General features: G+C 43.7%; 6 protein-coding genes across 6 annotated transcripts in view; 4 read left to right on the top strand and 2 right to left on the bottom strand.

Annotated features, from left to right (window-relative positions):
• Window positions 1–85,065: 85,065 nt before the first annotated feature.
• On the bottom strand, window positions 85,066–90,992 carry LOC311312506 (1-phosphatidylinositol phosphodiesterase-like; the record flags this gene model as incomplete). Its single annotated transcript, XM_084442467.1, has 3 exons — window positions 85,066–85,909; window positions 90,680–90,800; window positions 90,911–90,992. The coding sequence occupies 3 exons, from the start codon at window positions 90,990–90,992 to the stop codon at window positions 85,066–85,068; spliced, it is 1,047 nt and encodes a 348-aa protein (XP_084298593.1).
• Window positions 90,993–101,094: 10,102 nt separating this feature from the next.
• On the bottom strand, window positions 101,095–101,955 carry LOC311312504 (1-phosphatidylinositol phosphodiesterase-like; the record flags this gene model as incomplete). Its single annotated transcript, XM_084442465.1, has 1 exon — window positions 101,095–101,955. One exon carries the CDS (start codon window positions 101,953–101,955, stop codon window positions 101,095–101,097), a length of 861 nt encoding a protein of 286 aa, XP_084298591.1.
• Window positions 101,956–105,053: 3,098 nt separating this feature from the next.
• Window positions 105,054–123,931, top strand: ubqln4 (ubiquilin 4). Its single transcript, XM_084441850.1, has 11 exons — window positions 105,054–105,210; window positions 105,969–106,120; window positions 106,438–106,601; window positions 116,822–117,084; window positions 117,489–117,647; window positions 117,810–118,035; window positions 119,019–119,158; window positions 119,379–119,462; window positions 120,547–120,662; window positions 121,340–121,526; window positions 123,695–123,931. The coding sequence occupies exons 1-11, from the start codon at window positions 105,064–105,066 to the stop codon at window positions 123,842–123,844; spliced, it is 1,788 nt and encodes a 595-aa protein (XP_084297976.1). The 5' UTR covers window positions 105,054–105,063; the 3' UTR covers window positions 123,845–123,931.
• Window positions 123,932–130,786: 6,855 nt separating this feature from the next.
• lamtor2 (late endosomal/lysosomal adaptor, MAPK and MTOR activator 2) lies at window positions 130,787–132,744 on the top strand. Its single transcript, XM_084441881.1, has 4 exons — window positions 130,787–130,990; window positions 131,467–131,629; window positions 131,795–131,884; window positions 132,195–132,744. The coding sequence occupies exons 1-4, from the start codon at window positions 130,923–130,925 to the stop codon at window positions 132,249–132,251; spliced, it is 378 nt and encodes a 125-aa protein (XP_084298007.1). The 5' UTR covers window positions 130,787–130,922; the 3' UTR covers window positions 132,252–132,744.
• Window positions 132,745–133,360: 616 nt separating this feature from the next.
• On the top strand, window positions 133,361–138,854 carry rab25b (RAB25, member RAS oncogene family b). The gene is made up of 5 exons (XM_084441656.1): window positions 133,361–133,430; window positions 135,992–136,187; window positions 137,333–137,526; window positions 137,736–137,816; window positions 138,624–138,854. Exons 1-5 carry the CDS (start codon window positions 133,394–133,396, stop codon window positions 138,746–138,748), a joined length of 633 nt encoding a protein of 210 aa, XP_084297782.1. The 5' UTR covers window positions 133,361–133,393; the 3' UTR covers window positions 138,749–138,854.
• Window positions 138,855–139,667: 813 nt separating this feature from the next.
• Window positions 139,668–144,179, top strand: part of rab11al (RAB11a, member RAS oncogene family, like) — a 9,491-nt gene continuing 4,979 nt past the window's right edge. Inside the window, exons 1-3 of the mRNA XM_084441898.1 lie at window positions 139,668–140,025; window positions 142,656–142,851; window positions 143,561–143,754. Coding sequence (XP_084298024.1) covers window positions 139,986–140,025; window positions 142,656–142,851; window positions 143,561–143,754 — 430 coding nt within the window. The 5' untranslated portion in view covers window positions 139,668–139,985. The remainder of the gene's footprint in view (window positions 140,026–142,655; window positions 142,852–143,560; window positions 143,755–144,179) is intronic.

The following is a 144,179-nucleotide window of genomic DNA, read 5'->3' as shown; positions in this document are numbered from 1 at the left end:
CGTTTCAGTGTTCAACTGGCTTTGTTGGACACCTACTAAGATAAATAACGTTAGACTGGTGAACAATGCGGATGTTATGTCTGTTTCACAGCGCAAATGATCTGTCTTCTCGCAAGACCCACAATTGCAATTCTTTGACTAAATAGGTACTGTTCGTAGCTGGCTGAAAGCTATAACGTTAGTCTAATAGCCCAAGCCTCCAAGCTTGCGTGGCCGGCTGCAGGGTGCTTTTTCCTCTGTGTCGCGGGGGAGACGTGTCGTCGTTATACCTTTATCGTACTTTTCCCAAATAGGCCTAATGCAAATTCGAGGATACGGCCTGTTAGGTAGCGTGTATCTTTATAATGTTTGGGGGTTAATATAATATTAAGGACTTTGTAAATGCCCCTGGTTAGCAGCTAGAAAAATGGCTATTGATCTGGCTGTTGCGCGATCTAGCTCGTGTTGTCTAGCTCGGAGCGGTGGTAGCTATGGTAACGGGGCACACGTCTGTCAATCATAATGATTCCAGTTGGTCATTTGCTCAGAGAACTGTCAATCAGTTGTAATGAATCACGCCCAGTTTTGAGTGAGTGAACTTTTTGAGTGGCAGATTCAGACCTATAAAAACATATTTTAAAATAATTTTTATGGATGAATTCTGAAATAGTTAAACACATTTGTTTTGTTGTTGCCTAAAGATATCTGGAAAGTGTTATATTGAATTACCATGTTAATCCTTTAAACCTAATGTTGTTCTAGGGTGGAATTCTCCTTTAAGGCCCAATTTTGATAGCAAAAAAAAAATCATAAAATACGAGTGCGCAAACCAGATTTGTTTGCACTATATAAAATAAAAAAGCATACATTTGCCCTACAGTCAGATCTTATTATCCTGATGGCTGATTCTTTAACCCCCTGAACTGATGATCATGCATTTGGCCCACATGTGCACTTGCTGCATACAAATTAATAACAATAACAACAAGGTTCAAAAAACATACCTAAACATTAAATGTCTGGTTTGTTTACTAACGTTATGCAATTCAGTAGGCAAGTGAGCCTCATCATGCCTCAAATCTTGCCGTGGTTGCAATGGTTGGCAAGTCGTTGCCATAAGGAATTGTCCGTATTGAAAAATAAAATGCACTTTCAATACTGAGCCAACTCAACTCTTTATGTACAGTATGTATGAGACTGTAATTCTGGATGGTTAGCCATCTCCACTCAAAAACAGGGACACAACTAATACATCAAACGGCCCTCAAAAGCAATGACCCATGAGGTCATTCTAAGACATGAGAATAACATTGACAATGTAGATGGGGAAAAGCACACACACACACACACATTTATCTTGTACAGCACTTTGGTCAGCCCAGAGGCCTCATTTATCATTGAGGTACGCCTTTTTTTACACCTCTTTTTCCGCAATTTCTGGCGTACGCCTTCTCCCCCACCCCACAGCACAATCTATCAACTAAAAAGGGCGTATATTTAGTCGCCTTTTTACACGCTTTTCTACGCCACCTCTCGACTCGGCGTACTGATTTAGACAGGTTTTTACACCCTTTTTGAACACAGGGGGAACTGGCGACGCCGGTGGTGCGTCGGTGAATTACAATGTTGGATGGAGAGAGGTTTATAAACGCACAAAAGCTAATAGTCCAATTCAGTACAAACATATATCTCTATGCAAGGTCGTGTCCTCTAACCGGCTCATTAATGGTCCGATATGGATTTGTTCCCCAAACTTAACCTATGCGCCGTCCCAAACCTTTCTGCGCAAAATGTCACACACCTAATACAGCAATAATTGACCAATTAAATTGTCATTAATATGTGATCATATGGACCTGTTTGCTGTTTGGTAAGCATATAAATGACAGTCATCCTGTGCGTAATGCGATCCAAAATGAATCCGGCGCTACTCGGCCTACTGGCCGAGATAGAACTCCAAAGAGGTGACGGCGATGGCGACTGCACCCACATATTGATAAGGGCACCATCAGTGAATGAATACGTCTATGTGAATTAAAAAAATGTGCACACTATAAATACCCAAATCATATGTGACGCCGACATGCTCATCACAAGTGTAGTGGCACGGTGGCCTGGCTCCACACATGACTCATTCATCCTGGCGCACAGCAGGGTAGGGGCTAGACTGGAGGCAGGCGCTGCGCGTGACGGCTGGCTTGTTGGTGAGTGCATATGCCAAGATACATATTCTTTTTTTTTTTTTTTTACTTTAATCTTTATTTGCATTTTCCATCCATACAGCGACAATACAATAAAACATAAAAACTAACAATAACAGCTTATGGGTACTTCCATCAAGTCACAATGCAGCTCTTTTCTCTTACTGAAATATTACAATTTCAATATTAGTGGTATCATCACACTTCCACGCCCAAATTCAACCATATATGGTCAAACTATGACAGTACACAACGTGGTTACCCGGAAGGAACCGACATAATATAACGTGGAGCAAAGGAAAGACAATTACGTTTATGGAAAAATGCCGAAAGAAGAGAAACTTTTCGGAGACGGAGGTGTATGTGCTTGTTGGTGAGGTCCACGCGAGGAAAATAAATCATCTTCGGAAGGTATTTGTACTAGCCTACCTTTGTCTGATTGCTCCTACAGTTTAGGTAGTCTACTGTACGTTTCGTGCATCCTGTATTTGGCGTAGGCTACACGGACATGCTGTATTATGTGGCTGTGAGGAAAGCAAACATTCCAAACATTCTGTGGTAGGCTATGATTGATTTAGGACCAAAAACAGGGAACGATAACACAGATGATCTCTTCATAATGTTAGACCACATTAAACATTTTCCCCTCTGGGAAATTAAGACTCTCATCTAAATCACCCGGTAAATCACACTTAAGCATTTATTTGGCTGCCAACAGAAAAACATATCAAATGAATATGGCTACACAATGAAATGTTTAATGCATAATCAAGTTCACAGACAAACTCAAAGAAAATGACTGAAATTCTTTCTCCAGACTCTGACGTGGGGTGGGACTCAGAGGAGGGGGAGTCTGCAGTGGTCCTTGACCTGACGGTCGTGCCCCCGCCGGTTGTAGCCTCCACCTCCAGCGCCACGACCTCCAGTGCCTCCACCTCCAGCGCGCCAGCCTCCACCTCCAGTGCCCTCTCCAGCGCCTCCGTCTCCACCGCCCACGCCTCCACCTCCGGCTGCCAGCGTCCCTGCCTCAAGGGTCCCTGAGGGCTGGGCTTCCTCTCAGACGCTGTGCTGGAGGCTCATGACCCTAGAGGCCCAGAGGGACATGGCAGAAGGGATTGGCGCAGTTGTGCAGCAGTTGGTGGAGGTCACCACACTACACCACCAGAGCCAACAGGACATCCTGACTGCACTTCATTCCCACACATGTCACGGACCTCACACATTCACTCACAAACGCACTCACACACCTCACACAGTCACCCACCATAAAATAAATAAAATGGTAACAATGTGAACCTTACTTGTTTGTGTCTTCATAGCTGCCGCATGACCTCAGTGCGGGCCCTTTGGCCCCGCTGGTAACCCTCATGACGGGGAGGGGGCTGAGGGCTTGGGTCCTCATTTTGTGGTGGGGTCTTGACTGGTTCTCATTCTTATCAGCTTTGAATATACATCTGGGCAAACATAACAGAATGATGTACAAGGAGGGGACAGATACCTAGTGAAAGTACTATTGGTTGCTAGTAAAAAGACAATAATGAGGGCTTGGTATAAGGTGGAACCCCCAACCAAGGAGCAGTGGCTGGGTGTTGTGGAGGAGATTTATGTTATGGAGTTCACGCATGCATTGAGGATGCAGGAAGGAAAGTTTGAAGGGAGATGGGAAAAATGGATGGATTATAGAAGGAAGTGTGATGATACCACTAATATTGAAATTGTAATATTTGAGTAAGAGAAAAAAGCTGCATAGATGGAAGTACCCATAAGCTGTTATTGTAAGTTTTTATGTTTTATTGTATTGTCGTTGTATGGATGGAAAATGCTAATAAAGATTAAAGTAAAAAAGAAAAAGAATATGTATCTTGGCTATGCACACACCAACAAGCCAGCCGTCACGCGCAGCGCCTGCCTCCAGTCTAGCCCCTACCCTGCTGTGCGCCAGGATGAATGAGTCATGCGTGGAGCCAGGCCACCGTGCCACTACACTTGTGATGAGCATGTCGGCGTCACATATGATTTGATTTGGGTATTTATAGTGTGCACATTTTTGCGATTCACATAGACGTATTCATTCACTGATGGTGCCCTTATGTGGGTGCACTGGCCATCGCCGTCACCTCTTTGGAGTTCTATCTCGGCCAGTAGGCCGAGTAGCGCCGGATTCATTTAGGCTCGCATTACGCACAGGAGGACTGTCATTTATATGCTTACCAAACAGCAAACAGGTCCACATGATCACATATTAATGACAATCTAATTGGTCAATTATTGCCGTTTGTTGGAGTGCCTACATTAGGTGTGCGCATAGGTTAAGTTTGGGGAACAAATCCATATCGGACCATTAATGAGCCGGTTAGAGGACACAGGATCTTGCATTGCGATATATGTTTGTGCTGAATTGGGCTATTAGCCTACATGATTGTGCGTTCATAAACTCTCGCTCTTCTTCTCTCCATCAAACATTGTAATTCACAGACACACCACCTGCGTCGCCAGTTCCCCCTGTGTTCAAAAAGGGTGTAAAAACCCGTCTAAATCGGTACGGCAAGTTGAGAGGTGTCCTACAAAAGCGCGTAGAAAGGCGACTAAATATCCGCCCTTTTTGCTTGATAGATCGCGCTGTGGGGGGGGAAGAGGGCGTACGCCTGAAATTGCGGAAAAGACCGTGTAAAAGAAGGTGTACCTCAATGATAAATGAGGCCCCAGGCTGTTTTTAAATGTGCTTTAAAAAATAAACTTGACTTGACTCACACACACACACACTGTGGCGATCCTGCCATTTCTCGGCTGTCAATTCTGTCACACCCCAGATTCCTAGACATTCTCACGTTTCCCTACTCACAGGCACGCTTATGGCGCGTTCCAGGCAACCCGTAACTCGTGTTTTTCCTACCTCCTACACGTGAAAATGCTCTGGAATGGCAGTCAAACCCGTGACTTCCCACCCGTGAACTCGTACAGATCGATGTACTCCCAGTTGCACTCTCTGAAGTCACACAGCCCTCTAAGCAAGATGGCAGCCCCCATGGGTATGGCGACAAAGATAACTTTAGGGCAACGTAAAGTAAATTTGTACGCTGTAATCAAAATAATACAAACGATTATGCACTACAACCTGCTATATGTATGTAATGACGCCCAAATATGTTGGCAAGAGATAGCTAGTGCTAGCTAGCTAACATTAAGGTAAACCTGAACGTGACCATGCAAACGGCGAAAAGTCGATGATGTCAATAAATAAAATGTAACGGACAATTTCTTAGCATAGCGAAATTAGGCATACAATGTTTAGCTTGTCAGCTCTGACAATGTGCCAAATCTCAAGCTTTTACCATATCGGCTTGTTTACATTTATCCAGAATGCAACGCATTCAGACAGTTTGCCTGGAACGCTATGAAGTCGTGAGTCGTGACTTGAAGTCGTAACTTACGAGCTCAAAATCCTATCTGGAACGCGGCATTACTTCTCCATCACACGCTCCCGGTATCCACAGTCGCCAGTCATCTAATCCCCATTTTCATCCAATCCCCTGTTCTCAACGCACGTCGCACGTAATGATAAGGCGTTTCTTACCGAGTGCTGGGGGCGCGATAATTCAAACAAGGAAGAGAAATATTCCATCCGATTGTTTTTGTGCCGCATGTCGCGTCCCGCTCTCTCTGCGAATAGCCATCTTCGGCTGGATACTACGTTTGGATACAATAACCACTGGGATCTTCATGCCTTGTTGTAGTGGAATATCATTCACGTGCACTGGAGTTGTTGAGAGAGCAGTGAGCTGCTCATCGGCAGCGCGGACCGACACGACTCGACTAGCCTACCTGACTGACAGACGGTGGACAAACTGTAAGTCTTGCGTTCTTTGCTTTGGAGCGGGTTTGAAGAGTGAACTGAACGGAACTGTTTATGAATTCGAATGAACTGTGGACTGAGTTGATTGTGAGCTATTGGACCAACTATGGGACTTATGGCGCGTTCCAGGCAACCCGTAACTCGTATTTTTCCTACCTCCTACACGTGAAAATGCTCTGGAATGGCAGTCAAACCCGTAACTTCCCACCCGTGAACTCGTACAGATCGATGTACTCCCAGTTGCGCTCTCTGACGTCACACAGCCCTCTAAGCAAGATGGCAGCCCCCATGGGTATGGCGACAAAGATAACTTTAGGGCAACGTAAAGTAAATTTGTACGTTGTAATCAAAATAATACAAACGATTATGCACTACGACCTGCTATGTGTATGTAATGATGCCCAAATATGTTGACAAGAGATAGCTAGTGCTAGCTAGCTAACATTAATGTAAACCTGAACGTGACCATGCAAACGGCGAAAAGTCGATGATGTCAATAAATAAAATGTAACGTACAATTTGTTAGCATAGCGAAACTAGGCATACAATGTTTAGCTTTGTTTAATGTTGAACACTGTGAAATACATCTGACCTGAATTGCAACAATTGTCTTTTGTGTAATGGTTTGATGCTGTTTTTTCTGTGGTGTTAAGTGCTATTCTATTACAAAAATCTTCACAGATATAAATGTATGGATGTCACATAATTTCCTCCAACTAAACCAGGACAAAACAGAAGTACTGATCATTGGAGAAAAAGCTGAAAGAGAGAAACTAGCTGCACACTTAAAAACTCTGGAAATTGACACCAATTGCCAGGCTAAAAACCTAGGTGTCATACTTGACTCAGATCTTAATTTCGAAAACCACATCAAGAATATTACAAAGACATCTTTTTACCACCTAAGGAACATTGCCAAGGTGCAACCCTTTCTCTCTCAGGCTGACACCGAAAGATTAATGCACGCTTTCATCACAAGCAGGCTGGACTACTGCAATGCTCTACTATCAGGCCTACCAAAGAAAGCAATCTCTAAGCTACAAATGATACAGAATGCTGCAGCACGAGTCCTCACTAAGACTAGACGAAGGGCACACATCACACCAGCCTTAAAATCACTACACTGGTTACCAGTCAACTCTAGAATAGACTTTAAAATACTATTACTAGTCTATAAATCTCTCCACAATCACTCACCAGAATATATTTCAAGCATGCTTGTTAAGTACATGCCCAACAGACCACTCAGATCCTCAGGTACTGAACTTTTAACAGTTCCAAAAGCCAGGACCAAGAAACACGGAGAGGCAGCTTTTAGTTTCTATGCCCCCAACCTCTGGAACACCCTACCGGAGTGCCTAAGAAGGGCCGAAACAACGGAGGTCTTCAAGCGAGACCTCAAGACGTACCTTTTCGACCTAGCCTACAATCACTAGCTAGGAACTTGAGACACAGAAAGGCAGCCTCAAACCTACCTGTGAATCCTCTGTATACATTGGTCCAGTAGATGCCCCACTGTCGCCCGCAGACCACCCTGAGTCCAATAGATACCCCCGTGTCAGCTGTGGATGTTGTAGTACTTAGTTAACACACACACGTACACACAGACACACACCAGTCCACATCCAGCTTAGGCCTGGACCTGGGCCCAGTTCCCTTTCCTCACCCTAACCCGGGTCCGTATCCTTTTCCCACCCCCACCCTACCCCCGACCCCTGCCTCTAACTGGACCCAGGCACACCTACACTCACGCTCACACACACACAGACATACACCAGTCCTGGGCTCGGATCCCCTCACCCTAACCCGGGTCCGTATCCTTTCCCACCTCCCTTGTTCTCTGTAAAGCGCATTGTGTTGCCTCTGGGTATGAAATGCGCTATACAAATAAAGCTTTGATTGATTGATTGATTGAAAAATCTTCACATTGATATGACAAAAAAGGGTTCATGTTCTGATACATGCAGCGCTTTGTAAAGGTTTGACCAAGACCCAAAAAATGACTGACTAACAAAAACCCACACTAACTAAAATTGTCAGGCCTAGCCATTCAATACTGGATGGAATCAATAAGCTCTCTGTAGAACAAAACGGCCTGCTTTAAAAATTCGGACAGCCTCGGACAAATTCGGACAGCCTCGTGGGCCAATCTGTTTCCCATTTGGCGTTCATTAAAAATGTCTCTAAATCACTGGAAAGAAAATGCGCTGTTAGAATGGATCTACAGCATGTTATATCTACTGGTGTTCAACATCAATGATCTACAGGATGGAGTGTTGCTGATGGGAGTGGTGTATAAATTGAGAGAGGAACCCTCTCGGACCCATCCAGAGCTGCAGGCTGAGAGGTTGCAGTTGTTGTCTGACTTCTTGCAAAGAGAGTGCAGATACAACGCAAGCCAGGGAACTCCAGTCTGCTGGGACAGACTTAGAAATGAGTAGGACATCTAGAGGTGGAGCTATCCAAGGTGGTTCTGCTGCTCCTGAACCACGCTGTGATAAATGGCCCCTACACTCTAAACATGCTGGAGTTCATGGTGGAGCTTGTACTTGTATCTATCTTTGCTTTGTAAAGGAGTACAACGGCAGTTTCTACCTGAGCGATTACCTGGTGGAATTTCTGAAAAAGAAACCTGTGTCGGCCTTGTTCGCAACGGGCGGCTGTTCCAGTTCCTCCTCCTCCTCAGATGACGATGATGAGTCTCCATCCTCGGTCTTCCAGCACACGCAGAGACCACTCTCTCCTCCGGGCAGCTCCCTGAGGAGGGCCGAGGAGGACGCCCACACCAAGGAGGAGTTGCTGGCCAAGCCGAGGAGCGAGAGCGCCCGGGCGGAGGAGCTCCAGGGAGAGATCCAGGCTCTCAGACGCCAGGTGGACGCTGCAGAGGCTTCGCTGAGGGAAGCTGATGAGGTGGTGGAGGAGGGAGGCGAGCTGTTGGCCAGGCTGAAGCAGAAGAGCGCCCGGCGAGAAGAGGGGCTCCGAACCCAGATCCAGGGCCTCAGGGCCCAGACGGAGCGCATGGGGGACTTCCTGAGGAATGCTGAGGAGGAGATCCAAGCTAAGGAGCAACTAGCCAAGCAACGACAAGATGGCGCCCGGCAGAAGGAGGTCTTGCGGGAGCAGGTGTCTGCTGCAGTGGGAGAGGCGGAGAAAGCCAGGACCCAGTGCAGTGGAAAGGAGCAGCAGCTCCAGGAGATACAGGAGCAGTTGCAGAAAGTCCGCTGCTCCCTGGAGGTCAAGGATCACAAGGTCAAAGCTGTCTCTGCTGCTCTACAGATGGACCTGGATACGGCCCGGAGCAACGAGAGGACGCTCAGCAGTAAGGTTGCCAGTCTGGAGGCACAGCTTGCGTTTGCGGAGCGTAGCCTGCGAGGGCGGGGCTGGGTCCCGGGTGAGAGCAGGGAGAAAGAGGCTGTCCGTCTCCAGGTCCACCTGACATGTGTACCCGCACCCCTGCCATGTACCCTCTGGCTGGAGCTGCTGTATATACCACCCTCGATCTGAACAGTGGGTACTGGCAAGTCCAGATGGATTCAAAAAGCCAGGACATCACTGCTTTTTCTTGCACCCATGGACTCTTCCAGTTCAAGGTTATGCCTTTTAGTCTTAAGAACGCCCCAGCCACATTCCAACGGCTAATGGAGAGACCCCTGGGAGAGCTCCGTGGCAAGATCTGTTTAGTCTATCTGGACGACATCATTATCTACTCACCTTCCTGGCCACAGCACTTCCAGGATATCCAAACCGTCCTGGATTCCTTGAGGAGAGCCAAACTGACAGTGAACATGAAGAAGAGCCACTTCTTCTGCTCCTCCCTCAAGTTCCCTGGTCATGTTGTTTCCTCTGCTGGGGTGGAAGTGGATGCAGAAAAAACACCGCGGTCCAAGACTTCCCCATCCCCAGGAACATCAAAGAGGTCCAGAGATTCCTCGGAATGGCTGGCTGGTATCATCGATTTGTACCAAACTTCTCCAACCTGGCCGAGCCCCTGAATGCTCTGAAGAGAAAAGGGGTCAAGTTCTCCTGGACACCCGAGTGCCAGAGGTCATTCGAGGCCCTAAAGAACTGCCTCATGACTCCGCCCATCCTGGGGCATCCAGACTTCACCTTGCCCTTTGTGGTGTACACTGATGCCAGTGATATCGGGCTAGGTGCAGTGTTGGTACAACAAACTGGACTAGGGACGGAAGAGGTCCTGGCTAAACTCTACCACCAGATTCACCATCCTGGAGGACAACGTCTATAGAGTTGTCCACCTACCTCACAAGACCTTGTACCAGGTGTACATTCCTCCCCCTCTGCGACAACAGCTGCTGCAGACTTTCCATGAAGATCCCTTGGCTGGTCATCTGGGCAGATTTAAGACCTACAAGAGGCTACAGGCTCTGGCTTACTGGCCAAACCTCAGTTTGGATGTCAAACAGCATGTCCAGCGTTGCCAAGTGTGCCAGCAGAACAAGCCTGAGAGCCGGAGGCCTGCCGGGAGGCTCCAGCAGACTGTAGTCCATCGCCCCTGGGAGATGTTAGGTGTCGACCTGATGGGCCCATTCCCTAGGAGTTCGAAGGGAAACATTTACCTCCTTGTGTTTGTGGACTACTACTCCCGGTGGGTGGAGCTCTTCGCCTTGCGGCGGGCCACCGCTGAAACGGTGTCAAAGATCCTGACGGATGAAATCCTGACCCGCTGGGGAATCCCTGATTACATCCTCTCCGACCAAGGGTCGCAGTTCGTCTCTTCAGTGTTTGAAGCCACTTGCAAAAGTGGAATGTGGCACAGAAGAGGACAACAGCGTACCACCCCCAGACCAATCTGACAGAGAGGATCAACAGGAACTTGAAGACCATTATAGCCTCATACGTCGGGGACAACCACAAAAGCTGGGACAAACACCTGCCGGAGTTTCGGTTTGCACTGAATTCAGCTGTCCATGAGTCAACTGGTGTAACACCTGCCGAAGTGAATCTGAGCAGACCGATCCGAGGAACCCTGGAGGCCATGCTGCTGCCCAGGACTTGCACCCCTGACGCCCCAGCCTACAAGAAGGAAGGTCAGCTCGGTGAATTAAGGGAGTATGTGACTGGCAAGATGAAGCAGGCTCGACAGAAGCAGAAACAGCAGTACGACAAGCATCGGAGGGAGGTGGAGTATGTGGATCAGGACAGAGTGTGGATGCGTTCTTACCCTTATTCCAAGGCTGAACAGTCTTTCTCTGCCAAGATCGCCCCACGCTGGAAGGGACCCTACCGCGTCATCCAGAAAGTGGGCCCTCTCACGGAAGAGAAATATTCCGTCCCGATTGTTTTTGTGCCGCATGTCACGTCCCGCTCTCCCGGTAAAGTTACTATCGCTGCGAATAGCCATCTCCGGCTGGATACTACGTTTGGATACAATAACCACTGGGATCTTCATGCCTTGTTGTAGTGGAATATCATTCACGTACACTGGAGTTATTGAGAGAGCAGTGAGCTGCTCATCTTAAGGCAGCGCGGACCGACCCGACTCGACTAGCCTACCTGACTGACAGACGGTGGACAAACTGTAAGTCTTGCGTTCTTTGCTTTGGAGCGGGTTTGAAGAGTGAACTGAACGGAACTGTTTGGACTTTTTGTTTAACGTTGAACGCTGTGAAATACATCTGACCTTAATTGCAACAATTGTCTCTTGTGTAATGGTTTGATGCTGTTTTTTCTGTGGTGTTAAGTGCTATTCTATTACAAAAATCTTCACATTGATATGACAAAAAAGGGTTCATGTTCTGATACATGCAGCGCTTTGTAAAGGTTTGACCAAGACCCAAAAAATGACTGACTAACAAAAACCCACACTCACTAAAATTGTCAGGCCTAGACCTGACTGGCACCCCAGGAACCCAAGTCAAAAGTCAAAAACGTTACAACACACACTGTTATAGAATTTACATCCAAACACCTTAAACCTTTGTTCTCTCTCTCCTTTTGTAATTCACCACCTCCCCCATTTGTTCACATAGCTGTGCTAACCTACAGAATGGCCTCCAGGAGGCCATACACCTAGAAATCTGTCTACACCAGAATAACCATCCTTTGTCCTTTTGTCTCCAAGAAATTGCCGCCTTTTCTCATGTCACATGTCTGTATTCTCGGCCACGCCTGCCATTTCATATGACTTAACCTTTTGAGCGAATCTTGGTAAATCCTTTTTTGACTAGATCAGTTAAATTCCATTACAGTTGGCGACGGAAATGGCGAAAAGGGAGGACTATCTGCCTGTTGCTTCGGGATTCCAGTGGATGAACTGGTGACAGACGTGTCGGTCCATAGTGGGCTCGGAAAGTCAATCTTCTCTCTTGCGCCAGAGCGCACGCTGAGATTATTTCCTCAGTTCTTCCACTGGCTTCTTGAACTCACAGGTACGTTTGAACGAACCCTCTTATGGTTTTGAGTTGTATTTGCCTTGGTTTCGTTTCGGATTGTGTTGGTCTGGCGTGTTCTGAAAACAAAGCCCCGCGGGGGGGAGTTGAGTGTTTCCTACCGAGGGTAGGGCGCTCGTTATTGTTGATGTTTCGTTTTAGAACGATTACCAACTAGCTTAACCCTCTTGGCGCCAGGTTTTTTTTTTTTTTAAACAATATTTTGACATCTACATTTCAAAAGAGTGTGGCTTTAAAGTGGTTAGAGATAGAGACTCACTGTAAATGAGACAAATGTTGAGAATGATCCAAAGTTTATGTTGGGTCTAAATTTATCCAACTAATTTGCATATTATGATGTCATAGGGTGGCGGACAACTTGAATTATGCAAAAAAAAAGTCTCTTAGCCGCAGAGGCCTGTGTACCTATCCATCCAGTGTACCTATCTATCCAGTGTACCTATCTATCCAAGTGACACTGTTTAGTTTTTCAGAGTGTGGTACCTCTCATTGCAAGGCACAGCACACAGAGCCACCCCACACTGCCCCTGCTGTCCCCTCTCAACATAGGCCTACTCATCATTGTTTACAAAATGCAGAAATGACGGGATGATTTCAAATCTGTTCCTAGATCACTTTGCCAAATCCAGGTGTAAAAGTTGGTCAAAACTGTGCCCAGTAGTCCTCAATCTCTGATTTCTCTACCAGCCCCATGGACAAATATCATCCAAAACTTGCTCACAATTGAACCTTATGGCAGCCATTTGGCGTTTTTCCAACGCAATAATCTACTCAATTCTGCTGACTCGCTCTCTCAATAACTCTGCTCCGCTCAACCCACAACTGAATGAACAGTCATCGTGTGTATTTATAGTAAACGTGAGAGGACAAAAACATATCTATAAATATACTGTGCTTACTGTAACTGTACAAAATCATTGTTGTGATTGGTCATAAATTGTGCGCGCGCGATTCATTTGCAGGCTGCTCTTCCTCCGAGCGGCCGCGGTGTCTGAGCTGGAAATATGACGCTATCTAGTCAGACTGGCCGAGTGTCATGGAGAGGATGAGACTTACCCTCAGCTCTGGTGAAATCGGTTGTAACGTGAACCACGGAATGCGCAGGGCTTTGTCATCTCAATCATTCCCAAATGACCAGGAAAAGTCGCTAGATTTGTCAAGATTATTTTGTTGTACGTGGGATGTCTTATTTGTACAAACACAACGCAAAATCTCAATTTTAGATGGTAGGCTATCTTGCAATCGAACTCTCCATCCTGGTATTTTCGAGTAGTTGTAGATCCCCATCCACAGGGATAGACAAAGTAGGCTACTGCACCAGGCAAAACAACCTATCCCCATAGTTTACAACTTTGTGGTTGGACGTAAATACGGAAGTCGGCTACACAAATGGATAAACCGAAGCTAGCCAGACAGTGCAATTTGTATACTTTTACAGGTAAAAAAACGCTTGTCTCTAGGTCAAACAGTTTCAGAAATATGCCGTCCTAAAGAACATATGGTATTTAGGAGCGCTGGCGCGCCCCGTGTATAAAATAGGGAACTCGTAATGAGATTTTCTCAAATATATTGCATTGAAAGATGGTGTCATACTGAATTGTGAGCAAAGTTATATATGTCTGCCATCTAGTGGTGGCAGGAAAACCGAGGTTTCAGCGTGTAAATATCATAAAATCACTGTTTTACTCAGTAACGCAGCTTGTCGCAGAAATGCGACTTTGGCGCTAAGAGGGTTAAGCCCCATTGTTGATGTTTCGTTTTAGAACGATTACCAACTAGCTTAAGCCCCATTGTTGATGTTTTGTGTTTGCACGATTGCCAACTAGCTTCGAAGTGATTGTTGATGTTTCATTTTAGAACGATTACCAACTAATGTAGCTACTGGGAGTGATTTGGTAGTGTCCGATCCGCATTTCTTGGAGAAACGTTTTCCCCTTTTATCCCGGGTGGTTGGTGTAGCCTAAACAGGGTTTAGCTTCAACCAAGAGGCTGGTGGTTCAGCCGGGCAGGCATATGTTTTTTTGCTTGTTGTAACTTGGGCCTTTGTTCGTCCTTTGTGTTCCGTGTCCCTACACGGGGTTGTTCGTTTTGTTGTTTACTGTTTGAGCTTCGGCTCTTGCCTTGTATTGTTTGTTAAGCGCGCCTTTTATCCAGGTAAAGTATTGTTTACATTTTGTACACCGTTTCGACTGTTAAATCCTAACTGCTCTCCCGTGATCCGCCATCGAGCCAGAGGGAGAACAAAGGACCAGTTGCTGGGTGAGTTACTTAGCGGTTTAATGTGTCTTTGTTTCTTTCGAAATTGTATTCCTTTGTTTATTTCCCGCCTGTTTTAACTATACTTTTCTTTTAATCGTTAGTTTTGAATTATAGGCTGTAGGGTATTGTGTGAATTATGAATACCAATACTAGTTCGCTGTCTGGCCCAGCTAAGATTGTTGCGCAAAGGTTTTGGGATGATGCTTGTGTGCGGTTTTTGCTATGGGCGGAGACATTCTGATTTCCCCCTGTCCGGTACACTCTCGATTCTCGAGTTAGCGACTGTTAGAGCTCAGTTACAGGCGTTTGAGATGACTAGATTAGGAAGGGAGCCTGGAAATGCGATAGATTGGAATGCATTCAGGGAAGTGGGAAATAGTCGCACATGAGTGGTTTTTTTCAAGTCAGAAAGAAGCGTAGCTGAGGAAGTTAATCAGAGAGATTAATATTCAGAGTCCCTTCCCCCTCCTAGTCATTCCGTTTGAACTCTATCAAGCCGACTCGGCACTCAGAGCTCACACATCTTTCCCAGACTATAACTATTTCACCCGCTATTGTAGCTGCCGCCCCGCCTCCCAACTCTGCCGGGGTGAAACAAAAACGGGGAGGACGACAAAGGGAGAATAGACAACGTAGTAGTAGTAGGTCTAAGCATGTTCACAGGTACAGACAGAGTGGGAAAAATGAGGCATGTTTTCATTGTGGTTGTGATAGTATTTTAAAACTGGTCTAGTCAAAAGATTTACCAAGATACGTTCAAAAGGTTAAGTCTGGTTTATTGTGGAAAACAATACGTGCGCAAGGACTTCCTGAACAACGGTGGTTTCGTCAGAGAAGTGAATTCAGCCTCTTCTGCTCTGGCTTATATGCAGTCAAAACACAGGTAAAGTCCTTCTAGGATGTGATTGGCTAACTCATTGCACGTCATGTGAAATGGCAGGCGTGGCCAAGAGTACAGACATGTGACAAACAAAGAAAACAAAGGTCTGAAGACGAAGGTGTGGCCCTTCTGACTTAAACAAAGAGATGAGGAAGAGCGAGGCAGAGGGGGTGTTTATAATTACAAAGGGAGATTGAAACTAGGGGTTGCAGGGGACTTGAGGACAAAGGTTTAAGGTGTTTGGATGTAAATTCCTGGACAATCCCCCATTTGTGCCTGAACAGGTACACAAAAATAAAATATAAAATCCAAACACAGTGTAAACAGTCAGCTATGCTATACATGTGGAAAGGAAATAATCTCTCCACTAGGTGGAGCAAAAAAAAAAAAAAAAATTTTTTTTATTATTTTCTTTCCACGTGCAAAATCACGCACCAAAACCCCTTGTTTCAGAAATTTGACAGGAAACAAGATAAAAAAGATGACATGATTATATACTATTTATAGTCTAAGAGTGGACAACCATTCACCAAAAAACTTGATTTAACAAGGCAAAAAAAATAAATGGTTACCAGTGTAAGAAAGGCAAAAAACCTCTTGGTCAATTTAGAGGAAAAAACCCAAACTTATTTATCAACTCATGTTTCAACCATTGTAACTCTTGTAAACAAATATGATATTTTTCAGATTATTTCAAAGTTCATTCATTCTTGTGAATAATCGTGATGTCCTATGGAACATAGCTTCCATGTGTGCGTCTCTGAATGTTTAATGTAGGTTCCAGTGTGTGCAGGTGTGTGTTGTCATACCACAACCACAAGAAGGAGGTGACCGGCAAGGTCAGTCTCCGATTGCTCATCAGAGGAGAGGAGAGTGTGGCGGTGGCTGTCAAGGTCACTCTTGTTCACAGTGTATCCCACAGTCATTTAGGTGACACTTCTCTTTTGGGCAATAGAATGTCATTTGGGGAATGCAAGGCGTCTTCTCTTCTAGATCGCAACTTCAATGTCGCGTTGTTTGAAATCAGTTATGTTCAATGTTAGTTGCAGTGTGTGCAGGTGTGTGTGCGTGTGTGTTGCATCTTGTGAGTTTCTCCATGTTGCCATCATAACGATCATGAGAAGGAGGTGACCAGCAAGGTCATTTTTCCTCCGATTCCTCGTCAGAGGAGAGGACAGAGTGGTGGTGACTGGCTTTGGCCTCTGAGCCCTCTGGTTCAGCTGGATCCTTGATCTCCTGGTGTTGGCGATCCCCTGGTGGACCGTCCTCTGCTGCTTGGACCCGTCGGCAATGGCTTGCATGGATCCACGAAGTCCTCTCAGATCGCTGTCTGCGTGATGAGTAGAAACTGGTACGGCCCGAGCCACCTCGGCGAGTTCCAGCTCCTTCGTCTGTGGTCGCGGACCAGGACCCAATCCCCAGGAGAGATGTGATGCAGGAACCCCTCCTTAGCCTCAGGAAATGGCGGTCCTCACTCTGTTGGAGACATCTGTTAACATCCTCCGCCACCCCTGTTTTTGAAACATGATCTGGCCCGTGGGCTAGTTTGAAAGCATAATGAAAACATGAACGAGGTAGTACAGGTTTGTCATTAGGCCCTAGATACAGGTTAGTTTGGTGGTGGAATGTGCACTTATTCCTCCATTTCTTTTTCTCCGCAGGTGGAGCAGATGCTTGTAGGTCAGAAATGTCTGCCAGGGACAGTGGAGGAATCTTGTCAGGGTCTGTGGATGGTACAGAGAGTATAGAAAGCACAGGGGAGGAAGCAGAGACAGCCGCAGCTTTTGCAGCGAGCTCTCGGAGGGTGAGGAGGGAGTCCCTGTCCTGGTTCAGCAGGGTGAAGGTGCGGTGGGACACCACACAGCCAGGGCGCCAGCAGCACGTACAGGCTCTTGAACTGAACCCGGTCCATCCCTGTACTGCTCCACGTAGGGCCGGCCCGGGTCGTGCTGCTGGAGGGCTCACCTCGGCGCTCCCGCTCCCCCAGTACAGGCTGATGAAGTGCTTCGTCTGTGGATCCACAGATGAGAGAGACAAACAGAGACAAAACAGAAGAGAAAAAAGGAGAGTCCTCTGGTCTGGTCTCCCTGTTCCCTTCTTTGGTCAGGAACGGTTATCAGCAGTCTGTAGGAGATACTCAGAAACATGGTTAAGCGCAAGCTCCTGCTTTGGGGAAAAATGTTGTTATTCAGTCAGGAAAACTTAAACAGGGTGTCTGTTCGAGTGTCATTTAGAGCCAGTCTGTAGTAGCCTACAGTGACATCAGGGGCAGTGTTAGAATGACTTCAACACGCCCAGTCCCCAGTCATGATCAAGGCAATTGGATTTGGCTCTAGAATTTCTCTCGCGATTTTATGAAAATAAAATAAAAATAACCACATTCTCGTTTCAACAAAACAGCACCCCCTAAGGGTGAAAGCAAAAATTTCCTGAAGTCAGGATAAAAATAGAGATGGGACAAAGAAAATGACACTAAAATGAACTGGCTTCATTTACAATTAACTAATCAAAAAACTCCATCAAAGCTTCATTTGTATAGCTAAAATTTGTATATCTAAAACCTCCCTCTTCTGCATTTCAGGACAGAGTATTTGGGCACTGCTCCTGTTTCATACTTATCTGTCGCTCACAGTGAGTTGGTGACATGGCGTTGGCTTTGCATCTCACGAACCCCAGATCACCCATCTGTAGGGAAACAGGCCGGTAACCTTCATCTCCACCTCCGGTCCTGTGCCCGTCTCCTGGTTCGGCATTCACCCATCACTCCCGGAACGACAGTTGTCTGTAAAAAACACTCAGAAAAAACACTCAGGCCCGATGAATGTGCCTCAAATTATAAACATGAGATATTTAACATAACCATTTAAAAATATATAATTGGGTTATGAGATGCTGCATTCAGATTAAGACACTGGCAACCCTTATCTATTCCCCCCACTATTATGCACAAACCTTATGTCTTAAGCTACATATCAGAAAGAGAGACAAAACAACCAGTTAAACAGACAAACAGCAGGTCCCAAGCAGTCCCCAGGAAGGCATGATCCAGGCTCCTCAAAGACCTGCCGCCCAGGGTCCATAGCCCCTGAAAAATAAGACTCAAACACAGACTGGGTTCAATAGCAGAGGGGAGGCCTAAAGCCAACTCCTCAAAAAACACATCATCATTATATGAATGAAATTCATACAGTAGAATGCATAAAACGAACAGCTTATGGCCATTCATTGACTATTGAAACAAACTTCTGAATCAAACACCTATTCAAAACCCTGTCAGACTTTTGAGTTCTCCACTATTACCCTAAAAGATCTGCTCAGAAACATTAACAGCAACTTAAGACTCAAAGGCTCTACATCTATTTCATCCTGCCACCATTATCTTAAAAAAAAATCTCTCTATCTTGGCTAGTTAAAATCTCCCTAGTGGGTTGTTCAAGGGAACTCCAGCAGGTGGCGCTCGACCCCAAATCGGAGGCTCTTCCTTCCTGACCTGTTCGGACGAATACCTCGTAGAAAGGGGCGCGCTGAACTCGTAGAGAGAAGGGGCGTGGCTAATGGCGGGGGCATTGTTGTGTGATCATGGCGCAACAAGTCGAGGGGGGAAAATATAATTTTAAATCAGTTATTCTGCTGGGGAAATGGTGGAGAGACTGTTTGCTGAATCTCCTTATCTTTCCTTCCTGACCTAAAAAAAACAGTGCTCGTGCTACTCTCCCAAATCTTAAAAGCAGACCAGTCTATAGAATTAACAGGCTTTTCCCTTAACCTAATCATCTCAACCACCTCTAGCTGAGCCCGAATCTTAGAATTTAACACTAAAATGTCAGATGTGGATGTAAGAAATCGAAAATGCTTTAGCACATAACGAAATCTGCCAACAAACGCTCGCAGAATAATGCTTCAGCGCGACAATCTCCTCAGGGCTAGAAAAAATCCTGTGACATCCTCTAGCCATATGTTAGTAGCCGGGGTTACAGGGACACCTAGTGGTGATCCCAAAATGTTGCATGTATGACCCGGAAGTTGTCTTTGGCAGCGCGGGGAAATTTAAAGAAACAAATCCCTAATAACCACGACGCAGCCTAAAAACCCCAAAACAGCAATGAAAGGAAACCTTATAGTTAACTCACGGCGGGAAAGAATACAATTTCGAAAGAAACATACACATTAAATTCGACTCACCCAGTCAGGAAGCTCTTTGTTCTCCCTCTGGCTCAAGGCGGATCACCGGGAGAGTTGTTTTCCTGCGTCTCCTAGGCAACCAGCTAGCCTACTGGAATCTAGCAGTTACGAAATTTAACAGTCTAAAAAGTGTACAAAAATACTTACAATACTTTACCTGGATCCATGACGCGCGTAACAAACAATACAAATCAAGAGCCGAGGCTCAACAGTAAACACAAGACGCATAAGACGAAACAAAGGCCCACGTTACAAACAAGCATGCCCGGCTGCACCAGCAACTTTGGTCAAGGCTAAACCTGACGTCTAGATCCTACCAAAATACTGTACAGCCACTTGGTCAAAGCTAACGCTCGTTAGGTCTACCAACCTGGTCAAAGCCAACTTTCGTTAGGTTTACCAACCTGGTCAAAGCCAACTTCTCGTTATGTTTACCAAGTCACCCGGGAACAAAGGGGAAAACGTTTCTCCAAGAAACGCGGATTGCAAAAACTCTCAATCACTCCCGTAGCTACCATCTCTGCGGTTTTAATCTCATCCGCGACCGGCCAAAAGGGAAACACGTCCTGTGCCAACTCTTTGGCGTATTAGACCAAAACCCACACTTCTTCTGAACACTGCTTAACCCTCGTAACGAAACAAGGACGAAGTCGAAGGACAATACGATATAAATATCTATTGCTGTTCACATCTCCTTGGATAGTTACTTACTTAATACCCACGCTGGGGTTTCTGTTTTCAAACAATCCAGACCAACACAACTGAACCAAATCAAGGCAAATACAGCTCAGAACCATAAGAGGGTTCGTTTAAACGTACCTGTGAGCCTCAAGAATCCAGTGGAAGAACTGAGGAAATAATCTCGGCGTGCGCTCTGGCGCAAGAGAGAAAATTGATTTTCCAAAGCCCATATGGACCGACACGTCTGTCGATCAGTTCATCCACTGGAATCCCGAAGCAAACACGCAGGCAGTTCTCCCTTTTTACCATTCCCGTTCGCCAACTGTGATAGTATTTTAAAACTGGTCTAGTCAAAAGATTTACCAAGATACGTTCAAAAGGTTAAGTCTGGTTTATTGTGGAAAACAATACGTGCGCAAGGACTTCCTGAACAACGCATCAAAGGTGGTTTCGTCAGAGAAGTGAATTCAGCCTCTTCTGCTCTGGCTTATATGCAGTCAAAACACAGGTAAAGTCCTTCTAGGATGTGATTGGCTAACTCATTGCACGTCATGTGAAATGGCAGGCGTGGCCAAGAGTACAGACATGTGACAAACAAAGAAAACAAAGGTCTGAAGACGAAGGTGTGGCCCTTCTGACTTAAACAAAGAGATGAGGAAGAGCGAGGCAGAGGGGGTGTTTATAATTACAAAAGGGGGAGAGTTGGTGTGTTTATAATTACAAAGGGAGATTGAAACTAGGGGTTGCAGGGGACTTGAGGACAAAGGTTTAAGGTGTTTGGATGTAAATTCCTGGACATGGTCAATATGGTCACTGGATTGAACAGTGTCACAGTTACCGCAAGCTGAATGAAAGGGAAGAGCCTCAGATTTGGGGTCGAGCGCCACCTGCTGGAGTTCCCTTGAACAACCCACAAGGTAGATTTTAAATAGCCAATATAGACCCATTTTCTTTAAGGTAAATAAACAGGACAAGACAGATGTAGCTGAGGACGTAAGGTTTGTGCATGATAGTGGGGGGGATAGATAATGTTTGCCAGTGTCTTAATCTGAATACAGCATCTCCTAACCCAATTATATATTTTTAATGTTTATGTTAAATATCTCATGTTTATAGTTTGGGGCACATTCATCGGGTCTGAGTGTTTTTTCTGAGTGTTTTTACAGACAACTGTTGTCCGGGAGTGATGGGTGAATGCCGAACCAGGAGACGGGCACAGGACCGGAGGTGGAGATGGAGGTTACCGGCCTGTTTCCCTACAGATGGGCCATGTCACCGACTCACCGTGAACGACAGATAAGTATGACATAGGGAAGAGACCATTTTTTGCCGAAGCGTGCCAAATACTCTGTTAAATAATTGATATTTTGTTAATTGTAAATGAAGTGAGTTCATTTTAGTGTTATTTTATTTGAGTGATGCATTTTTTTTCCCCCATCTCTGTTTTATCCTGACTTCAGGGAATTTTTCGTTTTCACCCTTAGGGGATTAGGGAGGGGGATTGGGCACCCCTGGACCTAGTCCCCAACAGACGGGGGCGGAACCGCAAGGTCCCAAAAGGGCACGTTAAATGGTGATATAGTGCTGGGGAGAAGACTGAAGGCCCCCGTGTCTGATGAAGTATGAATTAACATACTGCTCTGGTACCGTCTAGTCAGCACTGTGTCGCCGTTAAGGGGTTGGCACTGTGTGGTACGTGGACGACAGTCCACACCTAAGCAGAGGGGCGTAAGAGACGACCTCTGTGAATAGGCAAGGCTGGTAAAAACGGTCAAAGTTCTAATATTCATAGCACAAGTGGAATTAGGATCAGACCGTCGGTTCTGAGCTGGGTGACTAACAATCACTACGGTGTCCGGGATCGCTATCGACTGGGTCACCAGCCGGTCGGGTCGCATATGGCAGTAAGACCACGAGATGGCCGCCGCGCTCGGCTCAATGTACAGTCAGGCCACTACAAGCCAAAAGCGAATGCGTTAGTAGGCGAGTAGTGCTTCTGTGATCGGTGGGCTTTGAAAAGAAGACACCGGGAAGCAGAAGGCTGAGCTCTCATTCCAGGGGAGCCTGGCTTGGGGCCTCGGACGGAACGGGGTCTAGCCCGGGATTGCGCCCTGGATGGGAGGTCCGAAAGACTTAAGCGGTTATTTTGTTGAGACGAGAATGTTTTTATTTTATTTTTATTTCATAAAATCGCGAGAGAAATTCTAAGAGCAAAATCCAATTGCCTTGATCACGACTGGGGACTGGGCATGTTAAAGTATTTCTTACACTGCCCCTGATGTCACTGTAGGCTACTGCAGAGCCTAGATCCCTGCTACTGTCCGATTCGGTAAATGGACAAAAGCTAGTTCCCCACTGACAAACTACATAGACTGACGAGCCCGACTGGCTCTAACAACACTTGAACAGACACCCTGTTTAAGTTTTCCTGACTGACTCACACCATTTTTCCCAAAGCAGGATCATATCCTGCCAGGAAAAGGGGATGATAGAATGTGGCTTGCACTTAACGATGTTTCTGAGTATCTCCAACAGACTGCTGATAACCGTTCCTGACCAAAGAGGGGGTTCCTGACTCAAAGAGGGGAACAGGGAGACCAGACCAGACCAGAGGACTCAAAGAGGGGAACAGGGAGACTCCTGCTCTGATGAGCAATCGGAGACTGACCTTGCCGGTCACCGCCACACTGTCCTCTCCTCTGATGAGCAATCGGAGACTGACCTTGCCGGTCACCTCCTTCTCGTGGTTGTTGTTATGACAACATGGACAAGCTCAACAGCAATGACTGCACCTCTAACCCCACACACTGCTACATTGGACATTCAGAGACGCAAACATGGAAGCTACGAACCAGAAGAAATAACATTCGATTGTTCACAACAGGAGTGAATGAACTTTGAAATTATCTTGAAAAAATATCATATGTGTTTACAAGAGTTACAATGGTTGAAACATTGAGTTGATAAATAAGTTTGGGTTTTTCCTCTAAATTGACCAAGAGGTTTTTTGCCCTTTTTACACTGGTAACCATTCATCTTTTTACCTTGTTTCAAATTTTAAATCAAGGTTTTTGGTGAATGGTTGTCCACTTTTAGACTTATAATCATGTCATATTTTTTACCTTGTTTCCTGTCATATTTCTGAAACAAGGGGTTTTGGTGCGGGATTTTGCATGTGGAAAGAAAATAATCTATTTTTTTGTTAAATATTTCAAAATAAAATTTTATTTTTGCTCCACCTAGTGGAGAGATTACTTCCTTTCCACATGTATAGCATAGCTGAATGTTTACACTTTGTGTTTGGATTTTATTTTTGTGTTCCTGGTGCCAGGCACAAATGGGGGATTGTTATAGAATTTACATCCAAACACCTTAAACCTTTGTTCTCCCTCTCCTTTTGTAATTCACCACCTCCCCCATTTGTTCACATAGCTGTGCTAACCTACAGAATGGCCTCCAGGAGGCCATACACCTAGAAATCTGTCTACACCAGAATAACCATCCTTTGTCCTTTTGTCTCCAAGAAATTGCCGCCTTTTCTCATGTCACATGTCTGTATTCTCGGCCACGCCTGCTATTTCATATGACGTACAATGGAGTAGCCAATCACATCCTGGAAGCACCGTACCTGTGTTTTGCTTGAATATAAGGAAGAGCAAGACCCAGGGGCGGCACTTGTCTGGATAAACCACTCTTGTTGCGTTGTCCAGAAAGTCCTTGCGCTCGTATGTTTTCACAATAAACCAGACTTAACCTTTTGAGCGAATCTTGGTAAATCCTTTTTTGACTAGATCAGTTAACACTAGCAGCGCCAAGCATTTGAAACTTACCAGCATAGCTAGGGGGTGGGTCAAATGCCCCCGCAGTCTTTAGAATGGGAGGCTGTTATTGACACACAATGGCCGCTAGATGGCGCTCGTGTGTGTGTTTGTGACACCAAATGAATGAATTCCATGTTTACTCAGGCCCGGTCGGATTTAGCCAAGCCGCTGGGGTAGGCTTGTGTTGCAGTTTTACCACATTAGTTATTATTTTGGGAATTTGAGCAGAAAGGCATTTTTCTTAACATGTATTATGATATATAGATATATATTATACTAAATAAATATATAATATTTGGGAGGGTTTTTATCGCATTGGGGGGATTTGGAGCACTCGTTGGGGCTGCAGCACCAATCTGGTAATCCGGCTTGTTTACATCCGGACGTGACGTATGTAGCAACATTCTGTGGAGGGCAGTAATAGTTGCATCGACACTGGCCGTAAGAAGAAGTGATTGAATACATTTTCCGCATGTTTGTTGTATTCTATTTGACATGTTCCTTTGCCTCATTTAGCACCAGCTGCAACAATCTCCTCCAAATCCGTTCTCTCCGTTAGCAGGGCTAACGTTGCACTCAGTAGCTTGTGCTTATTAGCTAGGTTTGGTAAAAAGCTTGTGCAGTGGAGGGGTTCTTTTGGGGGAATTATTGGATTATGCCAGCTAACGTTAGTTCCCAAGCTTGTTTGATAACTATTCGATGCAGTCTGCCAGGCTAGTGCCTGTCGCCGTCATGAATGAGACGGCCTAGTTTATATACGGCCCCAGCTTTTGTTTGCTTTTAACTTCAAATTAACGTTTTTGTGTTTTGGGGCCAACTCTTAAAATAATATAATACGGCATGCATAGCTAGCGAGAGATATTGCCCCCCGCATCATTTTTGCAACTTTGCAACTGCTTGCTTGCTAGCTAGCTTAGCTAGCCTAACGTTGGGTGTATGAAACTGGATTGTGAACAATTGCACAACCCTCATCCCACGATGGAGGCTATCAACTGGGCTTGGGACTTTGCCTCTCATCGCTAACTGGAAACTGTCCCGGTTGAGCTAATGGTAGGTAACGTTAGCTAGCTCAAACAGTTTTTTATTAGGCTATTATTAGCCTATCCAACCAATGTGATTTAGTTGTAGTATACTGTTGTATGGGTGGGGGTTGCAGAGGGCTACAAACAAGAGTGTGAGGCAGCTCTGTAGGTCATTGAAGGCTATATATTATTATGATATGGTTGATAATAGTGAAGAACATGTGCAAGTTGTGTGTCATAAAATGTAAAAAAAGTACACATCAGCTTATCACAGAGTTGGCTGTAATATAAGGTTGCCCCCTGTCCTTTGACATTCGCTACCCGCAGACAGACGGCATATTTGCATGTCAATGTATGCTCAAACTAATTTGAATTTCGTGGGGGTTGGGGGGGTTAGTTAGGGTGAGGAAAACGATGCGCGGTCTCTTTAGCCCTGAGACCATCAGGCAGGCAGTTCAGGAAGGCTATATATTAGTATGATATTATGTCTAATAATACATTTGTTGAAAGTAACGAGAATTACATGCCCAAAAAACAGAGATAGGACACGAACATTACAGTTGATAATAGTGAAGGACAAGTTGTGTCATAACATTTGGAATCTCTATCTTATTTTCGTTGTAGATGGAATCAAACCAAAAAATGCGAATTTTGAACCGGCTCTCCCCTACCTACACCGAGACCAATTAAATTGGGTGATAAGTGATACGATGATAGGCCTATAAAAACATACATGTTCAAATAAAATGCCAGATCAGATGCCACATAAACTAAAGTAAACATCATCTTATTGCCACCCCTGAAAAATGCCTTGCCAACCCAGTTGCCACCCTAACTGTAGGCAATTAATCTTTATTTTTTATTTTTATGTTGATTGTAAATGTTGGTGATATTTCTCCGTAGTTCATGTAAACGTTTTACTCACCAGTTTACAATTAACTTTGCCCTAAATAGAGAAAAAAATGGTTGCACCCGTGACCCGCCCACCTGACTGACCTGCAGAAACCACAACAATACTAAGCTAACGTTACGTGGTGACTGGAGCGATCCTCACTACCACAGCATATTTCCAGAGTGAGTCAGGTAAGCAAGCTATAATTTGTTTGTTGTTGCTTTATGTTTAAAATGTTCAAATGTTCTGTCAAGTTTGACAATGTGAAATATGTGATAGAGCTCAACCACATGACTATTGTTATTGTATGACATGAGTTATTCTAAACTCTTTGGCGTACATACTGAAGCGGGGGGGAATCTAGCTTCACATCAACGTTTGCTAGCTAGCACTAGTGAAATGAGACAACTGTTTCCCTCAGCGTGCGCTGTTGTCAAATGGTAGCCTGTAATGAAATGAGACCATCATGGTTTTCCTCAGCTAGGCCTATTTGCATGTCAATGTAAACCCGTGGGGGTTGGGGAGGGCTACAAGGTATGGCTTTTGGTTAGCCTACAGCCCTACCAAGAAATGTTAGTTCTGCTTCATTCCCACAGCAATTTTCTATAGGGAGGCTCTCAACCTCAAGTACAAACCCTTCTCTACATGGCCGCTCAGAAGATCTACAAGTCCAACTGGGCAGCCAGGGTCCGTGCCACAGTGGTGTGGATGAAGACGCCCAACAAGGCCAAAGTGGTCTTGAAGGAGAAGCAGCAATTGCTCAGTGAGATCACATCTCAGTACATTCTTTTGATTATAGATGCATGATTGAAAAATGAATGATATTAAAGTGTAATGCTAATTTATCGTTTTTTGAATCATGCTTTTTATTATTTTGTCATTAAAGATAACAGCAACATACAATATGTTATTCACTCAGTTAGGCTATACGAAAATTAATGCTAGTAAATTGATAGATTTTGGGTGACTAATTTTGTTTGTGTGTGATTTGTTTGTGTTTTCCTGTCAGTTGGACCCACAGCTCAGGAAGTAGGTGGAGAAGGACAGAGTCAACAGCATGGACACAGGGGACTTCAGGAAGGCAGAGGAGTTTGTGGAGCCGATGCGTGTGCTGCACACATCCACACTCTGTGTCTCCAGTGAAAGAAACCCAACCTGTGGCCAGATCATTCCAATCCTCTAAAAGTTGCAGGCCCATTACACTGTGCGCCAGGGGGACTCTGCCCAGCTAGCAGATCATGAGTGGGCAGCCAGCGGCCCGCTGACGACCAACTCGGCGGCCCTACGTCCTCCGTCAGTGCGTTGGTGGCTTGCTGCTCACACTGCACCACCCTCCCCACACACTGCATGCTAATGCACTCTATACGTTGCTATGCTAATGCATGTAATATTGCTAATAATGCATTCAATAAATGAGAACAGATGTGTGAACTTTTTTTTAATTTTATTTAAAGTAGCACATCAATATAACACAGATTAATGCAATACTCGTAAGAGGAGACAGGTACAGTAAAGAAAATGTTCAAAAGCAGCATAACGAACATACAGTACATAACATATATCAGCATACATATAGTACACTATGAACAGCATATGACATTATGGAGATGGACACTAGACATATGGTAGGCTATATAAATACTCTAGACAGATGGCATGTACAGTAACAATCAATAGTTTGGACACCTTCTCATCCAGTTGAATGCAAAGGTGTCCAATCTTTTGACTGGTACTGTAACTGTACACAACTGTGCACACAACTCAGGTGTACAGTAGTCTGATGGCTGTACAACAAAAGCAGAATAACCTGGGGGGTTGTGTGTAGTCAAGACGTCATGGCCGATCTAAAACACAGAATTCAAAATAAATTTGACTTTGTAAATGGCTGAAAGAATTGGTCTTTGATAAGTATATATAATTAAAAAAATGTGAACAGGTCAGAAAAAACAAACACCAACCATAAGAACTGGCGTCGCATGCTGTGGTTTGTGGACGATGTGGCGTGGAGTCCCATGTTCGGGCCCCAAGGTAGGTGGTCTAAAATAAGATAAAAAATAATATTAAGATAAAGTAGGTGGTCTAAAATAATATTTAAAATAATATTAAGATAAAGTCTAGACCAAGTGCCCGGCTATAGAGTACCTGGTCTGCACGTATTCATGGGTTTCAAATGTAGTCCTAGACCTGCCGGACCAACACAGGTGTTTCAAATTAATGAATTAGTTCTACTGCATAAGATAAATTGAAACACCTGTGTTGGTCCCCAATATGGCAGGTCTAGGACTACATTTGAAACCCATGAATATGCTGGTCTGTGCTAATCTTCACTGTTCTGTGCTAGTATAACAGTAACATCCTGGTTCTACTCTGGTCTCCATACCTGTTCTCTGTACTGGTCCTCATGTCTCCTCTCGCCCTTCGCCTGCATCATCACCTCAAGTTTTTCCCAGTTTCTGGCACCTTCCAGTTTGGATGTGCCAGAGCCCATAGGCCACCTGGGCTGGAGGGAGAGACAGGACAATTAACCAAGTGAAAGAGACAGAAATACTGCACACAGAAGAGACATTGATATGACTGTCCAGCCTGTGATAGACATCTGAAGTTTTGCAGAATCTAATAAGATGGCTAATTTTAGCAATAATAGCTTAGCTAGCTAGTAGTGCCAACTGCCTACCTAGCACAGCCTACTCATTGACCAAATGAACATGGGAACTTTCACAGACGTTGCCGGAGCATTTGGGACAGTTAGCTATTCTGTTCTCTCTCAAAATGATTAAAGATTGGCTTATAGCCAATCAGACGACGATTACATTGACAAAACTGTAGCTAGCTAACGTTAGCCGAGATGAATTTGCGTCAGGCAGCCTAATGGTGGCCAACGAACAAAGGCCCTCCACAACGCCTCACAAAAGTTCAAGAAACGGTCACAACTGAAATGTTTCAAAGTTGCCAACTCAACGTTACAATTACCACAAAAAGCAGAACGTATAACACTCATGGCGACAGAGTAATTTTAGCACTAGCCTAAGCACTAGCCTAGGTATGCTGCTAACGTTGGAGATGAAGTAAACATGGAGATGTTACAACGCCTGTTGCTCATAGCACTAGTGCTTATTCATGTATATTGTCCTCTTATTTCGGTTATTTCAGTTATAATATTTCAGTTATTCAGTCCCTCATCACCTTTGCGCTAGCTCGCTACCTAGCTCGCTAGCTAGCTCGCACTCAACTGGAGAGTAAACAAATAGTGCGCCCCACAATGCACAGCGCATCTGACTACGGGTCTTTTTTTAGGTCAAACATGTTGCGTCCGTCCGAGAACGGGCGGTTTCACACAACTGGAGCTTCCTAGAAATCGGTTGTGACCGCTCCGAAAACACCTCTTCAGGAGGGTCTCGGAGCGGCTGTTTTAGTGCACACTTGTCTGCGATTGTTGTGTTCACACAGGCCCATACAGAGCGCTCTCGGGCCCAAAGCTCGTTTGGTGCGCACAAACTGTGTTCGGAATCGCTCCCTATTCACTATATTGAACTATATAGGGCGTCAGCCATTTTGGGCTGAACGAGGGAGCGATTCCGAACACAGCTTATGTGTGAAACCACCCTAAGTTACTCCCTTTACGCACAAATATAATGAGCGGATATTTATTCTTGATAAGTTCATGAGGTAACTTACAGTAGGATTGATCATTTTGTGTGCATAAACAGTGGCTAAGCATAAAACATAAACACACAGAGCTAGCTAACATACAGTGCTAACATAAACAGTGCTAGCTAACATAAGCAGTCGGCAACATTACAGTAACGTCAACATTACGGGTAAGAATGGGCTAATGTTAGCGAAGCTAGCCAAACTTACATCATCGACGAGATCCAAATTGTTGTCACGTCTCCAAATCCCCCAAGCTCCTCTTCTGATGAGCTGGACTCAAATACAGCCTCTAAAACCTCAACACATCTCCTGTTTTTGTGTTTGTTTGCTCATTTTATCTTCTCCGGTAGCCTAAGTTCATTCAGGTAACGTTAGCCCAGCCGGATTCAAAACATCCTCCCTAGTTGTTTGCAAACCACATGGCCCAGTTTTATCCAATGGGGGGCTCTCTTGATAGAAAGTGGTGAATAATGTGGATGGTCATTGGTTTATTATGTCTGAGACTGATAGACAGCTGAATCCATGGGGAAAGCGCCAACCAATGGAGATTCAGAGAAGGCGGCGTAGGCCTTCAGGAACCAATCATAAACGCTGTAAATCTCAAGACACGAAACAGACGTCTTATACACAAAACAACGGTGTAAAATTATGTATATGATTTCTGTGCGTGTTGATATGGCGGAAAAATCTATAAAAACGTACGACGCCACCGCGGGCGCAGACTCCAGAGGGATAAAGCACAGTTCTTTTTACTCACACCAATGCTCCTATATAATTATAATTATATTATACTCCCAGTTATATTATATATTTACTTTGTCCAGATTGCCAGTTGAACAAAAACGATCCAAGTGCCAAGTGCAACATTGTAACATATTATTCCCTGAACCAATGCAAACGGTCTAGAGGGTTGAATAGCCTGCACCCCTAGTAATTTTGCATTCATTCAATAGCCTACATAAGCATTCACATCCATAAACATAAGGCTGTGTTTTCAAGACATTCACAGCATTTCAAAATTCAACATTTGCATCATAGACTATTGAGTGCTATTCGTTTGAAGACATTTGACCTGTGTTGAGCTGATAGCATACGTTTTGAGATTAAACATAGTTTTATCTAAATGAGCCATTGTGTGAGTTTAACCTTTTGCATTCATTGTTGAAATCACATATAGTCTACCACAAAAATATTATTGCTGTGCACATTCTTATATCCATATGTAAGGATGGATTATTCATTCAACCTTGATTCCTATAAAAAAAAAAAAAACATATTGATGAACCTAGGCGACATCTGCTGGGAGAAAGTAGCATTGCAGCCTTCAGGTCAGGTAAAAAAAGATGGCTGACCGGCTTTTAGCCAGAATACACTAAAAAAATGACCAAACTACCTTTTCCTGGTGGGAAGTTTCAAAAACACTGACACGTAAAACGCACATATCTAGGAAAAGTCATGAAAGCAGGGCGCTGTAACTTGAACGGTTGCAGAGAATTATTTTTTAATGTAGTTGCATGGGTCACCTTGACCCACCCTCAGCTATTCTAGTGTTAAATTCCATTACAACACTCACACACACACACACACACACACTTAACTGCATCTTCATAAACGTCAAACTTGTGAAGACGAGTTTGAGCCATGCTGGAATGTGAACACAGATACTTCATGAAGTCGAGTTTGAGCCATGCTGGAATGTGAATATAGGTTTTCATTTGATGTGTCAAAATTCAGAATGACCTTCACTATGTCACCACATTCTTGCAAGTATTTAATCAAATTCTGTTTGCTCATACAGGTACTGTATGTACTGCACATTTTATTCTTCTGCTTACATTTTGTGGTGTGTGTTGCCTCAACAAAAGAGGAAGAGGTCCAATGATGACACAGCTTCCTTCCTGGGTGTCAGCTGAGTTAGTAAGCAATATGCACGGTAGGTACAGGATACGGAAGAGGACAGTTCAAATTAGAATTGTATGTCACTGACACTACAGGAGTGCATTTCACAAGGCTTAACAAGATCTGTCTGAAACCGATCCATCAACATGGCCCATTTTGCAGGTGAGAGGCCAATGCACACACACACACACACACACACAGCGAGAGAGAGTTTAGATGCTTTTATTTGGATCCACAAAACAACCTTTTTTTCTGATCCAAACATTTAGAGGAAGGTTATACAATATGGTGGCTAAACCAGACACTGGGTGCACATATGCTTAACACACAGAGGAGTAGAAGAGGTCATAATGATGACACACACACATTCTTACAGATCCACACACATGCATGCACACACATACACACACATACACACACATTCTCACAGACATACACATAGACCTGTAACAATTATTACATAATCGCCAAACCGCAATTTTGTGACATAATCGCAATTATTTGTTTGAACCATGATTATGCTTTTTTCATTGCTTATGTTTAAACCGAGCACTAATAGTGTACAATTTCAGAATGGTGGCACTTCCAGACTAATGTCCTAAATCTAAAAACATTCACATTAGTGTTGCTGGCTCTGGTCCTGTGGTTGTGGGAATCACTAATACTTATACCCTCTGATATAAGTGCTGAGTCAAAAAAGACACCATGAGCCAGTCTGAGCTTTAGCATGGCCACTCCACCACAGTAGGACATCCAAGACCTTTAAAATGTTGTGGGTTTAGGTGAGTGCGTGGGAGGAGTTTCAGAACCACTCTGACAAGCTTTTTCTGTGCTGTTTGTAATCTATTTCTTAGTATTTTTGGAAATGTTACTGTACCAACATGTACTTGCATAATCAGCATTTCTTTGGAACAGAGCCCCTGCCAGGGGTACACTCCCCTGGGGTACTCCACAACAAGGTTATTATAGTTAACGAAAACTAACTAAAAAACGAAAACTAGGTGTGAAAAAACATTTTAGTTAACTGAAATAAAAATAAAAACTAGGCTTTACAAAAAAACTAACTAAAACTGTATTGTATGCTTACAAAACTAACTAAAATTAACTAAAATTGTAGAGAAAATGTCCTTAGTTTGTCTTTTTCATTTCATACATAAGCCTAGTATTTTGGGTGGATATTAAATCTATCCTCCATTATTTCTTTAGCTGTGCCCCTGCGCAGGAGTAACCTGACGTGCGCCAGATGGTTTGTTTCACACAGAGTGAAACAACGTGAGCTCAGGAGATCAGGATGGTCTCACCAGGCTAGCGCAGAAGAAAAAAAACTAAAACTAATACTGAAACTAATAAAAACTAAACTAAAACTAAGCATTATCAAAAATAAAAACTAAACTAAACTAGAAAATCTGCTTTAAAAACTAATTAAAACTAAACTGAAATTGAACACAAAAAGTTAAAACGATATAAAAATAAAAACTAATGAAAAAAGCTAAACTATTATAACCCTGCTCCACAGTGGACCTCCATGGCATCTGATAGGGTACCATTAACATCAATGAACTGGTCTCGTTCTGAAAGATACAATCTCATCCATTCAAGAGTCACACCAGGGCGAGAACCCCAGTCCCCAGTGGGCATTGTCCCGAAACTCGATGCTTAGACTGCATGCTACACCCTGTAGAACTCGGTTGTTCCTTTGTTACATTCAAACAGACAGATTTAACTCTTAAGACAGAATAGCTACACACGGTCTGTTTTCAAACCAGCTACATGCTACCAGACCAACAGATGACAGTCTTTGAATGAAAGTGTTACTGCACAATGCTTCTTTTTATCCTTACAACTTAAAACCAGGGATGCAGCAGAGGTGGTGCTTTGATCAGGCCTGAAACCAGACTGATGTACATTTAAAATACAATGGGCATTTAAAAACTATTAACTGATCATTTATTAGGTATTGTAACACTTTGGGCAGGCAAGAACCTTTACAGAAAGGAGAACAGTTACAGTATTAAGGTCTGACAATTCACCCCCTTAATGAAGGGGGGAGTATGTAGGCTCCTTGGGAAGACACCTGAGACAACAGTCAAGTAAAACATACTGTACTGTAGATAAGCCATCAGTGCAGGTATATATTCCATAGATAGAGAAGAACACGGTGTGGTTTTTCCAGATTATCACAATGAACTTCATACTTTAGGGATAGTTGGTATGTTTGTTTTAGTTCTCTGGGATACCACTTACTGTAGAAAGTTATTATGGGACATTCCAATTGGGAAACATGTTAGTCAAGATAAAAAGTATATTACTTAGTCAACATGTTGCAGCTGGTATGTGTGATTGGCTACATCAATGATTTTTATTGCTTATGTTTAAACCGAGCACTAACAGTTTACAATTTCCGAATGGTGGCACTTCCAGACTAATGTCCTGAATCTAAAAATGTTCACATCAATGTTGCTGGCTCTGGACCTGTGGTTGTGGGAATCACTAACACTTGTAAAATACCCTCTGATATAAGCGCCGAGTCAAAAAAGACACCATGAGCCAGTCTGAGCTTTAGCATGGCCACTCCACCACAGTAGGACATCCAAGACCTTTAAAATGTTGTGGGTTTAGGTGAGTGCGTGGGAGGAGTTTCAGAACCACTCTGACAAGCTTTTTCTGTGCTGTTTGTAATCTATTTCTTAGTATTTTTGGAAATGTTACTGTACCAACATGTACTTGCATAATCAGCATTTCTTTGGAACAGAGCCCCTATGTCCCGAAACTCGATGCTTAGACTGCATGCTACACCCTGTAGAACTCTGTTGTTCCTTTGTTACATTCAAACAGACAGATTTAACTCTTAAGACTGAGAATAGCTACACACGGTCTGTTTTCAAACCAGCTACATGCTACCAGACCAACAGATGACAATCTTTGAATGAAAGTGTGACTGCACAATGCTTCTTTTTATCCTTACAAGTTAAAACCAGGGAAGTAGCAGAGGTGGTGCTTTGATCAGGCCTGAAACCAGACTGATGTACATTTAAAATACAATGGGCATTTAAAAACTCTTAACTGATCATTTATTAGGGATTGTAACACTTTGGGCAGGCAAGAACCTTTACAGAAAGGAGAACAGTTACAGTATTAAAGGAGAATGCTCGTTTTTGACAACCTGGACCTTATTTACGGCATATTATAAGACGTTTGTCTCACCGAGATAACTTTGGTGTAATTTGGAGGCCTGTAGAAGAAATTTAAAATCCAGTGTGAGCCAAGTATATCCATGTAATGGTGGCGGACGGGGCACTGAGAATGCAGCTTCTAAAAAATCTATTTTCTGCCGCGAAACAGTTGTTTTCATCAATCTGTCTTTATGAATCGCTAGTTGTGCTTACATAGAGCGAGGGCTTGTTGTGGTTTTTCACATGCTTCTGTAATATGTTATGTTACGGGTCGTTGCCAACACTGCATCCGTGGCCGGGTACATTAGCAGGCAAGGCGTAGGGTCAGTGTAGGGTAGGGTGCAGTATAGGGTAGGGTGCAGTGTAGGTCCAGAATCTTGTACTATGTGTACTGTGTTCCAGGTAAATGATGGAACGAGAGGTGAAGCAGAGCCAAGGTCGGGCTCAAGAAAAAAGTCAAGATGCTTGAGGAACGCAACCGTCGGCTGAAATGCAAGCCAGGGTGAGGCTTCCAATCCAGCTGCGGAGCCCTCTTCCTGAGACCGGGATTCTCAGTCCCTGGCTGTCTAGGCAGTTCAGTTCTTCGTTGTGGGATTGCGTCCTCCCCTTATAATATGCCGTAAATAAGGTCCAGGTTGTCAAAAACGAGCATTCTCCTTTAAGGTCTGACAATTCACCCCCTTAATGAAGAGGGGAGTATGTAGGCTCCTTGGGAAGACACCTGAGACAACAGTCAAGTAAAACATACTGTACTGTAGATAAGCCATCAGTGCATGTATATATTCCATAGATAGAGAAGAGTACGGTGTGGTTTTCCAGATTATCACAATGAACTTCATACTTTAGGGATAGTTGGTATAGATGGTTTGTTTTAGTTCTCTGGGATACCACTTACTGTAGAAAGTTATTATGGGACATTCCAATTGGGAAACATGTCAGTCAAGATAAAAAGTATATTACTTAGTCAACATGTTGCAGCTGGTATGTATGATTGGCTACATCAAAAAAAAATTTGGGCGATTTGTGAGATATAAGGTATGATTGAAAGTGGTCTGTGAAAGAGCCACTGTGAGGGTATGTGTGTGTATAATGTGTGTTTGTCTGTTTGTTTGTTTGTTTGTTTGTTTGTTTGTTTGTTTGTTTGTTTGTTTGTTTGTATGTGTCTGTCTGTCTGTACGGACACCGATGGACTGCCATAGGCAGAGAGGGAAGTAAGTAACATGTCAGACACATATTATAATGAATGTGTGGTATGTGGGTGTGCATCTACATCTATTGTGTCTATGTCTGTATGTCTGTATGTGTGTGCGAGCGCGGGCTGGTGCTTGTGTGCGTGTCATCGTCCTCACGCCCAGGGTGTGTTCTCTTCTGTGGAATCTCCTTGGAATCTCCTCCCCTCAAGAGAAGAGAAGGTGGGCTGTCCGGCTTCTGGTGGTGCTTTAATAAAGCGTCAGTGTGAGAAGCCACACACAGTATGTGCACAGAGACGCAGACACAGAAGACGAACAACACTGAGGAGACTTTTGAGAAGCTATCAGTGAGTACATTAGATTAAATATTAAATATGCATGTGGGTATACAGTACATGCCAGTGAAAGATATGCTGCCAGACAGAGTGTACAATGCTTCATCAATCAAACATCTGTTAGTGGATTGCAGTGGTTGCAAATTCTCAGATGTTGAAATCCGTGTATCTGTATCAACATGTACATTATCAACTGGCACTGAAAGTGCGGCTTAAATCCATTTGAATGACTAAAGCAAACCCTGGGCGGATGAAGTGCTCTAGACAAACGAGGGATGTACTTGTGCAGGATTTAAGATTTGAAGTGCAAGGTATTTGAAAAGAAAAGAGCTTGCACGTCCACTATGCAGACCAGGTGCAGGACAAACTGGAGTATTGAATGAGAAGTTCCGCACACTGGAACATATAATGGTGCGTTCGTTTGTGGTCGGAGGTGGCAAGTCACAAGTGGCAAAATACCTACCTCCGAGCTATAGCGAATGATATGATGATATGATATGATATTGACGTCAGCCGGCAACTGGGGGCTGAGAAACATATCCGAATTTGCGACGAGGAAGTGCGAGTTCATGCGGCGTTTTAGTTAATAATTCCTAGTAGCAAGTCGCAATTTGCCACCTCCCAGTTATAAACGAACGCACCATAAATGATGGACTGTTCCCATTAGTTTATTATGATGTCTCGATCATGCGATCTTCATCAGTGCAAAGTACACATGGTAAAAAACAACAACAAAAAACAGGGTTTTGAACATCAATCAACCATCAATTAGGCAGAGTGGATGCCCTTCAATAGTACTGAAGCCTGCACTTGCACACATTGTTTTTGAGGTAAAAAAACAAACCTGTTGGTCCGCTGGTATCTTTTCAAGTGAAACACATTATTGTAACATCAATCCTCTTAGTTTTTATTATTCTTCCTTGTGCAAAGCAGCAGTAGATTGTACTATTTATGCACTTCTTTCTTTATTCATTCATATAATAATGTCACTTTTCATAAGCTACAGTACAAGGGGGCTCTAAGCCCACCCATGGAAACTATAATGATTATGCTATAGAGCAGGCTGCTCCTGAAGAGCATGGCGCCAGTCATACAGGCACACAACACAATTTATGTGGCAGTCATCCAACAATTGAATTGATCAGCTTGTCCCACAGGCCATTAATGCGGTGAATGAGGGTTATGTGTTGGCTGGCTCCAGGCCCGGAATCGCACGCCCACTTGCCAATGGCAATTCAGTCTGAGTGTCAGGCTAGGTTATGTTGGGTAAAAGGAAGATGTGGGGGGGGGGGGGTATTTAGCTTTGAACATGGCGTGAGGTGATGCAAGATGTCTTCTTGGTGCTTGGTGAGTTTGTGTGTGTGCGCGCGTGTGTGTGTGCGTGCGCGTGTATGTGTGTTCACATGCGTGTGTAGAGGACGTTTTCATGCCTTACAGAAAGCCACTGTAATACCTGACAGAGTTGATTGTGTATTATAACAGAGTTGACTGTGTGTCTACCTATTTAGTCAGGGTGGGGTTGGTTGTGTGAGTGGGTTGCCCTAGCTGCAAAAAGAGCCACCCTTATCAGGAAGTAACACAGAAGTTGGGCCAGTGTGTGTTGACTCATCTTAGCAATCAGCAAGAAGCTTTAGAAGAATATTATTCTCAAAAACTGCCACACAAATCATGAAAATCGATTCACTGAGCTGGCAAGAATGGGAGTATCTGGGAGATGTTCCACATGGAAGCATAAATCTATCAATTTAGTGCTTAAGAATGATGACAAATGCATCCTTGTAAAGTGCACGGAGAAACTAGTGATGAAATACATCAACACCATCATACCAGACTCACTAGACCCACACCAGATCGCTTATCCCTTGGCTCCACTGCGCCCATCAGCGTCAACTGTCAGCGTCCGTCAAAAATCAAAAAATGAACCTGGGCAATTCTAATGTCGGACACAGGCATCAAACGAGACGCAACGGCTGCAGTGGAGCCACTGTTAGGGCTGTAACCATTACAAATTTTGCTAGACGATTAATTGTCTCAGAAATAATAGCAATTAATAACATAATTGTCAAAAAAAGAGTTTTTTTCTTTGTACGTTGATTAGAGGACCTAATGCACCTGCGTGATTTTTAGTGATTTTTTTCTTGTTTTAGGGGGGTGCGCTTGCAAAGCATGCCCTGGTGGGAGGTTTCTAGCTAGTAGCTACCAGAAGGATTCTTGAGCTGTGACGTTTTATGTTAAAAACATACAGGGGAACTACAGCAGGCCTATTCTTGCTACTGATGTGTTTTTTAACACTTCAACAAAGGCCAATCATTTGAGTGAGTGAAGACTGTGTGTGAGAGTGAGTGAGTGAGTGAGTGAGTGAGTGAGTGAGTGAGTGAGTGAGTGAGTGAGTGAGTGAGTGAGTGAGTGAGTGAGAGAGACAGAGAGAGTGAGTGAGTGAGTGAGTGAGTGAGTGAGTGAGTGAGTGAGTGAGTGAGTGAGTGAGTGAGCGAGCAAGGACTGTGAGTGAGTGAGTGAGTGAGTGAGTGAGTGAGTGAGTGAGTGAGTGAGTGAGTGAGTGAGTGAGTGAGTGAGTGAGCGAGCGAGCGATAACCTGAGCAGAGAGGAGGGTTGAGTCCCAGCCCCCAGACCAAAGCCTCTGGTTTGGTTAGGTACTTGTTAGCTTCGTTAGTTAACTATCTTGCTTCTAGAACCTATCATACACAACAGCCACTGTCTGGAAGTGCAACCATTATGAATTTGTACACTGTTAGTGCTCGGTTCAAACATAAGCAATAAAAAAAAGCATAATCATGGTTCAAAAAAATAATTGCGATTATGTCACAAAATTGCAGTTTGGCGATTATGTAATAATTGTTACAGGTCTAGCTACTGTCATTAATTACAATGGATTAATTTCATTAGCGTCTGATGGTTGATGCAGATGCTGTCTGGACAGCTAATCCCTTCCCCCTGCTACTGTTCTGTTTTGTTCTGATGGACCAGTATCTCAATCCCACTCCCCTACACTTGCTGACACCCCCCACTGTGCTGATAAGATATTGTAAGGACAAGCGATGACAAGGATTACTGTACTGGTTATGTATGGCAAATACATTTTTGTATTCTATTCTTTATGAAGATGATGTGCTGTTTTGAAACAGAACAAACAACTGGAACACTAAGTTTCAACGCATAACCTGACATTGTGGTTAATCATATGAACTCTGCTTGTCTTGCAGTTAAGAAGAAGAGCCAAGCTATGACAGGTATGTTGATACATCATTTTGCTTCTATAAAGTTTCACTATATAAAATAATTTAATGTTATATCATAAGGACTTCAATTATATATTACTCATCGCATGAGTTAGATGAGTCTGATATCAAATAATTACATTTGTTAGACATAGTTTGTGGGGTGGCTGTGACTTATGAGGTAGAGCAGGTCGTCCAGTGACCGCAGGGTCGGCGGTTCAAATTCCAGCTCCTCCTGTCCACATGTCGAAGTGTCTTTGGGCAAGACACTGAACCCCAAATTGCTCCCAATGAGCAGGCTAGCACCTTGCGTGGCAGCTTGCCGCTATTGGTGTATGTGTGAGTGGATGAATGGGAGGCCATTGTAAAGTGTTTTGTCCATAAAGGTAGAAAGGCACTTACTTTGAGATAATAAAACATCCCTCACAGTAAGGCTGTCCCTGTTAACACCACACCTGGTCCTACCGGTTATTTCTCTCTCTGTTTGATTTTGTTGTAGACACAGACAGTGGCTTTGAGAAGGAGTTTGTCGATGCCCATAATGATTATCGTAAGAGGCATGGGGCCCCGCCTCTCACTCTCAGCAGAAACCTGTGTAGCTCCGCCCAGAAGTGGGCGGATCATCTCATGTCGATCAAAACCCTCAAGCACAGCACCACCAATCACGGGGAGAACCTTCACTACTCATACAGCTCTGCCCCCAAAACACTTGATGGTGGGTATAAGACAGGAAAAGAATCGAACTTTGATAATTGTTAACCTCTGAACAGTCAATAGGTCTACTGGTATGTTACGGAAATCATGCCTTTTGGTGTACAATACAGATATTTAGTGTGTTTTTATGAATGAACAATTCAAATCAAATCAAATAAAACTTTATTTGTATACTGGTGCGCATGTTATACACAGAGGCAACACAATGCGCTTTACAGAGAGCGGGGGGGAGGGGGTATAGTTCCCACCCCTACATATTCCAGAAAAAAACAGTTTCACCCAGGGGCCAGAAAGGTGAGCTGTAAAAATTATTTTCGACCTCTCTCAACGAGACGATCGAGCAAGCTCCTGGAAAATGTTTGTCTATTGGCTAAATACATTGACAGAGAATAACAAATACATGAATATGCCCTAAAAGTTTACATTCATTCTGATTGATCAGATTCAGTGCATGTACTATGGTTAGGGGCAATACCTTCCACACACTGCATCTACTGTAATACCTGACTGGATTTCACAGGAAAACATGCAGTGGCCAGCTGGTACAGTGAAATCAAAGATTACAGCTTTGATAACCCTGGATTTGGTTCCAATACAGGTAAGTTTTCCTGATTCTTATCTTTTTATTTTCTTGCCAGGACAAGTAGTTGTGATTAGTTTGTTAGTTAACTTACAGTGCAGTCTCATTTACTTTAATTATGGCCTGAGCACTGGTGGTGCGAGGCCCTATTGAAATTGTAAGGATTATTATTCTCCTCCTATCTTTTACCTTCTCCTACCTTCTTCTCCCCAAACAATTTGGTGGCCTAAACATCGATGAAAACGCATGAAACTTCAGTTCGTCAGTCCCGGTGAAAAATGTGATATTTCATGGGTGACGGAAATGGGCGTGGCAAAACGGCTCAAGAGCGCCCCCTGGAAAATTTAAAATGGCGAGCCCCACCTTTCAGTTTGATGTAGGCGAACGAAATTCGGTGGGCATATGTAGTTCATCAAGACACACTAAAATATATCTTGGAGCTATACCCAACATCCAATAGGAAGTCAGCTATTTTGCTCTAAATGTGCAATTTTTTCCTTGTTTTTACCATTTCTATGCCTCATACTTTAACAAACTCCTCCTACAGATTTCATGTGATCAACTTTTTATTCGGTCAGCTTCATCTTTTACCTTTGTGATCAAAAGTTATCCCCCCCAGAAAATTGAGTTTTCACCAAACACCCTTGCTGTGGCGCCCCGCCAAATTTTGACATTAAACAGGAAGTCCTCATAACTCCTCCATACATTATCCAATTTGTCCGATATTTCTCACGCTTCATGAAGGTTCTGTCCTGAACAGATCAATGTGTCAGTATTGCGTCATACTTATAGCGCCACCTATTGGTGAAACAGGAAGTCCTCAAAACTCCTACATACATTATCCGATTTGCACCAAATTGCTGACGCTTCATGAAGGTCGCATTCTGAACACATCTATGCGTCAGTATTGAGTCACGCTTAGAGCGCCACCTACTGGTGACAGGAAGTTTCTCTCAGTACTGGACACCGAAATAGCACACCCTTTAACGGCGCCGCACCCTGACACGCGTGGGGTGCGAGGGCCCGCTCAATGCTGCTCGCAGCCCTAGTCTCTCTGAAATTGCAAAATGTAGGCTTAAAGCCAGTGCTTAATTTGTGCCGGAGCAAGCCAGAGCTAGCTCTGGGACCTCTCAGTTTTGAACTGCTTGCACTCCGGGACCTATTTGTGTGGATATTGTATCGATAAAAAAGAAATGTTGTCCCTACTATTCCCAAGCGATAATATCCAATCACATCAATCATTCGTCCATCAAAAAACACACAAAAAACACATAGGCTACACACACAAAACGTTGTCCCTCCCCCCACGATAATATCCAATCACAACGAATTCAGTCAAGACCAACACTCTCAACTGTCCAGTTAACTAGAATACATTCAGCATTCCTGAAGCTATGGAAGTTTTTTAGGCTCTTTATTCAAATGGAAATGCATTTTGCAATTGGCAATTCAATATGCAATTTGGTCATGCAATTTGAAAATGCATTTTACAATTGGCAATTCAATATGCAAAGTGGTCATGCAATTTGAAAATGCATTTTGCAATTGGCAATTCAGTATGCAAAGTGGCAATGCAATCCTCAATTCACTTTGAAGAAAAAATAGAATGGAAGCTGAATCAATTGAATTCCATTTTGCCATGGTTTTTTGGTCTCTTTATTCAAATGGCCATGCATTTTGCAATTAACAATTCAAAATGCAATTTGGTCATGCAATTTGAAAATGTATTTTACAGTTGGCAATTCAATATGCAAAGTGGCAATGCAATTTGAAAATGCATTTTACAATTTGCAATTCAATATGCAAAGTGGCAATGCAATCCTCAATTCACTTTGAAGAAAAAATAGAATGAAAGCTGAATGAATTGCATGTCATATTGCCGTGGTTTTCACTTTGAAGAAAAAATAGAATGAAAGCTGAATCAATTGCATGTCATATTGCCGTGGTTTTTGAGTGTCTTTATTCAAATGGCCATTCAGTATGCAGACTCGCCCCATACTCTGCCCCTGATTGGCTAACTCTAACCCTAACCTTAACTAACGAATACCAGCCAATCAGAGGCAGAGTACGGCGTCTTCGCGGAATGCTGTTAGCGTGATGGCGGCGGAAGAACTTTTCTCAGCTCTCATTGCCTTAGCAGACGACGCTGATACAAATCGGGCATCGGCAACTGATGTCCGTGATAGGGTGGAAATGCTTTCCCAGAGGGTGGAAGAACTTTCTGCCTTAACAGGCCTTGACACCTCAGCTGTTCAACTGAAGCTGACAGAGGCGTTACAGGCTCTGTCCGTGGCGCGTGGGGTGGGTAGACCTGTGATTGAGATACCTGTCGAAGCTATAGATAGGTTCTGTGTTTACAAACAAAGGAGGATGCACACGCAACCACTAGGCAAAAAGCTAACGTTCCACACATTGAGATAACGTTATACAGTAGCTCCATTCAGCTTGTTGATACGGGACTATGAATACTGTACTGTGAATATAAAGTTCATTTGATTTTGTTGGATTTATGCTGCCATAGAAACAAATTTACATCAGTGTTTACTTCAGACAAGCTCGTTTTTAGCTAACATTAGCTAAAGATCACAAACACCTAGCCTACATGTTGCTGGCTTAACTGGCTCCAATTACCAGGAATATATGAAAAATTTGGTGCTAGCTGATGGCAACAGCCTTCCGGAGCCCTACTCCATCCCGGACCATCTCTTGATAGACGATACTGTATGTCCAAATGGCCCTGCATTGAATGGCCTCAGATCATGGATGTATTAAGCCTCAGATCTACTGTCTATCTAATCGAGAAACCGAGTGTATACGAGCGAGAGTTTACAGGCACACAAGTCGGTGGACGCAGTGAACTATACTATGTGGTCTGGTCATGGAAATAAAATCAAATTTTACAATGCCGGTCAGTTTTGCGTCCTGAGAGCAGGTGTTCTACCCAGCCAACGGCAGGGTCAAAAAACGCAGCTGTACGACGCATGGCTGTATGTACACAAATACAATGGCTGGATCCTGACGGCCAACTGCACATGTATGGCTGGGTAAGTGACAGAGTAGACTAGTGTTGGTCCAAGATAATTAAGTTCAACAATGAAAAGCCACCATACTAATGTATCCTGTAGGTTGGCTTCATGTTGTAGCCATGCTGCAGCCATCATGTGCCGGTTGAGTTGTCCGTGCGACGGGGCCAAGCAGGGACAGAACCGGTTGCAAGCACCTCTAAGCGAAATGCTTGGAAGGACATGTCCCGAACAAAGGTGGACCCACAAAAGCTTGAGGGAATGAATTTCAGTAGACCCAAAACAGACTTGACCGCGTTGCCCACTCCCTGCCCCAAGTCCCGTAGACGTGCCAGGTAAATAGCCTAAGCCTACTGTTCTGCGCATAAACTTCAATATATATATTAAAAAAGCCTAGATCTCCACCAATGGTATTGCAGTTCAGAGGTCATGCGCCTTTTAAGGATGCTGCCCCTTTTCATTATGCAATTCATAATAGGACTATCACCTTCAGAAACGTTTTCAGCCTTATTAAAAATGCAACATCCTTACCAGATCAATCTCTTACAATGTCCAAAACCTGTCAAGTATAATTATGCTTTTATTAATAAAAGGTAACATGGTTTTAATAATCTATAGGTACCATGCAATGTAATTGAAACACTTCAATGTAACTGAATCAGATGTGCAGATAAGGCTTAAAGTTCAAACACAACTCTGAGTGAAATTGTTAAAGTTAATGCAATATATAGGCCTTCTCTGATGGTTTTCTTTACAATGTTACAGTTATCACACTCAAGGATATTCAGGCGTTGCAAGATTTTCCCAAAAGCTGCAGTTGTAACCTGCATAGCCACCGCAGACTCTGACACTGACACAGCTTCAGAAGAGCCAGACCATGTGTAGTTGCTGTAGTTCTCTCTGCACATCAGTGTTTATCTGCAACACAGAAGTTTTACTTATTTCTTTATTTACATCATTCCTATTCCATTATATCATTCACATATGTGCACAAAATGCTGACTAACTGTACATCTGAGTTCAAATGGGGACAAGTAAGCTATATCTACAACATGTAGGCCTAACAGTCAAGGTAATTGATGAGACGAGTATATGCACGCGCGCACACACACACAGCAGATCAGAAGTCAACATACCAGGCTTTGATCTCCACACTCATTTACTACAGTAAAGATATACCGTCATATCATCATCATATACTGGGATCTGGACTGGGGAGAGAGCGCAGGAGAGAGAGAGGAGGGAGAATGAGAGAGGGAGAGAGAGAGACACATTACAGTTTCCTCTAATATGAACAGTAAAACTTAATCTTAATAGAGACACAGAGAATAACCATCCATGGCTGCTGCTGTCAAAAGCCGCCATAGAGAAGAGAATGAATGGGGAAATATATGTCGCTCCTGAGCCTAAGTCCCAACTGAATGGCGGTCAATGGATGGTTATTCTCTGTGCTTATAACAACACTAATCGACTTAAAAATGCTAAAAGCAGATAGATTCTGTAGGCTGAGAGGAATCCAATGATGTCCACCTCTTAACATTTGGTTGATTTAAATACTGACCGTTCTCGATAACAAATCTCTACGGTCACACAATTCGGTTGGTCACCATTTTCAGTGCAACGCGGGCACTGGGACACTCACTAGCTAGGCTAAAAACACAAGACAAACAGAAACAGCACGCATTAGAGAGGGTGGATTAAAGCTAATTCTTAACGTTACCTCAGCCCATGCTGCTGCATTTTACGGACGATGGTAGTTCTGCTGACTCCATACAGGGCTGCGATGTCTCGGATTTGGCGGATGGACTCCTCTATAGCTTCGACAGGTATCTCAATCATAGGTCTCCCCACTCCACACGCCACAGACAGAGCTTGTAACGCCTCTGTCAGCTTCAGTTGAACAGCTGAGGTGTCAACCCAGCTGGCATTTCAACGTTGATTCACGGGTGAATCAATGTCATGTGACTATGTGAATCAACGTTGGATTAGGTTTTGATTTCGAAAGGTGAATTAACGTTGATATCGCGACGTTGTTCCAGCATCTTACTCTTCAACATTGGTGAATTAAAGTCTTACAATCACTGTTGAATATGTGTTGAATTTGAAAGGTGAATCAACTTTGAAATCCCAACTTTGTTTCAACGGCTTACTTTTCAACATGGGTAAATTAAGGTCTTTGAGTCAACTTTGCATCACTGTTGAAACTGCAACTTTGTTTCAACTTCTTACTTTTCAATCATGTAGCCACAGAGAACAAAGGCGTGAACTTTTTACAATTTTATTTTAAATTAGAATCAAGATGCACATGTAGGCCTACAACAGCAGTGAATGGGGTTGCAACACTGTCAACTGTGCAAATAGCAACAACATCAATCCAACAATAATGTGAAAAATAAGTGTTTGTGGCACTGGCATGCACACACACAAACACCTTTTGTGACATACTTCTATACAGCAATGCTACAGAAAAAGGCATTCACAGTCAATCTGCCAGCTGTTAACAGCTTTTAGCTTTCTAAACAACCTCTCCAGCACAATACGACCCAGGATGTAGCCTATGTTAAAACGCGAAAGCAAAACCAACTTAGTTAGCAAGCTAAACAATATATTAACCTTACAATCTACAAGTAGCGGCAAAAGTTGGACAACAAGGGAATGACTCGCACATTGCTCAGCTTGTATATAAGTAGATACTAGCTACGTCCAGCTAGTGCGAGACAAACATTACACACGATGCACCGCACCAAAATTTCCAAAGAAACTACGGTGTCCATAATAGGACATCCTCGGATGTCCACAAAAGGAAATTCGAATCTCATTCTTTGTGCAAGTGCAAAATAAGGATTTGTGACCAATAAAATTAATTTATTGCAAAGATATATAAAGCAAAACCTTTGTTGGGACACTTTTTACCCATATTGTGCATTTAAGGGCTATAGTAAGTAAGTAAGTAAGTTTTATTTATATAGCGCCTTTCACAGCACGAATGCACAAAGCGCTTTACAATACAAATAACACATAAAAAGGGAAGAAAGAGCGACATACAAAATACAATACATACAAAATAAGAGCAGGAGCAAGCAACAAAAGCGTCTGCTCTGAACGAAAGCCGGAAGGAAGAGTCAAGAGCCTATAAGGCAGGTTGAAGACATCATGTTGACGTTGTTGTACATCAACGTACAGATCTTCAACAGAATTTCAACGTTGATTTATAAGTATTTTATCAACCTTTTTCAACCATTGAGCATTCAATATTGTTTCAAGGTTGAAATGACGACTGACATTAATCCAACTATATTTCAAAGTTGAAGGTCGGTCGTGTGCCAGCTGGGCCTGTTCGTCTTTCCATGGGGTGATATAGGTACAATGTACGACATTTTTTATATATTTTTCGGTGGAGGAATGTCTTGGAAGATTTTAATGGTATCAAACGGTCGTTATTCATAAACTTCTGTGACCAATTCACGCAGACATAGTGAATGAGCCTAAACCCCATGACTCGACAGATGTCGATGAGTAAACTATCTCAACATTATTTTATTTTTAGTGTTTCTATGACATTTTTTGATAGAGATGTGTATTGGTGGGTTTTAATGATATCAAAACAGCCCATATTCTTAAGCATTCACCCCTCTCTGCCTCACCAATGCTGGATGTGATGCGCAACCAGACTCCCCCCCCTGCGTATAACTAGTGGTGTCTTGGAGCGCTCCATGTCCCCACTCACACAGAAAGTTCGACATGGCCGATGCGAGTCGTTCTAAAGAGGTTGAGGATCACGATGACTGTGCATGGGTTGACAGTTGGATCGAAGAATATACAGAAAAGCATGGAAAAGACGTCATACCGCCGTTAAATTACTCGTCCGACCACATACGTAGGCTAATCACCCTTATTTAATACTGGGTAAACCACTTACATCAGTCGGTGTTCGTATTGTAAAAGCATCGGTTTGTCTGATGCTTGAGGACATCATTAGTGAGCGGTTACGGCTTACATGCTACGGTTGTAAGGTCAGTCACCCCAGTCAGGTCCAGCACCAGTGTCTATACGATCCACCAGCTCACTATCCCGAAGCGCAGGCATTGGACATCACCCTCGAATTAGTGATACCAGAACTACCTCAGATATTGGCAGATGTTCTAGCAAAAAGAGGCATCTTCCCCTCCCACCAGAAAATTATTGGGTGTATTGAAGATATAATTTACGAATTGCAATTCGAACAACGGATTTGTCACAAATTGAGAGAGATAAGAACCACCCTGGTGACTGAAGAATTCAAGGGCGCCGTTCATCAGCACTGATTCGTTGGAGAGGTTTGAACAGCGCCTGAAAAAAACAAAAGAAGATGGGCAACAGGTTCACATCCACCATCACTGAGCCATCTCGTACCATCGACGAGGAATCCTTGAAATCACAGTTGACATCATTATTGTGTTGTGTTATTGTCGATGAATTTGCTCAAATAAAAGGTAATCATATGGCAGGGGTTGACCCTTTGACTCTTCAAGACAGTCGGTCGTTTGAGCAATTTTAAAAAGCTCATGAGTCGGGTGGAGCTATGTAGTGAGTGGACACATTTACTCTAAATGTATGTTGGGGATGTGCAGCCATGCCATGTTACGATAGCTATGTTGTTAGATTGCATGTAAATGGGGCGTGCTAAATATGGGGTGCTTTATAGTTGTGTGTACGTTTGTGACTGATTTTTGTATAATGAAAATGTCTAAAAATATTGATGTTAATATCCCTATCATTGCTGGTGATTTAGCCGATTTTCTGATAAGAAAAAACATTGACAAATGTATTCAATTTTTAAAACTGCTCGACAAGATGTGAAAAATAAACAATGACAAATGTATTCCATTTTTAAATCTGTTTTGAGTGCATGTGAGATGTGAATAGCCTAACTTTTCTTGGTCGTATCCTAAATAAAAACCCTTGCAATAGTGACAACGTCGCATTATTTCAACAATTCACGACATGGAAGCACGTATGAAAGATGTGTATTATAATCCATCTAGCGAGGGGTCTTTCGGTGGTCGGGAGAGACTGTGTGACTCAATACCGACGCATAGATGTGTTCAGAATGCGACCTTCATGAAGAGTCAGCAATTTTGTGCAAGTCGGATAATGTATGAAGGAGTTTTAAGGACTTCCTGTTTCACCAATAGGTGGCGCTATAAGTATGACGCAATACTGACACATAGATGTGTTCAGGACAGAACCTTCATGAAGCGTGAGAAATATCGGACAAATTGGATAATGTATGGTCTGTCTACAGATTCAGCTGTAAAATCCGTCCAACCGACACCAACAGTCACCAATGAACATGACACACCGATCCAATGTTGGTGTTGGTTGGTGCTGGTCGGGGCAGTGTGTGGACACCTTCAACTCTCCAAACTACATCTGTCGCCATAGGAAGAGTTTGTGTCTACTGTCCCAGTCACGGAGGTGTCCCCATGCTAACACTGGCCCCTGGTGTTCCTCCCTGCAGGCCACTTCACCCAGGTGGTGTGGAAGGAGTCCAGTGAGGTAGGAGTGGGCCTGGCCACGGACGGAAACACCGTCTTTGTGGTCGGCCACTACTACCCAGCTGGCAACATGTGCAACAAGGGCTACTTTGAGAGGAATGTTCTACAACCAGGAACCGCTCCTCAGGACATCCCAGCCGGTAATTTTGTATTTGTTTGATTATGAGCCCTGACGTGATCCTAAATAAGCTCTGATATCTGGATAAGGGTGAACCCTAGGAAGACTTGGTAAAATAATTCAAACAAATTTGAGGTGAGTTTGATTTGTCTCAGAGTTTGTAGTAGTTTGGGTGCATCTGTTCTATTAATTTCAGGGTGAACTAAACCAATGCCACCAATATGACACATACATTACTAGATGACCCAGGTGGTTTGATACGTTCCAGAGGGACAAATTATTCCCAAACACCCTTGGCCAGATAGAACAGTAGGTGCCACCTCTACTGCCCCTTTTAAATGATCTTCATCAGCAACTCTTTTGGAATAAATATTATTTTATTTATCCTGGTAAGTCACTGAGTAATAATAATTCCCTTTCCAACCATGAACTGGTGGGAACAGCCTTGTAGTATTAGTATTATTATTATTATTATTATTATTAGTAGTAGTAGTAGTAGTAGTAAAACTTTATTTGTATACAGTGGGACAATTGGATGACAATTGGATTGATTTAGCAGAACAACAACAATACACAATATCACAATACACACCAATTAAAAACAGAGCTGAACTAAAAAAAATACAAACAATCCTGTTGAGAGCTGGTTTTACCTTTTGCTATTAGAATTTAGCAGTGCTCAGAGTGTGAAGGAGTGTTTTGACTATGGGTATTTGAAGTGGGAAAGCAAGATCTGAAACTCTAGGTGCAAGGGGTGAGTGCTGTCAGACATGTAATTGAAGCAGCACTATCACCTCATATCTCATGTAACTGACCTGTCTGTAGGTGGAGCAGCTTGTCCCGCATTCAGGCCTCATGAGATCCGGAGTAGGAGTTCTGGGGCCAGAAACTCCACACCTGGGGCCAAAGGTCTTCAGATGGAGGACGCTGGTGAGAGGCTTGTATAGAGTAACATTGGACCTCATTCCTGAACATTTTCTTAAGTGTCTTCTTAAATGTCTTCTTATGAACTTCGTAAAACCAACCCTAGGAAAGATCCCCGCCGGATTCATGGATGCGTGGAAAAGTGTTCTCAGCTGTGCTCCCCTTCTTGAGCTGAATGCGTATTCTCGTAACCTTGGATTTGCATACATAAACGCCCCGCCCGCTCCTTACTACAGGGTCGTGCGCACACAGAATCCCCAGACACCGCAGTAAAAGTTGAGAGGTTCCTAATTGACATGTTTGATGTTCCAGTTCACGTGCAAATTCGACGTTTTATTCGTCACATGCAACATACCAGTAAAATGAAGAGTGAGATGTTTCTCTGCTGTTTGTCCTCTTACAACGTGCACACAAAGCTTAAGCAAGGAGAAAAAAAACAATACAAAATAACAATAGAAAACAAGATGGTATATGGACTTTTAATACAAAATGCTAAATATATAGCCTACATGAAAGGGATGGGATGTGCTGAGAGCAGATGATTAACTTGTACAGTTTAGTTAAATGCATGAGTAGGCTTCTTGTCGATCTTCATATGCCCTATCTATATTATGTAGGCCCATATGATATGTTTTAGTTATGGATATTCACAAGTTTATTGAGCCTACAGAATGTAGATGTGTCCATTCTGACGACTATGGAATACAGATGTGGGAAGTTAGAAATGTCCCATGCTGCAGCATTTCACCTTCGGTATTTGGCAGGGAAATCTGTATGAAAGGTGCTATACAAATAACGTTTAATTGTTATTATTACCTTGTTCTCAAACACATTTTTTCTCCATCTGGATGTAATTTAATTATTACTAACACATATATCTACAGTATCTATCTCAGTAACTGACATCGGGTCAAGACGTGGTGTCTGTTGAGTCAAATGTGCAAAATAACAGTATATTGTAAATATATTTGTTTTAGTAAAGATGTGGTGAAAGTGAGGGTTTTGCGTTTTGTTTCTGGAACGCATTCAACTGGTAGGCCTACTCGTAAACCCCAGAAGTAAATTTGAAGACGGGGCACCAGCTAATGTAGCTGAGCGCAGTGGCTTCAGCACGATACAAAGAAAAAATAAGCTTGATCGGAGGTGTGGATCCATACAAATTTGACATAGTCGCCATGAGTAAAGATCACTCATTATTGCCAATAATATCTGGACATTAACTATCTTGTGCATACAGAGCGGCTTGACAGTGAGTGCGTTCACATGACCCTGTACACTATACGCCAATCATAACCCGATAATGGTAGGCTAATAATGCGATTATTGAAATGGTCTTGTGAACGCCTTTATCTGATTTCCAAAATCGGGGTAAGGTCTTAACACTAGAACCGCCAAAGACGTCCATTGGACTATTGTGGGTTTTCATTTGCACATAGGCTAACTATATTTTAATAAAACATTAAAGTCCGCCAGTCAATGACTTTCCGTAAAATTGTGTTCTGTTGCACCCCCGATTGTTAAAAATATTCAAGATCATAAAAAAATAATAATATTGTGTATGTTTTTAATTTATACCTACATCGGCCGCCAGCCGTTCAATGAACAGCTATAGGGAATGCGCAGTTTTGCGCTATGTACAGCCTATTATATGCACAGTTTCACGCTATGTAGGCTATTATAAATAAGTATTATTCATTGGGGGAGCTTGGACCCGCGGGGGACTGGTGGAGAGACGCATAGTCTACAGAGCCTCCCCAGACGTGACTTCATCCTCCAGTTGGCTGAAGAGCTGCGCGCCGAGTGGATGGCGTCCAAACAGCCACCTGCGGCGCCCCTCATGTCCACAGAAGAATACCCCCCAAAAAATACCTACATGGTGAAGACAAGCTGCAACAAGAACAGAACTGTCTACCAATGCACGAAGTGCACCAAAGCTGTCTGTGGCAGTTGCACTGCCAAGGTGCAGAGGATATGTGCGAAGTGTATTTGAGCTGCCGCCTCAACCGCGCGTAGGAGCAGAGCGCATCAACTCGTGTATAGCCTACAACTAGTAGCCCATAGCCAATAAAACAGCTTATTGTTTTATTCATATATCAACTAGATAATTAGATAATAATGATTATCCTAATAGGCTATAAAAGGACTTCAATAGGGCCTAAGCCTTGAGTTGTACAGTACAATCACAAGACGCATAGGCCTAGCCTAGGCTACCGTAAAAAGCGATGAGTTCTCATATATTAAATTAGATAATTATTAATTAGATAATTATTATGTACCTATGTTTTATGCTGCATCTGTACAGTAGGCTACTGTTTTATTTGGATCCTTGGCCGAAATGCTGTTCTTGTAGCCGTTTCATCGATTATTTTCCTTTTGTGAAGTGTAGGCTATACTATTCTTGTTAAAGTGCGGCCTAGGCTTTATTCTAAAAAATATTAGAAAGGCGTCATACAGACACATACAAATCATATGATGTTACTTTCAGTAACATTAAAAAATAAACATAAATCATGCAAAGCTGAAGGCCACGTCTTCATCAGTTAGTGTTGGCATGATCTATAGATGCTCCGGTTATAATGTCTGTTAAAAATAATTCCCTCTAAGCACAATTTGAATTGTATTAAAATAGGTTTAAATTAAATGTCCACATATTCTGATTCATTCTATATAAAAAAACAGAATATTATTTTTTTATGTGTAGGCTATAGGCTTCTGCGATTAACAAAACAGCCGCAATGTAGCCTGCTTATAGCGAGCGAGAGGACAGTCTACCTTAGGCTATAGCCTAACCATAATGTAATATATCTATACTACATGTATTGTGGTATTTCTCTGTACAGCCCAGCCTGCCTATCAATTATTTCTCAATAAACAGTTGCTCTGAGTCCGAATAAGTAGGCTAAGTAGACCGACAGCTCTAAATGCCTTCCGAATCATTGAGACGTACATGGTTGTAAAAATGAAGTTTTATTGATGAAAAGGATAAAACTGAAAAACATGGAAAGAGAACATAGAAAACTCACATTACTGTCGTTAGTCCCAAACAAACAGGCTTGCGTACCCAGCTGGCACACGACCGACCTTCAACATTGAAATATAGTTGGATTAATGTCAGTTGTCATTTCAACCTTGAAACAATATTGAATGCTCAATGGTTGAAAAAGGTTGAAACGTTGAAATTCTGTTGAAGATCTGTACGTTGATGTACAACAACGTCAACATGATGTCTTCAACCTGCTTTATAGCCCTTTAATGCACAATATGGGTAAAAAGTGGCCCAACGGAAGTTTTGCTTTATATATCTTTGCAATAAATTAATTTTATTGGTCACAAATCCTTATTTTGCGCTTGCACAAAGAATGAGGTTCGAATTTCCTTTTGTGGACATCCGAGGATGTCCTATTATGGACACCGTAGTATCTAAGGACATTTTGGTGCTGTGCATCTTGTGTAATGTTTGTCTCGCACTAGCTGGACGTAGCTATCTACATATATACAAGCTGAGCAATGTGCCAGTCATTCCCTTGTTGTCCAACCTTTGCAGCTACTTCTAGATTGTAAGGTTACTATATTGTTTAGCTTGCTAGCTGAGTTGGTTTTGCTTTTGTGTTTTAACATACAGTAGGCTACATTCTGGGTCGTATTGTGGAGAGGTCGTATGTTTAGAAAGCTAAAAGCTGTTACCAGCTGGCAGATTGACTGTGAGTGCCTTTTTCTGTAGCATTGCTGTATAGAAGGATGTCACAAAATGTGTGTTTGTGTGTGTGCATGCCAGTGCCACAAACACTTATTCTCATGGGCGATTTTATAGCCCCCCCCCTGATTGGCCAGCCCAACTCTGCTCAAATTCTTTAAAAAAAATAAAATAAAATAAAAAAATACTTGGTTTGTACCAGTTTGTGTTAGGTCATCATTCATTTTAAAAGTGTATTTATTACTTAAACTATACTATCTTAAAAAATATATATATACCTCAACTATTTCTGGATTGATCTGTTACCGCAAAATGAGATCTGACTGTACTGCTCAGTGCTCAACAAGCTACAACTAGCCAGCCGCTCACAATGGCGAAAAGAGCTATAAAAACAATTGACCACTTCTTCATAAAAACAAAAAACTGGCAATGCTAATGAAGAAGCTACCACTCAAAATGACACCGCAGCAGGTGCAATCGAATGCAGAAGTGCTCCAGAGGCTATCAAAGCTAGCACTAGCAACATCACCATCGGCGAGGAAGCTAGCACCAGCAGGCAGTTGCAGTTTGTTGTTGTGATGTTGGGTATGGCCTAGTGCTCAGTCATAAAGTCATATTGACATGCTTGTGGTGTCTAGATGAAGTTTGATGCGTTGTGCATATTGAATTGTCATACGGATTTCTTATTAGCATACTGTTCACAACTGGCATTCTTTGTAAATAGATGGGACGGGAAGGGACGGCAGAACTGGGGGTTTTTTTCTCACATCAAAATGTTGCCCCCCCCTACTCTCAGAGGGTAAAATCGCCTATGCTTATTCTTCACATTATTGTTGGATTGATGTTGTTGCTATTTGCACAGTTGTCAGTGTTGCAGCCCCATTCACTGCTGTTGTAGGCCTACATGTGCATCTTGATTCTAATGTAAAATAAAATTGTCAAAAGTTCACGCCTTTCTTCTCCGTGGCTACATGATTGAAAAGTAAGAAGTTGAAATAAAGTTGCAGTTTCAACAGTGATGCAAAGTTGACTCAAATACCTTAATTTACCCATGTTGAAGCCGTTGAAACAAAGTTGGGATTTCAAAGTTGATTCACCTTTCAAATTCAACCAGTGGAGGCTCGTCCATTGAGGCAGGGGAGGACAGTCCTCCTCAGTTTTTGGAGAGAAGAGAGGGATTAAAATATAAATATATGAATTTATTTATTCATAATTAATATTATCTCAGTTTTGTTCATAAAGCAGGTTTTCCCTATGGATAAAAACCCATTATTGAAATTCTAAAGCTCCAACAGTGACAACTATAACATGCAGCTGGAGGACCCATAGATATCTATGGAAGGGAGGCTAGCCTCCCTTAGGGCGGGTTCTTTTCTCTTAAATCAATGTAATGCCTTTTTTCTTGCTTATTTGTGATTGGCCAAAACGCAGAAAAATTACCGCAAGGGAGGACAGTACTCCGGCCCTGTCTGAACAGGATTCAGGTATTGACATTTTGTTAGTCCAATCACATTCCAGATTCCAGATTTACCACAGTGAAGGCCGATTGGGTCGGCGTTGATGTCTGTGTTTCTCTTCCCTGTGCCATTGGAGACTATTTGTGTGTCCGTAGCTCCATAATATAATATATCCGAAAGTATTATGGGACATATTATACATCAAACTGTTCATCTATTTGTCTTGATTCTAGCCATCTAAATATCTAAGATGACATAAATACTTTTTGAGCTAGAGCCATCTGAACACGACAGTTCCACTGGCTGGCTATAGCCGGTAACGTTAGCTACGAGGTGCACGTCAGGCTACGGCATAGGCAGGCGCGCAGATTGGCTGGAGGCGCAAACTGTCGGCAACTCGTCCAAAACATTTCTAGAGACTGGGTCGCAACACCGGATCGGAGAAATCCACAGCCTGGCTCCTGCTTGCGTGAGAATTGATCGCTTTGCGGTGCTTATTCCTCATCCAGTGATGGATGGGTGGATGGAAAACTTTCAACTGAATGTTCATATTGTTCTGATAATTGTAGGCTATAGCAACATAAGAGTGGCTTTGACAGCAACCCAAAAGAGCAAATCCCATAGCTGTACCATTGCCAACTAGCCATGAGCGAACTGTTGGATACTGCATTTGCTGTGCAACGTATTCCATTGTCCAGTTGTCAAATCTATTTGCCAACAAACTGTTTGAGAGTCAGCACACCTCAGTGTCCCCTGATCAAAAACATTTTTCATATATCACCTAACCTCTCCAGCACCTCACCAATATCAATCAACAACTATTGCTTACAATGTTTTATTGTTGTCTTGTAATATTTTATCATGAATATGATAAATAAATGCTGCATGTAGTTAAAGAAAGTGTTATTCAGTTTTTCATATGCTAAAATTGACTGTAAATCCACTTTAAAGCTGATATTTCAAATAATAACTGACCATGGGCAGTTCGCCTCTCTTCCTCCTGCCCTCCTCAGTTTTTTGAGTCACCAGCCGCCACTGAATTCAACACATATTCAACAGTGATTGTAAGACCTTAATTCACCCATGTTGAAGAGTAAGATGTTGGAACAATGTCGCAATATCAACGTTAATTCACCTTTCAAAATCAAAACCTAATCCAACGTTGATTCACGTAGTCACATGACGTTGAATCACCCGTGAATCAATGTTGAAATGCCAGCTGGGTAATGTGGAGTCATTGCATTAATTGATGCAGTTCGTTCAAATAGGCATCAAAAGATAAAGTAGGCCTATTTAAAATTACCAATTACATCTTCAAATCCAATTCATGCTGTAAACATCTTAAAGAAGCCTACAGCCGTAATTCAAAGTAGCAAAGGTGACAAAATAAAGTGAAAGGCTGTCCAGTGGCGCTTGTGCAGTCCCGGACATCTATAGGGCATGCGAATCATGAAAGCCTAAGTTTATAGATGACAAAAACGTATACCAAGGTAATCTTGTGAGGTGCCAATCACTGGAAGAACTGGTCATAAAAAAAAAGAAAAAGTGTTGCTATCTTGTGCACAAAGCACAAACAATGAAACAATTAAATTAATATATTTCCTCCCTGTCTGTCTGTGGCATTCGCTACCAGCAAACACTTCAAATACAGGTCCTCAATTTATTTATATTAGCTTAGCCTATCCAATTAGACCACTCCAATGAATGTTGAATGTACTTTTATTCTGTAGGTTTTACAGAATACAATGTCCACACATGCATGCGCCATCTGACTAGCTCGCCACTCGCCAGCAAACCTGGACTAGGCTATTGCTACACCCTCCCCTTGCTACAAATTCTTTTATATTCAAATAAACTGGTTTCCTAGCCCTGGATCGTGAGGGAGGGGGGTAGCCTACATTAGCGGGTGCTTTGCCATGACCGGCCATTCCGCAGGTGTTGGGTTGAATTCGCTAGTTTGATTGATAGATGTATGGATTTGTGCGAGTATTGTATAGACCTATGTGTAAGAGATGAATGGTTGTAACCATTAACTCAGCCAAAGGTAGGCTAGGCCCTACTGTAGATCATCAGCATTGGCTGGGTTTCCCAAACGAGTTAAGAAGCACTTAACTCCAAAGTACTTCTTAAAGGAATAGTAAAGGGAAAATGCATGTTTATATGAGGGGTGGAAGTAACAAAAATGTATAGATAAATATGTTGTCGATTAAAATGCAATTGAATTAAATGTGTGATCGATTAAAATGCAATAGAATTAAATGTGTGAATGATTAAAATGCAATCAAATGCAATTATTCATTAAATGAATCATTCAATTAGTCATTAAATTAATCGTTAAACTGCACTTTTATCATTTGAGTGCGCTTTTATCATTAAAAGTGTGCTTTCATCATTAGTGTGCTTTTATCAGTAAACTGCACTTTTATCATTAGCGTGTGCTTTTATCATTAGATTGTGCGTTTATCATAACAGTGTGCTTTCACTTTTGTCATTAAACTGCGCTTTTGCCCTTTCCCAACACACACCACTCTAACGATAAAGCCTTTATCATTAGACTGGTGTGTGTTGTGTGTCAATCACCTGACCACGCCCACAGGCGTACATCCAGGCTATCCTTGTCGATTGGACATGTCTTTTGATGAAAAATGTCATGCGCATGACCGCAGTTTTCAAAAAATGGCGCAGGCAGCCTCTGATGTGCAGGGTTTTATTGTCAATAAACTTCGAGTCTGTCGAGATCTTGCTATCAGCGGCCCAAGCGACGACGTCCTCCTTTTCAACTTGGAATGGCTAAAATGTTTTCTTGTTAATGCACAGGCTAGAGGAGTTCAAATAAATCCAAGGGTGGTCGAGCTAGTAGCTGATGCTACAAGCGAACTTCTAACGTTACAGCTAACTGAAGCCAGTTTTTCCCATTGACGTACTGTACATGCAGACAGACGTGGTTTAGTAGGGAGACCACGTTTAAACATTTCTCAGGAAACGTTGGAGTGGTTTGTCAATTGCGGCTATTCCGCCTTTGGAATAGCTGAGTGCCTTGGAGTACACCCCAATACCATCAGACAGTGGCGATTCTAGACCTTTTTGACTGGGGGGGGGGGCACAGAGATATGCCAGAGTGGCAATTCAGTTTTTTTCTGCATGCGTGCATGTTAAGAAGCAAAACACACGTTCCCAAAGCACAAGTCATTCCTACAAGCTATAGTGGCCTAAATATTTTTTTTTTTTTACAAACTGTATATTTCCACCCACTACAGGAATCACAATAATTAAAACGGTTTTAATAAACTTCACTATAAGCGCCTACCATAATTTGTACTCACGCTGGTTCCCCAGGCTCCTCAGCACACACATCACAGGAATGGTCCACATTTGTCATGTTTTGTGATTGAAATGTCAAAATCATGACACCAAACAAATGTAATCAAGTGTCCACTGTCCATAATTTTTTATTTTAACATGGCACCTCCATATTTAGGCTACATTCAGAAAAAAAAATCATATCACATGTCATTCAGCCAGTTTATGAACAACAATACTGCAGCAGCTGAATACGTCTTACACTAGACAGCAGTTAATTGAAAAAGGTCAGAGTGCCGAAATGCAGTTTTATTTACAAAACTTGCATTGCTCCCTGCCACTTCCTGTAGGTTCTAGGCTACATACAGTGATGTGCACAGCCTGCATGTAGAGTCACCATTGCCAGCACTGTTGTCGATAACCTCCCCTTGTCTTCGGGACCACGGGAACCAGATTTTGCAGAACCTGGCGCTGCTGCAGAACAAGTCCGAATGACACCATAAACCAATCTCCATCCAAAAGCAAATGTTAAAATGAAACTGTTCATTTTCTGAAATTAAACTAACCACAATCTCATTGACATGATCAAGGTAATTAAATGTTTACCAATGGGAAGTCTGGAACTAGCAGGATTTTGCCTACCCATGTGTAAGGCTGGAGACTCCAGCTACACATCCAAGCTGGCTCTGGCTGTCATCCTTATCATCACTACAAACAGTGCTGGCTGCTCTGGCTGCTGTCTTACATTTAAATGCTGTGATTTATTTTAATACTGTAAATAGTTGCATGACACACATCACTTTATAACACATTTCAGGGATGATAACTCATCTGGGATGAAAAAGGTGACAAAGAGCAAACCCATACACAAATCAAACAAATGACCAATTTTGGACTAAAAAACAGCCAATTCATCCCCTCCACTCACCTTTGAGTGTGAGTAGCAGCTGCATACCTACTACTATCAATCTGATGACAAAATGGAGTATCATACTCCGAGTTCAATTCTAGTCCCACTCCCATGACAGGACAGCAGATGACCTTAAATTTAGCCTAGCAATCAGAAAAACTTTCGATTTTTGTAACATGTTTTTCATGAAGGCTAATGTGCATTTCAGCTAGCTAGCTAGCTAGCTAGCTATCATAACGCTAGCTAGCTGACTTTAGATTTACAAGCAAGTGGAGAGACGATGATGACACTAGCTAGCTTTCATTAAATCGTGTTACCTTTCTGAGGGGGAGTAAAAGAATATGTGAGACAGCCAAGTTCAAATACCTTCTAGTAAAGTTAGCTAACTGCTTGCCCCTGCAGAAAGCAGTGTCAGTGAGTTTCTGTGGTGGACTAAACCATTTTGTACATTCTGTTAAGGGGTGTGTAGGAGGCTCAACTATTTAGGGGATTAAAGATCAGTCTCTCAGACTATATTTTCAATAAATTTTAATTTAGTTATGACAGTGACTCATTCATTAGAAATGACACAAATACAGACAAAATCACAGGGGTGGCACCTGGGCCACCCCCTAGAATCGCCTGTCTGGTCGCGGTCGCGAGACCAGACATGTCCAATCGACAGGGATAGCCTCGATGTACACCTGTGGGCGTGGTCAGTTGATTGACACATACAACACACGCCAGTCTAATGATAAAGGCTTTCTCGTTAGAGTGCTGTGTGTTGGGAAAGGGCAAAAGCACAGTCTAATGACAAAAGTGCAAGCACGCTGTAATGATAAACGCGCACTCTAATGATAAAAGCACACTCTAATGATAAAAGCACACGCTAATGATAAAAGTGCAGTTTAATTATTAATTTAATGAATAATTTAATTATTAATTTAATTAATAATTGAATTTGATTGCATTTTAATCATTCACACATTTAATTCGATTGCATTTTAATCAACCACATATTTATTTATTAAATTGTGTTACTTCCACCCCTCATATGTTTAGCCCTGTTTTAAGGTTACTTATGATCATATACAATGGTTCAGATCAAAACATTGACAAAACTAGCACTTTTGAGAAAGTCTGATAATTGCTTTACCACCGTGTAGGTCATACAATGGATGTGGGTGGGCACCTTGAAAAATCATTCAAAAACATGTTAAACTCTCGACTTCAAAGACAAGAAACTCACCGAGGGGGTAATTGGTGTCCGTTGGTGTTCTGACATCAAATTCTCTGAAGTATGAATCCTGTAGGGTTTTGAAATCCATTGACTTGTATTGAAGCGACCGTTGTAGATGTGTAGATCAATCCGCAGAGGGGATTCAGGAAGCGGAACTGTAGCTATCGTTATTGTTTATGTTGCTAGGCTACCTAGTTTGCGGATGTTTACACACGTATGTGCTGCAACTAAATAGTTCTATGCTAAATATTTAAAAAAGCCTTTCCAGATGAACTACAATCTTACTTTAAGGCGAATTATATGTCAGAACGCCAACTAACACCTCTGTGAGTTTCTTGTCTTTGAAATTGGATTGGAAGCTTAATACTACATGATATTTCAACCTGCTGCCATCAGTGATCCGCGCGTCTGCTTGTTGCGTCATGAATATCCTACGCAATGACATTCCATGTAGTGTCCCAAAACTGTTAAATCATTCCCTATGTAGTTCACCATGAGTAACACTACAAAGGGAATAGGGAGTGAGCGAACCATTTCAAACACATCTCTAGTCAGCTCCGTTAGCTAGCTTAAGCCCCCCGCACAGGCTGCGACATTCAACGCATTCTAGTGCACTTTAAAAAAACAAATCCCAGTTGATCAGTCAATGACAAATGGCCAACAACCTCGCAATGGGTAAGTTAATCTTATAATTTCTTCAATAAAATAATGGTGATAGTAGCTAAGCTATAGCCTTACAAGTGATTTTGTATCTTTTAGAAACAATTATTTTGATGCTGTATCAGTCACATAACCGTTTTTGTGTCTGCTTCAGTAGGCAACATTGTGGCAAAACATTGTAGCTAGCCTATCTGGCACTCGCAACATTGTGCTAACGTTAGCCTAGATAACATAGTTAACGGACCTTATGTATGTATGTTATGTAACATAACGTAGTTAACAGACGTTAGTATAGGCTACGTAACGTTGTGTTATGCACCAACCGCAGTGTTTGAGTGTGTTTTCAAGCAGGCAACATTTTATGGCAAAACATTGTATCTGGCACTCATAACGTAGCTAGTGCTACATAGTTAACAGACGTAAGTAGGCTAATATGTAGCCTAACGTTTGGCTATGCATCAACCACAGTGTTTGAGTGTCTGTTTTCAAGTAGGAAAAACATTGTAGCTAACAAAAACATCTAGTGTAGACATTAGTAATATGCACCAACCGCAGTTGGTGTGTTTGTTTTCAAGTTGGCAACAGTAAGAACATAGTTAACAAATGTTAGTAGGCAAATTAGGCTATGTATAAGATATCCAAGTATCAATGAGCATGCCACATAATGCCATATACCTACAACATTTTAGCAGTGTAGCCTATATGCAGGTAATATTATTCTTGATTTTATTAAGACACATACAACCTTTCTCCCACACAAGCTAAATATTTACTATTGATATTGTTTTTTCCCTTTTCCTTGAGCAAAACAGATACTTGGATGTAACACAGTTTGGCCTGGCAGGATGGGTGTAGGCAAACCAAGCCCTCCTCTCCAGCCTACACCACCTGGCAGTCCGTCACCAGCCTATACCACCTGGCAGTCCTCCTTCAGCCTATACCACCTAGCAGTCCTCCTCACCAGCCTACAGTATACCACCTGGCAGTCCCCCTCACCAGCCTATACCACCTGGCAGTCCCCCTCACCAGCCTATACCACCTGGCAGTCCCCCTCACCAGCCTATACCACCTGGCAGTCCCCCTCACCAGCCTATACCACCTGGCAGTCCTCCTCACCAGCCTATTCATGGGTTTCAAATGCAGTCCTAGACCTGCCATATTGGGGACCAACACAGGTGTTTCAATTTATCCGATTGGCTCTACTGCATAGAATCCTATGGAGTAGAACTAATTAATTCATTTGAAACACCTGTGTTGGGTCCCCAACATGGCAGGTCTAGGACTACATTTGAAACCCATTAATACTATCTGGCTCTCCTCACCAGCCTATACCACCAGGCAGTGGAGACACGCATAGCTGGGTGCTTGGCTGACATCTCGGAGTGGATGACGACACATCACCTCAAGCTCAATCTGGACAAGACTGAGCTGCTGTTCCTCCCGGGGAAGGGCTACCCGCACCGGTAAACTGGCCATCACCATTGAAGACACAGTGGTGACCTCGACTCGGACTGCGAGGAATCTAGGTGTGACCCTAGATAACCAACTGTCGTCTTCCGCACATGTCACATCCATCACACGCTCCTGCAGATTCATGCTCTACAACATCAGGAGGATTCGCCCTTTCCTCACTAATGAAACGGCGCAGGTACTCATCCAGGCCCTGGTCATCTCCCGCCTGGACTACTGCAACTCCCTCCTCGCTGGGGCCCCGGCGTCAGCCATTAAACCTCTGAAACTTGTCCAGAAAGCTGCTGCTCGCCTGGTGTTCAACCACCCCAAGTTCTCCCACACAACTTCCCTCCTCCATTCCCTACACTGGCTCCCTGTAGCGGCTCGCATCCAGTTTAAAACTCTGGCGCTAACCTACAGGGCAATGAAAGGAACAGCCCCCTCCTACCTCCAGGCCATGGTCAAACCCTACACCCCCTCCCGACCGCTACGCTCTGCTACCTCGGGGCGACTGGTTGCCCCGTCACTCCGAGGCCCCTGCGGTCGATCGACACGGTCATGGCTCTTCTCTGTCCTGGCCCCGCAGTGGTGGAATGAACTGCCCACTGATGTCAGGACAGCAGAGTCGCTGCCCATCTTTCGTCGCAGGCTCAAAACTCATCTCTTCAAGAAGTACTACAACAATCCTCCCTCCTAAGCACTTATTGTATTTTATTGTATTGTATTGCACTGTACTTAAAATTGCTATTCTTGAACTTTGCCTTCAGCACTAGATTATGCTCTAAGTCACTTGTTTTAGAGAGAAGATGCACTTGTGAGTTCTGGCAAGTAGTAGTACATTGGCTTTTACTACGTTAAATGCAATTATTGTTAGTCGCTTTGGATAAAAGTGTCTGCTAAATTACTGTAATGTAATGTAAATGTAATGCAGTCCTCACCAGCCTATACCACCTGGCACCTCTGTGACAAGCTGACTGCTTTCTTCAGCTGAAAAAAACCCAACATGCACACTCTTACAAAATGGTGGTGCTGGGAGTAAATCCCCTTTAAGGTTTCAAATGAGAAATACAAGACTCCCGCACACACTTTTTCTCTGCTTTAATCTTTTTTTTTCTTTCTTTTTTTTCTTTTTTTTTAATTGCTTTCTTCAGCTCCCCAGAGGGCAGTCTGTACTGGGGGATGGAAGGGTGTAGCCAAACCAATCCCCCCTCACCCCTCCCTCACCGCTACAGACACACACACACACACTCTCTCTCACACACACACACACACACACACACACACACCACCACCACCACCACCACCAGCAGTAGTAGTATTATTAAACAATAAATTCATTATATAAATCCATGCACTCATGCCATTTTTTATTCAAAATGAACATGACTACAGTTATGCTACTATGGAAGGAGTATTGATTTAGCAGTTTAGTTTTTTGGTCATAGTTCAACCCCAGGATTATTTATTATAGCTATGTACATAACACACCCATGTTATTTAATTGCACTGACTATGTCATGGACACAAACAGTCATCGGATGGGATAAGTAGGGAAGGGATGGGGTAAGTAGATGAGGATGATACTGATAGACTGCTAGATTAGTAGCAGATAGTCATGTAAATTGTCCGTTTGGGAACCTTTACGTCTAGTGGAGTACCTAGGACTGGACTGAGGAACTGATTTGTACTGACACTGTAAGGACAAACGATTACAAGAATTACAATGTACCTGTAGGCTACTCATACTTATTTTACACAGCAAATATTATAATAGTTATAACGTTATTTTATTCTGTACAGTAGGCACCACTAGAGGGCAGTCTGGTATAGCCTACCTTATAGACACAGCCTGCACCTGGGCCATATTTAATCTATAAACCGGTGTGCACCGTTTTGTTACGGTTCCCACTTTAACCCATCAGCAGACTGATTCAATCCACCACCTGATCTGTTTCAATAAACATTTACAGCTAACGTTAGCTACGTTTTGTCGGGGCTGAACGCAGACCTGGTGACTGGTGCTGTTTCTACTAGCACGATCTCCATACGATGAATGTAGGCAAAGATGATCGTGGCTAAAGATACTTTTCAAACTTATCACCAGTTATCACCAGTTCAACTAGCCAACACTAGCTAATTTTACTCTATCAAGTTATCATGGTCAAGACTCAAGACTGCCCAGCATAGCGAGTACTTTACCTGATAATCCCACGATTTCACCAATCTCTCGCAGCACCGGCCTCTTATGTTGTCTTTTGTATGTCTTATGTTTGGACATGGGGTCATATAGCATTGGATATTTCTGCACCTCGGCAATTTTTTACTCCTCTATTGTAATACAGCTGGATAACCGTTAATAAAATAGATGTAGGCTAGCCTACATTTTAGCAAAACAATAGGCCTAAATGACACAACAAGGACATGGAAGAGATGGGAATAAAAATGTTTAACTTTTAATGATTAGCTTACTTTTACATATATTTAATAGATAGGCATTGCAGGAAATCACATGCATTAATCCAAGTTGGATTGCCACATGTGTCGGCAGCCGCATTCCAAAAAATAGAGCCGAGTCGAAATCAACCCGGGGCGACATTGTCGGCAGCTGTCGCCAGCTGTCGGCACGCCGCCAGTGTGCGGGCTTCCATAGGAAACAATGGGAGCTATTTATTTGGAACGTCGTTTCGTGTCGTGTCGTGGGGGTGGCGGATGCGGTCTGGGGGGGGCTTTACTCGTCCTGATGCCGTGTTCCATATGAACACTCTGCCAACCAGCTAGCTAGCTAGTTAGCCTACTGTATTAAACCTCTACTTGTCCCGATACCTTGTTCCATATGAGGTAACAGATAGACCCGACGACAGTTACAGAGATAGATACTATAGATAGATAGGCTTTGTTCGTAACAATTAAATTACAACCAGACAGATAACAAGGAGTTTGAGAACAAGGTAGGCTCATCTAATGTGCGCGATGAGCTACAGCAATGGGTCAATGAGTAGTATCACTGCGCCCTCTATGGGCATGCGAGCGGTGGTGCGGAATGTCGTAAAGCATCTGTTAGAATAACGCGGGTCAAGTGACCTTCTTATGTTCTCACATCTGTATAAGGTGCTGTTGTGCTGAGTATAGCGACTGAGTTTAATGCTTATTTATTCATTCACTGCCATTTGCAGTGTTTATGTAGTGCTTTTATTTATTTTAGGACACCACAATGCCTCGTAGAATCATGACTATAGTAGAATCATGACTATAAATGTGAAACGTAATTGGAAATGAAAAAATATTCTCATATTCATTATTATTATTATTTCAAGCCTAGGGTGTCTGTAGAATTGATGGGAATGCAATCACCTCGGATTTCTCATAAATTTAGCCCTTGCAAACATGGGCACATTCCAATCGGGCCTACCTACGACTGGATTTCCGCGTTCTTAAATCCTGTTCTTAGATAAGAACAAATCCCAGATAAGAAACCATTCAGGAATGCCAGAATTGTCCCGGGAACTTCGTAAGTGGATTTAAGAAGAAATTTCTTCTTAACTTTTTCTTAACTGCATTCAGGAATGAGGTCCATTGGTCGTTTACATCATTCCTAACCATATACACATTCATTACAGTGAATTTTTTTAAAACCAAGGATTTCTTCTTTTATTTCTTAGGTCTAAAAAAGGAATTGGTCAATGGGTTTCATCAATGTGCTCCCATAGATAGTGCACCACTACAGTATCACTTTCTTATTCACCTTTGTTGGTGGTGCGCTCACTTTCAGACCAGGTAAAATTCCGCGCTGACTTCCTCCGGGAGTGCAACTGGCGCCGGGCGGCACATGGGGCCCCGGCGCTGACCCTGAGTGCCGGCCTGACCGAGGGGGCTGAGTCATGGGCCCAGACCCTGCTGAAGGAGCGGGTCCTGAAGAACTCCTCCTTCGGCCACGGAGAAAATATCTGGGCCAAGACGGGATCTATCGGCATCAGTGCTACAGGTAGGAGGAGCTTTCGTGGACAGTGGCATGTGTGGTGCAAGTGTAGTGGAAATTTCTGTCACAGAGTATTGTTCAAGAGAGAGTGAATGCCAACATTCTAAGTTTAACAAAGTTTATTACATGCAAACAGGCAAGCAGCACAGTGGCCACATGCATTACATACAAACGGCAAAATAACATACAAACACCCCCCAATAACCCGTCTGGAGAAGGAGACCGCCAAAACCTCAGTTGCTTCATGCACACAGCAGTCTGCAATGTGAGAAAATGGCGGCCCAGATCTGCGGTTACAGTCAACATTTATACAGTCAAAAACAACCTTGGTGTCTGGGCCGATTCCTAGCCCTCGCCTCCCACCCCCCAGTCCAGCTGGAATCCTGTTTTGACGACAGAGAGACCGGCAAGGCTGGGGCGCGAGCAGAGACAGTTACTTCTACAAAAACATAAGATTACAAAGTACATAGCATTCTTTTCTCTAGCCAAGGTATGAGAGGACCGTTCTGTGGCCTAAACAGCAGACACTGTTAAAGAGATCTAACTAAGGTCTAGTATGTCAAATGAATTCAAATAATGTCTAATAACACAAGAATTTTCCATTACACAAGTCAACGAGGACTAGTCCAATTTCTGAATATGGGAGTTTAAAACACTCCTCTGTGGACTAATATGAATATGCACTTCGCTAGAACATGTTCTTTGAATCCACTTCTCAGCTTGTTCAAAACATATTTAAAACAAAGACCTTTGTGATCCATTTACTGGTCTCGTAGTCAATATTTTTTGTAGCATTATCAACTAGCATGCTTCTACAGTAATGCCATCCATTTTTACATATTATCCTCGAAAAAAACATAATTTATGAACAATATCTTAACTGTGACAAGGTCAAGAGGTGGTGGAAGCCTGGTACGAACAAGAGAAGAAGTATGACTTCTCCAAACCAGGACATCAGGAAAAAACAGGTACAGACGAGATGATAAATTGTGCCATACCGCAGAGGTCTGAAAATGCCTTTAGGATACCTATAGTATTCAGTCTGTGCCTACATACTGTACCTAAATATTGTCTTATTATTAAAGGTGCTCAGTTCAATTTCTGTATATGGATGTATATGAATATATATATATATGTATATATATGTATAATACAGAAAAACATGGTAGCTAACATTTTAGGGGGACTAGGGCTGTTTAACATTACTTATGAACCTGAGAAGAAAGGCGAGCTCCGAGTCGCCCAAAGTAGCTCCAACCTCTCTCCAGTCTATATTGATTCATGTATGTGATCTTCTTTTGTCTGACTCTTTTTTAGCCGAAGACTGTGGTGTCTTTGCTCATGGACTATAACGTCTCTCAGCCATGTTCAGCTAACGTTAGCTATATAGGCCTATTCCCAACGGCCATGTCTCAAACGTCCATCAAGATGATGCTGCCCCTCTCTTATATACGGTGCCGTTCAGGGGGTGGGGCTCAGCCCGGGCCGGCTTCGCTCATAATAAAAATAATTCTGCATTTGCTCCACAGGCACTACGTGTACACCGTTGGCTATATTTTCTGTACAAATAGTTATGACTCCCCTGGACCTATTTATTGCATATATTGGATTTTTTTTTTTTTACAAAAGTTGCAGTAAATCAAACAGAGCACCTTTAATGCATACAGTATGATAATACTTTGGAATAAGTTAGAGTAAATATGTTCAGTTAAATTAAATGATTTAATTATTAAATTAAATCCCAACCTATCCTTCAATGAGTTAAAGTATGCACCTTTTCTCACTCACACCTACTCCCATCATCACCTACCTCTTTCCTTTTGTCCATCTGTTCCCTCTGCCTCTCTGTCCCTCTACCTCTCTGTCCCTCAGGCCAGTTCACACAGCTGGTGTGGCGCAGCTCCAAGGAGGTGGGCGTCAGCCGTGCCAGTGGCAGTGGCATGGTTATTGTGGTGGCACACTTCGAACCCGCTGGTAACGTCACCAGCCCTGCCTACCATGTCAACAATGTGCTCCCGAAAAAGGTCATAGATAGGCCGGTGGAAGATGTGTCTGTGAAAATGAAGGCACTGGCTGTAAAATCCTTATCAGGTTAGAGTCAAACTGATAACTGATTTATGCGTTTTCACCTTGGAAAAAGTAAAGTAAATATGGTGATTCATTGTATGGCCTACAGGATTGTTAGGATCTCCAGATAACTGCTGGATTCATTTGTGCATATTCTAGAGGGCAACCTCGCAAACCTATGTACTAATGAATAATTGTAAACAAACATATAAAGAAAAGACAGAAACACAACAACCAACAAATAAGTATAATGTATGATTGCTGACTCATCACTCAACCCCCCCGAACCTCTCCCCATCTAGCCAAAGAACTGGACTGGTTTGGCCGATCGCTTCTAAAATCTCTGAACCAATACCGCAGCCGGCACGGGGCGGAGCCTCTCTCCCTGTGCCCTGTCCTCGCCATGGAGGCTCAGGATTGGGCAGCTCACCTGGTGAGCATCAACACCCTCAAGAACTGCGGCAAGGGCCACGGAGAGAGCATCTTCTCCCGCTCTGGTTCCAGCACCGAACCCCCTGCTGGTGAGTTTGGTATCTGCATTATCACACTAAGAAAGGACACGTAGAAACAGCATAGTACGATGGTGTGGCTCCGCCCATTTCCAATATGTTCAGCATGAGATGATTGGGACTGATGGATTAAGATATATTAGGGTGAACTGGGGAACAGGCTGTGAGGTGGGAACAGTCCAGGAGCTTGCTTGATCATCTCGTTGAGAGAGGTCAGGGAAGAAAGTTCACCTTCTTTGGCCCTCCAGGTGATCTGTTTAAAAAAGAAAAAAAAAAAAATCCCTAGGGGATTCAAGGTGGGGTGATTATGTATTTTCTCCCCTTCCTCTCTGTAAAGCACATTGACCCGGTCTGGAGGTTTCATCCTGATGTCGGCAGTACTCAAAATGCGCTAGAGGGCAAAATATATATGTTACGGTCAATGTGAGAAAACGGGGAATGTGAGCTTTTCCCGGTTATTGCGCACATTCCCCGACCTCGCGGGGAATGTAGGAGAAACGTGCGTTTCTCACATCTCCCGGGTAATGTGCACATTCCCCGACCTTGCGGGAGATGTGAGAAATTGGTAAGTATTTCTCACATCTCCCGCAAGGTCGGGGATTGTGCACATTAACCGGGAAATGCTTACAATTCCCGACCTTGCGGTAAATCTAGCAAAGTCCAACCGTATGCAAAACCTCTGCGCAGCCGGGTGGTGGGAGAGGGCTCGTGCGCTTAGAACGAGAGGCGCTTGACATTTTGCCCATGGTTTTCGAATACATAGCATCAATTGCATTAATGGAAACATTAAATTGGGTCTAATTATACGTGTTGAAAGTTAAGATAATTAGCCTACAAGCCGCGAGGCTACGCAACACAATAAGCAAAACAATCTCACTGTTTCACTCGTCCCACTCATCTGTTTCACTCGCCCTGCACGGCAGGGACAAGAGAAACAATGCACATCTTCTGTTCTCGGCCGTCTTGAATTGAACTGTTACACCACAGAACGAAACTTACAACTAATAGGTTAGTAAAGGACATGTACAAGTTTGTCATCAAAAAATGTAATCTCCATCTTTATTAATTTCTGTGTAAATCTGATCAAACCAAAAAGTGTTTCATTCGTCCCGGTCCTCCCCTACAGTTAATAACAGTCTGTGGTCTACCTTGAACAGTATGCTGCACACAGTGTAAGTAGTATTAGGAGGATAGGCCTACACTGGTGATCAAGTTAACAAACACAAAAGGAACATTGCAACAACAGGAAGGGGAACCTCCAAAGGAACCCTACACGTTAGCTAGCCGAAAGACAGACGAAAAGAAAAATCTCTCACAGGTGTGCGCCAGTAACGTTAGCCCAACTACCGTGGGTGCCTCTTATGGTGCACGCCATCTGAGGCGTCACATAAGCCCTCTACCACCACCCGGCTGCGCAGAGGTTTTGCATACGGTTGCGCTTTCCTAGATTTACCGCAAGGTCGGGAATTGTAAGCATTTCCCGGTTAATGTGCACAATCCCCGACCTTGCGGGAGATGTAAGAAATACTAACCAATTTCTCACATCTCCCGCAAGGTCGGGGAATGTGCACATTACCCGGGAGATGTGAGAAACGCACACGTTTCTCCTACATTCCCCGCGAGGTCGGCAATAACCGGGAAAAGCTCACATTCCCCGTTTTCTCACATTGACCGTAACATATATTTTTTTTTACAGTTTTCCTTTTTTTTATATTATGCAAATTGAAGTTGAGAAGTAGCCACTCAGTGTAACAAACAACAGTTTTAGGTTCACTAAATAGTCATACTTGTCATCACGTTGTCTTTGTGTGTGAAATGTGCTATTATATACAATTTGATTTCATTTGATTTGACCTCACCATTTTCTTTTATCTGCACACTGTAGGATCAGAAGTGGCAGATTCTTGGTACAAGGGGATAGAGAAGTATGACTTCTCCTCCCCTGGCTTTCAGAATGGAGCAGGTAAGATGACCTTCATGAGTTCTGAACATTGTTGATGGGCATCAGAAGCAAAATAAATGTGGGTGGGACACCTTGAGTCGTGGGTCTGGGGGTCCTCTCCCAGAAAAAATGTGAGCGAAAAACATTATGTTTTTTTGTCTCAGGAAACTTCACTCAGATGGTGTGGAAGTCTTCAAAGAAAGTGGGGGTCAGTTTAGCGACTGATGGGAGTGGCCAGTTCATCGCCGTGGCGTTCTACGAGCCAGGAGGCAACATCACCAACCCAGGCTATTTCCATGACAACGTGGCTAAAGCCAAATGAGATTAGTAAACACAAACAATAAAGGGACATGATTATGGATAAGGGATAGCAAATACAGTAGGTGAATGGAATATTAATAGTTTCCATACTGATGAATATTGATGAATTTGGTTGATTTTCAGAGAAATGTTGGTTTAATCTGATCCTGTTAGCTGTTTCTAATTATAATGATTGACCTCTGAGTATGGCTGGAGCTGCAGCTTTCTGTAAGAAATGGTGTCCCTTTCCCATAGACTTATGAGATAAAGATGACATTCCATGGCTGGTACACTCTGTGCCAAACAGCAGACAGATTGACTGTGAGTGCCTTTTTCTGTAGCATTGCTGTATAAAAGGATGTCACAAAATGTGTGTTTGTGTGTGTGCATGCCAGTGCCACAAACACTTATTCTTCACATTATTGTTGGATTGATGTTGTTGCTATTTGCACAGTTGTCAGTGTTGCAGCCCCATTCACTGCTGTTGTAGACCTACATGTGCATCTTGATTCTAATGTAAAATAAAATTGTAAAAGGTTCACGCCTTTCTTCTCTGTGGCTACATGATTGAAAAGTAAGAAGTTGAAATAAAGTAGCAGTTTCAACAGTGATGCAAAGTTGACTCAAATACCTTAATTTACCCATGTTGAAAAGTAAGCCGTTGAAACAAAGTCAGGATTTCAAAGTTGATTCACCTTTCAAATTCAACACATACTCAACACTGATTGTAAGAACTTAATTCACCCATGTTGAAGAGTAAGATGTTGGAACAATGTCGCAATATCAACGTTAATTCACCTTTCAAAATCAAAACCTAATCCAATGTTGATTCACGTAGTCACATGACGTTGAATCACCCGTGAATCAACGTTGAAATGCCAGCTGGGTAATGTGGAGTCATTGCATTGATCGATGCAGTCCGTTCAAATAGGCATCAAAAGATAAAGTAGGCCTATTTAAAATTACGTATAAATTATGTAAACATCTTACAGAAGCCTACAGCCATAATTCAAAGTAGCAAATGTGACAAAATAAAGTGAAAGGCTGTCCAGTGGCGCTTGTGCAGTCCCGGACATCTATAGGGCATGCGAATCATGAAAGCCTAAGTTTATAGATGACAAAAAGGTATACCAAGGTAATCTTGTGAGGTGCCAATCACTGGAAGAACTGGTCATAAAAAAAATAAAAAAAAGTGTTGCTATCTTGTGCACAGAGCACAAACAATGAAACAATTAAATTAATATATTTCTTCCCTGTCTGTGGCATTCGCTACCAGCAAACACTGAAAATACAGGTCCTCAATTAATTTTTATTAGGCTAGCCTATCCAACTGGACCACTCCAATGAATGTTGAATTTACTTTTATTCTGTAGGTTTTACAGAATACAATGTCCACACATGCATGCGCCATCTGACTAGCTCGCCACTCGCCAGCGAACCTGGACTAGGCTATTGCAACACCCTCCCCTTGCTACAAATTATTTTATATTCAAATAAACTGGTTTCCTAGCCCTGGATCATGGGGGAGGGGGGTAGACTACGTTAGCAGGTGCTTTGCCATGAGCGGCAATTCCGCAGGTGTTGGGTTGAATTCGCTAGTTTGATTGATAGATGGATGGATTTAACGTACAAAGTATTGTGCAAGTATTGTATAGGTCTATGTGTAAGAAATGAATGGTTGTAACCATTAACTCAGCCAGAGGTAGGCTCATCAGCATTGGCTGGGTTTCCCGAACGAGTTAAGAAGCACTTCACTGAGTTAAGAAGCACTTAACTCCAAAGTTGGCTACTTCTTAAAGGAGTAGTAAAGGGAAAATGCATGTTTAGCCCTGTTTTAAGGTTACTTATGATCATATACAATGGTTCAGATCAAAACGTTGACAAAACTATCACTTTTGAGAAAGTCTGATAATTGCTCACCGTTTAGGTCATACAATGGATGTGGGTGGGCACCTTGAAAATTCTTTCAAAAACATGTTAAACTCTCGATTTCAAAGACAAGAAGCTCACCGAGGGGGTAATTGGTGTCCGTTGGTGTTCTGACATCAAATTTGCTGCAAAGTATGAATCCTGTAGGGTTTTATTGATCATTTTATGAAATCCATTGACTTGTATTGAAGCGACCGTTGTAGATGTGTAGATCAATCTGCAGAGGGGATTCAGGAAGCAGAACTACTTACGGTAGCTATTGTTATTGTTCATGTTGCTAGGCTACCTAGTTTGTGAATGTTTACACACGTATGTGCTGCGACTAAATAGTTATATGCTAAATATTTAAAAAAGCCTTTCCAGATTAACTAGAATCTTACTTTATGGCGAATTATATGTCAGAATGCCAAATAACACCTCTGTGAGTTTCTTGTCTTTGAAATTGAGAGTTTAACATGTTTTTTGAATGATTTTTCAAGGTGTCCACCCACATCCATTGTATGACCAAAACGGTGGTAGAGCAATTATCAGACTTTCTCAAAAGTGCTAGTTTTGCCAATGTTTTGATCTGAACCATTGTATATGATCATAAGTAACCTTAAAACAGGGCTAAACATGCATTTTCCCTTTACTACTCCTTTAAGGATAAGGGATAGCAAATACAGTAGGTGAATGGAATATTCATAGTTTCCATACAGATGAATATTGATGAATTTGGTGATTTTCAGAGAAATGTTGGTTTAATCTGATCCTGTTAGCTGTTCCTAATTATAATGATTGACCTCTGAGTATGGCTGTAGCTGGAGCTTTCTGTAAGAAATGGTGTTGACATTCCATGGCTGGTACACTCAGGGGTTTAAGTGGGCCGGGGCTCGCCGGTGTCAAACACCGGCACTTACCCTCCCAAATATGGTCAGGGGCTCATGCAGCCCTGGCACATCACCAGTTAATTTATTTCTACATTTTTGTCGCAGTATTTTAAAAGAAAACTTGCAGCCAATTGATGTGCATCACTAAAATAAATCACAAATAATTTTATTGACATTTGATTTTTTTACATGTTCATTCGTGAAAGTTTGAAATGATATGGCGTCCTCACTGTCACGTGACCACCGCATCAGTTGCCTACTTGCTTGCCTGCGTCTTTTGTGTTCTCTGTTCACTCACTTGACTTGTCAGCTGGCTGTCAGTAGCCTCGCTTCATGGCCAGCATCAGACTGTCACTGTCGGATGTCTGACAGTATAATCTTGGTTAGGGAGCTCTAAAGGGTGAGTATACCTCAGAGTATGTCCAATATACCGATTAAACAACGTTTTGTCTAGCTCTTGCATCACAGTGTTTTCATTCAAACAACTAGCTAGCTAAAGGTAGCTACCTGGATAACGTTAGTGGCGAGCTAACGTAAGTTAAATCAAACTGCAGCACGGCGAACTTCCACCGTCCCATGTGCATGCTAGCTAGCACTATAATTGTACTAGGCTCAGCAATATAATCAAGATGGCTAAATGTGGGTGTTAATGTATTTTGTCCTTTGGGGAATGTAAAAAATGAACTGCTTTGTGTCCTTTCTTTTTTTTTTAAACTAGCTTTATTCTATTACAGAAAATCTAAAATGGACATGATAGGAGGAAAACTGAGAAAAATGACAGATTTCTTTCAAAGGTAAGGAAGGATAGCTAGCTAGATTAGTAAATTAGGCTAGTGAATTTTTGAATTGTTGACATGTTTCTAAAATGATTTATTGCAGCTTATATATTTAGCTTTGGGTATCTGATTAATGGATTAACTGAATCTGTCATAGCTAGGTAGAGTTTGATAAAAACAGCCTCTTTTTTATACTCTAGGGTTGAGTCACCAAGTACAGCTGTTGAGAGGGAGGCAGCAACAAGGCAGACCAGCACAGAGAGGGGAAGCACAGTAACAGATGAGAGTGAGACCAGTAGAGAGAGGACCAGCACAGAGAGAGGAAGCACAGCTACAGTGAGACCAGCAGAGAGCGGACCAGCACAGAGAGAGGAAGCACAGCTACAGATGAGACCAGCAGAGAGCGGACCAGCACAGAGAGAGGAAGCACAGCTACAGATGAGACCAGCAGAGAGCGGACCAGCACAGAGAGAGGAAGCACAGCTACAGATGAGACCAGCAGAGAGCGGACCAGCACAGAGAGAGGAAGCACAGCTACAGATGAGACCAGTAGAGAGCGGACCAGCACAGAGAGGGGAAGCACAGCTACAGATGAGACCAGCAGAGAGCGGACCAGCACAGAGAGAGGAAGCATGGCAACAGAGCAGACCAGCACAGAGGGAGGAAGCACAGCTACAGACGAGACCAGCACGGAGGGAGGTAGCACAGCCACAGAGCAGACCAGCACAGAGAGAGGAAGGGTTCTACCAGACTGTTGGACTGACTCTCAATTTGAGTATTTCAAAAAAAACTTTCCATTCATTGTAGTTGGTAACAAGAAACTTGGCTGTAAGGCATGTCAAAATGCAGTGTCACCATGGGGTACACAGAACAGCAACACTGAGCTATACATTCTCTAGTGAGTGGCAAAATTGTAGAATTGGCCCATATGGCAGCACCAGGAAGAAAAAAATGAAATCTTTGAGAAAGAAAATACAAGAACAGTGTCTCACAGAGCCACAAGCTAGCAGAAGATATAGTAAAAAAACAGGGTGAAAACACTTTGGAGTCAAACTTTCTGAAAACACAAGAGGAGTGTCTAGCCTCCACTACGAATGTCTTCAATACAGCATATTGTATTGCAAAACATACAGTAATAGACCATACACAGATCACCCAGGACTAATAGATCTAGAGAAGACAAATGGTGTGAATGTAGGTCGGGTACTTCACACAAATGTTTCATGTACAGAAATTGTGCATTTTATATCTAGAGAAATGAAGCAGGTATTAATAGCAAGCATCAGATCTACTCAACCTAAGCTCACTGTTCTAGTGGATGAGAGCACCTCTTTAAGCAAAAAGTCATGTCTTATTGTTTACCTCAGAACAGCAGTTAAAGTCTTTAAGACTTTTTTCTTAGATCTTCTTGAGCTAGAGTCAACAAATGCAGAGGGGATCACTGACACATTACTTAACTGCCTGCAGAAATATAGCCTTTATGAAGCCTTTCTTAAAAGTTCTTTAGTTGGATTCTGCTCAGATGGTGCTTCTGTAATGCAAGGCAGGAAGGCTGGGGTGTACTCTAAATTGAAATCCCTGTTTCCAGATCTCATAGGCTGGCACCGTCTTAACCATAGGTTAGAATTGTCTGTTGGAGATGCAGTTAAGTGCTGCACAGAAACGAACCACTTCACCAGCTTTTTAGATACATTATACTGTCTATACCATCAGTTGCCAAAGAACCTAAGAGAACTTGATGCTGCAGCCTCTTAAGTTGGTGTCCATTTGAGGAGGATTGGTCGGGTTTTGGGGGTAAGGTGGGTGGCTTCATCCTACAGAACAGTAAATGCTATTTGGACAATGTATAGTGCACTGTATAATCACCTCACTGCTGCAAGTAAAGATGAAAAGAGAAGCTCAACTGATAGATGTATGTATGAAGGTCTAGCAAAGCTGAGCTCAGTGGCTTTTGTTAAAAACCTAGGCCTCATGATGGATGCTCTGGAAGAGCTTCGGGATCTGTCTGAAACTCTGCAGTCCAGAGACATCAGAGTGTCACATTCAATCAACCTAATAAAAAGACAAGTAGCTGTATTTACTGCAATGAGAGCGAATCCAGGTAATAACCCACACTACAAAGCAGCATGTGAAGCTGCTCAGAATGGTTCCTTTAATGGGGTGCCACTTATAGAAGATGGTAGGCAAAAGGTTATTGATCCTATGAGATTTTATGAAGCACTTTGCTCCAGCATGGAGACTAGAATGGTTACCAAGCAGGAGGAAGCACTCTTCAAGAAAGTGAATGTACTGGATAAAAACACATGGCCAGAGCCTCTGCCATTAATGTATGGTGAAGAGGAAATAAGAGAACTCTGCAGTCAGTTAAAGATAGGTGTGTCAGCAGTCAAATATAGCTATAGGGATTTCAAGGAAAATCCTAACATGCCCATGCAGAAAGCCCTTCTTAAACTCAGACATGCAATTGATACCATTGCTGTGAGTAGTGCAGATTGTGAAAGAGGTTTTTCAGAAATTAATAATGTTGTCACAACTTTGCGCACACAACTGAGAATTGAAAAAACCTCAGCTCTTATGTTTATTAAACTAGTTGGACCTCCTCTTGAGTGTTGGAACCCCATGAAATATGTAAAAAAAGTGGGTGCTTACTAGAAGATCTGCTAGTCACTTGGCATGCATGCAGAGATGTCCCCCCACACAGGCTTCAACATATCAGCCCATCTGGGATCTTTTGATGTAAGATTGTATATAAATAACATATGTAAGAGATACGAGATAACCAAGATATATATATAATAGAGACTGTCAGTGTGTACGTTATTGGCCTGCTGTATTACATAAACTCAATGAAAAAAATAATTGGATTGAAATTTAAAATTGTATCATGCAAATTATAATATAAATAATTTATAATTTATATAAATTTATATAATTTATATATAATATAAATTTTAATTTCAAGATCATTTAAGGTTTGATTTGTGAGGCAGTATTGAGCCCCACCATCACTCCCTCACCTTTACCCACCTCTAACAGAGCCCCCCCACTTAACAAATCCCACTTTAACCCCTGGGTACACTCTGTGCCAAACAGCAATTGTTGTGGTTAGCGCCAAGGGGGCGTAGGTTAACTTGACAAAACAAGGCCACAGAAGAGACCAGAAAGACAGTCTTGTCGGAGAAGAGACGAGGGGGGACACTCAAACCACATAAGAACATTGCAATGAGACCAATGCTTTGATTTGAGTTCAGACAGCATACAGAGAGGTCAACTGTAGATTAGACTACAAGCCATCGTCTTTTGTATGTCAAACCTTCTGGAATAAACATGCTTCCGATGTCGCTCAAATCCCGTGTTGGAGAGATTAGTTTGGAATACATCAGAACAAGGAGACACTGGACTGTGGTATTGTGTGAGATTGGGGGCCGTCTTTTATTGAAATCAAAACACAACGCAGTGATTAATAAGGACAATAATAAAAGACAACGAAAGTCAACAATACATTACATGAGGTGTTAAAATTCTAAATCCAGATGTTTGACTTTTATTTTTACAAATAATACCTTGTAGTGGTGTCGGACATGACACAGTCTACTGACCGTTCTACTGACCACAAAACAGTTCTGTGATATTGTAGGACACTCTGCCTCAGGTTGGAATGTGAGAGATCTTGATAAGAGATGCTCAGAGACACACTCTGTGCTCCCCCATCCCCCTTTGCGACAGGCCAGGCCACAATCCACATTCCACAGACACGTAGGCCCAATCCCAAACCACCCCCTACCCACTCCCACTCCACCACCGAGTGTCCCTCCAAATGAAGTGTCACTCGCAGCTGTGGAGGGCACTCTCAATCGAAGGGGAGGGTATATAAATGGAAAGCCAAATGTGGGATGGACTCCCCACTCCACCGGAACCGACAGGGACAGGGCCGTCACCATGGCATGTTTAGGTGATTTATGGGAAAAATGTTTAGGATTTATAATACAAATATAAATCACTATAATTAAATCCATGTATGATGAGAAATGGTCAAAAGTCCAAACGGAAATATGTTTTTTCAAATGAACTCTAACTAAATTAATACTATAACACTGTCCCGAGACAAATACATAAATCAATTAATAACTTACTCCTATGCCTCTTTGGCAGCATTCCTTCTTTTGTGAAGCTCAATTTGCATATCGCAGCCTAATGGAAAGGAATATATGATGTAGGCTACATTTGACGTAGACCTAGGCCTATTTAGATTTATTTTATGTCGGCTATGAATACAGGCTTTTAAGAGTTTATTACAAGTCAAGTGATATAGGGATAAAGTGATGTTCTCCTATTTTTGTCTTCGATTTTGTTTGAGGCAATGAAATCAGTGTGGGAAAAACAAATGTTTGAGTGCTGTAAAATAATCTGCAATAATTGACAGTGTAGGAAGACGGAACGTTATTTATATGCGGTTTCCTGAGGCATCTCTTTGGCACGTGCACTTCCTGCTTCGGCTATCGGGCTATCGATGCAGGCTTGCTATTTAAGGGGTTGACAGCCCACTCGCACTCCAAGCGCACTCCGCGCTAATTGGTTTGGGACGGCCCTTAATATGGCGAAGCTCGGCGTGAACGCGCAAACGGAGGGGGAGTGGATAGGGCGAGGGCTTAGGGGGTGGTTTGAGATTGGGCCTCACAGTGAGACAAAGGAGTGAACCTCTTGGCTTTCTTTCTTTAATAAAGTGAAACTGCTCCATCTTCCCCCATGTGATGCTAACACCATGTGAATAAGCCCGGTGAACCAAGTTATGGTGTGATGCACTGTATTTGTAATGCAACTGTATTGTGTGTTATAAATAACTGCTCCCATGCTGCTAAGTCTACCATAGCCAAGTTTGGTATCCATCTTTGACTAAAATCATGACTCAGGTGATTATGCATGTTGTGGAATTGTCATATCATGTTGAAACCATAACCGGGATATCTGAGGATTCCAGAGTGAGTACAGAATGTGAGCTCTGTTTTACGATGGTAACAAGGGCCCACTGGGTTATTGATCCAAGTGACCAATCAGGTGCCTTTCTCCGCCCACCGGTCACAGCTCACTCTCTGCTCCTTAAAAGCGATCAGACAAGGACTCTCTCTCTCTCTCTCGTGATTTCTCTTGTAACTCTCTCAACTAGCCAGCAACTTCAAGTGTGTGCCTGGTTGATCAAATCAGCCTGTATCTGTGGAATGCTGAACCGCTATCTAAGAACTCTGTAGTTGACGCAGGGCTTAGGAATTTCCACCAACTCTTCAAAGATCCACCTCTGGCGAGAGAAGAGGTTTTAAATGAGATATTTGCAGCTTGTGAACTCTGAAACTGAACTTTGAACTCTGCGAACATCAACTTCGCGCAGCAACGCTACTATCACTGTTCCAGCGGGAGCGCAGGTGTGCTGCCCCTTTCATCAAACCGTGCGACCACCACGTCACGTGCCTCTTCCCTTCGTCGAGTCAGACAGCACCAATGGGACATTGCGCTTCACACACCACTAAGGTTGACTCCCAACATTCTCTTTGATGTGTGTGTTATGCCAAGTGTTGTAAGCTTAGAGGACTTAGGATAGGCTGTGATAATCTGACATTCTTTTCATTTCTGCTGTGTTTTCATATTGTCTTTTCATATGTGTTTTTCCATATATTATTGAATTGTGTTATAATATTATTTTGATAATTGATTAGTATAATTTCAATAAATATTATTAACTTTTGACCACGTCCGAGTGTCATCACATTATTTTAAATTACACCAGTCATAGTCATAGCTTTAACCCTAGAACACACGCTACAACCTGTTTTCTCAGGAATATTAATACATTTCATTTTTACATTTATGTTTTCTCTATTATATTTTAGCACACTTTACAGTGCAGCAACTGTTAATCTTATTTTAATGTTGATCTGTGTTTACATTACGTGTGATAAAATGACATTTTGTGGTTGTCTGTTTTAGTGTTTGAGATGCATTTAAAACAAGTACACAGTAAACATGTTGTCGCCCACCAATGATGCATAACCCATTTGTGCCAATGAAGTTGTGTAAGCAAGTGTAAAAATTCATCATATGCATGTTGACTTACAGATGTATTACTCATGTTATGTTAAGCTACATTGTACTCTATGAAATATTATGAATGGTTTTGTGACATTGTAAGTGGTCTTTTGCAAGCTTTAAGTAAAGTGGTTAGCGTGTAATTCAAAGGCAAAATTTTATTTAATAAGTAAGCACTACAGTATGTTCTTACAGTGTAGCTAAGAGTAGCCCTTTACCCTCTCGGTGGGTTGTTGAAAAGAGGAATCATCAAAAGATTTCTGATTCTCATTTATTTTGCATATGTGTTGTTCCTGTAGCACTTCACTACCAAAACATGCTCCTCTTGTGACATTGCTTAAAGCTTACAAAGACCACTTATAATGTCATATAACCAATTACATGTCTGTTCTTAACTGCATGTTTCTTTTATCACTTTAATTAAAGCTTACAAAGGCTTATAATGTCATATAACCATTCATAATATTTCCTTAAGACACTTTGTTTGAGGATATCAACGTTATTCACTAGTCTAAATATAGTTCTACCATCAAGAAGATATAAAATAAAAGCAAAACATTTTTTATTTGCAGAAGTCATCATTAATATTTAGTGTTAGGTAACGTTAGGTAACGTTAATATTATTTTTAGCTAACGTTAACGTTATCTGTCTCCACACTTCTGTCAACTGACAGCAATAACAGCAATATTAAAACAAACAACGTATAACAGCAATATTATATCTAGCTATAGCTTTGGCATAAAGCCTCTGGTGGTATATAGGGAGGGAGAGTAAAAACAGAATCTCTAGTGATAACGTTAGTGTTCTGATCAGAGAACCGTACAGGTCCCTCTGCCTCTTCATCACATAAAGCACTCTGAGCAGGCATTTCAGATGTTGAGCACTGAGCATTTTTAATTTCGTTGTCTTTGTGTCGCCTGGCTTGCTTAAGCACAACTGAAGATGAGATAGAAATATAACATGACGAATGCATGTAGTGATTGGTTGGCCCATCTTCTCAGGAGGTGGTGGTGTAAACAACACAAAATGTATCAAGTCCTGACCAGTCTTGGGCTTTTAATTGTAAGCTGTCCCATTTGCCTTGATTTATATTAACGGTGGGCTTACAAAGCTTGCCACATTTTAGGACACATTCATAGGACATTGTGTGCTTTGTCTTTCATTGGGACTGAAAGCAACTTGCGTATAGCCGCTGGTGGTACGTTTTGAGCATTGCAGAGTTAGTAACGTTAGGTTATTATGGAAACACAAAACATTTTTGGAACTTGATGGAAATGGCTTCGTAGTAGGCTATATAGTATCTGAAAATGCAGTCTATGGGATTTTAGATGTACTGTTGAAGTTAACACTAACGTTATCACTAGAGATTCTGGTTTTTACTCTCCCTCCCTACATAACACCAGAGGCTCTGGAAATGGTTCATGCCAAAGCTATAGCTAGATATAATATTGCTGTTATACGTTGTTTTTTTTTTAAAAAGCAAATGGATATCATACAGTATGTCTGTCATTTGACAGAAGTGTGGAGACAGATCACGTGATCGTTACCTTACGTTAGCTAACACTAAATATGAATGATGACTTCTGCAAATAAAAAATGTTTTGCTTTTGTTTTATGTTCTTGATGGTAGAACTATCTTTAGACTAGTGAATAATGTTGTTATCCTCCAACAAAGTGTCTTAAAGTGTGTAACGTTAACATTAGTTAGAGAAAAAGCGAGCTCGCACAAGTGCTGACACTCTGACTGCTTCACAGACTGACTGACCTAAACTGAAAATGTTTGACTGAAAAAGGGGCATTGCCTACCAACAAGGTTAAAGGACAATGCTCGTTTTTGACAACCTGGACCTTATTTACGACATATTATAAGACGTTTGACTCACCGAGATCACTTTGGTGTAGTTCGGAGGCCTGTAGAAGAAATGTAAAATCCAGCGCGAGCCAGTATATCCATGTAATGGCGGTGATCGGGGCAACGAGAATGCAGCTTCTAAAAATCTATTTTCTGCCGCGAAACGGTTGTTTCATCAATCTGTCTGGATGAATCGCTAGTTGTGCTTACATAGAGCATAACTGTTGTGGTTTTCACATGCCATGATCTTTAGAAACGTCTTTCGAAACGAAATAGCTTCCTCACTTGCTCCAGCACTAATGCACACAGCGCGCAATCGTTGCTCCAGTGCGCTGTGCGCATGCGTGCTGGAGCAAGTGAGGAAGCTATTTTGTGTCTAACGACGTTTCTAAAGATCATATTACAGAGGCATGGGAAATACCACAACAGGCCTATGCTCTCTATGTAAGCACAACTAGCGATTCATCCAGACAGATTGATGAAAACAACCGTTTCGCAGCAGAAAATAGATTTTTAGAAGCTGCATTCTCGTTGCCCCGATCACCGCCATTACATGGATATACTGGCTCGTGCTGGATTTTACATTTCTTCTACAGGCCTCCGAACTACACCAAAGTGATCTCAGTGAGTCAAATGTCTTATATGTCGTAAATAAGGTCCAGGTTGTCAAAAACGAGCATTGTCCTTTAAGTTTAAAAATCCATACTCTTAGCAAAAACTAAAACTTTACTGAAAAGGGACATTGTTTTTTATAACATATAACATTATTTTTGGTTCATTATGAAAATGGGATGGGATGAACTGGACACCATATTCTTAGTAGCCTACCCTATTTAATGGGAAACCGCAAATCAGCAACTGTTTACTGTTTACACACAAACATTGACTTTATTGACCTCAGCGATTACTTCTGTGTACTTATACTGTATATTATTAATCTGATCATGAGCAGAGCTTTCATTAGAGCCTAAAATCAAAATTGGTAGCCATCTTGCATTTGAAGGTCAAAAATAGGTCAAATCATTATATAAACACCAAATATGTATTCCTTGACCAAAATAAGCTCTGAAACCATGTATTGTGGATTATTGTAGGTCAAACTATTAAAAGGTTCATTTCCAGGGCAGCCATTTTGGATTTTGGTCTCTCACAAAATTTCCCCGCCTTTTTTTTTTTTAAATACACCCCGGCTAAATTTGTTTATTAACCCTCCTCGATGACAAATCCATTGAGAAACGGACCTTCACTCTCCACGGTCACGGAAGTGCCACAGATGACCCAACTAAAAGTTATATTTCTGATCCCCTGCTGAAACAATTACCTGGTTCAATATCACTCACTTATCAGTCAAAATTATATAATTTACAATTCACATTTTAAGCCAAGACAAAGCAGGCATGGAATATGTTTTATTTTTAATAGGCATATCCAATCAACATCCTTGTGATAATGCTGTGTTGCAATGTCATTTTTCAGAGTTGTGAGCAACTCTCCAATGAGCTTTCAGACAGGATTTAACCATTGAACTGTATGACTGTTTGGATGAGGTCAATACCAGGAAAGTCCATTGCAATAATCCCAAAACAAGACGTAGGGTGGTCGTTATAAAACTTCCTCAGGTACTGAACCAACCAGGGGTTGACCTTTTCAGCAACCCTTTTGGGAGTTAAAAACATACCCATAACTGTACCAATTCCTGTGCCACTGGAGTAGCTAAGAACAATATTATTCCCTCCACAGTCCTCAGTAGCTTGGATCAAGTGCTTTACTATTTTCTTCTCTTTGTCTGCAATGTCTGTAACTTCATAGTCATCTTTACTGTCTGTTTCCCGGACAGGAACACCCAGTTTGAAGCTGGAATTCTGGAGAAACACTATCTTTCCTCTAGCCACACCCATGGTTGGAATGTCAGACCTCACCCAAACATCTTTGTCATTACTAATCATTCTCTTCACCATGCCCTCAACGTCGTCTTTATCAATCAAATCAGGCTGCACTCTAACGAGAACCGTCTCACTGGGGAACTCAGACAAAAATGCTCTGATGGTGTCAAGAACCTTATTGAAAGAAGTGTGCTGGTAGACCACCCAATGCATGACGTACAGCTTGTGTTCCAGTGCAAAGATCCTGAGGTCCAGGGAGCGTATACCGGCCCTCAGCTGGTCCCCCAGGTGCCAGGCTTGGCACTCTGCCAGCGGGCCGCCGTAGAGAGCCATGGTGTCATGGGTACCAGGGATTGTGATGTCAGAGAGGAACTTGTCGTCCCCGATGGTCCGCATCCAGTCTATGGTGTAGGATTGTGGTAGTTGGAGATTTCCATGGTCATTGAAGAAGAGGTCCTTTCCATGGCAGAAACCACTACAAGTCAACCACATGTCAGACCTGGGTCAAAATACTATTTGAAATCCTTTCATCTTTGGATTTTGGGGAACAGCCCATTGTTTCCATTGTACCAGATAAGCACAGATAAGTCATTTTTAATTTAATATTATTTCAATTTTTTTTTTTTTACTTAGATCTGCCACATATTTAAAAATACTGTATCTACAGTTCCATGTTGGTGCGGAGTTATGAACTATCTGAATTATGGAGAGGTTTCTGACAGCTTGCCCCAGTTACATTAAAACAATTCATCGATACAGTATATTTGTCATAAGGGTAGATTTTTTTTCTTACATGTCAAAGATGACATGAAATAAATGTATTCTTTGAAGAATACGCCTATTTGTTATGGACACGGTGATATACAGTACATCTGTAGCTGTACTTACATGAAAAGTTGTAAAGCATAGAAGTGACAAAGCAAATAGTTCATTGTGGTCTTCATAGTCACGTTACAGAGAGGATCCACCCCAGCAACCTGCCAAAAACATTTAGTAACATTAAACTGTTCAGCTGAGTAAAAATGTCTCAATTAAAATAAATATTCAAAAAGTCATTGTCAAGTACTGTAGCTGACCAGATAGAATGCTGCGATACTCACACTCTTATGTCATCCACTGTGTTTCTGCAAGTGGCCTGGGATCGGCAGCTCCTGAGATATACATATATATATATCTGACTCAAATAATAGGTGTGGTCTGAGATTGTTCACCTAGTCTTTGTTCTCAAGAAAGATCAGCACATTTAAGAGTGCTTACTGATATCAGCGCCTTCTGAGATATATCGCCTACTCTGACTAAAATGTTCCATGCTGTCTGATAGTGTTCACCTTTATTCTCAAGAAAGGTCATATTTGAGAGTGCTCAAAGTACAACCTGTGCAGTTCCCAAGGTGAGAGAAAAGTTTAAGGCATCAGTAGAATTTTCGCCCAGGGATTAATAAAGTATCTGTCTGTCTGTCTTGTCTGTCTGTCAGTCAGCCCACTCAAAAGTAATTTCTTGTCTCGCAAAACGTGTCACTTCCTTTTCCACCACAATATTTCCTGCCTAGCCAAGGCCAATTCATAAACTAATAGAAGGTTAAGGTGAATAATGAACCATAAAAAAGTTATTTAAAGTTCGCTAAAGTTATCATAAAAAAGCAGTTTGTGGATTATCTGACTATTTATAAGGGATAATAGACCTTTGTGACCAGTCAATCACGCTGAGAATAATAACTAATAAATTTGCCTGATTTCTGAAGACCATACCTCTGATGTCCCACAGTCAAAGCTTGTCCCACGTTGTGTGTTCATAGATTAGACATTAGTTTGAAGAAAATGGTTCTGCTGTATCATAATGTTATAAGAAAACAAGATGTACAATAATCCACACCTCCACCGCCTTGGGGAACTCCACAGGTCATTTTTGTCCGCTCAGATTTGTAATTGCCTATAGACACTGGGTGCGTTAAGTAGCTGAGCGCTCAGTCAGCGATCAGTGATCAGAATTCACTTAACGGGTTGCTCAGTTACGCTCAGACTGATCTGCTCAGAGCACAAGTGAGCAGTTTTAAACTATGATCTGTTTGAGCCAAACACCACATCATAATTATCATCATCACCTGAGAAAAAAAAACAAGGGGCGCGTTTTGGCTTGGGAATCGTTGGGACGCTGCTCGCTAATCACACATGATTGACAACAGGTGAAAAGTTCTCGTCTCCTAGCAACTCAGCGCTCGGTTAGAGCAGACCGTTAAAGGACTATGCTCGTTTTTGACAACCTGGACCTTATTTACGACATATTATAAGAAGTTTGACTCACCCAGATCACTTTTGTGTTGTTCGGAGGCCTGTAGAAGAAATTTAAAATCCAGCGCGAGCCAGTATATCCATGTAATGGCGGCGCACGGGGCATAGGGAATGCAGCTTCTCAAAATCCATTTTCGGCCGCTAAACGGTTGTTTTCATCAATCACATTGCATGAATCGACAGTTGATATTCCTCTACGCGAGCCATTCTTTCGGTTTTCAAATACGTGGTCTGTAGCCACTGTAATATGATCTTTACACGCCTCTCCCCCACTTGCTCCAGCACGCATGCGCACAGGCCAGCGCGCAGCCTGCTATTCTCCGGCTCACATTCTCTGCGCTACGATCGTAGTTGGTGCCGAGAATATTGTCGTCGTCATTCGTCAGCAACAATCCGATCGTAGCGCAGAGAATGTGAGGGAGCATAGCCAGTGTAAAGATCATATTACAGTGGCTACAGACCACGTATTTGAAAACCGAAAGAATGGCTCGCGTAGAGGAATATCAACTGTCGATTCATGCAATGTGATTGATGAAAACAACCGTTTAGCGGCCGAAAATGGATTTTTAGAAGCTGCATTCCCTTTGCCCCGTGCGCCGCCATTACATGGATATACTGGCTCGCGCTGGATTTTAAATTTCTTCTACAGGCCTCCGAACAACACAAAAGTGATCTGGGTGAGTCAAACTTCTTATAATATGTCGTAAATAAGGTCCAGGTTGTCAAAAACGAGCATAGTCCTTTAAGTGGTTTTAAAAACCGCTCAGCGCTCAAAGTGAGCATTCTAAGAGTGAGCGCTCAGCTACTTAACGCCCCACTATTCCCTGTCCTTCAAGTAGGATTCAAACCAGTCTAGCACTGTGCCATAAATTCCCTGCCAGTTTCCCAGTCGGCCTAGTAATATGCTGTGGACAACCATGTCGAATGCAGCGCTGAGATCCAGTAACACTAAGACTGAAATTCTGCCATTGTCTGTGTTTAAATGGATGTCATTGAAGACCTTAAAGGCAAAATGCACCCTAGAACAACATCAGGCTGAAAAACTAGAGCCCCATACAAAAATATAGGTGATGGCGAGTCCTATAGACTGGACTAGCGGCATCTAAAGAAAATCACGTTTCAGAGTCAGCACTTCCGGGATATACCGCGTCGAAACGCGTCGACATATACTGCCAGAAAATCGAGCAAGACTACAGGGGGGTGGGTGCTTGGTATGATTGACAGCTATGATTGACAGCTATGACAAGCACGGCGGAGGGGGCTAGCGAGCGAACATACGCCCCCTAGTTTCACATTTCAGAGCTGACTGAACATCTGTGAAACAACAAAATAAGAATGGAACGCGATAACTTGGAAGATTTTATAGAAGATGAGGAAGATGTTGATGATTCGGAGGAAATTCAGGGCTATTTGTTTGAGCCTGAATTTACAGCAGACGAAATCCGACAACGGAGAGAAGAACAAGAGGCTGCCGCCAGGCTAGTCAACCCAGGCGATGAGGCTGGATTAGCGGCCGCGATTCCTCGGTCTGGCAGTAACTGGTGGTGTCTGTGCGAAAACTGCCCAGCTATGCCGACAGAGACAGAATCTCTCTGTTGCCAAGAATGGGACCGTGGACAGTTACTGCTTTCAGAGATGGCAGAGGAGATGGAAGAGGAAGACGGGGCGCTTTGTCTGACAGAGCATGGTAGTCACGCAGCCCATTTGGATCGAGGAGTTTTGGAAACCTTTTTCCGCTTAGATAGGATAAATTGGAAGAGGAGACACAGACCGGAGGGTCCCGGAGGGCAAATGACAAATAAGTAAGTCAACCTAACGTTATACGTAGATCTCTGCTTTGAATGGTCTAACCTGGCTAACGTTAGCTATCTGCATTTCATATCTGCCTATTTGGCTAATCTGAGTTCCAGGAGCCCAAGCTGAGGCAAATAGTTGTCTAACTGCAATCTCGTCAATAATGAAGTCATTTTATAATGTAGGCTGTAATGTTAGCTTTGTTTGGCATGCAATGGTGCTTTGGCTAATGTTCGTAAGCTAGACAGCAATTTTAATGTATTTTCTTTGTATCTAGACAGTACCGCTTGGCTGGCTACAGAATTGTCCTGGAATGGGTTTTACGGGGAGAACGGCTCGGAAGACACCGACGTGCTGTTCTTCCTGCTTGTGTGGTGGACAGTATTCGCCAGCTATATCCTTCTGCGGATGGACAATACCGTGGCTTTATCGAGGTCAATGAGGCTTTGGAAGGAATGTATCAGTAGGCCTACCTGATGTGTAATGTTAGGCTACAGTTAGAAAAGTCCCCCTGTGCGCGCTGTACTCCCTGCAGCAGTGAGCATAACAGCTAGCATTCAGATCTGAGGTTTGCATGTTATCTGAATAGCTGGTTATGTCCGTTTGCATTTTCTGTTATTTATTGCGACTCAGTATGTAACATTACTGTTGTGTTCTATTGTTACCTAACCATACGTACTCCCTTTTTTGCAATAAACATCCTAAACATTGGCACCTGGACTCTTCTTCTACACTTACTCACCTGAAGACCACCAAATAGTGCCCCGACCTAACACTGTGAAGTGATCGCTGTTACACCATCTATATAGGCTATATCACACAGATGTATTCATTATAGGCTATATCACAAAAAATACTATTTCACATATGTACACAATGCAGGAGTGCAATATTCAAAAATCTTATTTACTTTCAAAGGCATATGATTACAACAAAACCAGGCTTTTAGTTTTACAGATGGTTTCATACTCTTGTGGATTTTGGAAAGGAGAAACAAAGTGTATTTGCAAGGTAGTGGTATTGGGTATCATTTTTAAAATCTAGTCTTATATGTTTGTGCTGCATCTTCTTTGGTTGGCTTTGGGGCTGCGGCAATGTTGGCTGGCAGGTCTGGTCTTGGGAGACGGGAAGATTCATCCTTGAAGATGACACTTTCATCTTGCCTTCGCTTCCACACCAGCTCCATCAATGTCGTCCGGAAGTTGGTGGTGTGTGGCTCATACCTCTTCTTTGTGACCCATTCCTTAGAACGCTTGCTCCACACTTGATCGATGACAGGTTTGCCTAAGACAGAGGATTATATGAACCATCATTGGGTGTGCTGTTCACTAATACAGGCATTTCTCTCTAACATGTTTGCACACACAATATCAATGTATAGGCGTACTGCTCACCATTACAGTCCACCTTCTGTTTACGAGTCAAGTTCTCATTGTGCTCCATGATGGCTAAGTGCGTCCTCTGTTTCATGCTCATGTTGGAGAAATGTTGTCTTTTTGGTGCATATTTGAGGAGAGCACCATGGAAAACCTCCAGGGGACCTAATTGTTTTGGAGAGATGAATTATATTAGCTTTATTGTGAACAAGTGGAAATTTGCATTGTTCAATTCATCATAGATGTGTAATCTTTATAGAACTGAAAGCCGAGCCTACTTCACCAAGATGTGGTAAGCAGCAGCGACTGGCACTTCTTTTAGCCAAGGCAAGACAATACCACTGACCTGTATGTTTGAAACGCCCCATGTGATCAAGATCCTTCTGGAGGTTTTTATCGTTGACCACAGCAGCCAGTTCGTGGTATTCCTCAGATTCTTTGCAAAGCCACTTTTTCTTCTCCCGGTCTTCAGTGGTGATAGGTGGGTGAAGACAGTGGTGCTCTGTCCCTCCTTCAGTCCATGTATGCTCATCCACTGTGTGGTGTAGAATCGAGTTCCAGGTCGACTTCAGTTTCTAAAAAGAATAATAATTTAAAATATGGCACATGCATTCCAAGACATTATGAAATAGACAGTGTTGGGGAAGCTATTGTGAACCACACACACACACACATCGGAAGACCTGGGGGAAACAGACAAGAACAAAACCGACAGACCAGTACAGAGACATACAAGGCCATAAGACATACAACGCCATAACATACCCCAACATCTCCTCCTGCCTTGGCGCAAGAGAACCAGAGATGGTTCCTTACAGACCGAATCCATGGCTTTAAAGCTGCACGTCCTCTCTTTTTGGCCTTGGTGATCAACTTCTTTTGGATACCTGTGTAAATACAAGACAATGCAAAGGATATAAGAGCATGTAGACTTCCACCTACAATACACTGCACATTACAAACAGAAAGCCCCTTTCCCCACTAGACTTGTGCCAGACCCATGACCTGCGTTGTACTGTCAATTTGAAAGACAATGATACAGTCCTGACTCCATATCCACCACTCCAGAACCCCCATCCCTCATTTCAAATGTCAGAGACCAGTCACCAGCATTTTATGTCAATTAACCACCTCATAGGCCCTCTACTCCCAAAATTATGTCAACTAATCTTTGATGTTGTACAATACTCACTTTTGGAGGTATGCCAAATATCAAACTCATGCTGGATTGATGGATATTCCTCACGCATGATTTTTTTTATGCTTGTGGAACGATCAGTTGCCAACACCTCCACATTTAAGCCAGTGTCAAGTAGGGTGTTAATTCCACGTCTGAAGCCAAGACTTTCCATGGCCACTGAGCTGGTTGTCTCTGTCACCTAAGGACACAACAAATAACATACAATTTGTACAATTACAAAATAATCAATATAAAGAAAGATGGATGGATAGATGGATGAATTTCTCTTTTATTTACCTGGACTAACTCAGAATGGACAATTTCCTTGCTAGGGTCAGCCATGAAAGTATAGGTTGTGTATTTGGCATTAAACCCTGGGCTGTCCGAGCGACCATCGGAACACAGCTGTGGCTGCAGGCCGTCTTCCTGTTCCAGAAACATCTTGGCCAAGAGGGCTTCTCGCTGCCGGTCATATTCAGCTTGAATGACAGGATGCAGGTAGCTGTTCTGCATGGCATAGAAGGTGCTACTGCCAAATATATGAAGATTGATCAGCTTTGCCCATTCCTCCAACTTGGTGTATGTGTTACCAGTGAACAACAGAGCAGCTGCAATGAGGAGGTTGGACTGCGGCATTCCACGTTCTGAGATGCAGGAAGTCCATGTTCCAGTGTGGCCTGTCTCACACTCCCATTTCACCCTCATTTGAGAACCCATGTAGGAGACTTCTTTTTTCTCAATGACTTTGAGGCATGTTTGGCAAAACTTCATCAATTCAAGCACTTTCGACTCTGAGACTATAACTTTTGGCTCTTGCCAGTGCATTTCTCTTGTTTCCTCACCAGAATCACCACCAGAATCACTGGTTGAGGGAGGGCTACTGCCTGGTCTAAAGCTAGACTCCTGTGTGGTATCCTGGCGGACATCCAAAGACTCCATACTGGTGAAGCTAGAATCCATTTCCTCCTCTGGCAACACAGCAGGGTTTCTTCCACATCCAGATGCTCCCTGTAGTATATATGAATGTAATTAGTACAGTAAAAAAAACAGTAGGCTATAAATAAAAAGCTATATATCTATTTATATGCTCAGGCACCCATGACTAGAATCAGCCTTCACAAACTGTATACCGTTTTGCCATGAATACAACAGGTAAAATATATGGTTTACCACCTTGAATTGTAATAATATTCTATTAATAATAATATTCTGCCGTCTCACACTAGTTATTCCCAGCCAATTATGTCCAGTGAAATGGAACAGATTTCCATGAAGTGTTGCCTTCCAGCTAGCTAAGTTAGCCTACTCAGAACAGCAGTGTAGCTAGCCTACACTAGTCACCACATTAGCTATAAAAAAAAATGTTGTTGTATTTATTTACATTTACCTGAGTTCGTGGGACTTTGCTAGGTGTAGACATCAGTGGTTGTTCAACAACTTGTCTCTTGCGTTGGTGAGCAACATCACTGCTAGGACCGTGGAAGGTAACGGCTACGCTCACGGTAGATGCCGGTGGTGCTGGGGCTACGCTAACGGTAGCTGGTGCTGGGGCTACGCTAACGGTAGCTGGTGCTGGGGCTACGGTAGATGCCGGTGGTGCTGGGGCCGGGAAAATGGACGGAACTGCGCCCGCCTTCAGTTTTCGACGACTTGTTAGCGCCGTTCCCATCAACGTATCCGCCAAATGACCCTCGAAGTCATCCAGGCGAAAGTGCTGGCTGCATGTAAGAATGTTTTTGTAACCTGTTGTCGGTGTGTTGGGGGGGTAAAGAGGGCTGTTGATAGCCGATAGCCACTGCTTGCAGAGTTGAGGGTCTCGTACAGGTAAGCCATGAAAACTTACTCCCGCAGGTCTGGCGTTATCTTTGCATCCACACACTATACACGATTTGGTCATTGTTGGTGTTTTTTCTTGACGCTAGAACTGATTTACAGTTGTTCGCGTTCTGATGGGGGCATGGATGTAGGGTGGGGGGTGGGGGTTGGACTTGAGCGGGGGCGGGAGTTGGGTGGAGGTGAAATGGCTCAGTGTCACGCAAGGCATGTTGGGAATCGCAGTCTTTTCATATATTGCGCAATCGTAACCAGGAACTTCGTTTTCTGCACTTTATTGCTCAAATAACACAATTTTCTGAATCTGTGCATGTTTACTGTAAACAGGAGACATATTACATGTGATTAAAGGCTACAAAGTCAAGCCCTACAGCTTTCCTTTAACAAGAGCAGTCTCGGTGCTGTGGTGTGGTCGAAATCCTGACTGGAAGACATCAAATCAATTATTTATTGCCAGGAAGTTGTTCAGCTGTTGAAAGACTGCTTGATATAGGCCTATAATTGTTCATTTGTCAGGTGTCTAGATTATTCTTTTTTTTAAATGGCTTGACGACTGCAGTTTTCAGGGTTTGTGGGAACACACCTGAAAGAAGAGATGTGTTTACAATTTGTAGTAAATCAGAGGCCATGCAGTTAGATACATTTTTTATAAAGCCTGTAGGCAGAATATCAAGGCAACAGGAGGAGGATTTCAGATATTGTATAATGTCCTCCGGGTTTTTATGGTTGATCAGATAAAATTGTCATGGTATTAGTTTTAAGTGGACACTGGGACAACACATATCCTGTACACGATATGGAAGCATTGACTGCTTGTCTAATTTTCTGAATTTTGTCAGTGAAGAATAAGGAAAATTCATTACATGCCCTGGTGGATAGAAGTTCAGATGCTACTGACACAGGAGGGTTTGTTAGCCTATCGACAGTGGCAAACAAAGCACGTGCATTATTATTGTTTTTGGTGATGTCAGAAAAGAAGAACTGCCGTGCATTTCTCAGCTCCAAATTATAAATGCGAAGTCTCTCTTTATAGATGTCATAATGAATATGGAGATATGTTTTTCGCCACCTGTGTTCAGCTTTTCGACACTATTTTTTCTATTCTGACCAGCGTGGCGTTTCTCCATGGAGATCGTTTCTTACCAGAGACTACCTTCACTTTAGTGTGTGCAATGATATAAATAATATTTGTAATTTTAGAATTGAAATTATTTACAAGCTCATTGACTGAGAACCAAGAGAGGGCAGGTGTGGATGAGAAAGCCTGAGTAAATATTTGACTGTTGTTTTCAGTGATATGCCGTTTTGTGATGACCTCTGTTTGAACATTTGTGTGCATGGAGATAGTACTCTCAACGAAAACACAGGAATGATCAGAGAGCGCAACATCAGACACCTCAACCTTAGAAATAGTCAGACCTTTGGTGGTGATGATCAAGTCCAGAGTGTGCCCCTCAATCCATAGTTATCAAGGACACAACACTGTTCATTAGCCCCTCTGTCCTGAGGGTTAAGGGATAGTTATTCTAAATTGTTACCGCTGTATGGTTTTCAAAAACATAGGCTTTACTTTTGCCGCCCGGGTCTGGTCCATCGGTACCCTCCACCTTCATTGCCACCTAGTTGGCAGTGCACCCGACCCCAACAGTTTCTCCCGCGGTTGGTGGGTCCACAGGATGGCTCTGGGGACATGGAACGTGACCTCGCTGGGGGGAAGGAGCCGGAGCTTGTGAGGGAGGTGGGAGCGATACCAATTACACCTGGTGGGGCTAACCTCCACGCACAGCCCTGGCACCGGAACCAAACTCCTGGATAGGGGTTGGACCCTATTCTTCTCCGGAGTTGCTCACGGTATGAGGCGTAAGGCAGGTGTGGCTATACTAGCTAGCCCCCAGCTGAGCGCCTCTGTGCTGGAGTTCACCCCAGTGGATGAGAGGTCGCCTCCCTGTGCCTTAGGACTGTGGGGGGGGAAACTCTGACTGTTATTTGTGCGTATGCACCAAACAGCAGTTCGGAGTATTCTGCCTTCTTGCAGACCCTAAGTGGAGTCCTATATGGGGCTCCTGCAGGGGACTCCACTGTCCTATTGGGGGACTTTAATGCACACATGGGCACTTGGATGGGCGTGATTGGGAGGCATGGCCACTACGATCTGAGCCCGAGTGGTGTTTTGTTTTTGGACTTCTGTGCTAGTCACAGTTTGTCCATAACAAACACCATGTTTGAACACAAGGATGCCCACAAGTACACTTGGCATCAGAACACCTTAGGCCGAAGGTCGATTTTGTTATCGTATCATCTGATCTGAGGCTGTGTGACTTGGACACTTGGGTGAAGAGAGGAGCAGAGCTGTCCACTGATCACCATCTTGTGGTGAGCTGGGTTCGATGGCGGGGGAAGCCTCTGGACAGACCTGGAAAACCCAAGCGTGTAGTGAGGGTGAACTGGGAACGTCTGGAGGAAGAGCCTGTCCAGAGAGAATTCAACTGCCACCTCCGGCGGAGCTTCTCAGGGATCCCTGTGGAGGTTGGGGACATCGAACACGAGTGGTCAGTGTTCAAAGCCTCCATTGCTAACTAAGGGATTATTATAAGAAGTGCATCAGGGGAAAATCATCCATGGAAGGGACTGGTGTGATCCAGATTATAATCAATTCGTACAGAGGGGAGAAAACTAGAACGATATCTGCACTATATAAAGCACTAACAATGAACAAGTATTCGACTACATATATAAAAGAAAAATGGGAATCAGAATTCAACATGTGCAAGTGCATCAAACATCCACAAGTTCACGGATATGGAGGGAGTTCTCATGGAAAAATTTGATATGTTTTTTTATAACACCCAAGGTCAAAAACAGATACTCCACTGTAAGACTAGCATGCTGGAGGGAATGTGGAACAATGGATGCAGATCATTCACATATATTTTGGAACTGCCACAAAGTAACAACGTTTTGGGAAATGGTGCATAATATTATACAAAAGATAATCGGATATGATTTCCCTATGGGCTTTATGATTCTTTATTTGGGCAATTTTACTGAAGAGGATATACAACCTAGGGATAGATGTTTGGTTAAAGTGTTGTTGATAGCTGGCAAGAAAGCCATCACAAGGAAATGGGGTCAAGTGGATGCCCCTACTCAAGGACAATGGATGGGGATAGTAGAGGAAATCTACATAATGGAAAGACTGACACATCGATTGAGACTAAGACTATCACAGATGGAAGACCAGTGGAAAAAATGGATATTATTTAGAAAACAAGGCGAACACATGGGACAGGATAACTCAGGGAACCATTGAGATTCAGACTCCCATTCTAGGCTTCCTTTTCTTTTTTTTGTTAGTTGTTTTTCTTAATTGCGTGGTTTTTGCGTGGATTGTGTGGACGCAAATGTAGAGGATGCATTTTTGTATAGGTGATTGAGAGATTTTGTATGTTTGTGGTCTGTTGCAACTGTTCTCAATAAAAATAAAGTATAAAAAAAAAAGCCTCCATTGCTGAAGCTGTGGCTGGGAGCTGTGGCCTGGGGGCCATAGGTACCACAAGGGGCAGTAACCCTCGGACACCATGGTGGACACTGGTGGTCAGGGAAGCCGTCCGACTGAAGAAGGAGGCCTTCCGGGATATGTTAGCCCCCAGAAGCAGTTGCAGGGTATCGAAGGGCCCGGAGGTGACCAAGGCAAAGCAGTGGGTGTGGGAGGAGTTAGGAGAAACCATGGAGAAGGACTTTCGGTCGGCACCAAGGTGTTTCTGGAAGACCATCTGACACCTCAGAAAGGGAAAGTGGGGGACCATCCAAGCTGTATACAGCAAGGATGGGACACTGCTGACCTCAACTGAGGAGATTGTTGAGCGTTGGAAGGAGCACTTTGAGGAACTCCTGAACCCGACTTACCCACCCTCTACGATCGAGGCAGAGCCGGAAGATGAAGGGGGGTCATCATCAATTTCCCTGGAGGAGGTCACTGAGGTAGTCAAACAACTCCACAGTGGCAAAGCCCCAGGGACTGATGAGATCCATCCAGAAATGCTGAAGGCGCTGGGTGTTGAGGGGCTGTCTTGGTTGACACGCCTCTTTAACATTGCGTGGAAGTCCGGGTCAGTGCCAAAGGAGTGGTAGACTGGGGTGGTGGTCCCAATATTCAAAAAAGGGGACCAGAGGGTGTGTGCCAACTACAAAGGCATCACATTACTCAGCCTCCCAGGGAAAGTGTACTCTAAGGTGCTGGAAAGGAGGGTCCGGCCGATAGTCAAACCTCAGATTGAAGAGGAACAATGCGGATTCCGTCCTAGTCGTGGAACCACCGACCAGCTCTTCACTCTTGCAAGGATCTTGGAGGGGACTTGGTAGTTTGCCCAACCTGTCTACATGTGCTTTGTGGATTTGTAGAAGGCTTATGACCGGGTCCCTCGAGAGGTCTTGTGGAGGGTTATGCGGGAGTATGGGGTGAGAGGGTCCCTACTTAGGGCCATCCAATCCCTGTACACCCAGAGCGAGAGCTGTGTCCTTTCCGGTGGGGGTTGGCCTCCGCCAGGGCTGCGCTTTGTCACCAATCCTGTTTGTGATTTTCATGGACAGGATATCGAGGCATAGCCATGGGGAGGTAGGTTTGCAGTTTGGTGAGCTGGGGATCGCGTCGCTGTTGTTTGCAGATGATGTGGTCCTGATGGCATCATCGGCCTGCGACCTCCAGCACTCTCTGGATCGGTTCGCAACTGAGTGTGAAGCGGCTCGGATGAGAATCAGCACCTCTAAATCTGAGGCCATGGTTCTCAGGAGGAAACCGGTGGTTTGTCCACTCCGAGTAGGAAATGAGTCCTTACCCCAAGTGAAGGAGTTCAAGTATCTGGGGGTCTTGTTCCCGAGTGAGGGAACCATGGAGAGGGAGTTTGCAGTTGCTTTACCGCACTGTTGTGACAAAAAGAGAGCTGAGCCAAAAGGCAAAGCTCTCAATCTACCGGTCTATCTTCGTCCCCACCCTCATCTGTGGTCATGAAGGATGGGTCATGACCGAAAGAACGAGATCATGGATACAAGCTGCCGAAATGAGTTTTCTCCAGAGGGTGGCAGAGGTCTCCCTGAGAGATCGGGTGAGAAGTCATCCGGGTGAGAAGTCATCCAGGAGAGACTCGGAGTAGAGCCGCTGCTCCTTTGCGTCAAAAGGAGCCAGCCAGTTGAGGTGGTTCGGGCATCTAGTGAGGATGCCTCCTGGGCGCCTCCCTAGAGAAGTGTTCCAGGCGTGTCCGGCTTGTAGAAGCTAGCCCAACTTGTGATATTCCCACTATTTCTTTCTTTCTTTCTTTCTTTCTTTCTTTCTTTCTTTCTTTCTTTCTTTCTTTCTTTCTTTCTTTCTTATTCTCCCCAGTTTTTGTCTCCTTATCTACTTCTTCATACTTTGTGCTAGAAACTTTTTAGCTCTTTAAAGGATCCATTCATATTTTTTATTTTTTTTTATGCAACTTTTAAAACTATTTTTTGTCCCATTGAAACTGCTTGAAACTGCTGTTGGAATGTTCAGAAACTTAGTTTTTAGAGTGGTGGCAGCTGTTGCTTTGGAAATATTCACACATTTTGTAAACTGCTGACATCCCTACGGTTTTAAAAGTTCATACACATATTATATATAACAATGTTCACACAACTGTGCTGATTCGTACAATGTAAGCATCTAAGCTGTGTGACTTATAGTTTTCACTGTGTGATTTGCTCGGCAACTGCGCTCCCCATTGAAACGTATGGCGATGCACTCTAGCTTTTGAGCTGCTAATTTTGCATTTTTACTCTTTCTATTTTGTCGCTATGCCTACAGTTTTAACAGCTCATACACATATTATATATCGAAATGTTCACACAACTGTGCTGATTCGTACAATGTAAGGATCTAAGCTGTGTGACTTAGTTTTCGCTGTGTGACGATTTGTTCGGCAACTGCGCTCCCCATTGAAACGTATGGCGAGTGAGTCAATGAATTCTGTGTGTTCTGTGCTTTGGTGCTGTAGAGCTGTGCTGCTGCGCTGTGGTTGCTATGGTGACAGTTCACAGAAGAGAGCTGGGGTGCGTTCAAATTCAGCGAACATAGCGAACGTTTGCGAACATTAGCAAACTATTTTCCGTTAGCTTTGTGTTCGCCACAAACATTTGGTAACAGAAGCTAACAGTCTGGAGAGGTAGTTCGCCAGTAACGGAATGAGGATCACAATAGATTTTATGTGTAGCCTAACGGTATTTTGGAACATTGCGTTTATGCGAACTATTTGGAATGTTCATTAAAAGCTGTTCAAATGTGACCGTTTGGAGAAAACATGTTTGCGACGAACGTTTGCCTCTGTTAGCTGAATTTGTGCGCAGCCCTGGTAGCAGCTGTTACTTTGAAAATATTCACACATTTTGTAAACTGCTGTTACAGCTGAGCTTTAACAGCTCATATACATATTATACATCGAAATGTTCACACAATTGTGCTAATTCATACATTATCTAAGCTGTGAAATTGATAGTTTTTGCTTTATGACCATTTGTTTGAAGACCATGCTCACCATTCAAACTAATGGCGCTCCACTCTAGCTGAATTCATACCTGTTTTCTAACCTGTCACCACTCCTACAGTTTTTAAGTTAACTGGCAGGTGGGTGGCCCGGAGAGGGATACACTGTCTGTGACCTTCTATGACATGAGGGGGAGGAGTCTCACCACCACGCCACTATCCACGCCACAGGCCCCACAACTCAGCCCCTGAGTGGACTAGAGACACACGGTATTCGCCAGTAGGTGCATATAGATTGCCTGGAGGTCAATTCACTGCCCCCGACCAGCTCTGATCTGAGTGGGCGGAGTCTCACCACCATGCCACTATCCACGCCACGGACCACACAACTCAGCCCGAGTGGGCTAGAGACACACGGTCTTCACCGGTGGATGCATGGAGATTGCCTGGTCCGTAGTAGTACTAGTAGTTGCTGTTACATACAGTACAGCTGCAGCAGCTAGCCCACCTCACATTTTCTCCAGGAAATGTACTTTCTAGTTTACAATTTACATTTTAAGTCAAGACAAAGTAGGCATGGAATATGTTTTATTTTGAATAGGCGTATCCAATCAACATCATTGTGATAATGCTATGTTGCAATGTCATTTTTCAGAGTTGTGAGCAACTCTCCAATGAGCTTTCAGACAGGATTTAACCATTGAACTGTATGACTGTTTGGATGAGGTCAATACCAGGAAAGTCCATTGCAATAATCCCAAAACAAGACCTAGGGTGGTCATTATAAAACTTCCTCAGGTACTGAACCAACCAGGGGTTGACCTTTTCAGCAACCTTTTTGGGAGTTAGAAACATGCCCATAAATGTACCAATTCCTGTGCCACTGGAGTAGCTAAGATCAATATTATCCCCTCCACAGTCCTCAGTAGCTTGGGTCAAGTGCTTTACGATTTTCTTCTCTTTGTCTGCAATGTGTGTAACTTTATAGTCACCTCTACTGTCTGTTTCCCGGACAGGAACACCCAGTTTGAAGCTGGTCTTCTGGACAAAGACTATCTTTCCTCTAGCCATGCCCATAGTTGGAATGTCAGACCTCACCCAAACATCTTTGTCATTACTAATCATTATCTTCACCATGCCCTCAACGTCGTCTTTATCAATCAAATCAGGCTTCACTCTAACGAGAACCGTCTCACTGGGGAACTCGGACAAAAATGCTCTGATGGTGTCAAGAACCTTAATGAAAGAAGTGTGCTGGTAGACCACCCCATGCATGACGTACAGCTTGTGTTCCAGTGCAAAGATCCTGAGGTCCAGGTAGCGTATACCGGCCCTCAGCTGGTCCCCCAGGTGCCAGGCTTGGCACTCTGCTGCCGGGCCGCCGTAGAGAGCCATGGTGTCATGGGTACCAGGGATTGTGATGTCAGAGAGGAACTTGTCGTCCCCGATGGCCCGCATCCAGTCTATGGTGTAGGATTGTGGTAGTTGGAGATTTCCATGGTCATTGAAGAAGAGGTCCTTTCCATGGCAGAAACCACTAAAAGTCAACCACATGTCAGACCTGGGTCAAAATACAATTTGAAATCCTTTCATCTTTGGATTTTGGGGAACAGCCCATTGCTTCCATTGTACCAGATAAGCCAGATAAGTCATTATTAATTAAATATTATTTCAATTTATTTTTTTTATTTTTTTTACTTAGATCTGCCACATATTTAAAAATACTGTATCTACAGTTCCATCTTGGTGCGGAGTTATGAACTATCTGAATTATGGAGAGGTCTCTGACAGCTTGTCCCAGTTGCATTAAAACAATTCATCGATACAGTATATTTGTCATAAGGGTAGATTTTTTTTCTTACATGTCAAAGATGACATGAAATAAATGCATTCTTTGAAGAATACGCCTATTTGTTATGGACACAGTGATATACAGTACATCTGTAGCTGTACTTACATGAAAAGTTGTAAAGCATAGAAGTGACAAAGCAAATAGTTCATTGTGGTCTTCATAGTCACGTTACAGAGAGGATCCACCCCAGCAACCTGCCAAAAACATTTAGTAACATTAAACAGTGTTCAGCTGTATAAAAATGTCTCAATTAAAATAAATATTCAAAAAATAATTGTCAAGTACTTTAGCTGACCAGATAGAATGCTGCGATACTCACACTCTTATGTCATCCACTGTGGTTCCGCAAGTGGCCTGGGATAAGCAGCTCCTATAGCTCATATACTGTAGCCTGATTCAAATAGTCACGTAGAGTGGTCTGAGATTGTTCACCTATTGTTTGTTTTCAAGAAACATCATCACATTTGAGAGTGCTTACTGATATCAGCGACTTATGCGATATCTCCTACTCTGACTAAAATGTTCCATGTGGTCTGATAGTGTTCACCTTTATTCTCAAGAAAGGTCATATTTGATAGTGCTCAAAGTACAACCTGTACAGTTCCCAAGGTGAGAGAAAAGTTTAAGGCATCAGTAGAATTTTCCCCCAGGGATTAATAACGTATCTGTCTGTCTGCCTGTCTGTCTGTCTGCCTGTCTGTCTGCCTGTCTATCTGTCTGTCCACTCAAAAGGAATTTCTTGTCTCTGATTACATAATTCCTCATTTGGTACTATGCACATACTGTATTGCAATAGCAACGGATCTTAAAAATGCCATGTCACAGTAGAGCTTTGTGTGTGCCAGCAATCCCTATCAATCCCCCCCTCCTTTTTTACATTTTATTCTTGGCTCTCTTCTTTCTGTCTCCCCACTTCTGCGTAGCGGCTATACCTAGTTTACTCTACATTCTTCAGGAACCTGTCTGCTAAGTGCTTATTGTGCCTTATTATATGATACACTTAAAGAAGTAGTAAAGGGAAAATGCATGTTTAGCCCTGTTTTAAGGTTACTTATGATCATATACAAATCATCAAAAACGTTGACAAAACTAGCACTTTTGAGAAAGTTTGATAATTGCTCTACCACCGTTTTGGTCATACAATGGATGTGGGTGGGCACCTTGAAAAATCTTTCAAAAACATGTTAAACTCTCGATTTCAAAGACTCACCGAGGGGGTAATTGGTGTCCATTGGTGTTCTGACATCAAATTTGTTGCAAAGTATGAATCCTGTAGGGTTTTATTGATCATTTTATGAAATCCATTGACTTGTATTGACGCGACCGTTGTAGATGTGTAGATCAATCCGCAGAGGGGATTCAGGAAGCGGAACTACTTACGGTAGCTATTGTTATCGTTTATGTTGCTAGGCTACCTAGTTTGCGGAATTTTACACACGTATGTGCTGCGACTAAATAGTTCTATGCTAAATATTTTTTTTAAAGCCTTTCCAGATGAACTAGAATCTTACTTTATGGCGAATTATATGTCAGAACGCCAACTAATACCTCGGTGAGTTTCTTTTCTTTGAAATTGAGTTTAACATGTTTTTTGAATGATTTTTCACGGTGCCCACCCACATCCATTGTATGACCAAAATGGTGGTAGAGCAATTATCAGACTTTCTCAAATGTGCTAGTTTTGTCAACGTTTTGATCTGAACCATTGTGATCATCCATCCATCTTCATCCGCTTATCTGGGGTCGGGTCGCGGAGGCAGCAGCTCCAGCAGGGGGCCCCAGACATCCCTTTCCCTAGCAGCATCAACCAGCTCTGCCTGGGGAATCTTTAGCCGCTCACAGGCCAGTGCGGAGATATAGTCCCGCCACCTAGTCCTGGGTCTACCCCGCGGCCTCCTCCCAGCCGGACACGCCTGGAACACCTCCCTAGGGAGGCGCCCAGGAGGCATCCTCACTAGATGCCCGAACCACCTCAACTGGCTCCTTTCGACGCAAAGGAGCAGCGGCTCTACTCCGAGTCTCTCCCGGATGACTGAACTTCTCACCCGATCTCTTAGGGAGACCCCAGCCACCCTCCGGAGAAAACTCATTTCGGCCGCTTGTATCCGTGATCTCGTTCTTTCGGTCATGACCCATCCTTCATGACCATAGGTGAGGGTGGAGACGAAGATAGACCGGTAGATCGAGAGCTTTGCCTTTTGGCTCAGCTCTCTTTTCGTCACAACAGTGCGGTATATGATCATAAATTACCTTAAAACAGGGCTAAACATGCATTTTCCCTTTACTACTCCTTTAAATATCATATTATGGCCTATGTAAGCAACATCTCTGTAACTATTTATCTACTCTACTGATAGTCATGTCTCTTATTCAATATTTATCCCATGTTTAGTGCTCTGTAAATGTTCTTAGACAATAGACTTAATCATTTTCCAGTTGCTTGCTCGATCGTCTCGTTGAGAGAGGACAGGGAAGAATTTTTACAGCTCACTTTTTCGGCTCTTGAGTGGACTGTTTTTTTTTGCTTCCTTCTGGAATATGTATCTATGTCCATGCTCTCTGTAAAGCGCATTGTGTTGCCTCTGTGTATGAAATGTGATATAGAAATAAAGTTTTATTTGATTTGAACGCATGCTTCCTATATATACTAAAATCATGCATGCTTCGCATGTAGGCTTTGACCTCAGCCAATTTTGATTAACAACACTCCTCCACCACTAGGTGTCAATGTCACCATTGTACTCAGGTAATTCCTCTTTCATCTCAGCTTGACACTCTTGTCAGTTTGGTGATGTTGAGGAGGAGTAAACATGGCGGAGAACAGCAGCACAGATCCCACAGTGGATTCCAACGTTGATAAAAATGCTAGCACAGACGGGACCATGATTGTGGTCACGGTAAAAACACCGAAAGATAAAGAGGAAATAGCGATCTCGGAGGATTCTTCTGTCGCACAGGTATTCTTACTAATTACACCGTTATGCAAGTCATGCTGTGGCTAGAGCTAGAATAACTAGCCAGCACTGCTAAGCGTTTCCCTGGCTAGAACTACTAGCTAACTACTACGTTAGCTGTGTAGCCAAGACTTGACAGTCAGTCTCGCTTGCACTAACCGGCTAACGACTTCTAGTGAAGTGTTCAGTAGCTAAGGTTAGGCTAACTAACTTGGGTAGTAACGTAGCTAACTAACACTAACGTTAGTATTCCAAGTAGTTTGGTAGCTGTTGTCTAGACTTGAATATATCGCATTGTATCTCGGTTAAAGTTAGTATTTGTTTATAGCCATGAGTTTTGTCTAAAACTGAATAGTGAGCTATCCAGCTAGCACTGGCTAGCTAGCTGTTTAGCAGTTAGCTAGTGCTAGCATAGCACTATATGAAGCGCATTGCGTGATTCCCACTCTTCTACGCTAGCCTGGCTACCTTCGGCTTTAGCTAACAAGTTAGCTTAGCTAAAGTTAGCTAGCTAGTTGGATCCCCGTGCCTAGCAATTGCAACACACGCGTAAAGTGAAACTGATCATGTTTTGGCACTCCGAATGACGAGATTAGCTAGCAAATGTTAGCCTTTGATGTCACGTTCACTAACGTTATCCGTTAACTTGGCTAGTTAGATTGTAGGGGTTGGGGATCGTGATTATGTAGAACGGTCATCGCCAACGCCTTTGCTGTGTCTATGGTCGATCATTACTCATTCTTGCTTTTTCCTTCAATCAGTTTAAAGAAGAGATATCCAAGAGATTTAAGGCCAAGCAGGACCAACTGGTGCTGATTTTTGCTGGTAAAATCCTGAAGGATGGGGACACACTGAACCAACATGGCATCAAAGACGGTCTCACCGTTCACCTCGTCATCAAGACCGCTCCAAAGTAAGACAGGCATTTGCTCAGGTGTCATGTTTGACTTACATTATTTTCCTCTTTAGGTTAGAGGACTCCGTTCAGATCATATATAGCGGTGTTCTCGTTTCAAGAATCTCTAGTAGTGTGTGTGTGTGTGTGTGTGTGTATATGTGTGTGTGTCTTTTGAAATTATTGTTTAATAAATAGGACCCCAGAAAGACTAGCAACTGTCATTAGACAGTTAGCTAATGGGGATCCATTATGAAACATGAAACGTGTATGTGTGTGTGTGTGTGTGTGAGTGAGTGATATTTTTCTTGATGGTGACCGCCCTGCCCCTCCAGGTCCACAGGTAGTACCACATCCCAGCCCCCTGGCTCCAGCTCCGGACCCCCCCAGGTGAACAGCAGCGGAGCCAGCCCTTCCAACGCCGGCCCGACCTCCAACGCCAGCCCGTCACCTGGCCCTGGCCCCGCCCCGGCCACAGCACAGCCTCCCAACCTGCTGAGTGAGTAGCAACCACCGCCACGTCCCTGCAAACACCCACTCCACAGGGCGGAAACGCTGAGGCGGAACTCAGGGTAACCCAGTTGAAGCGGTTAAACTCACTCCTCAGTATGAGTACTGCACCGGACCACCGGCTTTTCGGCGGCGTAGCTGGCTAACGCCGGCATTTATGAGCGGCGGTCACGTGCGGTCGTATGTCAGGGGACCCGAGTTCCAACCCAACGTGGGCAGAGTGAGGGTCAGGGTTCCCACGTGTCCTGGAAAACAGGGGACCAATTTTCCAGTCATGGAAAACAATATCCTGGAAAGTCCACTGCTACTGTACCTTTTCCACTGCTACTGTACCTTTCCCACTGCTACTGTACCTTTTCCACTGCTACTGTACCTTTTCCACTGCTGAAACTCCACATTTCCCACACAGGGATTATTAAAGTATCGTATATCTTAAAGTTGTGTGTTGTCCTAGAGAAATATTTCAACATTCTCCTATTTTGCTTTAGCTGAGAATGAACTTCTAGGCTATCAAAGATCCACAAGAAAGGGCTGAGTCATGTTCAGGAACATTCAGATGGTAGTTTATGGACCAGAGTATTTTGAATAGGCTGCTCTCGGTATGTTGTTGAAACTCTGTAAACACAGCCCCAAGGCACGTCACATGGTAGTAGGGCTGCTCGATTATGGCAAAAATAATAATCACGATTATTTTGATTGAGATTGAGATCACGATTATTAAACACGATTATTCATTGAATTTTTTTTTTTAATCAAAAGTTAACATTTTCTTAACAAATCAAATTATTGACTTTGATAACAATTAATTTATTAAATGTTGACAGTGGCTTTTCTTTTTAACAATGTTCTTTGGGAGACAAATAGTGAACCTTGACCTTGAAAATAAATTAATAAAAGTGCCAAAACTGATAAATAAAGAAGCTTCAAAGCACCGCCACCACCACAGAAGAAGACTACCTCGGAAAAATAATTTCACTAGGACAGAACGTGTCTAAATAAGTTATTTAATGGTAGCGCCGAGGCTTCAAACCCCAGCATTTGGTAAAATAGACCCTTTTGCTTAGGTAAGTGACGTTTCATGTTTATCTGACACTTGTAAATATGAGCGCCTCTCCTAAATAGGCCGACACCGATTTATTTTGACGGCAAAGTGAATGGAGCGGCAACTGTTGTCTGGCATGAGCGAGCGGAATGCCACAACGGGACTGAGAAGGGCTGCTTTGAGGGGCAGCTACGACTGTGTAGCAAATTTTACACACCGTGTCAACTTGGTCCAAATCTGTCTCCGCGAACCCATAGTGTTTCCACACCACTGACGTTGTTTTAGCTCTCTTGTCCACCTCTCTTTCTGCTGCCATAATCTTCTTCTTGTCGTGTTTTGTTCGAGAGGAGCATGCGTGCGCCTCGCTTGACAACTCGTCTCGCTTTGAAGTGTTTGTTTTGGGGCTTTGGGGGGTGGGGGAGGGGCCAAGCGCAGTATAGCTCTGCAGTGTAGGGTGCACTTGATTTGTGCAAAATCGTTTTATGGCGATTATTTAGTTTTAATGATCGTTGACAGCCCAAATCGTAATCTAGATTAAAATCCGATTAATCGAGCAGCCCTACATGGTAGTGCATGCAGGTCAGATGACATTACACCGAAACTCTGAATAATGTAAGTGACATTGTCCCTAAAATGTAAATATTAGCCACAAAAACTATTGACTATTCGTACAGCGTCTTTTTGTATTAATTAATTCAATGTAATGGCATGTGCCGTAAGAATAACGGGCACATCTGTTCTTACGGCCACCGTATTAACCCTCAACTTCAAGCATTAGGCCATAAATGCATATTTGAGTTATGGTTAGCATAGTCTGAATCACTGCACGTTAGGGCTGGGAGTCCGAACTTCGGGATTCGAATATAATTCGAATATTGACAGAAATACTGGTATTCGAACGAATATTAGGCAGCCCTTAATATTCGAACCTGTAAGTTTTGTAAATGTGTTGGCTAGCAAACGTTGCTTTTGATTCAGATTCAGAGGGTTTTTCACGCCTGGTGAAGTTGCAATCGCGAGCTCATTAGCAAGGCTATTGGACCTGTAGGAGGTGACGTTAGTTAGCACTTAGTTAGCAGAACAATGGCCTCGCCAACGCCCACAATCACGCTGGAGGAGATCGAAATCTATACCCCTAGACTGGGTTGCACCAGTTTGTCTAAACCCAAGCATTTAGTCACGCCTAAACACTGACTAAACTCTTAGTTGCTACTAGTTAGTCGCATATTACTTGGTATCTTATTTCGGTTGCACCACGGCAATTTAGGCGTTGTCTTAACTAGTAGGCCTAACTACTAACTAGTTACTAAAAAATAGTCGTGTATGACTGTGACGGCAGGATCCAAATAGCCAATCGGTAAGCAAGTAAAAATGTAAACAAGGAGGTTGATCGCCCTTACCCAGCCCTTACCAAGGAGCTTGGGCCGTGTCCGAATGTCCATATTACATACTATATAGTACATACTGCAACTCGCCTACTACATACGATTTAGTACATACCTGTACTACTCCACGAAAACATGTTTAGTATGCGAGATAAATGTAGCATGCTTCACGAGTCATCCAGTGAAAGCGACGGGCTCCGGCTCGCATATGCGATTCATGTTAAACTTACAACAATATTGAGCTAGCCAGGCATTTGAGTTGGTCATCCAACACAGGCTCGATCCTCACCTTTCTGTATAATCCCAACTGTGAAATGGATGTGATAATAGTCCACAAAATATTCTTCCTTTGCCTCGTTTAGCACCAGCAGCAACACTCTCCTCCAAATTCATTATCTCCGTTAGCAAGGCTAACGTTGCACTCTGTAGTTTGTGCTTATTATTATTATTGGACTTGGTGCTTGTGCAGTGGAGGGGTTCTTTTGGGGGAGTTAGCCGTTGGATTGTTATGCTTAAATTATCCTAGCCAGCTAGTTCCCAAGCTTGTTTGATAACCTTTGATTCAGACATAACGTAGGCTGCCTGGTACAGTCCACTGATAACGTAGGCTGCCTGGTACAGTCCACTGACCAGTTGCTGGTTAACTATGAGGATCCCAGCCGACCGTTGCATCCTCCCAACCCGCAACGGAGGGTTATCAACTCGGCTGGGACTCCCCCTCTCATCGCTAACCAGCAACTGAGCCAATTGAGCTAAAGGTGGTTAGCTAGCTCGATCGTGAAATTACTCAAACTTATTAAATATGACACCAATAAGCACACCGGTGCCAATAGTTAGCTTAATCTTGATAACTAAGACATCTGCTAAAAATAATAATTTTTCCACCGACAGATTTAGCTACAATGTTTCAGCCCACCTCCGTCCTAATAGCAGAGTTGAAGACGCTACTTCCTCGCACTAGTCATCACTTACACCACCTCCCAGGGTGGTGTACATATTTAGTTGTAGGAACTAGTCGTGAGTGGTGCAACCCATTTAAATTTAGTAGTGACCAAATCTCGAATTAGTCACCACTTAGGTTATAGGCCTAGTCACCACTTAGTAATGACTGGTGCAACCGGCTCCTGGTTGACGAGGGTTGTTGAGTCTTACATACTGCAGCCATATAGCCCATAATGGCAAGTTCTGATTTAGCCTAGGCTACATGTTTGATTAATGGGATATACATCCTACTACCTTTATTTATCTTTTATTTGTCTTTCAGTACCTAGCCTGACTGGCTTATTTTTATTTATTTTTGTCAAACAGTGAAAACCTACTGTTCAAGCCAGGGTCTGACATAAATTAAAAGAACGGTTGTTGACAAAGACTTGTATTTGCTTCTGAAAACATCATTGCTTATCGATATTGCTTATGATACAATGCCCACTAGTGGACAGAATGTGCACAACTTTATTTTAATACCTAGGTAGGTCTTTCTGTAAGAATTTAATGGTAAAAATATTATTAATAATAATTCGAATATATTCGAATATTATTATTAATAAATAAACGAACTTCGAATATGATTTTGGGGCAAAAGTCCCAGCCCTACTGCACGTAGGTTTTGGGGATGGGCCTTGTCATTAGGATGTGATCTGATTGGGGCCTAGAGATTCAATTCACCAGACTCCTCCCCTTCTGCTATCTGCATGTTACCGTTTTCAAAAGTCCCCTTCACTACATGAAACAACCTCAGAGCTAGCAACCACTCCGCCCAAGACCATTATTATCTTAAAGAAGTGCAGTGTTTTCTTCCCCCTATCTCTGGATGGTAATGAGCGCAGCCAGACCCTTCTCCTATGTGTTGCGTAGCAACTACTCTACCACTCTTCTGTTAACACTGAATAATGTCGGTGACGGGGCATAAATGTGATTCCTCTCTGCAGTCATAAAGGCGCCCTAACTTTAGTGAGGGGCAAAGCTGGAGCACTATTCTGGCTACGGGATCATCTGCGCAAAAACGCACTCATCAGTCCGACTCTAGTCTGACTCAACGGATGTAGGTTTTGGCAATAAACCTCGTCATTCGTTGTCACACTGCCCAATCAGTGGCGAGACTGGCGACGCAAATTAATCTGATTTGGGCCGAGAGATCCTCTCTGCACCAATCAGATTCGATCCAGACTATTTTGCAAGAGCACCGTTGCTGCGTCCGGGGCTGGCTCCGCCCAAGACCACTGTGATTGGTTTAAAGAAATACAGCGTTTTTTCCCCCACTATTGCAGAATGGTAATATGTCCAGCCAGACCCGTCTCCGGCGCTGGCACAGCGTAAACGAAGTGTGGAGATAGGTCTGGCTATGCAAGACTAGTCCGACTCCAACCCTTCCACACCCCTACCAGCATAAAGGAGTGCTCTGGAGAACTGTTTTAATAACTGCACCATAGCTGGAAATAAACATGAACCACCCAAATCAGGCCTATATAGGCTTATGTGAACAAGGCCTACTCAAATAGGCGAGATAGCCTGTTGCCCGGCAACCATTTAATTCAGAACTATAGCCTATCGCGGAAGATTATGTAAATACTAAAATGATAAGAATGATTGGTAAATAAATTAGTTAATGTCACTACTGTGTGTTTTTTGTGAATATATATGTAGTAACCGTTGTAGAAAAGCAATTGACCACTCGAGGCACGGGATTTTACAACAGCTGTGGGAGTTTTAGGCCTAACAATGCCCCGTAGCTGTAAAATCCTGTGTAACCCACTGCCTCGAGTGGTCAATTGCTTAATTCTCAACCTTTTGTAACTTAAAGGTAAAATATGTAATATGTGGATTATTTCCCCCATATAGTGTCTAAAGATAAGAACTGCAACAACACAATGCAGTGTTTCCTGTGGAACTGATCTCTTGGTGTGGTGGTGTGTGAAAAAAAGAGTCCGATTTTGAAACCAAAGCAGGGGATCGGAGACCGCCCTTCTTCCTCCCTTGTTCCTCTCTCTAAGTAGACCTATAAAGATGGCCTAATTTATCTCTTAAGGCTGGTAAAGTCCTAGAGCTTAAAATGTAATTAATTACATGTAACTGGACGGGATAAAACAGTAGCCACACAGGCACTTAATAAATCATATGGTTTATAGACATATTTTAATCAGATGTATTGTAGGTTACCATTATAACAGCAGCTGTTATAATGGTAACAGCTGCTGTTTTCTATTATTTTGATTGGCACTTTTTAGGTGGCTGGAGGAACATTAACGCAAGCTAGTGTTAGTTCAGCTAGCCAAAAAGACCGTCGCACAATCCATCAGGCAGCGCTGCACCTGACTCGCACGAAAGTTGCAGAACCTACTCGCGCTTGTGGTGTATGTCTCCTTGACAACGCTCGCTTGAAGGGCTGACTGATGGACAGACAGCAGCGCGTAGCTCAAATCAGGGCTTAAAAACGAAATTATTTTTCAATCGGTTCGCTCCGAGCAGAACCAGCATATTTAACGTTTCCGTTCTCGTGTTCCGCCACCAACATAGCGTTCCTGAACCGGTTAAGAACGAAAAATAACGTTCCGTTCACCGTTCCGGGGGTGTTAGCCTATTAAGACTCTATACATCCTTTTTAAAATATTTTCTTGTACTGTTGCTGCAAGCTATTTTATTCTGCGCCTGTAGGCCTATTGTTTGTTTTTATTTCGTTTTATTTCGTTTTATGTTTTATGTTATTTATAAATAATTAGTCACCTCATTCATTCATCTGCGCAATCCCTATTGTTTATGCTGCGTTCCTTTTGTATGGAGCTCCGGATTTGGCGCCTATACGCCTAATACGTAGCCTATCGTCTGCCATCCGCGGTCTTTAATATTATAGTAATTTAACTTATGCTATTCAATGATCAGGGTTGCACGGCACATTGTCACTAAAGTGTGCTCATATTAATTAATGTAGCCTAATCATTTGGTTTGTGAAAGTCAAGACGTGACAGAAATCTGTGCAACAATAGGCTATGACTAGATTCCAAGAGGCGCGCTCGCTTTCACAGCCTAATTGCCGAGTAGAACTCTGAAGGAGGCAGGCCATTAAATTCGCAAAACATAGGTTTATGCATCCTAGTATAGATACTAGTATACATCCAAGCAACTGTCACAAAGTACTCCGTGTTTTAAATAGCCAAACCATACTTGGAGCGAGATGTGCAACGAGTGAAAATTGGCTTCCGCTGAATGTTGGTTATAAAGATAGAGGAACTTTATTGCAGACACGCAGGTCCATATAAAACATTATATTTGCACAGTAGGCTATTATTTCTTTCACTTTATTATTTGCATCATTCTTTGTGGACCAATGTTGGAATAAATTTGCCTTTGAACGTTATTGCCCACTCTGACATCCGCGGTCTTTATGTGAAATCTAGTTTTAGCCTACTGAAACATTACAGGCTATAGGCTAGCCTACTCTTATTCAACTAAACAAAATAAATCACATTGATATCCTTGCTAAGTAATAATCTGTAAGGACAGGCTGAACTACTGTTTTGCACTGGCAAACAAAGGAGAGTGTGTGACAGCCCTGCGCAACGCGTGCAAATTGGCTGCCGCTGAGTGGTTGGGAAACATCAAGAATAGTCATGCATCTTAGCTTGCAGAGTTTGAGAAACATCGAGTCTGAACTAGGCTATGGTGTGTTGTTGTAATATCTAAATCTCTTCATTTCGCTAAGCAAGCATTTAAGATCCTGACTGTGAAATAACAGATTTAGGGGCCTAGGCTACATTACAAAAACAGGACAAGATGTAGGCTACAAATTTAATAAATTTAATTTAGCCTATTCAGCCATAAAAGGCTCAGCTTTCTTCTTTTTTAAAACATTTTTTAAGTTATATAGGCCTACTACAAAGAACGAAAAAATAACGTTATTAACCGGTTTTAAAGATTTCAAATTAACGTTTCTGTTCTGGAACAATTAAAGACCATTTCGTTTTCGTTCCTGTTTCTGTTCCTCGTAAAATACCGTTCGTTTTCGGTTTTCGTTTCCGTTCCTTGAACCGGTTCGGAGCCTTGGCTCAAATGGAGCAGGCTCCGCTTCGGCTCAAACTGTATTTTCAGATAACGTTACTTAACGTTAGCAACACAAGGCCAATTTATCATATTAATTTTTTACTTGTCCGATCAGACAACTGCATGAGGCATTCCTCTTGGCTGAACAGAGTTTACTGGTCCCTGGGAAGCGGGCAAAACTGTTAGCCTACTACAGGTAGCTTGCCTTGTCCCTTAATCCCCCGGTGTGAATCATGGCTAGCCGGCAATAACCTAGCCTACCTGACTGGTCTCATCATTCTCCTCTCTCTTCCTCTTCAAAAATCGTCGTATGCCCATCTGGAAAATTGTATTGATATTAGGTTATAGGATCCGCTAGTTGTGATCAGGAAATTATAAAACCAAAGGCTTTACCAACGTGCTTGAGATGGGCAGGAGCTGTCGGCACGTCTAACTGTAGCTATAACGGCACTTGGATTACTAACATAAATGTATTTTAGACAGTAGGCTAGGCATTTTGAGGAGTAGGCCTAGGTGCCAGCACCAGTGTTGGCCCAATCCTATCTTTCGTTGTAACCTCATGCCGCTCACTGAAGAAAAAATCCCTTCACGCGCCGAGTCTTCCGATCACCTCAGCAAGGAGCAGCATGGAGCAGCACAGAGCGCGCGGCCTATAGGCTCTTTATTGAAAATAAAGTCCTAATGTGGGCGCAACAGTGGTTTTGAAAGCGCATTTAGGCAGAAATATTTAGAAAGTTTTATTTATACATAGCCTAATTTGTATTATTGTTTTTTGTATCAAATGTTTGGTGTGGCTGCAAGGATCTTGCAGTGGTGGTGCGCCACGGCAAAACCTTACCAGCGCAAACGCTGCAATGTATTGGTTGCCAAAATGCCAGAGAATGCACTGTTTCAGTCATACTGTGATAAGATCTTCACTCCGAGAGGAACATAACGCTACACTAATCAGTAATCACAATCAAGTATTTCAGAGTGCCATGTAATAAGTTATGTTAGATGCTGTAGTGTGGAGATAACGTAAGGTCTGGCTATGCAGATTCCAAGAAAGATAACGATAGCTAGTTAGCTAGCTTACCGGTCTAGTAGAAAAGTAGCCATGTCACCATGCGACTTTATCCCATGAAACTCCATAAACTCCGTCCAACGAGCAAAGGCTGGCCCGATATCTATCCCACTTTTGCTCCTTCTTTGGTCACTGAGCTTTTGAGATTCGTATCGCATGGTTCGCCGGGGCTCAGGCGGAGAAGCAGGACGACGAAACTCGGCCATTTTACCAAACGTTTAGCTGAAAAGAGTGAGCTGAAGTGGACGGAAAAGCTGCCGTTTTATAGTCGCACACACACTAACCAACATCTATAATGCTGCTTATTCATGGAAGTATAACTTTAGCTTGCTACTGCTAATCTCACAGTGGTGAAGCTAGAATAGTACCTGGACACCCAGCGTGCAGTACCAACGCTGTAATACTATTGGCTGGTATGATATCAACAGTGTCATTGTCGGGCTGTCAAAATTTCATAATGTAATAATTTCAGACAAAAAATATGTTTTATGGAAAAGCAATACTTGTACTCTGCAGCCTTCGCAAAGCCCTATGGATGTATTATTTTTGAAAAAATGTTTATTTGAATCCACATATTACATATTATACCTTTAAGGCACATTTTTGATTGATTTGTAAAAAAAAAAAAAAAACTGACTACCACCTTCCGAAATACATAGATAGACATAAAAAAATAGAAAAAAAAAACATAAGACAATTTTTTTTTTGAAAAAGACAAAAAATGAACCGTAAATATGTGCTTTATGTGTTTAATATGTACACTTGTCAGCTGTAATGACCAAAATACATATTGTGCTTAGCCGGCCTCAGTGGGAGGCTGGGGTTCTGGTTCATAATGAGGTCAGGTGGCGGGGGGATGGTGAGAGGCTGGGGTTCTGGTTCATAATGAGGTCAGGTGGTGGGGGGATGGTGAGAGGCTGGGGTTCTGGTTCATAATGAGGTCAGGTGGTGGTGGGAAGGCTGAGAGGCTGGGGTTCTGGTTCATAATGAGGTCAGGTGGGGGGGGGGGGGGGGTGGTGAGAGGCTGGGGTTCTGGTTCATAATGAGGTCAAGTGGTGGGGGGATGGTGAGAGGCTGGGGTTCTGGTTCATAATGAGGTCAGGTGGTGGGGGGGATGGTGAGAGGCTGGGGTTCTGGTTCATAATGAGGTCAGGTGGTGGGGGGATGGTGAGAGGTTGGGGTTCTGGTTCATAATGAGGTCAGGTGGTGGGGGGATGGTGAGAGGCTGGGGTTCTGGTTCATAATGAGGTCAGGTGGTGGGGGGATGGTGAGAGGCTGAGGCAGAGCTGCGTTCTGTTTGTTCCTCGCCTCTGATGTGGTGACGTTCACAGTGGAAAACTCTGACTCACATTAATAGGTGGTGGTGAAAGGCAGCAGAAATGTGATTGCTGGTTTTGACAGAGAGGGATGCCGACGGGCAGCCAGTCAAACGCCAGAGTCCACGGGCCACTTGATGGCGCTGTGCGGTCCACTGGGGGAGAATGGCCGGTGAACGACGTGTGGAGATGGGTCTGGCCATCTAGGGTTAGTGATTACTGGTTAGGGTTAGCTCACTGTACGAATAGTCTATTCTTACGGCCGCTGAAGGAATAGACTGTGCCCCCCCCCATCATGGGCATCTACATTCTGACAGTAAGTTGTCCCTGTGGGTAAACTCCCCCCCTCTCCTCCCTGCTGCCCGTCAGGCGGATTCGGCGACCTGTCAGGCCTGGGGGCGCTGGGCATGGGCTCGGCCAACTTCATGGAGATGCAGCAGCAGATGCAGCGACAGCTGATGTCCAACCCGGAGATGCTGTCCCAGATCATGGAGAACCCGCTGGTGCAGAACATGATGTCCAACCCGGACCTGATGAGGCAGATGATAGTGACCAACCCCCAGATGCAGCAGCTGATGGAACGCAACCCCGAGATCTCCCACATGCTCAACAACCCGGAGCTCATGAGACAGGTCAGACCGGGGGGCGGGGCCAGAGGGTTTTGGGCCGTACCGGGGTTCTAGTCCCGGTTCTAGGGGAGAGAACAGACATCTGGGGAAGAGAACTGAGAGACATTCTAGTACTCACGCGTGTTTCAGTTGATATTCTTTGAATTAAAAGCTTAAAATCTGTGTGTTCTTCCCCCCTCACCGCCAGTGTAGCCGTGTCCTCTATATGGGAAATACCAAAATCATGGTAAAACTTCAAGGGCAAAAACATTCGGTGGCGTCACCCTTTGAAGTCCAGTGACGTCGCCCCTTCCGAAGTTTTGCCGACGCATTTCCCCGTGCCCCTTTAAGTAGCTGGACCGCTCCCTTTAATTGAGGGCGTGGATGTTCAGCCCCTTTAATCAGTCCCTGTCCGTTCCCCCCCACAGACCATGGAGCTGGCCAGGAACCCGGCCATGATGCAGGAGATGATGCGTAACCAGGACCGCGCGCTCAGCAACCTGGAGAGCATACCCGGGGGCTACAATGCCCTCCGGAGGATGTACACCGACATCCAGGAGCCCATGTTCAGCGCCGCGAGGGAACAGGTGCCTATTCTTGTCCGCTGGTGTTTTTCACAGCGCCATAGACATTCTGCTGGGATATAAAGACTGTGTGTTGACATAATTGTATGATACTATCCAAGAACCAAGGTGTTTGCTTGACGTCTCTAAATATTTTTGTTTATTTGTTTGTTCCTCCCGCCTTAGTTTGGAAACAACCCGTTCTCGGCTTTGGGGGGTAACTTGGAGAACTCTGGCGTGCCGCCCTCCAGGACAGAGAACAGGGAGCCGTTACCAAACCCCTGGGGCGCCTCTGGGACGGGCCCCCCAGAGAGTAGAGCGACGGGGACCTCCGCCACGCCCACCTCCACGGGGGGCACCACCCCCGGCGCCGCCAACCCCCTGGGCATCAACGCCGCCGGGCTGGGCAACGGTACGAGCTCCCGCCCATAACATATTGAACAATATTGGGACAAATGAATGAGTGGAAAAGCATTTTGACCGGATGAAGGTTTTCTGCTGTGCTAGCTCCGTTTGTCTCTCCTAACCGTGTTCTCCCTCCTAACCGTGTCCTCCCTCCTAACCGTGTCCATGTCCTCTCTCCTAACCGTGTCCTCCCTCCTAACCGTGTCCTCTCTCCTAACCGTGTCCATGTCCTCTCTCCTAAACGTGTCCTCCCTCCTAACCATGTCCATGTCCTCTCTACTAACCGTGTCCATGTCCTCCCTCCTAACCGCGTCCTCCTTACCATGTCCTCCCTCCTAACCGTGTCCTCCTAACCATGTCCTCCCTCCTAACCGTGTCCATGTCCTCTCTCCTAACCGTGTCCTCCCTCCTAACCGTGTCCATGTCCTCCCTCCTAACCGTGTCCTCTCTCCTAACCGTGTCCTTCTAACCGTGTCCATGTCCTCTCTCCTAACGGTGTCCTCTCTCCTAACCGTGTCCTCTCTCCTAACCATGTCCTCCCTCCTAACCGTGTCCATGTCCTCCCTCCTAACCGTGTCCTCCCTCCTAACCGTGTCCTCTCTCCTAACCGTGTCCATGTCCTCTCTCCTAACCGTGTCCTCTCTCCTAACCGTGTCCTCTCTCCTAACCGTGTCCATATCCTCCCTCCTAACCGTGTCCTCTCTCCTAACCGTGTCCTCCCTCCTAACCGTGTCCATGTACTCTCTCCTAACCGTGTCCTCTCTCCTAACCGTGTCCTCTCTCCTAACCGTGTCCTCCCTCCTAACCGTGTCCTCCCTCCTAACCGTGTCCTCCCTCCTAACCGTGTCCTCCCTCCTAACCGTGTCCTCCCTCCTAACCGTGTCCTCTCTCCTAACCGTGTCCTCCCTCCTAACCGTGTCCTCCCTTCTAACCATGTCCATGTCCTCTCTCCTAACCGTGTCCTCCCTCCTAACCGTGTCCTCTCTCCAGGCGTGTTCAGCAGCCCCGGGATGCAGAGCCTGATGCAGCAGATCTCGGAGAACCCCCAGCTGATGCAGAACATGCTGTCAGCCCCCTACATGCGCAGCATGGTGCAGTCGCTGGCCCAGAACCCGGACCTCGCCTCTCAGGTCCGCACGGCTCACGCTCACTAAACACAACCAGGGCTTTATCAAGGATTTCACTATTAAATATTCAGATCTCAATGTGAGACCTACTAATCCTACTACTACTAAATAAAATGTCAGTGAGCATTATTAAAAAAAAAAAAAAAAAGTTCTCTCGATCTTGAAACTTTGCAATGTGATGGAAGATGAGAAACGACCCTCTCTCCTCTGTGCTTTCCCTCAGGCGTTGATGAACAACCCCCTGTTTGCTGGGAACCCTCAGTTACAGGAGCAGATGAGACACCAGCTGCCCGTCCTCCTCCAGCAGGTCAGATTGCTGACTACGTTGGTGTATGGTCCAAGTGTCCTTAATCTAAGTTACGGCTACACAACTAGGTGTAACTAACCCATTAGCAACTTCGGCTCTGTTGCACATGTAGGTCTGCCAAGCTTGTTGCCGTTGAGGATGTCTCATACAGGCCTACGTTGTACTAGCACAGAGCAAGGCATGTACTAGCACAGAGCAAGGCATGTACTAGCACAGAGCCAGCCATGTACTAGCACAGAGCCAAGCATGTACTAGCAGAGAGCAAGCCATCTACTAGCACAGAGCAAGGCATGTACTAGCACAGAGCAAGGCATGTACTAGCACAGAGCAAGGCATGTACTAGCACAGAGCAAGGCATGTACTAGCACAGAGCAAGGCATGTACTAGCCCAGAGCAAGGCATGTACTAGCACAGAGTCAGGCATGTACTAGCACAGAGCAAGGCATGTACTAGCACAGAGCAAGGCATGTACTAGCACAGAGCAAGGCATGTACTAGCACAGAGCAAGGCATGTACTAGCACAGAGCAAGGCATGTACTAGCACAGAGCAAGGCATGTACTAGCACAGAGTCAGGCATGTACTAGCACAGAGCAAGGCATGTACTAGCACAGTCAGGCATGTACTAGCACAGAGCAAGGCATGTACTAGCACAGAGCAAGGCATGTACTAGCACAGAGCAAGGCATGTACTAGCACAGAGCAAGGCATGTACTAGCACAGAGCCAGGCATGTACTAGCACAGAGCAAGGCATGTACTAGCACAGAGCCAGGCATGTACAGCTCTGTAGGGATGTGTCTGATACCCATGGGCGTTCCAGGGGAGGGGGGGGGGGGTGGAACTGACTTCTCAGGGCCCCAGTAGGGATGTGGCCCTTGAAAATCCTGTAATTTGTTAGGATTGACAGGGCTGCCAAGTGTCACGCATTGAGCGGAGGGGGGGGCTTGTGACCAAGTGGAAAACTCTCACAGAGGGGGCCCACAGAGATTGTTAATGTATAGGGCCCAGAATTTTGTGGAACGCCCCTGCTGATCCCAAGTGGGTTTTGTTTGTTGACTTCATCAGTCCTTGTTGTCGTCTCCACAGATGCAGAATCCCGAGGCGCTGTCGGTGATGAGCAACCCCCGGGCCATGCAGGCCCTCATGCAGATCCAGCAGGGCCTGCAGACGCTGCAGACAGAGGCCCCGGGCCTCATGCCCGGGTGGGTTCACCACACTTCTCATCTCCTAAGCACCCTTCAACCTCCTCTTAAACACCTATTTTATTTATATTTTGCTGCTCTTGCACTTTGGCTTCAGCACTAGATTATCCTCTTCACTCGTCACTTGTTTAGAGTGGAGATGCACTTGTAATCTCTGGTCAGTAGGGGTGTAACAATATATCGTGCCACAATATATCGCGATACAGAAACGTCACAATACGTAACGTCAAGGTGAAAACAATATCCTGATATGTTTATTGTATATCAGTGAACGCTGGCTACACAACGCTGGTAACAAACACGTCTGTTTTCTAGGCCTATCCATGATATTACAACAGTTAAGCTCTAAATTCACAAAGTGTATTGGAGTAGAGATGTGGAGAAATGCACTTTGGTGTGAACAGCAGCACTACTGCAACGCTTCACACCTGCCCTTAGTGTATCGTATCGTTATAGTCAATCCAATATCGTGTATCGTATTGTCTCGTAAGATTACCTACGTTAAATGCACTTATTGTATGACTGTGATGTAATATTGCACACCAACTGTCTCAACCAACTAGATTAGTCGACACATTCAGACACTACATTCTTCTTAAAATAGGCCCACATCTGATGCCAGCGCATATGTTGTTTTCTCATTTCAACATAACTACGTGCCTCGTCTTTTTTTTAAGCTTGATTCCTGGAGGGATTCCAGTCATTCCTCCGACCACAGGGGGCAGTGTGGCCCCAGAGAACCCTCCCCCGGCACCAGCCCCAGGCCCCACTGCTGCCAACAACCCCCCCCAACAACAACAACACCAACAGCAGCAGCAGCTCATGCAGCAGATGTTACAAATGTTTGCTGGCGGAGGCGGAACGGTATGTGATCGTTTCTTGGCTAAACTAAAGTTATCAGCTACTCTGTCCCAAGTCCTGTGTCTCTTGCACAGGCCAATAATGGCCTGTGCACACTACACGAATTCAGGCAGATTTTTTGTCGCAGACAAAGCGTCCAGTGTCGGGAACGACAAAAGCCGTGTACAGTAGTGTGACATGATCGAAGATCAGTGATTTGGCATCTGGGATGCCCTACGACACCCCGACGAAAAGTCTAGCATGTCAGAATTTTTATTATTTTACTGCCTAGTCTGACATCTCCTGCTACCATGCCTACAATGTACCTTGACGTTGACCAATAGGATGACAGCGTTCTTTACATATTAACACATCAGTTAGCTCAAGTTCTCCTTGCAGGATAGACAGCCCATACTGTCCTCTTTGTGACACCCAGGAACGCGTCCACAATCGTTTTTCCTTTATTTTCTTTTTCTTTTTGACTTTGAGCAACGAAGTCAAAGAAGAAGTAACAAAGTAACAAAATTAGTGTTTATAGTTTCTACCACTCGGTAAAGACCAGGACATCACAAGAGGAGCAACTTGTCACAAAAGCCAGGCTATTTTAGGTTTTAAGATGACCACATTGCAATGCAAACCTATTACTAGCTGCTGCTATAACATCCTAGATGACAAACTACAAGAGCACTTGGAATAAGAACCTACATAATAGGTTACAAGTAGGCTAACATTTTTTTTATTTTAGGGACAACATACAAATACATTCGTCTCCTTAGAGAGAAGATGCATTGTACTAGATTATAGCTTTTGCTATTTTCCATCTCCAGGCCCATATACATACAACAATACAATAAAAATGATGCAATAAAACATGCATTCGTACAATACGATGAAAACATGCATTTACATATTAAAACACTACATTACAGATTCCATGTCATACCCCTCCTTCCCCTCTCAACCCACGCACACACACACACACACACACACACACACACACACACGCATTTAATACTACGTTACAGATTCCCTGTCATACCCCCCCCTCCCCTCTCAACCCACCCATACACACACACACGCGCATACACACGCGCACGCACACACCCTACACAGAGTGGGAACAGGATTGACTATCTAGTCTAGTAGGCCTATTCATATGAAGTCATAGCCTATTATTTATCCCTCCTCACATTTATTGCGGTTAGCCTGCATCTTTATTGTAGGTCTGGATGGTCGGCTACTGAGTCGGTAGATAAAAAGGGATGAATCCCAGAAAAAAACATAATAACTTCAACTGTAGTTTTAATAAGGCAGATATAGCCTAGTTGTGGTAGCCTACATATCATGGTTTCGACAGTCAAAAGATACCTCAAAGATAGTGGAGGGGAGTCGGAATTATTTGGCACACTGTGTGGGCAGCACAGTGGCTCAGTGGTTAGCACTGTCGCCTCGGTCCTGGGTTCAAATCCCGGTCGTTCCAGGTCCTTTCTGTGTGGAGTTTGCATGTTCTCCCCGTGCCTGCGTGGGTTCACTCCAGGTACTCCGGCTTCCCCCACCATCATAAAGACATGCAATGAATGTGAATGAATGTTGGTGGTGGTCGGAGGGGCCGTAGGCGCTGATTGGCAGCCACGCTTCTGTCAGTCTGCCCCAGGGCAGCTGTGGCTACAGATGTAGCTTACCACCACCGGTATGACTGTGTCTGAATGAATACTGGACTCTGTAAAGCACTCTGGGTATCATGAAGGGCGCTATATAAATCCAACTTGATTGATTGATTGACAACACCCGCCACCATAATTTAGAGTATAAATAAAGCTATGATACAGTGCTTCTTCCATGACTGACAGTTTCTTGACCAGACTACCTGAACTCGCGTCATGACGCTCATGGTCGTGAAAGACAGCATATGATGATTTGTCGTGGTCATTCGTGTAGTGTTGTTCCCAGTGTCCCGGCCGCGACACAGCAAAAATTAATGCAACTGTGATCGTCTTATCTGACACGGTGACCATCGTGAAAGACAGAAATAGCGTGTAGTCTGTACAGGCCATTAGAAACACTCCCAAAGCAGTCAGTCAGCGTATTGAGTTAGCATTAGCTTTCACTTGCCGCTACCATCTTTCCTTGTTAGCCTTCTATGAAACGGTCCCCCAGCGATGCTAGCCCCTGCCGCTGTTCCCCTCCTGCAGACCCAGACCCCGACCCCGGAGGTCCGCTTCCAACAGCAGCTGGAGCAGCTCAGCGCCATGGGGTTCATCAACCGCGAGGCCAACCTCCAGGCCCTCATCGCCACGGGGGGAGACATCAATGCCGCCATTGAGAGACTGCTGGCCTCCTAACTCCGCCCGGCCCCCCTGAGAATACTGGGGGTGGGGCGGGGCGGGGGGGTAGGGGGCTGGTATGGGAGATTCTAAAGGAACAGTCTTTCGTCACACTGTCTACAGAGCCCCTGCGATGGACTCAATGAAATTCCAATTACTATTCATCTCTCTGGCTGTGTATCATTGGACAGATGAAGGGGAGTGTGAGGGGGGGGGGCATTGGGGGGGTGGGGTCGAGCTGGGGGGGGGGGCATTGGGGGGATGGCGGTGGGGTCGAGCTGTGGGGGGGGGGGGGGGGGAGACTGTGTGGGGGTGGGGGGGGTCATGCAGATTTCAGTTGCTAACAGCCCCACGCCGGCTGCCCGTGGAATGACGACGTCGCTGTGAAATGACGCCACTACTAACAACAACGCCGCCGCTCCCCACGCTGAACCAGAGGGAGATCGCTTCTGAAATGACAGTTACTCATTCGCCGGACGTGCATGACGTTACCCCGAACAACCCATCCTCACGGACTGCGTTCGGGTGGTAACACGGAGTTGAATTGTGAAAAATTGAGTGTGGGAGGAGAGCACAGGCGAGATGATGCATCACACTTCTTTATTCTGTCATGAGGACCTGCCTGTTCTGACATCTCTATTCTTGCCTGATCGACTAGTATTTATTGCAAGAGCTGTAGAAGCATCCCTCTCTCCCTAAGCCTCTCTTCCACACACACTCTGCTCTTTTGAAGTGTTTTCTTTCCAAAACATGATTGACTATACACCATAGCTGCACTGCCTCATGATGTCTGCCTACATACTTGGCTTATGGAGGGAGGGGGGGGGGGAGGAAGTTCAGGCAGGATATCCTGTCTACTGAAGGCAACTGCATCAGGTTGATTGAGTTTTGTCTAAATGTTCCTACAGTGCAAGCTGCGATTATGGGTTAGAATGTGACAAAACATCAATAAAATGTTTTTAATCTCGTAAATGGGGGGGAAAAGCAGATACCTTTTACATTAACCATATTGTGTATTTTCATACAAGCAGTGGTGTAGTGCCTACGAAATAACATGTACTGGGTTCAGCAATATATTGAAAAACAATTTGTGAAATATATAGCAATGATAAGTGTACTAATGGCATATATTAATTATGTTTTTGTTCGATTCATGCATTATTTGCAGTGTCTACCGTTTAAAGAAAATTGTTCAGCTCTGCCTTTTTCCTGGAGTCCATCCATTCTGCTATCTGTTCTAATAATACCTTTTGAGAAACTTGAAGTGTGTGGCAGTGATTCATTGAGATCAGACCAGGAAACGGCTCAACCCTTTGGGCCTGTGCACCTGTGACCTCCCAGTGACCCCTTGTTTGGATGGATGGAATTGCTCCCATATTGGCTTCATGATTACATGTTATCCTGTTGTGAATGTGAAAGTGAATAGGGCAGTAGGGTGTGTCGATTTAGGAGAAGGTAGCCTACACATTGTGGTCTAGAGTAGAGATGGATTTGTGCCACATGTGTAAGAGGTATTGAAAAGAAATTCTCGGCCTATGCAACTTTTTTTTTTTTGCCTTTGAAGGATGATTTCAAAGCAAAGCACGTGGATGGGGCAGGCTACAGGCGATCGCTGTAAATCAAGGATTTCATTTATTTATTTTTTAGAAGAATTTAAATACAAATATATTGGAAGAAACGGCAATAACAGCACATAAATCACATAAAATGGATATGAATGTACATAATGAGCATAAAATGAAATAATACATGGAAATGGAATTGCATAAAAAAGCAGGGATACACATATACATGAATATATATCTTGTGTAATTAGTCTGGATTTACAGGTAAAACAGTTTTATAGTGTTTCAATAATCATATAATTTTTTTGTTTTTGGGACTTGGGACCTTTGACCTTTTCCAGCCACTCATCTCCTAATGACCCCCATGCCTCCCCGTACTGTTCTGCATACGCTGGGGTTAAATTGGGATTTGTTATGTGGAGGGGGTGGGGTTGTGTTGGCGGGGTTGGCAAGTGTGCGCATGGGTGCGGGCAGTGGCAGCAGTGGTGGTGGCGTTAACGCTATACTGCTTCATTAATAACAAATATCAAGCCTTTAATAACCTTATCTTATCTTTGAAATTAAAGTATTCTTGATTAAATACACCTCTAACACTTTGCATCTCAACCCTATGCTGTGCTGTTCCTCCCTCTGCTGGGCTGGGTGACTCAATCCTAGAATATATAAAAACACTGTAGCCTACAGTTTAGCAAACTCAGCCCATGATAGATAAATCCATCAACAGATTACCTAAAGCTAAATGAACTAGCTAAAATAACTTCTAGGCTAACGTTACATTCCTTAAAGCCCCACTATGTTGTTGATTTCATCTTAAAATATCAGTTTCAAAGTCGATCTATTGGTGTGCTGGATTATTATAGCGAGAACAGCACCTCTTCCATTCCCACAGAGGGGTCTGGCGGCCTGTATGTGCACTATGTAACTTTTGACCGCGAGCCGCGGTTTTCTCTCGCATGAACGTTCTGCTTCACCTTTAGCTCTCCTCTTCTAATTTGCCGGCAGACTCCAGCTGTGTTCGGAATCGCTCCCTCGTTCCCTCACTCCCTATTCCCTATATAGGGTTCACCATGTAGTGAACTACCTAGGTAACGCAGAAAATGTAGGGTACATGCCATGGATGTATTAATAGAACTGGATACAGCCACTCCATTCACTGACCGCTATCACAAATGAAGCCCTATTGAACCACGCCATCTTGGCACATTTGTAGTCATTTGACTATTTCCGGTGACTTTTGTACTTGCGCAGTTGTGCTTTTCTGGCTTTCCGGTGACTTTTGTACTTGCGCAGTTGTGCTTTTCTGGCCTACGCGCGTCCACGAACAAGTTCACGAAATGTAGACGCACGTTCCCGGCTTTCCCCGCTTTGATTTAGCAATGAAAACCGGCTTGCATATTAACCTGTTTTTGTCAAATATATCCATTGGAGACATTATTTTTTTATCCAGGCATCTTAGTTTTAACAGGTTAATTATAGCTGAACATGTTTTGTTTGCTAGTAGATGGTATTCATTCCGTTCGCGATAACGTTATTGCAGCCAGGCTAAATTCCTCCAGGGAGCCAGTGACAGGCGAGTTGAAAAGCTTCACTCCCCGCTAGCAGGAGCTTTGGCCGCTGCTACCGGATCTCGGATAACCCGCTGAGTTCGTGGCTGCTATTTCACACTCGCCCTTGATCAATCCAAATACCGATCCATGGTAATAATTAGTAATAGTTAAGGTATAATAATAGTTTTAAGACAATGGTACTGCGGTTGTAATGGCTCTAGTAGCCTTTAGGGGGCGCTAAAGTGCACAAAACTGGACCGCTACATAATGGGGCTTTAAGTATCTGTAAGTTTTCTCCTTTTAACTCCACCCTGTCTCATTTCTGTTTTAGCTTTTAAAATAATGTAACTTAAGAAATGAAAGGAAATAATTCATTTTAGGAGTAGGAGCAAAACAGAATAATTTAGCCATCTTGCTAAAGGTAAACTACCTAGGTAATGTAGCTAGCTAACGTGGCTAATGTGATAGCTTGCCATGTTAGGCGGCTTGAGTTAGCTAATGTAGGCCCTATATTTATCGAGCTGGCTTCTTCTTCGTTTGGATTTGATGTGTCCTCTGCTCCCCAGGCTCGGGGCCGAGGGGCTATCCTTTTACACCCCGAGCCTGGGTGAGGGGTCACCTGGGCTATATATCCGGGCACACCTCAAGGAGCCATGTCACCACCATTTCGTCATCCAAAACCGTCAGGCCATGCATTCCGTTGGGTGTCCGGTATATCGGACAGTCCTGGATGACGTGGTCTGCGGTTTGTTCCTCAGCGCCACAGTTGGTGATAAAGTGTGGGCACGTACTACGTACGCCTGGAATTCCATGTGAAACGGAGAGAGCCAGTACACAGACTGCTTGTCGGTGCAGCAACAGACCGGGATGAGCACCTTCATCCTGGACGATGGAAAAAGGTGGATTGCAGCATGGCTTTTCTCTCTGCCCCGAGAGAATGGAGGAGCCGCCACCAGCTGGTCCAGCAGAGGAAAACATCTGCCCAGCAGAGACTTCAACTCGCTCATCGTAAAGAAAGATTATGTGAGATATGACATATGTCTGAGTCTAAAATAGCAAGACATGTAAAGGGTGTGGGCAGATCGTTGTCTTTTTGAAAAAAAGAAAGTGAATGTAAAGAAAAGAAATGGAATTCAATACTAATGAAAATTTGAAAAAGTTAATGTAATGTGGAAAAGAAATTAAAGGATAAGGACACTGAATTTCATGTTTAGCCCTATTCCTGGCTTCCCTGGCATGTATCTGACTAGTACAGGTTAAAATATTTCTGTGTTGTGCAGTAGGCCTACAGAGTTCTGTGTCAATAACGTTGGCGCGCGCACCCTGGCTCGTTGCTAGCTATGGGCACACTCGAAAAACTCTAAAAAAATAAAAATAAAAGTATGATATACGTGGATTTCAAGTTCAGGAATTACATGGTTTATGCTTACCAAGCTCTGAAGTCGTCCTAATTTCACCGAACATACAACAGCCATCCCTTCACGCTATGTAAACCTCCGAGAAATTCGGATGAGGTACAGCGTGAAGAGAATTGTATGTTCGGTGAAATTAGTACCGTTTACAAGCTACTGTTGTTTAGAAATGCAGAGGCGAAAGAACCTATATGGTGTTTACAGGACGACTTCAGAGCTTGGCAAGCATAAACCATGTAATTCCTGAACTTGAAATCCACTTATATCATACTTTTTAGAGTTTTCAGAGTGTGCCCATAGCTAACAACGAGCTAGGGTGCGCGCGCCGACGTTATTGACACAGAACTCTGTAGGCCTACTGCACAACACAGAAATATTTTAACCTGTACTAGTCATGCCAGGGAAGCCGGGAATAGGGCTAAACATGAAATGCAGTGTCCTTATCCTTTAAGTCTAATCCAAATGTGAATTTGAGTTAAGTTGACACCGTAATGGGAATTGCAAAACTGAATGTTGAGTATATTACAGGATGCGCTTTAGTTGCACTTGACCGTACTGTAAGTAAGTCAGTAGCCTTGAGCAGGGCCGTGCTGGCCATCTGTAGGTTCTGGAGAATCACAGAACGGCTGCCGGTGATAACGGCCGTCGGCCGCTAGGTGGCCGGCAGGCGAACTGGCCTGGCCTGCGGTAAAAATGTAGCTGCCCAGAGAATTTGGAGGGTTTAATTGTACTATTTGCTAAGATATTGATTAAAGTTGCCCACATGTTCATGGTCTCCTGGTTTGACTCACCAACACCACAATATGTGTGACACAAAATTGTGTGGTCACAATTTAGGGTTTAATGTGTTTGATTAGTTGTTCTTGAAGAGACAGATTTATTTGGGGTTGTTTCTAATGATTGCTGTAGTTTGTACCCTACGCCACCAGAGGGCGCTGTGGTTCCTTATTGGAGTGGGGCGCGAGTGTTATGGTTCCCTATTAGAGTGAGGCGCGAGGCTGTTTCCTCAGACGACTGACAGCCTGTGAAAACGAATATCGAACGTCTCCTGTTCTTTATTCTGTATAAAACAGACCACATTATACATGTTACAGGGCCCCACGCCCCCCCCCTGACCTGGGACCTGTAACAATTCTTGGCGCCAAACTTATACATGTTACTGCCCACCCCCCCCAACCCCCCCTGACCTTGGACCTGTAGCCTAACATATGCATGAGTATAACTTGTTACTTACTCAAGTGAGTGTCTGAGATAGTAGGCTACACAAGTAGAATATATGAATACCATTGATAACCACTATTTTGTGGGTGGGTTACAATTACAGTACTGTACATTACTGTCATTTAGCAGACACTTTTATCCGACGTGATTTACAAAAATTGCAGGTAGTCAGTGTACCTGCCAGAGCTCACAAGTGCATCTCCTTTGTGACTAAGAGCATAATCTAGTGCTAAAGCCAAAGTGCAAGAGTAGCAGAATGTAAATATAATAGGTGACTCTGACTCTGCTCTCCTGACATCAGTGGGCAGTTCATTCCACCAGAGCTGCAATCAGGTTGATGAACCGCAGGGGCCTGGTAGCAGAGCAGTGGTCTCAGTCTTGTCCAGGTTGAGCTTGAGGTGATGTGTCGTCATCCACTCCGAGATGACAGCCAAGCATGCAGCTATGCATGCCTCCTGTTGTGTGTCAGAGGGGGTAAATGAGCTATAGCCTAGTTGATTTGGTATGGAGATATGAGCACAACCTTTCACTCCCATCAGATGGATGGAATGGCCAGGGAGTCACAGTAATCTCCTGTCTAATGATTGATCTCATATGAAGTCTGATCTACCTTGTTGAGATTGGTTGACTTGGCCCTACAAACTTCCCTCTCAATGCAGTTTTAAAACGAAAATGTATTAGTGTGGATGTAGCCTAGATGATGATACAAACGTTATGCTATCCCTAGGTGGATCACTAGGGTCTGTCTGTCTATCTATCTATCTATCTATCTATCTATCTATCTGTCTATCTATCTATCTATCTATCTATCTATCTATCTATCTATCTATCTATCTATCTATCTATCTATATCATATTTACACTATATTCAGTTTGAAGCAGAATGCCTTATTCTGTCCTATGTAGTTCTGAAAAGTGTGTTTTGGCCTGGGGTTATAAATCAATTGATAACACACAGAAAGCAGCTACCACAGCATCAATGCTATCAGATGCCAAAAATCACTATGAGAATGATTCCCCCCAGATGGCAACGGTGGCCCACATTTGGGGTCCTGGCCCACGTACTACGTGATGATACACACTCTTGTACAGTAGCCTAGGCGGCGGAATGCACCTTTAATGGTTATGGTTTGCGATTCGCCAGTATACCCAGAGGAGAAGAACACCTCTTCCCAGAATGCATTGCACTTCGAATCAGGAAGTCCGAAGAATCAGCTGACTTCGATTGTGTCGTTGGAGATGGCGAATCTCTGTAGATTTGTATATTACGAATAAATTCGCAGAAATAACCAGATCTTCTGACCAGAATTTATATTTATTTGTTTCATTATTTATACTCCGCGTTGCAATCATGTTACGACCAAAAGCGTTGACGCAAGTCCTCAGCCAGGCGAACACGAACGGAGTACAGAGCACCCTGTAAGTAGCTAGTTAGCCTAGCTAAGAAAGTTAGCTAAAGTTAACAGGCACGACAACGAATTGTTCAGATATAACGAACACAATCTTACAGTATTTTAGACATTCATTGGTACATTTTGTTAGAATTATATATACGTAACCTGCATTAAATAGCCATTAAGAACCTGATGTATGGACTGGAAACGTTATTGGAATGTCCTGAGGAATGCTTTAGCTAAAGTTTACAAAATAGCATCGCTCTTCATTAGCTAGCCTAGGTTTGTCAATGTAACGAGCAAGTTTGTAGATTTGGCTACAATGAGTATATGTTCAGAATAAAAGACCCTGCTATGTCACAGAAGTGGGTTAAATGTGTTTCATGGAATAATTCCGTTGACATAAATTGCCTCTACTGGACAGGAGACAGCAGCCTTGCACACTCAAAGGGGCCTCAGGGCCTGCTAACATCAATTTACTCATTGCAATTTGTTCCCCAGATTACTAAACAACGAAGGGTCTCTGCTTGCTTACTCCGGCTACGGCGACACAGACGCCCGAGTGACAGCGGCCATCGCTAGCAACATCTGGGCCGCCTATGACAAGAACGGACATCAAGCATTCAATGAAGACAAACTCAAATTCATTCTGATGGATTGTATGGTGAGAGAACTTTGCTTACATAACTAGCCATACCCACGTCTCTCACTCACATTCAATTATTGAGTGAATACATTCAATTCAATGCACGATCATTCATGATGATTTATTTACAGGCGGTGTTATTCTCAATAGGAAATGTATGTTGAATCTGTGTTTTGTACCTAGGAAGGCAGAGTGGCCATCACACGTGTAGCCAACTTGCTGCTGTGCATGTATGCGAAAGAGACCGTGGGCTTCGGAATGCTCAAAGCTAAGGTGACCGGGAAACCCGCTATTGTGACGTCTCTGGAGAATTGTGGTGTATTAATACATCTTCTACTACTACTAATATTGCTGACTACTACTACTACTATTACTACTACTGGAGGGGGGTAGCTCACCTCATACACAACCAAACCAAGCACTTTGAGCTGCATTTATTTGTTTAAAAGGTGCTATACACATATTATTGTTATTATTATTAAGGTGTAGCACCCACCTGGCACTGAGCTTAGAGTCATTACGCTTTCATGTCTACATACCATTTCAAGCATGTTTCATTTGTGTGTGTGTGTGTTACTTTTAGGCTGAAGCCCTCGTGCTGTACCTGGAGGAGCCATTAACTCAGGTGGCAGCGTCGTAGGGGGGTCTGTGATTGGTCGACTCACCGCCCTCCTGATCGTGTCTGGTGGGACAAGCAGCAGCACCTCCAGATAAACGTTTTGGCGTGAGCGCTTTACCTGTTTTCTGTGAAACGTGTGTGTGCGTTTGTGTGAAATGATCATTTGTCCTCTGATTATTGTATTTATGCTCATGATGCTGTTAATACTAATATGATGCCCGAGTATGAAATCCTTTGGTCCTCTGTGATCCATGGTTTAAATGTAGGCTCAAAGAAAAAGCTGACTGAACACATAAGCATTGTTGCCTACGAGAGAATTCGTCTGTCTACTGTTGAAATATATGACACATTAACCTATGAAAGGAATGTTAGGATTTTCACTTTGTACCCTGTCTTTAATCGTGTTGTCTGACGACAATGACATATGTCCTGTTGTAAGAGGGGTGTTCTGTATGGGCGCACCGTGGCTTTTGGGGTAAATTAAGAACCAGTTGACTCTCATCTCTCTGTTGAAATTTTCTCATAAAGCTTTGAAATAAATGTAATTCATTTTATTGGTGTTCCAGGTTTGTCTCTGGTTCTTTGGTAGAGAAAAAATATAGAGCTATAGCCCTGCACAGTGTTGTGTTTACATTGCTGTTAAAAGAAAGTTTCACCTCACAAAAGAATACACTCCATTACCAGATACTAGGCTTATTTATGGTTCTCCCTGTCAGGAAAGGGCATATCTTCTGTTTCCCACAGGCCGGCAGTGATTGAACAGTCCAGCAGGTGGCGCACAGCAGTCTCTCACTGGGCTGCGTCTGCGGTCGTTCTACCTGTTCAACCTGCCTTGGACTCCCACCAAGACCCGCCCCCTCCGCTCTCCTCCTCGTCCCGCTTCACGGCCAAACTACCTGGCTTCACAAGCGAGCCCAGTTCCTTGTTCAAACAAGCTAACTTTCTATCAAACACAGGAGATAAGGGCAGGGAGGGAGCCACAAGCTAGCGATTGGCATTGGCTCGTGAAAACTTTTATTTTTAATTTTTACAGCACCTCTGAAGAATTGGGCAAATTGTGAGACGGTGTCATCTTATATCTCTTTCCTCCACTCAGCACTGTGAATGCTGGACTTGGAGACAAGGCTGGATATTGTGTGGAGGCAGTTCTGTGTGGGTTCAGCATGGGGACAGATGAGGCCTACAACTTTGTATTCAAAGGTGAGCACTCTTTAACGTTCACGCTTTCGTGTTTACACCAATTCATGACTGATTTCTTGAGTACATCTGACTTGAAATGTGTTCAGAAACGGTGTACAGTACCAGCCATAGAGTGCATTTGTTTTCGGGTTGGTCCTGTGGTTCCCATCAGGCGTAGTGAGTCGTATACACGTTGTGTCAACAGACTGCAGCCGAGCGCCAGTGACATATCTACTACACACAGACTGCAGCGCAGTGTCACCTGTTGAGACAACAATGCAAAAGCCAAGGGTTTACAGGCTCTATTCCGGCAGGAAACCGATGATGTAGAATCAAATATGTCAAATATTTCCTCAATAGTGCAAAGGTCTAGGAAACGGGTCCGGTACATTCCAGGAACGTCTACTCTAGAGCTTAGGAGCTCGTACAGAACTTTCTAGTCCCGTTTTACCGGAAAGCACGTCTTCCCTGCTGCTACTCTGAGCTGCGTGTGTCTCTGGCGCATCAGCGGGTTTCAGTGTCATTCCATGCGAGAGACCGTCCCTGGGTGCCAGGTCATATCACTCATTCCTGTCATTCTGACCTCACAGCGGAGACGCAGGTGGATGGTTACGCTGCGCCGCTCGTGACGTGCTGCACGGAGCGGCGGGTGACAGCAGGCTGGAGGAATGTGGCGAGGGAGGCAGTGCGCCGGGTACAGGGATCTGATAGGAGAACAAGAAAGCCCAGTTGGTAGAGGAGAGGAGGTGGATGGCGAGGACAAATCCACCTGCAAAACAAAATGTACCCTAGAACAGCACCTGTGTGCTGTGTTGTGTCATACAGAGATGTACAGATTTGGACAGTAAATCCAAATTGAATCTCAAGGTCCCTTCCCAAAATAATCAAAGCCAGGACATTTCCATGGATAAAAGTGAATAAAAGACGAAACATTTTAGAGATGCAGCAGGAGAAAGGGAGCCGGCGTTGCTGTAAGCTCTGCTCAAGGTCACAGACGAATCACACTAAACTCACACTCTGACAAATGAGAGGCAGGTTCTCCTCAACTTTACTCAGAGCACACAAATCAGGCCACCGGAGTGCTCGAAGGCCTGAGTCCCCCTTCGCCATGGAAACCAGAGGTATTGTTTGTCTAAGAGGTTACTCAGTACGGGGGTGGGGGGGGGGGGGGGGGCGTTTCATCCCAGCTAATAAAAACCCAACGCAGAACAATGATCTGCCAGCAGAGTGAACAATTATCCAAAACAACCCAGAGAGGAACGAGTTGTAAACATGGCTCCCCGCTGCCTGTTTTCCACCCCAGGTTAGAGTTAAACTTTGGGCAAATCAAACCACAGACTAAATGTTTGGTTCAGATCATCGAGGTTAAAACAATTACAAAGAATTTGTAGCCTGTAAATCGAGTCTAGATTGCGGTTTTAAATGCTTGTCCTAGTGGTTTAGAATTTCTTCATACAGGACAGGGTTGTCTCTACAGTTAATTTCTAACTACATGGGTACCAGGATCTAATACACTGTCATTCAATCACAAATCCCAATCTCGGTCATGTTCACATGCTGTAGTTGGAAACTAGTTTGTTAGGTGCTGTTGCGATCATGGTGCCACTGCAGCTGGTGGTTCCACCTTCCTCTGTGTGTGTGTGTGTGTGTGTGTGTATGGGGGGGAGGGGGGGGGGTGTCAGCCGTTCACTGTGAAACTCAAACACGAGTCAGTCAAAAATCCCGGGGTTTTCCTTTGTTCTACCGATCCTCCTCTGTTTACACGCTGGGCTGATTGCGCTAAGATGGAGGGAAGTTGCAGCGTAACCTGAACCGCCTGATTTCTAAGAGCCTTCCTCTTTTCAGGGACTCATTACAGGAAACGCATGCAAGTTCACTTGTCCAGGTTAACAGGAAGTTGGCTAGTCAATATCCTGTATTTCTTCTTTCAATCTTGTAACCCCCCCACTCCAAGTTGCTTCATTGTAAATTGAGACTGTTTCTCATAGTACCTCTCACTGTCCCTCTCACTGTCCCTCTCAGAAGTCTTCCAGAACCACATGTTCTCTGCTTTCTTCTCCTCACATAATTAACTCAGCAATCATTTGCGTGGGTGTGGTGGTGTCCGAACACACGGCACCATTGTCATGCAGGCCTAATGATACAACCAGGACAATGGGAAACACGACTCAGACGTATGTTAAGGAAGCTGAAATGGAGTGGGCTGCCCGAGGACACACCTCGACTGGAGGCCTGGCTGGAGAATGTGAGGGTTGAGCCACACGTCCGGGGAGTGGCTTACGTCTGGAGTTGTGAAATGTGTCAGAATATGAATGAGCTGGTAGTAGGATGACTGGAATCTCCAGTTACCATAGTTAAATCAATTACAATAGTACAATAAAAAATACCATTTAGCAGTTGTAGGAAATCGGTGTGGGTGTCAGAACCTTGCTGGTTTAGTTAGCAAGTACATATAAACACCGTATAACAGGTCATCACACATGACTATACAGGAAGCCGCTGTTTAAACCAACGACAGTGATGTGTTTTGCGCCGGCTGGCTTGCGGTTCAGAACTCCAGCTGCGTCCTCTGTCCTGTCCAGTGGTTCTGATAGGAGAGTCCGGTGTGGGCAAGAGCAACCTGCTCTCCCGCTTCACCAAGAACGAGTTCAACCACGACAGCCGGACGACCATCGGGGTGGAGTTCAGCACGCGCACCGTCCAGCTGCACGGTCTGACCATCAAGGCCCAGATCTGGGACACGGCCGGACTGGAGCGCTACCGGGCCATCACCTCTGCGTGAGTACAGCCCCCCACACACACGCTATACAGCGCGCACACACACTCTCACTCAGGTGCGCGCACACACACTCTCACACACACTCTCTCACACTCACATTATACATTATATGCACACTCTCACGCACACACACACACACTCTCACACTATACAGTATACCTACACACGCTCGCTCTCTCTCTCTCTCTCTCTCTCTCTCTCTCTTTCTCTCTCGCACACACACACACAAACACACACACACACAAGAGAAGTGGGATCGGTTCCCCCAAGTCATTAACGCCATGCTGGTTTCCTGGTATCATAGCAGGCAAAACAACACATGGACAGCGTGCATCTCACATTCCCCTCCCTGTAGAACCTACTAGAACAACCACCAGCTCCTGCCTTTTCCAGCTAGCACACTGTGGTCCGAAAAAATTAAATTGGCTAGATACTTATTTTATATTAACACCCAGACCCCAATATCGTGTCTTTTGTTCTCTGGCAATGAGGCTTTATGGATGAATAGCATGGAAACATGCTTTAAAACTAATACCACGGCCATTTGGTTTTACAGCATGGGAAATCTGAGGATGTGGTATGCGGAGGATTAGTTAAATTCAGTCAGTCCGGCCTGGAGTAATTATTTTGTGAATTCCAATATGCTAATTTACTCATTTTGCTTTCAAAAATCACCACCATACAGTATATCATACACAGTATATCAGAGTATAGTACAGTGTCACCATCATCATCATCATCATCATCGTCGGGTCGTCCACAGAAGGGCCTAGCATCTTTGTCTCCAGTTATCCTGGTCCTCCATAACCCTGGTGATCTCATCGGTGGTCTCCCCTCCCACGTCCATCTTGATTATGTCCACGGATGTTTTGGTAGGACGTCCTCGCCATGGAGACGGCTCCCATAACGCCAGCTTGCTGGCCGGAAGCTCACAGTGTCTGTAGCAGTGCCCAGACAGCCTCAATACACTACAGTATAGTATAATACAGAATAGTGTCCACTCTTCATTGGACATGCAAATGGGCCATCTGGGCTTATATGAACATTCCAACTTCTTCAGAGCAAACAATCAACAATAGATTTGTTTTTGTTTGTATGGAGCAGTAAATGATGTGCTCTGACTAGCCACGCCTCTTCCCACTAGATATTACAGAGGAGCGGTCGGAGCATTGCTGGTCTATGACATCACCAAGCATCTGACCTATGAGAGTGTGGAGCGCTGGCTGAAGGAGCTGTATGACCACGCCGACCCCCACATCGTGGTCATGCTGGTGGGCAACAAGACTGACCTGAGCTCAGAGCGCTCGGTACCAACAGAGGAGGCCATGGACTTTGCAGGTGCTAATCGCAAACGACGGACTTCACTGAGGCACACACAAATCAATTACAGATGAATGATGTGATGGCTGTTTACTATGTTGGCTACGCAAACCGGTATTCCAAGGACTGGTGTCCTTCGAAATCCAATCCCTTATTGTTTTGCTCAAATAACAAAAACAAATGGGAGATCCTTTTGTTGGTATAATAACACGTTTACATCTCCTCAGAGAAGAATGGCCTGTTGTTTCTCGAGACCTCGGCTTTGGAGTCTACGAATGTTGAGGCAGCTTTCAGCAATGTTCTTTCAGGTACTTGTTTATTTTATTTACATAGATTTATTTATTTACCTACCTACCTTGTATTGATTTGTTTTAGCTTTCCAGTAACTGCTATTATGTGTGGAGCTAAAAGTAATTTCAGTAACGCTTACTTGAGATGACAAGAACTTTGAGTTGCTTTACACTTTACGCTTTAGACTTTACAATGCTTTTTAAAATATTTTATTTAACCTTTATTTTACTAGGTAGTGCCATTGGGATCAAAGATCTCATTTACAAGGGAGACCTGTCGAAAATAGCAGCATAAAAAGCTACAGATAAAAACAACAATCAAAAACAACAATAGAACATCAGAGATTACAGTGTACAAATTAAAATACCTTAGGACATGGGTTCCCAAACTCCATCAATGGGGGCCTCCCCTCTGAAAACAGTGACACACCTGCGCCCCCCCCCAAATTTGTCCATAAAAAAAAAGACCTTTAAAATCATGTTTCATTCATAAAAAACATAGAAAATTCTAAAATAAAAAACATATTTTTCCTTCTAACCATCCCTCCTCGCCTCCTCTGAATTTCTTTGGGGCTCCCCAGGGGAGGCCCGCCTCACAGTTTGGGAATGCCTGTCTTAAGACATTTACACAAGCCAACAGAATCATTTAACAACAAGCTTGTGGCATGTGAGTGTGGCAATAGCATGAAAGATTGGCATTGCCAAACACTGGTTGGGTTAGTAGGTAGTTGTGTCACCAGTTGTGTCAGTAGAAGTTTGTGCCCCAGCCTGTCATGGGGTGTCCCGCCAGTCGGGGTAACGTACCTCTGCGCCTCCGCCCCCCAGAGATCCACAAGAAGGTGAGCAGTAACCAGGTGACGCGGGGCTCCATCAGCACCGTGTCGCTGGCCGGCCCCGTCCCCAGAACCGACGCTGCGGAGGAGAAGAAACCCTGCTGTAGGAACATCTGACCGGACTAGCCCCGCCCAGGGAGACCTGACAGAACAGCTGTACGGTGCTACCTATTCACTGACCACCCCCACGCCCCACCCCGCTGTCGTCATGGCCACAGGACACTCCTCCACTCTGCCGTCGTGCTGCAATGCTCCGTGATTGAGCATGACATCACTAGATGTAATGGACACTTCACCTATACCATGTGTTGATTTCACACTGTGGCTTGACAGAGTGTTAATAATCCATAAGGTGAAGAAATGTGCACAGACTTAGCTGGAGGTCAATGGTCCATGTTTTTATCCACAGTCCACCAGAGTGTGGATCAGTGGAAACAAAAATAATATTAAATAAAATAAATGTTGAATAAATGTTATGTTTAATCTCAAATCCTAAGTGATTATTCAGGTGATAATTTATATTTTATTCAGCTTGAAGGTTCTCAAAGTATCCCCTGGTAGATAATAAACTTTGCCGTGGCTGCTTTGTCTACATTATGGATTCCGTGCATGTTTATGTTACAGTTTGCAAAACTACTCAATAAATAACCTAGAACACTTACAATAAAGTGAGTAATAAGCATAAGGATAACTTATTTTATTCCAAAACTGACATCCATTTTAACTTTGCCAATTAGGCCTGGGGCAGCCTCTCACGACGAAAACGTTTCTGGCATAGTAGTATGGAAGAATGCCACACTTGCTTATGAGGTATAGGTTTTAGCTGCGGTGAGGTCATCACTATCCCGTAGACCTGTCAGCATACCTGCTAGGGCTTGACATCCAACCGGATCAATACGAGGGAATCATGATTGACAGCGCGGTAGACGAATCACACGCCAGCTGGGTGACAGGTGTCTGTCGTCTATTGACCAGTCGGAGCGGGGCCGGAGGCGGGGCCAGAGCACTCGACGTTACGTCGCTCGGAAATGGCAAATGTCAGAAGGTAGTTACGGGAGAAGAGACGAAAGTTTTCTGAAGATAGTTAGCTAAGTTGTCTTTGATAGATTGATACCTCAGTAGGAGGACTGTTTTCACAAAATATATAATAAGTAAGTGGTGTTATCGCAGGTGTTGTCGGAAGTGCGAGAGAGTAGGCGAACGTTATCCCGTTTTGCGCTTGTTCGCTTTTGAGGGAAGGAGCGGTCGGTCGGTCGCGAGATAAATGCTCAAGAAGTTTGTTCTGATAGAACATAGAAACCAGCTTGGAGTCGACAGTTCACTTTATTACCGTAGCTAGAAACAACCCGAAGAGATGTCGAACAGAGAGGACGAATATGACTATCTTTTCAAAGGTGAGTGTTTTAAAATGCATGGCATGACTTTGCCATTTTGACCGTGTAGCCAATCGTGTCGTCTTGCGTATCCAGTACCTGTCGCCTGTTCAGTTCAGTGACATCAATGTTACCAGCTCTGCCGAAACACAACGATGCTATCTACTGTAGCCTAGCTGCGACTGGGACGGCCTCTGGTCATTTATTGCCTGTTTTAAAAGTTGTCAGTCGTGTCTTGGGATACACGGGCTACATCTAACATATTACCGGTAGCCTTCTTGGTCGCTACAGGATTGAACACATCTGTCATCACCGGGCAGGCTTGCCTATGATGCAATCCTCTAGGGTGGCAGCAGTGTTGGTCAACAAGGGGTCATACCAGGATGACACTCCAGAACACAGCAGTTGACTCATCCAGACATGTTTGGACAATGAAGCAAAGCAAGTTCTACAAAACACTCCAGGCTCCCTGTCTATTTGCAAGGGTAGACTACCAGACTTGAGAATGTGTCCATGCCTATCCGCCTGTTTATGCTAACACTGGCTCCAAAGAGATGGAGTTAAATGCACTGGCCTAATTTCCGGAATTTCCCTGACTTCTGGTCATTTAATTTGGCATAGAAAACTGCAACAAACTGTAGGTTGCTGCAAACAGTATTTCAGATGATCGATTTTCCTGTTGAACTCATTGTTCCCCTCACACACGTGTAACTTCCTCTGTCTGCCGTGTAGCACAAAGAGCCTTGATGTGCACCGGGGCTTTTGTTCTAATATAGAACACTAAACAAGCATGCGTAGTCAAACCGGAAAGACCTGCACCAAGAGGCTGTGTGTGTGTGTGTGTGTGTGTGTGTGTGTGTGTCTGTGTGTGTGTGTGTGTGTGTGTGTGCATGTGCGCGCGTGTGTGAAGATGAGATTCCTGCTCCCACTTGGAGATAAAATGCCTTGGTTTCGGGTCATAAGAGCAGGCATATCAGGCATTAGCGCCACAATACAGGAAGAGAGGGTCCCATAGAGACTGGTGATAAAAGGCTGGGCTAATAGTCTGCTCATTACAGGCTCATGTCTGGCTGCCGGTCTCTCCTTGGCTGCTCTCTCCGTCTCCTCGTCTAATTGCCCTTTGCTCACTGTTAGTGTGAGACAGTCAGGTGAATGCTTGTGTCACTGGGCTGCTCCCTGGGAACGCCTGTCAAGTGTGGCACAGCAAGGTTGACCAATTGACCTATTGAAGTCTTATTCTTCATTTGTGCCTCATTGTTTTTTTTCAACGGAGTGTCCTCTTTTTGGGGAACTTCAAAAGGCTGATTTGTAACCGGGGACATGTACCTGCCTAGTGCCGCTACCACACTCAGCTGCTCTTGGGTTGGACTTAGTTAGTAGCTTAGTTTATCCATCAACTGACCAGAACAAATTCATAGTATGTGTAAAGACCTACCTGGCAATAAAATGTCAGATCCTTTAGAAGTTTGGAATGCAGCCTACTAAGCCGCTCTGTGATTGGGTGTGTAACCAGCGTCACTTCCTGATAGGGAAGCGTGCCCAAGGTTGTTGTATAATGCCATTGTTCCCTGACCAACCGCTTTTGTGTCATAAGAAACGTCACCATATGGCCTATCCAGGTGTAAGCCCAGGCCTGTGGGAAATGTAGTTTCTGGGACTTGCGTACTCTTTCTAGGAACTACAAGTTCTAACTGAGGCCGATCAGGTGGCTGATGAAGTCCTAGTGGGAACAGGTGAACCTTTCATGTGGTTCTCTCTGCGGGAGACGGCCCACTCATCATTTGTGGATGCGTTTGTACTTGTGTCTCTTGCACCAGTAGGATTCGTGTTGCAGTGAGCTTAGCCTCACCCAGAATGAGCACTCCCAGCAGTTGATTTGTCAATAATATGGCCTCAACTACTCACACCCAACTCCTGTTTCCTAATGCTATGGATGTTGAGGGGGCTGCGCTATTATCTTCCAGAGTCACCTTGCTCCCAGGCATGGAAACGTCTTCCCAAACACTCCACCTTTCCTCACAAACTGAGCATGGAAACAAGCTACTTCATTGCCCCATACAGGTGGGGTCCTGTTGTGTTACGCCATAAGTAAATAGACTCAGTTCATCAGTAGCCATCATGACAACTCTGGTGGGAAGCAGTGGGGGTGGAGCAACCATTTAGACAAACGGTCAAATACACCCCATAATATCAAATACATCTCATAATGTCAAATACATCCCATAATATCAAATCATGTCTTCATTTAGACAAACGGTCAAATACACTCCATAATATCAAATCATGTCTTCATTTAGACAAATACACTCCATAATATCAAATCATGTCTTCATTTAGACAAATCGTCAAATACACTCCATAATATCAAATCATGTCTTCATTTAGACAAACGGTATACAGCTCATTATAGCAAACGGTATCTTCATTGCAGTATTCCCAGTTGTCAGTCAGCTTCCTGGCTACCTCAGTGGAGTATGTGACTCATATAGTCATCATAGGTGATAGGTCATCGGTCGAAGTTGCACGTTAGGGGCAGCTAAGCATTCCGCTGTTCACGCTACCTGGATCATGTGCATACCACAAATACGCCAGGGTTATTTTATTGTGTTCATCTGATTGGTTCCTGAGTCCCTCCTCTCTCTGTGGTCCAGTGGTCCTGATCGGGGACTCGGGCGTGGGGAAGAGCAACCTGCTGTCCCGCTTCACCAGGAACGAGTTCAACCTGGAGAGCAAGAGCACCATCGGGGTGGAGTTCGCCACGCGCAGCATCCAGGTGGAGGGCAAGACGGTCAAGGCCCAGATCTGGGACACGGCCGGCCAGGAGCGCTACAGGGCCATCACCTCCGCGTGAGTACACACCAGCATGCACTCACACTAGGGCTGCACCATTATGACAAAAGATAATAATTGTGATTATTTTCTTTGTAATCTATTTTCTCATGGTAATTCCGATTAATAATTGTGATTCATATTTAATATATAATATTAATATATAATAACCAAAATGCGGACGTTGATCCCTTTCTTGCTACTAACTCACTGACCTCGTTATTGCTCATTTTTTCACTACTCACAGCTGCAGGTACTCTTGTGACACTTGTCTTGACCTACTGCTATCTGTCTTCTCAGTGAAATTGCTGCGCACAGCACACTCAGCGGGAACGCATGTGATTGGTCAGACAGCATAAACGCCTGTGATTCGTCCGTGTAGTCCTAGCACACTCAATTCAAAGCAAAATTATTAATCACATTAATGCGATTAGTTAATCGCGGAGGTCATAATCGCGATTTGGATTAATTCACGATTAATTGTGCAGCCATAACTCACATACACGCGCGCACACACGCACACACACCAGCACGCACACACACACACACACACAGGTTTATGTTTTATTCAACGGCAGAATTAAATCGACAACAGTGATTGGAAGAAAAAAGTGTGTGACCCAGGTCTAGAACCGCCATGTCGGCGTCTGGTCCCACAGAGCCTCTCTCTGACGTCAGTCCTTCCCCTCTGCCCCCCCCCCCCTTCCCCCCCCGCTGTCGGGCACAGGTACTACCGCGGCGCAGTCGGGGCTCTCCTGGTCTATGACATCGCCAAGCACCTGACGTACGAGAACGCCGAACGCTGGCTGAAGGAGCTGCAGGACCACGCCGACAACAACATCGTCATCATGCTGGTGGGCAACAAGAGCGACCTGCGCCACCTACGGGCCGTGCCCACGGACGAGGCCCGGGCCTTCGCAGGTACCGCCCACTTCCACGCGCCCAGCACGGCACAGCACGGCTCTTCTGTGGAACGTCAGGGGTGGGGTTTTAGTAATTAGAGTAGTTTGGTATCTTTTTCAGAATCAAGAATCAGAATCATTGATTCTGAAAAAGGCCAAGAGGCTAAAACCTCATCAATAAAAAAAACTTTTTTTTCAGTTTTAGGATCAAGAGTGCAAAGTCTGGCAAAATGTTTATATGGACCGTTGTATATGATTGTAAATAACCTTGTAACCAGGTCTATAATGCTAAATACCAAACTAGTCCTTTAAAGCTCAATGAGAACTTTTTTATGGTTCAATATTCACCTTTACTTGCTATTTGTTTATGAATTGGCCTTAATTGGCCCCAAAATCATTTTCGTGATATGAGACTGCATGAGACCCTGTGAATTTATTATTTTA

This window comes from Borostomias antarcticus (assembly GCF_949987555.1).
Source record: "Borostomias antarcticus genome assembly, chromosome: 8".
In the NCBI taxonomy this organism is placed as follows: Eukaryota; Metazoa; Chordata; class Actinopteri; order Stomiiformes; family Stomiidae; genus Borostomias; species Borostomias antarcticus.
Note: the sequence above shows the minus strand (reverse complement) of the source record. Positions and strands in the feature narration are given on the sequence as shown.

Excerpts from the sequence above, each read along its gene's own strand:
- lamtor2 (XM_084441881.1), top strand. The coding sequence starts at position 130,923 with ATGTTACGACCAAAAGCGTTGACGCAAGTCCTCAGCCAGGCGAACACG. Across the intron at positions 130,991-131,466 it reads AACGGAGTACAGAGCACCCT|ATTACTAAACAACGAAGGGT; the intron begins GTAAGTAGCTAG and ends TTTGTTCCCCAG. Across the intron at positions 131,630-131,794 it reads TCATTCTGATGGATTGTATG|GAAGGCAGAGTGGCCATCAC; the intron begins GTGAGAGAACTT and ends TTTTGTACCTAG.
- rab25b (XM_084441656.1), top strand. The coding sequence starts at position 133,394 with ATGGGGACAGATGAGGCCTACAACTTTGTATTCAAAG. Across the intron at positions 136,188-137,332 it reads TACCGGGCCATCACCTCTGC|ATATTACAGAGGAGCGGTCG; the intron begins GTGAGTACAGCC and ends TCTTCCCACTAG. Across the intron at positions 137,817-138,623 it reads TTTCAGCAATGTTCTTTCAG|AGATCCACAAGAAGGTGAGC; the intron begins GTACTTGTTTAT and ends TCCGCCCCCCAG.
- ubqln4 (XM_084441850.1), top strand. The coding sequence starts at position 105,064 with ATGGCGGAGAACAGCAGCACAGATCCCACAGTGGATTCCAACGTTGAT. Across the intron at positions 105,211-105,968 it reads AGGATTCTTCTGTCGCACAG|TTTAAAGAAGAGATATCCAA; the intron begins GTATTCTTACTA and ends TCCTTCAATCAG. Across the intron at positions 117,085-117,488 it reads ACCCGGAGCTCATGAGACAG|ACCATGGAGCTGGCCAGGAA; the intron begins GTCAGACCGGGG and ends TCCCCCCCACAG.